The 134,264-nt window shown below is 48.5% G+C and overlaps 5 protein-coding genes across 15 annotated transcripts; 4 read left to right on the forward strand and 1 right to left on the reverse strand.

Annotated features, from left to right (window-relative positions):
- Positions 1-277: 277 nt before the first annotated feature.
- On the reverse strand, positions 278-30,145 carry CHFR (checkpoint with forkhead and ring finger domains). 5 transcript variants are annotated; one of them, XM_040987187.1, is made up of 18 exons: positions 30,055-30,145; positions 29,727-29,870; positions 27,596-27,695; positions 25,648-25,757; positions 24,687-24,746; positions 24,365-24,574; positions 20,267-20,437; positions 15,734-15,893; positions 14,921-15,075; positions 14,650-14,812; positions 12,779-12,921; positions 11,302-11,418; positions 8,228-8,311; positions 6,861-6,931; positions 6,196-6,283; positions 2,508-2,615; positions 2,086-2,158; positions 278-1,392 (listed from the first exon to the last, which is right to left on the reverse strand). In XM_040987187.1, the coding sequence occupies exons 2-18, from the start codon at positions 29,857-29,859 to the stop codon at positions 1,350-1,352; spliced, it is 1,989 nt and encodes a 662-aa protein (XP_040843121.1). In that variant the 5' UTR covers positions 29,860-29,870; positions 30,055-30,145; the 3' UTR covers positions 278-1,349. The 5 variants fall into 5 exon arrangements, with proteins under 5 accessions (XP_040843121.1, XP_040843120.1, XP_040843123.1 ...); XM_040987186.1 differs by having other exon boundaries at positions 11,302-11,421; XM_040987188.1 differs by lacking the exons at positions 278-1,392; positions 2,086-2,158; positions 2,508-2,615 and adding an exon at positions 2,616-2,643 and having other exon boundaries at positions 11,302-11,421.
- Positions 30,146-30,321: 176 nt separating this feature from the next.
- On the forward strand, positions 30,322-46,356 carry ZNF26 (zinc finger protein 26). Of its 4 annotated transcripts, none has more exons than XM_040987194.1 (4): positions 30,322-30,502; positions 40,127-40,253; positions 40,825-40,917; positions 43,893-46,356. In XM_040987194.1, the coding sequence occupies exons 2-4, from the start codon at positions 40,154-40,156 to the stop codon at positions 45,233-45,235; spliced, it is 1,536 nt and encodes a 511-aa protein (XP_040843128.1). In that variant the 5' UTR covers positions 30,322-30,502; positions 40,127-40,153; the 3' UTR covers positions 45,236-46,356. The 4 variants fall into 4 exon arrangements, with proteins under 4 accessions (XP_040843128.1, XP_040843127.1, XP_040843129.1 ...); XM_040987193.1 differs by having other exon boundaries at positions 30,322-30,498; XM_040987195.1 differs by having other exon boundaries at positions 30,322-30,425.
- Positions 46,357-47,730: 1,374 nt separating this feature from the next.
- On the forward strand, positions 47,731-65,414 carry ZNF84 (zinc finger protein 84). Its single transcript, XM_040987196.1, has 5 exons — positions 47,731-47,809; positions 54,901-55,042; positions 60,354-60,480; positions 61,065-61,160; positions 62,222-65,414. Exons 2-5 carry the CDS (start codon positions 55,028-55,030, stop codon positions 64,195-64,197), a joined length of 2,214 nt encoding a protein of 737 aa, XP_040843130.1. The 5' UTR covers positions 47,731-47,809; positions 54,901-55,027; the 3' UTR covers positions 64,198-65,414.
- An 8,712-nt stretch (positions 65,415-74,126) lies between these two features.
- Positions 74,127-95,327, forward strand: ZNF10 (zinc finger protein 10). 4 transcript variants are annotated; one of them, XM_040987198.1, is made up of 6 exons: positions 74,127-74,566; positions 75,101-75,231; positions 83,560-83,617; positions 86,389-86,515; positions 87,112-87,207; positions 93,516-95,327. In XM_040987198.1, the coding sequence occupies exons 2-6, from the start codon at positions 75,185-75,187 to the stop codon at positions 94,943-94,945; spliced, it is 1,758 nt and encodes a 585-aa protein (XP_040843132.1). In that variant the 5' UTR covers positions 74,127-74,566; positions 75,101-75,184; the 3' UTR covers positions 94,946-95,327. The 4 variants fall into 4 exon arrangements, with proteins under 4 accessions (XP_040843132.1, XP_040843131.1, XP_040843133.1 ...); XM_040987197.1 differs by having other exon boundaries at positions 74,127-75,231; XM_040987199.1 differs by lacking the exons at positions 74,127-74,566; positions 75,101-75,231 and adding an exon at positions 80,120-80,283.
- A 5,439-nt stretch (positions 95,328-100,766) lies between these two features.
- Positions 100,767-107,131, forward strand: ANHX (anomalous homeobox). The gene is made up of 6 exons (XM_040986909.1): positions 100,767-100,812; positions 102,516-102,773; positions 103,334-103,461; positions 105,470-105,593; positions 106,287-106,458; positions 106,880-107,131. Exons 2-6 carry the CDS (start codon positions 102,522-102,524, stop codon positions 107,083-107,085), a joined length of 882 nt encoding a protein of 293 aa, XP_040842843.1. The 5' UTR covers positions 100,767-100,812; positions 102,516-102,521; the 3' UTR covers positions 107,086-107,131.
- Positions 107,132-134,264: the final 27,133 nt, after the last annotated feature.

The following is a 134,264-nucleotide window of genomic DNA, read 5'->3' on the forward strand; positions in this document are numbered from 1 at the left end:
CTGGTGCAGAGGTCCTGCTGCCTCCCTCCTGGGCTGCGGCTCCCAGGGTTGGTGGGACCAAGACTCCCCATGCCACTATCCCCTCACAGCAGTTACTTGTGACCCTTAAGTCTGCACCTCACGAGGCTTATCTGCAGACAGAATCCTCTGACCGAGTAGTAGACAATTTAGTGAACAATATAAGCAGTAACAAACCAGTAAACCTTCACAGGACCTGTCTCCAAAACCACACTCACTTGGGGCAGCCTCACACATGAGCCCAACACAGAGAGGGGAGAAACAAATGCAGCTTGTTTATTAAAATAAAAGCAAGGATGTTCTCCCACAAATACCGAGTGCTGCTTCTCAGTGTATATCAAGAGCAAGTCATCGCTGAAAATCGTTATTCCTGAGAAGAAGCAAAAACGCTACCAGTTTGCAAACATAACAGGTGATCTCAATGACAGATAAAAAAATTTCCTAACAAATCCAAAAGCTTCAAGTATTATTCCAGATGGCATGGCAAACCTAACGTGGGAGGAAGGGGCTGGCAGGAGCAAAGGCCCAGCAGCCACTCACACTCTGGGGTCCCAGTGAAGAGGGTGGCACTCACAGGGAGCAGGACGAACATGGCCATGCACTCAGGTCCTTGTCCCTGCTCCACAGCCAGGACCCGTCACCAGCCCTACATGAGGGACAGCAGTACCTCAAGTCACACACTTTAGCAAGGGGCTGCTAACTCAACATCCATGTCTAAGGCTAGCAGTTCCGGACATGTGATGACTTTTTGAAACAAACAGAAACATATGCTTATCTTTCGAATGACATCCACTCCTCCATTTAGTCAATTTGTAAATTATAAATTATATTATTTGTGCTAGTTGTGATATTTAAATCTTACTAGAAGATAAGCACCAAACCTATTAAAATAAAAATTATATAAATCACTGTGGCTCCCCACAGCAGAGTGATCTGCACATCCTGTAGGCTGTAAACAGAGGCTCCCTTTCCTGGAACATGATGGTTTTGATAACCTTTCCCCTTACTCCCACCAACTTTTCCTGATTAGATTTTTGGACAAGGTACGATAAGGGCACACCTGCACTATCACAGTCAGAGCAAAGAGGATGCGTGTGTCCTGCAGGTAGTGCCTCCCTCCTCTGCTGGTGGCTCTGTAAGGAGCTTGGCAAGAGGAGGGTTGTGGCCAGGAACCCCAATCACTTCGGGGGATAGAGCGCCTGACCAGAGACCCCCCAGTGTCGCCTCAAGAGGACTGTAAATATGCCCGATGAGCATCTGTTCTCAGGACTTTTGAAAATGTGCTGTCACTGCCTGCAGCACTGCAGCCATCTCGGTGCCTCCCCTGAAGCTTAGTTCTTGAACCTCGTCTGTTCACAGATATGATTGAATTTCCTGCAGGGAGAGAATGGTCAAATCAGAGACATTCAAAAAAGCGAGTTTTCAAACTGCACTCAGGAACTACATGAAAAACAGATGGGTTCACTTTTGATACATCAAAGAAATCAAGTCTCTAAAGTAGTCATGCTTGTCAGAGGGGAGAGGGAAGCTGCGCCTCTTGGCAGCATGTGAGGGGTCCTGCAGCCAACCAGCACAGCTCAGAGGGGCAGGAAAGGCATCAGGGATGCCCTGGCTCCCTTCTTAGGCTCCCATCAGAGACTTCAGCAGCACCCTTTTTCCCAGGGCAGGCACTTGGAGTAGCAGTGAAGCAGTGATTCACAGGGATTGGCAGCAGGAGTAGAGACTAACCAAGGACCCCACAGGCCGACCTGCAAATTGCTGTGAGGGTGACTGTGTTATCACCACCAGTCACTCACAGATGAAAGAAAACCCCAGTTCTCATAGCATTGTCACCAACTCAGAAACTGCTAATCCTCGGGTGTGCTACATGAGGGGCAAAGATCCCAGCCACAAGGACACGGAGGGGAAAGAGTAGGGTGAATATGTTCACACAAACATCCCATGAAATGAGGGCATAGAAGAGCAGTCCCGAGTCACACACAGCACAATTCAAAGGAAGGGGACAGTCGACTTGTTCTATGGCCTTGAAGATCTGTGGCTAGCAAGCGTGTGCCCGGCCTCACTCACATTGCATGGTGAGCCTTCACCTGGGTGCGGCAGTTACGGCCCCAATAGCAATCAGGACGGGATGTTACAGCCACTGGAAAAAGAATAACAGCACAGGTATGCATGAGACACATCCCACAGGTGGCATCAAGGGAAGATGCAGAGTGGAGGCATCGCTGAGCTACAATGCATCTTGTCACCAAAAACATCTCCCTGGATGTGTCAGCACAAGTAACTAAATTAGCACAAGTAATTAAAAACTAAATTTAGGAAATGAAATCACTCTGCAGTCTGATACCTTTAATGACATCCTAGAAATTCACATTGCCTCTGCCAGTAACAATAGGCTCCCCCTCAGACATCTGTCTGCCTAGGCCAAAAGGAGAGGCTCAAACAGCATGTCTGTTGGCAAGGGAGCAACGGGCTAAGGGAGAGCTCCTCACCTGGCAATTCGGAAGCAGGAATGTTCTGCCGATACTGATAGGAGAGCTCCCTGAAGCTGCGCAGGCCACAGCAGTAACACAGCACGGTGTCCCCAGTGATTCTGTCATCTGGAAGGAACATGGCCTCATGCAGACACTTTACAGACACACAAACAGTGCAGACAACAGATTAAGATGTATGGGAAAGCCTATGGAATTGTACCATAAAATTAAAAATAAAATAGGAAAAAATAAAAATAAAAAAGATTTATAGGAAAACTTTTTTTTAAAATCCAGAAAGAATGCTAAGAAGAAAACAGAAATGTATATTATTTTCTATTGAACCACTTTTTGTATTCTTTTAAAGTATAGGTTCAACTACCTTTTAACAGAAGTGTTTTAGATTTCAGATTTTTTCAAATTTTACAATGTTTGGAACCTGGTATGATTATTCAATTGATTAATCCACTCCTTGCAAGTGCCAGGAGCCAATATGGGTGATGGTTCATGTTTCGGCTACTTTGCTTCCCATCCAGCTTCCTGCTTGTGTCCTGGGAAAGCAGTTGAGGACGGCCCAAAGCCTTGGGACCCTACACTCACACGGAAGATCTGAAAAAAGTTCCTGGCTTCTGAATTCAGACTGGCTCAGCTCCAGCATTTGTGACCATTTAGGGAGTGGGCCAACAGATGGAAGATCTTTCTTACTCTCTCTCCTTCTCTCTGTAAATTTGACTTTCCAGCAAAAATAATTTAAAAAATAATAATTTGTATTTGTGTAATAATGAAGCACCGTGGAGCTAGGATCCAAGCCTATACACTATATTTATGCTACATTATACATGTAGCCTGAAAGGAATCTGATATATTTTTAAGCATGCCTGAATTTTGACTACAATCTATCACTCGAGGTTGGCTGTAGAATTTTCCACTTCTGATGTCTCATCAGCAACTCAAAACATTTGCATTCCAGATTTTTAAATGAGGGATGCTTAACTTATTTTTGTTTATTTACCTATTTTATGATAACTAAGCTGACTCACTGGCATAGTGAACACAAATTTGACATTAACCAGGCCCAGGAGGCCAGCTGGCTAAAATCTGCTGGTCTCCCAGCAGTGGAACACTTGCCTAGGCAGTTGCTTACAGCTGGGGAAGATTTATTTATTTTTACTGGAAAGGCAGAATTACAGATAGGAGACGAGTGAAAGATCTTCCATCCACTGGTTCACTCCAAAAGTGGCCACAATGGCCTGAGCTAAGTCAATCCGAAGCTAGAGTAAAGAGTTTCTTCTGGGTCTGCCATGTGGATGCAGGGTCCCAAGGCTTTGGGTCATCCTCTACTGGTTTCCCAGGTCACAAGCAGGGGCTTGTGGGAAGTGGAGCAGCTGGGACACAAGTTGGCAGCCATATGGGATCCTGGCATGTTCAAGGTGAGGCTTTAGCCACTGAGCCATGGCGCCGCAGCCAGGAATGCTTTACTTGTATGTCATGAAAACAAAACAGCAACAGGAAGAGTTTTATAAATTTGAATGCCTAGTTTAAACAATAACATGAAAGTAGAATAATAATCAAAGTGAAATACTAATGACATATTGAAAGCAATGTATTACACTTTCAACAAAGAAATCATGTGGTAAATATTGGTCAGAGACAAAAAAGAACTTCAATTTCTTTAATAATCAAATATGGGCAAATAGACCAATGATCAATCACCATGTGTTTCACAAGGTTTAGGGCAGACACAGAGCAGGCACTGAGGCAGAGGGGAGGTGCTACAACTTGAGAACTCTGTGTTTCTGTGAAAAAGGCTCATGTGTGCAAACTGTTGGGATGAAAATCCTAATTTTTTATTCTGTGACAACTTTTTTTTTTTTTTTTTTTAGATTTATTTTTATTATTTTTTTATTGGAAAGGCAGATATACAGAGAGGAGAGACAGAGAGGAAGATCTTCCGTCCGATGATTCACTCCCCAGGTGAGCCGCAACGGGTCGATACTATGCCGATCCGAAGCCAGGAGCCTCTTCCGGGTCTCCCGCACGGGTGCAGGGTCCCAAAGCTTTGGGCTGTCCTCAACTGCTTTCCCGGGCCACAGGCAGGGAGCTGGAAGGGAAGCGGGGCTGCCGGGATTAGAACCGGCGCCCATATGGGATCCCGGGCGTGCTAGGCGAGGACTTAACCACTTGCGCCACCGCGCCGGGCCCCTGTGACAACTTTTCAAGTCTACAATATTGGGGCTGGCATGACGGTTCAACTGGCTAATCTCTACCCGCAAGTGTCAGGATCTCCTGTGAGTGCCAGTTCATGTCTCAGACGCTCTGCTTCCTATACAGCTCCTTGCTCATGGCCTGGGAAGTCAGCAAAGGTTGTCCCAAAGCCTTAGGATTGAAAAAGCCCCTGGCTCCTGGTTTTGGATCCAATCAACTCTGGCCATTGTGGCCATTTGGGAATGAATCAGTTGGTGGATGTCTCTCCTTCCTTCTGTAAATCAGCCTTTCCAACAACAACAAAAAATCGTTTTAATTTTTTTAAAGATTTTATTTATTTTCTTTGGAAAGGCAGATCAGATTTACAGAAAGATCTTCCATCCGCTGGTTCACTCCCTGAGTAGCCACATGGAGGATCAGAAACCAGGAGCCAGGCGATCCCTCGAGGTCTCCCACATGGGTGTTAGGGTCCCAAGGTTTTATACCATCCCCCTCTGCTTTCTCAGGCAACAAGCAGGGAGCTGGAAGGGAAGTGTAGTAGCCCAGACACAAAATGGTACCCATATGGGATTCCAGTGCTTACAAGGTGAGAATTAGGCACTGAGCCATAGCACCAGGCCGAAAAATTTAAAAAATATATATGCAATTTATAAAATCAGGGCATAGACCTTAACGGATAGGAAGGAATCCACAGCACATCATTGTCATACTCAGTAGGATTTCACTGGTGACGGTTATGCTTGTACACACATCCAGGTATGTGTATTGGTACCTGCATATAACCTAGTGTGTGTGTACAGTAGTACCCGGAAGGGCGATTATGAGATCAACACAGTGTGTGATTTTGGACGGTGAGATTTCCAGAAAGATCTTCCATCCGCTGGTTCACTCCCTGAGTAGCCACATGGAGGATCAGAAACCAGGAGCCAGTTTTACCGTACCCTCTATACTTCCCTGGACCACTGGCAATTTCTCAGTAAGCTACATTATTAGAGAAACAGGAAGCCATGTAAAAATCAAATGAGTTCAGATGCAGCAGGCAGCTCTAGGCACCCACACAGCAGTTGTTCCAAAACACAAAGGCAAGACACTCACTAGAAACCATCCATGAGACAGAAACAGCTTCAAAAGAATTTAAAGGAATATTTCAAGTCTTCCTTTCATATCAACTTCTTAAGGAAACTCTGCTGATATTTCTGCAACCTCCGTCCCTGACAAAAATCACAGTTCACAAGGTACCATGTGCTCCTCAAAGATAGGCAGCCACAAGAGAGGCCTGAGAACAACCAGCCCTAGGACTTTGAAGCAGGTAAGTGGTGAGGCCCTTCCCTGTTGAGAGAGGTGCTGGAATACATCACACAGGCCCACACCCAATTTCTGAAAACAATGAAGAAGCACCAGACCCTTCCTTCCCTGTTAGGGCTTCTCTGCCCTATAACAGGCAAAGGTAGCTGTGATTCTCAGGTCTGTTGCAGGGACAGAAGACACCCGAAGCGGAGCTTACCAGACAACAAGAAGACCCCCCGCTGCAAAGCCAGGAGACTTTCGGACAACACATCTTTCCATGTCAAACCCCTGGTTGCCAGGTAATTCTGTGATGGTAAAAAGAAATCCCAGTTCACATGAGGAAATACTGAGCTGATGACAGGAAACATCTCATGGAAGGCCACCAGGGGGAGGGAAAGCCTAGCCCATAGCTGACACACTCTTGACACACTTACCTGCTGCCACATAACAGGAACCTCAAGGGAAGGCAAATCCCGAGTGCCAATTGTGGCGAGTTCCCCCATACTCTCATTCAGCATGAGTACAAATGAGCCCCCAAAGTCCTATGACAAGCATGGTACTGTGTGGCCCTCCTAGCTAGACCCCAAAGCATGGTATAGGGCTGTAGCTGTTGCTTCCATGGCAGACAGGAAGACCCTACCATTGTGTGTGTGGCCAGCATTACCACACTGAAAGCCAGCTGGCACATAGATGGAAGCAGAAAAGGCTAGGTGCCAGGGAGAAGAGTCAGCTCTTCCAGGAATACCTCTCCATGAGTTATGATAACCAATTCCTATGTATTCAAGTTGTGAAAGCAAAAAAAGAAGCAATTCTTTTGGGAAAATGAGGAAAAGTCAACACAGCCAATGAAATGCAGAGAGCCTTACAAGCTGAGCTAAGTACCTTCAGGATGTCCGACTCATAGTTGTTGTTGCTCAGCACCCCATCCAGGCACTTGTCCCCCAGGTTTAACTCTGTCAACATGAAGAAAGCAATGTTATCTGGCTTTTCAAAAACTTATTTATTTATTCCTTTATTTATTTAGAGAGGCCAGGAGACAGGCAGAAAAGTGCAAGTGAGCACGTGCTACCTCATCCACTGGTTCCCTCCCCAAAGGGAAAACAGGGAGGGATGGACCAAGCCAGTCTGAACCTAGAGCAGGGAGCTCAGTTCAGGCCTTGCAGGTGGCAGAGATCCAAGTAATCAAACTGTCATCGTTGAATTCCAGGATTCAAATTGGGAGATGCAGGAGTCAGAAGCAGCAGTTGGGGTTAAACTAAGTACTCCAATGTGGGTCCCAAAACACAATTTTATGTTTTTTTCAATAGATATCCCATAATTATTACTGAACCAACCCACTAGTCACATCAAATGATGGTAACACATCCAGCTTGATATGTTTAAGATACAGGATAAACAAGTGTGTTGCTGATTCAAGTACAGTTCCTTTAGCCTGGCTCCATCCTTCCCCAATGTCTCTTTGTGGAATTACACCAGATTTTATTCCCAGTCTTTATCTGAAACCACTTGGGAATGGAACAATTGTACTTTTGTTTTTGGCCAGAAGTCTTAATTCTGAAGGTCTTGTGAGAAAAAGTGGCCAGGAAGAGTCAGGTACCCTTACCACCAAGCTGGAGTGGAGGATAAAGGACAGACACAAAGAAGGGTGCATGTGGGCAGGGTTTAGAAGGTGATGTACTATGTTGGCCACTGCCTACTTAATGCCTCCCCTATCCCCACTGTGTGATTCCCAAGAAATGGAACCCCCTAGAAGCCCATCAGTGTGCCCAGTTTGGCCCAGTTTCTTGGGTGAGGCAGACAGCATGTGGCAACTGAGAAGACAGAAGACCTTTCAAAAGCAGAAGGAACAGAGTTGGCAGGCTGAGCACAATTTTAAGCACAAGAAAGGAAAAACCTATTTTCACCCCAGACCCTCCTTAAAGTGACTGGTTCTTTGCTTCCCAAACACCTGACCTGAATCACAGAATCTGAACTGGAAACAAGCCTGTTCACTGGTGGTGCTTTACAGACATAAGTGAAACCTCCTATACTGAACATGAGTATTGCCCCTAATTCTGGCATTTCTTGCTTTTGAGCCAACATGAATTTGACCCCTCTAAGCTAGCAAACCCCTTCAGCTAATCACTCAGGAACTAAAGTGGCCTCCTCACTTTCTCTGCACACAGCAGACCAGTTCTAGCCCTCAACTTCATCAACAAAGCACACCAAAGTCAAAACAAACCAACTTGAGGCTCAAGAGCCGATATTACCACAGAATGGGGCCAAGCAGCCAAAGCAGCCAGTCCGAGTGCAGCCCCAGTACAGGTGGCAGAAGGGCTGTAGGCAGACGGCACCTACGGACAGAGAACAGCCGTCAGTCAGGCCCTTGCCATGACTCAGGAACCCAGCTCTCTCTGAAATGCTGTTAGGGAGCTTCATGAAATTTGGGATCATGGTTACATCCTAGCTCACATTTTTTTATTACAAAGTCGAATATACAGAAAGGAGGAGAGACAGAGAGGAAGATCTTCCATCCAATGATTCACTCCCCAAGTGGCCACAATGGCCAGTGCTGCGCCAATCCAAAGCCAGGAGCCAAGAGCTTCCTTTGGGTCTCCCACACGGGTGCAGGGTCCCAAGGCTTTGGGCTGTCCTCCACTGCTTTCCCAGGCCACAAGCAGGGAGTTGGATGAGAGAGCTGCCAGGATTAGAACCGGCACCCATATGGGATTCTGGTGCGTTCAAGGCAAGAACTTTAGCCGCTAGGCCACAGTGCCGGGCCCCATGCTAGCTCACATTAAAGGTGACCAGCCTGTGACAAATAAGAATTGTGACCCTAAATAAAGATCAGACCCACACCGTCTCTCCTATTCTACCAAAGCCCACCCCCGGAAGACAGCAAGATCCACAGAACAATATGGTACCTCTCCACCACCCACACAAGGCATCGTCAGTCTCCCTCTAATTCTGAACGTGAAAAACAATCTCAACAGCCACATATCACGCCCTACTTCTGCCAGAGCACGTTCTGACACTGTTACATTTTCTAATGTAACATTTCCCTGTAGACATTATTTTTTAGTGCTTAATATTCTATGGTTAGAAGTCCATGGAATGTAACAATAGATAACCCTAACCAAAATTTTCATAGGATTGCATAATGAAGTCTTTCTGTGTTTACAGCATTCTACATGAAGTCAGAGTCAAAATCAAAGATCACTGGTGAGAAGCTGGCCTCTTGTCAGTGTTTTAAGCGCTTCCTCAGCTGCCCCAATTGACAATCACTTTGTATGTGTCTGGCGCTACAATTCCTCACTTGCTCCTTCCCAATTTGTGGCATCAAATACAGGGACAAAAAGCCAGGGATGATCCAGGGGCCACCAGTGTGTATGTCCTAGAGTGAGGCCACCAGAATGTCGCTTGATCCAGGATCCTCATCCGGCTCTGCCAGTGCCCACCTCACTCATATCAGGAGCAGACCCTTCATAAGACTTGTTCTGTGGCTTCCTCTGAGTAGCAAGAACAAAAAGAGATCATGTGGTATCATAAAGGATCCAAAAAGAACATGTAGTACCTTTTGCACACTGAACAAGACCTTGCAAATAGGGGGACCAACTGATGTTGTTAGAGAGGCATGTGACACATGAGGAGTTTGTGCACAGGAAGTGTGGTCAGAGGCGTGTGACACATGAGCAGCTTGTGCACAGGAAGCGTGGTCCGAGGTGTGTGACATATGAGGAGCTTGTGCACGGGAAGTGTGGTCAGAGGCGTGTGACACATGAGCAGCTTGTGCACAGGAAGCGTGGTCCGAGGTGTGTGACATATGAGGAGCTTGTGCACAGGAAGTGTGGTCAGAGGTGACATTTGAGGGCTTGTGCACAGGAAGTGTGGTCAGAGGCGTGTGACACATGAGCAGCTTGTGCACAGGAAGTGTGGTCCGAGGTGAGTGACATGTGAGGGCTTGTGTACAGGAAGTGTGGTCAGAGGCGTGTGACACATGAGGAGCTTGTGCACAGGAAGTGTGGTCAGAGGTGAGTGACATGTGAGGGCTTGTGCACAGGAAGTGTGGTCAGAGAGCTGCATGGCATGTGAGGGCTTGTGCACAGGAAGTGTGGTCAGAGGTGCGTGGCATGTGAGGGCTTGTGCACAGGAAGTGTGGTCAGAGGTGCGTGGCATGTGAGTAACTTGCATATAATGGGAAGTGTTGAAAATGAAGTAATGGGTTTGAAGCAACATTTCAGTCAGCAGTATATTCAATTAATGATTAAGTAAATGATTAACCCTGTTGTAACACTGAGAAGCAAAAACTGAAGCAGGGCTTCATATTCCACCTATGATGCTTAAGAGAAAATATAAAGTAACTACAGTACTGATGCTGGGACAGATGTAGGTATGGTTTCTAAGAAGAAAACCCTCCATGAATGAAAACATGGCATGTTGAATGGGGTAATGCATTAACTGCAGGAAAAGATGAATTATTCAACATGGTGAAGTGGGAGCAACTGATTATGCACATGCAAAAGTAGCTGTGGGCTACTGCCTGGGTTGCTTTGTATCTAGGCAAGTGTCACGCTGCTATGAGTGTTATAGCTGACAGGTATTCTGGGCCTGGTTAATGCCAGATTTGTGCTAACTATACCAGTGTGTCAGCACATTTGTCTATCCTATTCTATTTTTATTTTTTTAACGATATGTGTGGAAGGCAGGGACCAATGGGCCAGGATATGCCACCCTGACCTGCAGGTCAGAGTCTGCAGATTGCCTGGGGAAAGAGTTTCTGGGGATGTGTTATAGCAGCAGCAGCTAAGGGCATGATTAACAAAGGAAGAATGACTTCTGAGGTCTTCCATGGTCTGGGCCACTACATTCTCTGATAGGTGAGAAAGCTGAGAAGAAGTAGTTTACAGGAGAGAAACCAGAAGGTACATCTGGGCAAGGCCAAGGTACCTGCCCATGTGGGAGACTGGGCCTAAATAGCATCGCCTGCTGCTCCATTGCTGGTACACACAAAAGTTGCAACTGGGAAGCATACCTGGCTGGGCTAGACCACAGTACCCACCTGCAAGTGTCAAAACAGGGGATGGGCCACATTAGGCTGGGCCACAGAATCCACCAGAACATGAAAGAATCAGATGTGCCGGTAAATTCTGTAGGGGACTTGTGGGACCTCTGTGGGATTACAGCAAGGAGAGTTGCGTGTGTTGGCAGTGAACTCACCTGACAGGAAACCACCTGACTCCTTACTTTATATCCTACACAAAGTCAACAATCTGAGCCTTGAAGATGGTGTGTATCTTCTGTCAAGCGGAAGGCCCCTTGGATAAACTTGGCCCAACATACTCACACTGCTGGGGGGCCACGCGAGGGTCCTGCTCACGCTCTGCTCTCCGGTCAGGCATGGGCTGGAAACAGCAGGTACATATGGCATGGCTTCCTTGCAGAGGACATACATAATCCTGGACTGCTGCCGAACATAGGATGTCCGGGCGGGTACATGTTGGGACACCAAGCAGACAGGAAATTAAAGACTGCCAGAGACATAGTGAGATAGTATTCATGAATAAAGACTCTAAGAGAAAAACCCGAGAATCCAAACTTATGCTTAAACAGATACATGACATTCTACCATTTAAATTAGGAGAGTTCTAGCAGGTTGAAAATAACCAAAACCATCTTTTGGCTTATGTTACAAAATGCTTTCCAAAATATTCCCATAAAGCATAGAGTACTGAGAAGTACAGTAAATTATATATTTACTTTCTACCAAAGAAAAAGAATTTACCCTTCAAGTAAACCAGCAGCCTGAACCAGGAACTCTGTGTCAACATGGCCAAGCTCCCTGGACACTGACCAGCCACACAGGAAACGCCTTGACTGGGGTGGTGGCCATGTCAAGCACAATGACAGAAATCATCTTGCCAACATTTCCTGGGCTCCTGCTGGGGACTCAGGCTCTATGCACAACACATCCTCCATGCACAGTACATATGAGCATAGCTGATGGTCCCGCACGGAAATACTAACGGCCACTGTGCAGAAGGAGACAGCCTTGGGAGCCAAGCAAAGCTGGCGACAGACAGAGGCTGAGCATTTACACTGTGGCCAAATACTGCCCTATCTGCTCCATCTACAGGCTCTATGAACAGTACATAGCACTGTGGTCCCATGCCTCAGCAGAGTGCTTAGGAACATGACTCAGCCTGACAGTGAGCTAGGACTCCTGGTGTGTGCTCAACCTGAGCAGTGGCTAGGAGGCCAAGGCCTTTTTGTAGCAACCAAGTGGACAGGCTGGAGAACCAAGTCCACACACCCTGACCTGTTCTCCTTTGCCTTTCTTTTTGCTGGCATCTGGAGACCTGCCTGGTGAAAAATAGTTGACGCGAGAATGTTTAGGGTAACTCTTGAAATGTGCAGGAGCTCCTAGTAAAGCCCCACTCATTACTGCAGAGAAGCCAGCCACTTACTGGACGGAGAGATGTATAATTGTCCCATTGGGTCTGGGAAACCCCTGGATACCAGCTGCTCAGCAGGTTAGGTAGCAGGCTAGAGCAATTAACGCTTAGAAATAGCTCCAAAAAAAAAAAAAAAAAGCTAATCCCTAGGAGTGTCCAGGAAGGGAAACTCATAGTGACTAAACTGATTATGAAAACAAAGTCAAAGTGCACATGGGGTGAAACTCTGGGTGGTGTAGCAGGCAACAGTATAGCTAGAAGAGCCAAAGAACATGCAGCCTGTTAGCTGGGCTGCTTGTGAGGGCAGCAAACAACAAGTACCTGAGACACTATGGAGGAAAATGCACATGCAGGGAACAGCTGTCTCACCTGGAGTGAAGCTGGAGGACGTGGACGGTGTGTCTGCAATGGCCGGCAGGGCCCCCGGGTCACTGTCAGATGCTGGGCAGGGCAGAGGCTGTGCCACCTGTCTTCTGTACTCAGGACACTGTCTGCACATGATGTATGGCTGACTGCAGGCAGAGCAAGGACAGAGCTGGAGCCATGGAGACACAGGGCTGTGCAGCACCCATAAGCCCACCAAAAAGATGATCTGCTGTCTGTGCCCTGTGGCAGCCTCAACTCAGCCCTTGCTCAGTATTCATTGGAAAGACAGATTTACAAAGAGAAGGAGAAAGGTCTTCAATCTGCTGGTTCACTCCCCAAGTGGCCGCAACAGCCAGAGCTGAGCCAATCGGAAGCCAGGAACCAGGAGCTTCTTCCATACCTGTATGTGAAAGGGAAGGGTCAACCCTTCCTCCATGTGATGCCCCTGCTAGAGGACTGCAAAAAAAAAAAAATGTCACAACCTCTCAGCCATGTCTAGGGTTTTTCTACCCCTAAGCTCAGTAAGACCTGGCGTACCCAGGAGCCCCGTATATGCAGCAGCATTCTGGGACTCTCAGGAGTCGCCTGCTCAAACCTGGGCAAAATGAACCTTTACTGTACGGTGCTCTTTCTCTCTCCTAGGAGTTTTTACAGCTGGCATCATATTTACACAGCTTTCAGTTGAGCCAAGCCACTTTTCTTTATGGTACCTCCCCTATACTGTTAAAAACTATTATACAATAAAGCATATGATAAAAACAGAATCAGAAAAAAAAAAAAAAAAAACTAAGAAAGAGGGGCAAGCACAATGGCTCAATTGGATAATCCTTCATATCCAAGTGCAGCAGCCCAAATAGGTGCCGGTTTGTGTCCTGGCTGCTCCACTTCCCATCCAGCTCCCTGCTTGTGGCCTGGGAAAGCAGCTGAGGATGGCCCAAAGCCTTGGAACCCTGAACCCGTGTGGGAGACCTGGAGGAAGTTCCTGGTTCCTAGCTCTACCCATTGTGGCCACTTGGGGAGTGGGCCAGCAAACAAAAGATTTTTCTTTCTGTTTCTCCTTCTTTCTGTAAATCTGCCTTTCCAAGAAAAATAAATACATCTTTAAAAAAAAAATTAACATATCAGCAGATAAAATAAGGCTTCCAAAGGCTCTATCTTTTCAATAACAACAACTTGATAAATGATAAATATTCATGCTGTCATATTTTGTGGTTCCTAGACAACCCACAAAGAATAAGTGTGCTTAGATAATGACAAAAGTAATTTTATGGTCATATGTCATGGCCAGGGTCTGGAGCACTGGCTCAATTGACAAATCCTTCACCTCCAAGTGCCAGGATCTCATATGGGTATCAGTTTGTGTCCCAGCTACTCCACTTCCCACCCAGGTCCCTGCTTTTAACCTGGGAAAGCATCAAAGGATAGTCGAAAGCTTGGGACCCTGCACCATGTGAAACCCAGAAAAATTCCTGGCTCCTGGCTTTGGATCATCTCAGCTCTGGCCATTGTTTGTGACCATTTGAGGGGAAGAAACAGTAGACGGAATATCTGACTCTCATTCTCTGTGTAATCTGTCTTTCCTTAAAAAACAAAAAAAGACTCATGAACAGGAGTCCAAGCAAGAGAGTATGTGGAAGAGAATCTGGCACCTGTCATAGCACTGAGGGCTCATTTCACTAGCTGCCACCCAAGGAGTCAGCCAGGCCTTGCCCATCACATTGAAGAGCTCACCCACCCGACATCAGAAGACAGTATGAAGCCATTTAGAAGCCTAGCTGCTGAGGAACGAATCAGACCTCGAGAACACAGAACTGTGCATCAAGTATCAAGCACATGTCTGGTCCTAGGACTACCATGAGCCTGGTGGAGCTTACCTGATGTCTGAGGATTCACTGTCAACATCTGACAGCTCCAGCAGGTCCTCTGAACTCCCTTCTTCATCAGAAAAGGACCTCCTGACTTTGGGTTGCAGCATGTCTTGAGTGATTTTATTCCTGGCATCCATACTTCGCACGTCTTCTTCACTGCGACTCTTATCTAGAAGTCAAAGGAGATAACACCCGTCACTGGCAGTTAGATGCTCAGTAAAACACAACCTATACGCTCAGCTGAGCTCACACTCCCAGTGCCTCAAGCCCCACTTGCCTGGGTGCTGGATAAGGTATGCCTCCACAAGGTTGTTCAGGATGTGGTTTTTACAGATTCTCTCCACCGGACAACGGCAAGTGGGACATAGGGATGAGCGCTCCATCCAGCCGGAGTAGCAAGCTGCGCAGAACGTGTGCATGCAGGGCTGCAAACTGAGGTACATGGAAGACACGTCTCAGGGAAGAGTTCTCCAAGGAAGCTCAGAAGCATCTACAGACTTGCTAGTGACCCTTGAGTCAAGGCCCACGCCAGGCCCACCTAAGCGTAGTGGCTACCTGAGTGCCTGGCAAAGAGCAAGAGTAGGCTCCCAATAACTCACCCAAAAAAACACCCTAACTCTAACTTGGCTGGCACCATGGCTTACTGTGTTTTCTGGAGGCATAGAGGAGAGTGGAATAACACTTCAGAACAGAAGCAAGAGGGGTAATTGTGCATTTTTAGATGAAAGTTGAATTAGCTCCAATCCTTCAGTTCTCAGAGAAAAGCCAGGGTAAGGTTCTTCCTAATTTACTCGTGGGGTACTCCTGCTATGGTAAATATTATATTTCTTTCACTAGGAAATGCTTAAGCTTCAGTATAGTACACCTGTCTGCTGCAAGTCAGGAATAGGGTTCCCCCACGTCAGTAAAAATTGATGCCGCCAAAACCTAGTTAGCTTTACACCCTCGTGTCTGGGCTCCAGGCTGTCTCCTCGCTGCTCACGCAGATAAAGTGAACAGCTTAGCCTTAGAGGTCCATTTCACTGCAGTCCCTCTCTCCACACTGAACAAAGCGAGCGGGGTGTCATCCGGGTTGCTCCTGGAGACGTACCTCACACAGTCATGCAGCAGGTCCTGGCAGATGATGCATGTGAGCGTTTCTTCCATCTTGTCTGGCTTCATGGCTGTGGCTCTCACATCCTCATAGGTGGCTGGAGTGCTTTTGTGCTGGTCTGTGGCCAGCAACTGCAGCTTCAGGTCAAGCTCCTCATCTGTAAGAGAAAGAGACAGGTTTTGACTACCATACCAAGGAAGAAATAAAGGGAGAATCTGTCTGACGACAATTCTAACCTGTGGACACGGTCCTCAGAAGCCTGGTCCAGCTGCAGCTATTTACAGTCTTGTTCAAAAGAACCAGAATAGATCTGATATTTCAGCACTTGTAAGTTTTGTTTTTACTTTTATAAGATTTATTATTTTTATTGGAAAGGTGATATACAGAGGAGAGACAGAAAGATCTTCCACCTGCTGGTTCACTCCCCAAATGACCACAGCAGCTGGAGTTGAACCAATCCAAAGCCAGGAGCCAGGAACTTCTTCTGGGTCTCCCATCTGGGTGCAAGGTCCCAAGGCTTTGGGCTACCCTTGATTGCTTTCCCAGGCCATGGGCAAGGAGCTGGATGGAAAGTGGAGTAGCCAAGATTAGAACCGGCGTGCATATCCTGGGCATGCAAGGCAAAGACTTTAGCCACTAGGCCATTGTGCTGGGCCTAAGTTTTGTTTTTAAAACAACATTCTTGGGGCCAAAGCTGTGGTACTGCTAAGCCTGTGCCCTGTGGTGCTGGCATCCCATATGAGCACCAGTATGAATCCAAGCCACTCCACTTGCAGTCTGACTCTGTGCTTATGGCCTGGGAAAGCCATTACACTCACTTAGGCAGTGAACTGGCAGATGAAAGACCTCTTTAAAACCTGTTTTCAAACAAAAATAAATCCTTAAAAACATTCAGGACATATGGCTAAGCAGCCATCAAACAGTATTTGCATATGGCATCATCAGGGGTAGGGAAGCCTGTGGGATGAGTAAGTCTGAAGAAATCACTTGGTCTGTGCCCTGCCAAGGCAACTACAAGTGGTACTCAGAATTAATTCTCCTTTTTCCGGTGGCAGAGTCAAGAGAAGACATGCAGAAATGGCACCTTACAAGGGGAAAGAGAAGGAGGAGGAGTATTACATGTATTTGTTCTGCTATAGTCTTCTGTGCAATGCTCACATGTTGGTCATCATGGATCAATATTAATTAATTTTTAAACACTTATTTGTTTCTTTGGAAAGCAAAATGACATAGAGCATCAGAGAAAGTAATCTTTGATCCACTGGCTCACTCTCCATATGCCTGCAAAAGCCAGGAACCAGGGACTCCATTGGATCTCCTATGAGTGTGGCATGACCATCACCTCTTGGGTGCTTTGGCAGGAAGCTAGCTGGGGAGTTGAAGTGGGACTCGATGCTAGGTACTTCACATGGGAGGCAGGTGTCCCTCTGCATCACAAAGCTTGTCCCTCAAATTTTGTTTTCAACTAAAGGAATATTTACACACCATTTAAAACAGCAAATATTTAGTTGAAAAAAAAAACACAAAAAAACGGCAACCATCCATCATCCTCTGGCCCAGTCTCTCCTCAAACTCTTCTGAGTAAACCGCATTGTGAGTTTTTTAGCTGTATTTCCCCCCCCCGGTATCTGCCTCCATGTTTCTGAACTACAGTAACATGCTTAAATCAACTTTAGATATCATCTTTCAATATCTGTGATAGTACAGAAGGATTTTGATCCCCCTTCCCGATATTAAACATAACTCTTGGCTCATTATATTGTATTTATAAAAGAATGATTACATACTATTTTTTGCTGAGCTAGCTAGTATACTAAAATTGAGTTTTCTTGAATTATTTTTAAATTTTTGACATTAAAACTGCCTCTGCCTTTTTAAAATATATTTATTTTTATTTGAAAAGCAGAATTATTAAGAGAGAATCTTTTATCCACTGCTTCACCCTCCAAATGGCCATAACAGCCAGAGTTGAGCTAACTTGAAGTCAGGAATAAATGGCTTCTTCCAGTTTTCTCACATGGGTGCAGGTCTCCCACATAGGTGCAGGCTCCCAAGTACTTGAGCCAGCCTCTGCTGCCTTCCCTGGTACATTAGAAAGGGGACAGGATCCAAAGTGGAGCAGCCAAGGGGTTAACTATGCACACACGCTAGTGTCACAGGAGGAGCCTTGGTTTATTATTTCACAGAGCTGGTCCTGGAAAACTGTCTCATGTTTCACACTGGCTTATTCCAGGTAACTGCTTTTGACTCTTTGCACTCTCCTCCAGCTATTTCCTCAACTTCCTGCAGACAGAAGCACAGACTCCACTTTCTTCCTGAATGGTCTTTGCCGGGGGCTTCTTAAAGCACCGCTGCTGTGCTGGCCATGCTTTGAGCCTGCACACGGCTGTCTTCTGCCACAGCAACTGCACATGCAGCTATCATCCCACATGGAATGGAGACGTCTCATGATCTGTTATACTTTAGTTCTTAAAGAGCACATCTGTCTCTAAATCATCTTCAAGGTAAATTTCAGATGGTCACTTAACAACATATTTTGGGGTGGGCATCTGACATAGTGGTTAAGGTGTAATCACAGTCATTTTCAGAATGCCTGGTTCAAGTGTTAGCAAATCTACTTCCAACTGAACTTCGTCCCAGTTGGCATCCTGGAAGGTAGCAGGGGAAGCAGCAGATGACCGCCAGGCACTCTTGGGTCTTTGTTACCCTCATGAGAGACCCAGACTGAATTATAGTGTGTGTAGGTTTCATTGTGGCCCCACCCTAGCTGTTTTAGGCTTCTTTGTCTTCCTTTTTTTTAAAATGAAATTAAAATGATCAAAAACCTGTTTAAAGGTAATACTTTCACCAGCATTGTGGCACAGATTAAGCTGCAAGCCCAGCATCTACTCCACATGTATGCCAGTTCGAGTCCAGCATGCTCCTCTTAGCACTCTCCAAAGTGATTCAGCTTCTGGATGGCATGCCTGGAAAAGTAGCGGAAGGTGGTACCAGCATTTGGGCTGTTGCATCCCCATGAGAAATACAAATGGACTTCCAGACTCCTAGCTCTGGTCTGGCCCAGTCTGAGCTGGTGTGGCCTTTAGGAAGTAAAGCAGAGATGGAAGCGCACACACTCTCTCTGTAACTCGTTCAGATAAATAAGTAATAAATTATTTTCTTTTTAAAAACAGGTGGGGGAGGGGAGCAGTGTTGTGGCATAGTGAGTTAAGCCACCACCTGAGACATGGCATATAAAAGGGCCTGTGTATCCTGGCTGCTCCACTTTAAATTCAGCTTCTTGCTGACACACCTGAGAAAGTAGCAGAGGAAGGTCCAAGTCCTGGGCCCATGCACCCAAGCTCCTGGTTCCTGGCCACTCTAGCCCTTTGAGGAACGAGCAAGCAGATGAAGATCTCTGTTTCTTGTAACTGTCAGATAAATATATAAAACTTATTTTTCCTTAACAGTAACATTTTTAAAAGCCACTATCAGGCAAAGGTATTTTAATTGATATCAGCTCTAAGACTGGGAATTTAGTTTCCCCAACTAACAACATTAACTTGGTAGTCAACAGGTTTTTTTTTTTTTAATTTATTGATTTACATTGGAAAGGCAGATCAGATTTATGGAGAGAAGGAGAGACAGATCTCCGCTCCACTGGTTTACTCTCCAAATGATTTCAACGACTAGAGCTGAGGTAATCCAAAGCCAGAGCCAGGAGTTTCCTCCTGGTATATCCTACATGGGTGCAGGGTCCCAAGACATTCAGCCATCTTTAACTGCTTTCTCAGGCCATAAGCAAGAAGCCGGAAGGGAAGTGAAGCAGCCAGGACACAAACCAGTGGATATATCTGATGCTAGTGTTTGTAAGCAGAAGATTTAGCCACTGAGCAGGGCACAGGTCAACAGTTTTATGTGGACTACACAAACATTCAGAGAATGTTAACAGAACAGAGGAGTGGTCTAGCGTTGGGAGGGTGCTGGCAGAGACCCATGCACTATCCTGGAATGCTCGGGTTCAAGCAACAGTTCCATTCCTCACTCCTGCTTCCAGTCATGCAGACCCTGGGAGGCAGCTTGACGACTCAGATGCGTGCCATCTCTACTGATGACCTGGACTGAGTTTCTGGCTGCAGCAAAGGCCCCCCAGGCCAGAGTTATTGTGGGCTTCTGGGGAGTGAAGCAATGGGACAGCACTCTGCTTTTCCATCTTGTTCCTGCCTCTGAAATAAACAAATAAGCAAACAAAAGTACCATGAAATTATCCATGAGAATAATTTAAAAAGGAAATGCTCGTCTTTTCTCTTCTCTGTATATCGGCCTTTCCAATAAAAACAAATATATCTTAAAAAAAAAAAAAAAAAAAAAAAACACAACAACAGGGAATGCTCAAATATCCCAGCTATCAATCTGAGATAGGGCCATTTCTTCTGCAGGAAACAAGGCCCTTATTAAGGGCAGCAGCCACCACAGCACAGAGTATGGTCAGCCAGGGTTGTGGGTGCTCCTGTCTCCTGAGAGCATGCATACCGATGGCAGGATCCTAACCTCCTTTCATTTTCTTTTTAATGGGCTCGAACTCCTCGCGATCCTGGGGTTCCGGCACACCAAAGACTGTTCCTTCTCTGTCTGGGAAGACTGAGGCCTCGCTGGAGAAGTCTTCATCATTTGCTGCAAATGAACCACATCCTTTCAGGGAGATGTCTGTACTCCCGGCCCCTGGAGAGGACAAGAAGACAGACAGGCTGTCACTCAGTCATGTCAGAAGGAAAGCATGCCAGGTAAAGTGTCCCTGGTTTAAACTGTGTGCAGTTTGAAACTTACGGTGTCCTAGGTGAAGAGTAACACATGGCTACTAGAAACATTGACTACTTAGCTCACACAACTGAAATGCACTAACGTTATTGCTGCGCTGGAGGAGCCAGAAGCAAGGAGCACATTCCCAGGCAAAGAACACACACACACACACCACACACACACACACACACACACACACACCCACACACCCCGTAACTCGGGTTGGCTACAGAACACACAAGGCAGATCCACAGAACACCCAGTATGTCATAATTCGACATTTCAATGGAGGGCTGCAGAGGCTCCTGGCAGGAGCAGGTATGAACCAGTGCCCAAAAAGTGGGATCAAGGAAGAAGGAAGGGCAGGGCATTATAGATAAAGATCTGTTTTCTGTCAGCAAGAAACACAGGAACAATTGCCCAGACCTCAGCAGAAAGAAAGGTACTTTCCAATAGCCCTGATCTTAAGACCTAGTTACCTTGTGTTTCATGAAAACAAAGAGATCTCCAGGTTGGCTTTGGTCCTGGTACTTGTTTGTACCACAGTCCCTATCCCAGCAAGGCTTCTCACCTCATCTAACAGACCCCGTGGGACACTACTGGGACACTACTTCATGTTTATAGGTGCTCTGTCAGCATTAACTGTAAATTATTTTGTGAGTATGTTTACACTTAGCAACACCTAAGATTGCTATCTTATAAAATACACAATTTATGGACCTGGCACAATGGCTCAATTGGCTAATCCTCCCTTTATAAGCGCCAGGATCCCAAACAGGTGCCAATTTATGTTCTGCCTGCTCCATTTTCCAGTCAGCTCCCTGCTTGTGGCCTGGGAAAGCAGGTGAGGACAGCCCAAGGCCTTGGGACCCTGTGCCCTTGTGGGAGACCTGGAAGAAGCTCCTGGTTCCTGGTTTCGGATTGGCTCAGCTCTGGTCATTGTACCCGCTAGGAGACTGAATCAGCAGATTAAAGATCTGTCTCTCCTTCTCTCTGTAGATCTGCCTTTTCAATAAAAACAAATACATATTTAAAGAAATAATTTATGAATGCATTACTCTTCTAAGACATTAGAGCATTATCAGAAAATTAGTAAAACGTTTTCACTCAGAATACACAGCATGCTACACATAAAAATGGGATGAATCAGAAAACAGTTTTACTGGTCAGGAAGGCTTTCTTTACAGTCAGAGCTGTCTGTGCTTCTTTCTAACGAGCTTCTGACCACATCCACGAAGCACACACCAGGGAATACAGACATGGCAGATAAGTTGGATACTTGGACTCCTCCCTTGTGCTGTCAGGACACATTGCATACTCAGAACTTCTACTTCTTTGGGGTTATCACACATGAGCAGTGTGCCAGGTATTGGAACTGCTATGTATAGTCAACAACAACCCAGCTGTTCTCATGTCTGCTTTAAGGAAGCTGGCCAATGCCATGATGGGCACAGAGGTCTAGAGAACAGTACAACTTCAATCACCCAAGGAGTTGCTAAAATTTAGTATACCACATTTTCATTGTGGAAAGTATTAGTGTTTTCTTTCCCTTGTGAATCTGTAGTGATTCTAAAACAGAGGTGAACTCAAAGGGCCTAAAAGAAATTCAGCATGATTTGGTACAAACCCTTGTTGTCACTGTTCTGGTCTGGTCCAAGTGGCTCATCTTATCACTAGGAATGGTGGGTAAAGGCTGCTCAGAGCTAACATGCATGGGCCTTTGTGTAAACCTATGGGCATACGGGAAGCCCTTTCATGGGCCCCTGGAAGCCACATTGACACATCTGAGATATACTCTTCAGATGGCTGCACTGTGTGAAAACTGTACTGCCAAGCAGTCAAGGCTTCTCCAGAGGACAGATGCAATACAGCCTCAAGGAAGAAAACACATAAGGTGGGTGCAGTGTTTCAGAAGAGTATTAGGAACAAAAATGGAAATTGGTTCTGGTAGCATTGGAAAGACTAATTCTGAGAAGGTGGGCAGGGCCAGTGCCTGCTGCTTCTGTTCTCAAAGCCCATTCTAGACATAGGAGGAGTGGCAGAGAAGTAGCTGATCAACAAGGCGAGGGAGCTGACTTCTCTTACTGTGCTGACCACGTGACAGGGTCACCTGGAGTCACAGTCCTTTTCCTGGTTCTGGCTCTCACCACACAGTGTGCTTGTGATATCCAAAGCTTTCCCACCTGGCTGGAAAGCTCAAGACAGAATGGCAGAACAGAACACAATGGAAAGTCCTAATGAGGATCTGAGGAGGTCTTCCCTCGAACTGGACATCTGCAAACTGGGCCCTGAGTGGTAGCCTAGTGGCTAAGTCTTGGCCTTGCACGTGCTGGAATCCAATATGGGTGTTGGTTTGTGTCCCAGCTGGTCCACTTCCCTTCCAGCTCCCTGTTTGTTGCCCGGGAAAACAGTGGATGATGGCCCAAGGTGTTGGGACCCAGCACCCTGCAGGGAGACCTGGAAGAAATTTCTGGTTCCTGGCTTCAGATCAGCTCAGCTGCAGACATTGCGGCCATTTGTGGAGTGAACCAATGGACGGAAGAAGATCTGTCTCTTTGTGGATTTCTCTGTAAATCTGCCTTTCCAATAAAAATAAATGAATATTTAAAATAAATAAATAAATCTACAGACTACCATTCAGTGTGAGACAGGAAGCCAACCATTCTAGAAATAAATAAGGCCCATCTCTAAATTGCAGTGAAGAAAACTATAAAACTTAATCGACAGTATCAGTGAGCTTGATAAACAGGAAGAAATATCATTTTTAAGAGCACTGTAAAAACCTCATTCTTTCCAACTTGAGAATTTTAAAAGATAATTAATAAGCAAATATGAGACAAAAATAATAGCTAAGGCAGAACATTTTTTAAAAGTTAGTATATATAATGCAATCCAACCTCAAGAATATATATGTATAGACATTCTACCCAATGCCTATGAGGAAATGCATCACAGTATACCAAGATGGTCTGAATTTTTCCAGTGATATAAGGAAAAGGATAAGGCGGTAAGGAAAGGAATACATAAAACTGGCTTTAAATCATGTATTGTTTTGGATGACCTTTGAAAACATTACGCTCAGAGGCCCTGCGCGGTAACCTAGTGGCTAAAATCCTCACCTTGGACACTCCAGAATCCCATATGGGTGCCAGTTTGTGTCGCAGAAGTTCTGCTTCCCATCTAGCTCCCTGTTTGTGGCCTGGGAAAGCAGCTGAAGCCGGCCCAAAGCCTTGGGACCCTGAACCCACATGGGAGACCCGGAAGAGGCTCTTGGCTTCTGGCTTCGGATCGGCGCAGCACCAGCTGTTGCAGCCACTGAGGGAGTGAATCACTGAACAGAAGATCTTCCTCTCTGTCTCTCCTCCTCTCTGTATATCTGACTTCCCAATTAAAAAAATAAATCTTAAAAAAGAAAACATTACGCTCAGTAAAAGCAGCCAGTCCCCCAAACCATACAAACAATAAGATTCCATGTTTATGAAAAGTCCATGACAGAGAGAAAGCAAGAGTGTCCAGGGATGGAGGGAGGGAGATGTGCATGACTGCCACTGAGTATGGATTTTCTTTCATGGAACACAATGTTCCAGAAGTAGTGGTAATTCCTGTACAGCCCCGCAGATGCACTAAAACAATCAAAATGAACTCTTCAGTTGGGTGATTTTTCTGGTGTACACAGTTTTTCTTGATAAAACTGTGAGATGCATACAGTGCAGCACTACAGTACCTGACCTGCAGCACTTCTCCTAAACAGATCAGCATTTACTAAAACAGAAATTTCACTACTCTACTGCACCAACACAGATAAGCAGCAGCGAACTAGAAACTATGCAGCTACCACTACGAGCTTACCAGAACTGGAGGAATGCTCCTGCCCTGCAGAAGTAGGCTCTGTGGAAGAGGTAGAGGCCGTAGGGAAGAGGTCCGATGTCGACGTTGATGGCTGTGGTTCCTCAAAGCACGCCTGAGTTAGGGGTGACGATGGCAGGGCTTGGGCATCATCACCTCGTACTGTACCTGAGGTATCTTTGGTCGTGTGGAACACGTTTTCTTTATTCGCTTCTGTAACCACAAAAGGAGCACAGGGAGCACACATTCAGGGCTCAGGTGGGCACCAATTTTCAGAGAAGGGTTCTTGCATATGCATCTGTACCCTTGCCTTAATCACACTTACCAAAGGATTCCTGTGTCAGGCTTTGCTTTTCACTTAAAGATTCGTACAGGTATGCCACATCTAAAAGGAGATTCATCAAATGAGAGAAGTAGTGGTGGTCAGGTGGAGAACTCATTTTTCTCTTGCTCCCTCCAGGCACTGCACAGTCTACTTGTCTCTGTTGATTATCTGGGATTAGCAGCTAGTAATAACATTTACTGATTTAAGAATTTCCAAAACAAGGGATTCAAAATAGTTTTATCAACTTAAAAAAAAAAAAAAGACCTGTAGTGAAAATGTCTGCATGTGGAGGTAAACAGAGCTGAAGGGTCCATTCAAACTTCTGAAAGGAACAGACACAGATCCTTCTATGTGGGAGAGGGCTGGTTTTGATTATTTTGCAGATGACCTAAAAGATAGTATCTCCCTTCCTCCTCTTCCTCACCTCCAACAACAGCATTTAACTAATTATGGGTGCCCTTAAAAAGACTCCCTGCTCACTGTTCTACATTATTTCTCCATAAGCCCAGACTCCCGGAGGTGGGAAGGTTCTCTAGGAACCCAATCAAACCTAACCGAACCTTTGCGATCTCTGGGAAAGTCTGCAAAAGTAGAACCATTGTGTCAAAGCTCTGACCCTAACCCATCCCACGCATTATTGCTACTGACTTTAACCCCTTCCACACATCGCTCCTGACCCTAACCCGTCCCACACATCACTCCTGACCTTAACCCATTTTGTGCATCGCTCCTGACCCTAACCCATTCCATGTTATCGCTCTGTGGCTGCTATTTGGAGACGTACTGCCATGTTCTTGAAGCCTGACTCCAAATGTAAAGTCAGCATGGTCCCTCTCCAACAAGCAGTACTATCTACATCAACAATTGGGGGAACAGGGGAAACAGGCTTCCCTGGGCCAGCTGGACTTCCCATGGTACCCCGGGCGTGTGTCTAAGACCAGTAACTGTTCCTCTTTCTTACTGTGTTCTGGCTCATTCTTCCTGTACACCAAGTAGATGACATCCCCAGTCTGTAAAGGACAAGTCTGCTTGTTAACAACCTTCAGTTTATTAATTACTGTTCCATTTGTGCTGTAAAGAAAACAAAAATACAAGTTGTTCTAACTACAATATTTTAGAATTAAGAAAAAAAATCTTCTAAATAATTAGGAAAGTTAACTCAATATCACCATTTTTAACATACACAAAAAATGACAAAGTATTAAATGGTACACTTACAATTCCCCAAGAAAAACTTGCCCATTACTTCTTTACTAACAACCATGTGTCCTAACATTTCTGCTGTTCCAATGTCAGGTTCCTTCCCCCTGCTTCTTGGTGGACCCGAAGCCTCACCAACAGCACGACATTTTCATTTCCAACTTTTTGGGGTTCATTCCCTCCTCTCCAACAGTCAAACCTATACCAGTCCATTCCTAAATATACAACCTCTCCTAAGAGATGAATTCTAAGATGAAGCAGAATAAATGCTGGGCTAAAAGAACAGGGGGCCATACTAAGAACACGTGATCCAGGTAGAGTCAGATTGGAGAGACCAGGGCAGGAGTGCTAGGCACAAAGGGTCACTGGGACAAACAAGAAGCACTTCCCCAGGAGGGGTGAGAGGACACCTGGTAGGAAACGAGGAGTTAGCTGGGTGAGGATGGAATTGAGACAAGGGACATGCAACAAACACATCAGACATTCAAAAAGTCATATCTCTTTCTGTACAGGGTTATACAGTAAACAGCTTTGGTTTTGCCATCGCAATCTGCGAGCAGACAAGACAGTGTGTAAATGAGCGGCCATGGCTGTGTCCCAGGAAGATGTATTAGAGGGGCAGAAGCCACTATGTGATCTCAGTCTCAATTAACACACAGAGTAGGAGTCCTGCTTTGCCTAACTATCCATCCTCACTCTTACTGAACAAACAAAAAAACATTATTATTACAATCTCCACTTACCTTTCCTCCATGTCTTTTCACTGCTATTAGGGTAAAAGTCCAGACTTCCCAGCACGGCTTTGTCACTTACTACTTGCTTAATGCCTATGCGCCTCCAAACATAGGACTCCTTTTGAGTGAATCTCCTCCTTCCCCTAGCCTACCTCAGTCAAGCAACACAGCATCTTTGGAAATAGAAAAGCAGGAAGCTGACTTTCCCACTGGGGCTTCCAGGATGAGCTAGCCCTCCTTAGACCTTCACTTTGGACTGCTACAAGACAGTTAATTTGTGCATGCTTTAAAACTTTAATTAATTTCATTTACAAGACTGAGAGGGAAAGAGACAGTCAGACAAAGAAAGAGGAATCGTCCATCCTCTGGTTCATTTCCCAAATGCCTGTAACAGCTAGAACTGAGCCAGCTGGAAGCTAGGAGCCTGGAACCTCATCTGAGTCTCCCATGTGGCCATCACCTGCTATCTTCCGGTGTGCATCAGCAGAAAGTTGAAGTAGCAGTGGAGGAGCCAGAACTCAAACGATGCCCTCATATCTGAGATGAGGCATCTTGTCCACCAATTTGTGCTGTCTCAATTGGTAATTGGTAATTTTCCCAACAGCTCCAGGAAACCTCTGGGTTATGTGAAAACTTACTAATTCTTCAAGATTTTTTTGGCTAGTGGAAAAGAAGTAAAACTTGAATACATTTTACCACAAAAATTAACTCATGTCTTTTAGGTCTTATTTCTGAAATATGTTTGTTTTAATTTGAATGTGAGATTTGAGGTACCAAAGAGTCAGAGTGTCCCTCACTGGAAACCACAAAAATACATCCTCAAATACTCTCAGAGCCTAAGTTAGCTACTATATTATGGAAAATGAGCTGAAAATTTCAGTTTCCCCCAGCAGTGACACACAATACACCCATGTTGGAAATGACACTTCTGAAGCTGCCATGAGGTAATAGAGATGATGTTTGCAAAGAGCTCACCTGGTGTCCTCCAGTGTCACCTGACCAGATTTTTCATCCACTACAAGTTTACAGTGATCTCCAGAAACCAGTTTGTTGCTGGGGAATGAAAGGTCACAACCTAAACAAAGAGGGCGAGAGGACAGCAGGGATGTATCACAGTGTAACTCTTTTTGCCTTTTGTTTCACTGTTAGATGTGAAACTAGGGTTCTACCATACATGCTTAAGGAAACAAGAACAGAAACTCATAAAGCACAAACTGTTCTGAGCCCAGAAGCAACTTCTTAAAGACAATGCCATAATATGCACACAGACAGCCAGACTAATACATGTTAGAAATTAATAAAAAAGGAGCTTACGTAATCCTTCAGTATCTCAACCTAGTTCTTATTTTTTTTTCTCTGTGCAATTTTAGATTTCATAAGTCAGCCCCAAATTAAAGCAATGGCAGAGACAGAACATGAGTGCATCATTATAGGTACATGTGCATGCATGAATAAGATGTAAACAGAAGGGTAGGGCCTGGCAATGTGGCATAGCAGGTTAGACCACCAACATCCCCCAGGACCCAAAACCGTAAGCCACAGCAGAATGCGCTGCTATTATCCTAACAAGGCTATCCCTTCCCTAACCCTTCTAGGTCGCTCACGTAGGGCAGCCACAGTCCTCATGGCACCTCTACACATGTGCAGCAGCACAGGCTGTGGTGACAGCACCTTGTCTGCAGGGTTTCACCCTCTACCAATTAAAGACAACACATTTTCCCAAAGATTCTAAGGAAATGTAAATATTCGTACAGTTGTAAAAATGATTTAACATGATATTGGGATATAAGTGCAAAGAAAAACCAAAAAACAAAAACAAAAGCCCTAGGGTCATATACACAGAGTGGTAAAACTAACCAAAATCATCTGTGAGTGAGTGAAGGAACTTTCTCCCATGTTAGCTTCCCAGATCCACAGAGTCAGTAAATGTTTCTAGCAGTCACAGCTTGAGAATTCCCTTCACCCTGGCACTAACAGGTATAAATTTGCCTCTGAGCACATTTAAACTCCATCGCATGAGTTCTGGTACTTTCTCTACATATTTTCAGATTTATTTCAACGGCAAAGTCACAGAAACCCAGGGTGGGAGCGCATAGAGAGAGATTTCATTCACTGGTTCACTCCCCAAATGGCAGCAAAGGCCAGGGCTGGACCAAGCAGAAACCTGGAGCCAGGTCTCCCAGGTGGGCACAGCACCAAGGACTAGGCCACCTTGCCACTTTCCCAGGCCACTCGCTGGGAGCTGGATTGGCACTGGAGCAGCTGGGACATGAGGTGGCTTAATGCCCTAGGCCACCAGGCTGGCCCTGTCTGTGTATGCCAGCGCCACTTCCATTCGTCTCAAGGTGTGCCAGAACATCCTTGTGACTGACCTGACGAATTGTTTCAGGCTCTGTTGCTTAACTTCCACAAAGCCGTGCATTTTTCCAGTTCTCCATTGCTGCTCCCTTAATAGCCAGAGAAGCTAGCTAGTATGGTAGCAAATCTGAAAAGTCTGCAAGCTAGAGATGCTTCTGCAACTACTTTATGAAGTCACGATGAGAGCAGAAGAGCACCCCCAAGCATTAGGCCAGGGAATAAGCAGTGGCTCCTCTGGGAGCCCACCTCACGGAAAAAAACCAGCAGGCACAACACGTCCTGCACTCCTGCTCCCCAGCCGCGCACCTCCACCCCGATCCACCTGGTCCCTCGGTGCCCAGGCCGTGCGCACACCCGCCTCAGCCCGGTCCCTCGGTGCCCAGGCCGTGCGCAAGGCCCGTCCCGGCCCATCCGGTCCCTCGGTGCCCAGGCCGTGCGCACACCCGCCTCAGCCCGGTCCCTCGGTGCCCAGGCCGTGCGCAAGGCCCGTCCCGGCCCATCCGGTCCCTCGGTGCCCAGGCCGTGCGCACACCCGTCTCAGCCCGGTCCCTCGGTGCCCAGGCCGTGCGCACACCCGTCTCAGCCCGGTCCCTCGGTGCCCAGGCCGTGCGCACGGCCCATCCCGATCCACCTGATCTCTCGGTGCCCAGGCCGTGCGCACGGCCCATCCCGATCCACCTGATCTCTCGGTGCCCAGGCCGTGCGCACACCCGCCCCGGCCCGCTCCCTTGGCACCGCCGCCCCGCACCTTTCCTCCGCCCGATGGTCCACTCCCGCTTCCATAGCAGAACGTGCGGCTCGCCCTCGTCTGCGCCCAGCCGGCGGAGCCTCCCCCAGGGCTTCTGCGGCGACGGCTGCTCGCCTTCCTCGGGCCGCTCCATCGAAGTCACATCTGACGAGAGCCCGGAAGCATCCGCTGAGGACCCTGCGGCCGCACAGACCGAGGCTCGGGGCCGCCGCTCCTCCCGCGCGCGCCTCCAGGCCTCGGGCCGCCCACGCCCCAGCCGGCTCTCCCCTCCACGGCCGCGGCTGTGTCCTCCCGCCGGCTTCCCGGCCCTCTCGGCAGCCCCGCTTACCCCCCGGCCCGCGCCGAACCCGGAACCGGCGGCACCGCCGCGGCTGTCAACAGACATTGCGGGTCCCTCAGCTGATCCGCGGGCGGGGCCAGCCAGCATCCCCGGCCTGCGATTGGCTGTCCTTGGCGCCCACCGAGAGCGGCGGCTAGAGCAGCCACCAAGCGGAGGCGTGCGTGCGGAGCGGAACGTGCGCCCTCGCCAGGCCGTGGGCCGGTCCGTCATCGTTGATGTTGGCCGGAAAGACTTCCCCGCCCGGGATCGCGCCATGTTAAGTTGGGGCAGAGAGAACGGGCGTTCGTACTCTCGAATCCTTTCAAACAGAGGTGTCCACGGCTATACCCTGAAGCGCCAGGCGCCCTGTCTTTGACCAGGTGGGTGTAGGTGGAAGCCAGCTTCGGATCACAGAATCTGCAAAGATTGATAGCATGAGGAAGCCCCTGGCAAGTGAGTGAGTACTTGCGAGTCCTAGGCAGAATTGGAGTCAGGCTCTGGCAGAATCGTCACCTTGTATATTATTTATTTGAAAGGCAGAGTTAACAGAGAGAGAGAGGATGTGGGGAAGGGTCCTTCCATCTGCTGCTTGACTCCCGGAGATGGCCGCAAAGGCCACTGGTAGACTTGGCCGCACTTGGTGTCCCACATGGGAGCAGGATCCGCACTGGGCGCAGCAACAAGGAGCTGGGTCGGAAGCGGAGCTGTTGTGCCCAGATTTTGAGATCCCCAGCAATCACCAGGAGTCTGACGTCAGTGCAAATGCACAAGGATGGTTTACTCAAGCTCTGCAGCTTAGAGTTTGATTCTTGGCTGAGAGCAGGCAGCCAGCTGACCAACGCCCCTTACTGGAGTGCAGCCCCAAACAGCACATTCACAGTGTTTTTATAGGGGCATTCCACAATAGCTTGAAAAGGGCCCATTCACAATAGCCTGCAAGGTGAGGGGAAATACCACACATGCCCTACCTATCTCAGATGGGTAGTTCATGCCTGGCCTTTAAGGTAACCACCTAATTACTTGGAGCCACCTGTGAGATAACCAGACTTGAGTGGGCCTTGATTCATGAGACTTGAAGCCCATCGGTGCTAAAGGTCATATACGCCATTGGCCTGCAAGCTCACACAGTTTCTTAGTAGCAATGAGCCATGAACAAATGGTTGGGACTTTGATCCTAAGGTTCCTGAGAGCAACCTGATCTAGAACTAACCACATTTGGCATCTTTATGCCCTGCAGCGCAACCCTGGCCCCCAAATCTGTTTAAACATATTTCCCACGACTTGGCGTTTCCACCTCCTGGACTCTAGCAGCACTCCTGTGTGCCCACCAAAGAATGTTCAAGATTTCACCAAGCCCTGCGGAGAGACAGCTGGTCGGGAGCTTTTCAGCTTTCCAAATCATATCCATAATGGTTTATTTGAAAGTCAGAGCGTCAAAGAAAAAGAGGAGAAACTAAGCTTCCATCACTGGTTTTAAGATTTTACTGTTCGAAGAAGGCAGCTGAAGTAGGAAAGAATTTATGGAGGCATCATGAGGGGAGGTAGTGTTTGAGCAGCAGGAAGAGTCCCTTCTGCAGGGCCTTGTCGCAGATTCCACCAGCCTCCGCCAGATGCGTCTGCTTCTGCTCTCATGGACCCATTGGATTTTGTTAAGCTTCAGTGTCCTGACACTTCTTTTTATTATTATTTTTATTTTTAAAGATTGTCAAAACTAAAGAAAAAAATGAAACAAAAGAACGGAGATTTATTTAATTTTTATTGGAAAGGCAAATATACAGAGAGGAGAGACAGAGAGGAAAATCTTCCACCCAATCGTTCACTCCCTAAGTGACCTCAACAGCTGGAGCTAAGCCAATCTGAAGCCAGGAGCCAGGAAACTTGTTTCTGGGTCTCCCATGTGGGTGCAGGGTCCAAAGGCTTTGGGCGGTCCTCGACTGCTTTCCCAGGCCACAAGCAGGGAGCTGGATGGGAAGTGGGGCAGCTGGGGCTCTGTTACACATAGGATGCTAGTGCTTGTAGGCGGAGGATCAGTCAGTTGAGCCATCATGTTGGCCACGGAGTTAATAACTGAAAGGTAGAGTTACAGAGAGACAGGTCTTCAAGCTACAGGTTCACACGTCTAAATGGCCACAACTGTCGGGGCAGGGCCAGACCCAAACCAGACGCTTCTTCCGGGTCTCCCACGTGGGTACAATGGCCCAGCGCTTGCACCATCTCCGTTTTTTCTCCCGGGCCAGTAGCAGGAAGCTGGATCGGAGTTGGGGCTCCGAATCTCAAACCTCGTTGGCTCCATCTCCAACCCCAGACCCGCCCCTCGGCGCGCGCCGGGCTTGTGACCCGACCTTGCGCTTAGCCTCTCGGGAGTTGTAGTCGCCTCCCTGGCCACCGCCTCATGACACATTTCCGTGTGCGCCGCGTGTGGCGCTGTTTCCGGCTGGGCCCGGGTCAGCTGTGGTGCGCCCGAGCGTCCGGTCGGAGTCCTTGTCCCCAGTCCATGGGCCCCGGGAGGACAGGAGCTTGACCGGCGCGCCCTGCCAGCCCGGGACGCGGACGGACCTGCCGGCCTCGCGGGCCTCCGTGCGTGCCGCGCGGCAGGGCACCAGCTCCCGGCGTGCCCACGAGTGACCGGTGACGCGTGGGGATGGCCACCGGGTTACAAACGGCTTCGTGTCGGGTAAGCGAGGGCGGCAGAAACGGCACCGTCAGCTCCCCGGGTCTGCCGTGGAAGGAGCCGCCCAGTGCTGGCCGCTCCTGCTCTGTCCTTGGCTGTGCTGGCCAGGAGGCGAGCGGGTGCACAGAGCCCGCGGGGAGGGAGCTGAGAGCCTGCCCTGATCCCCGCTGCTTGCCCGGCCAGGGTCTCACGCATGTTTGCTGCTTCTTCTTCTTCTTCTTCTTCTTTTTTTTTTTTAAGACTTTTTAAAATTTTTATTGGAAAGTCAGATATACAGAGAAGAGGAGAGACAGAGGAAGATCTTCCGTCCGATGGATGTTTCACTCCTCAAGCGGCCGCAATGGCCTGAGCTGAGCCAATCCGAAGCCAGGATCCAGGAGGTCTCCCACGTGGGTGAAGGGTCCCAAGGCTTTAGGCCACCGTCCTCGATTGCTTTCCCAGGTCACAAGCAGGGAGCTGAATAGGAAGCGGGACTGTCAGGATTAGAACCGGCGCCCATATGGGATCCAGGCGCGTGCATGGCGAGGACTTTAACCACTACGCTATCACTCCGTGCCCGTTTGCTTCATTCTAAATGTGCTTTATCTAGATTCACTTTGTCGGAAGATGGAAGAGCAGAAATGGTTGCTCCACTGTGGATCCTGTGTCGCCCAAGGGAGTGGGGTGGAGTCACTGCTGCTTCCCAGAGTGTGCGCTAGCAGGTTCCAAGAGGAGTTACTGAGACTCGAACCAGGCACTCTAGTCTGAGATGTGGGCATCCCAGGTGACCACCAAACATTGTGTACCAAACACTTGACCCGAAGTTTAGGTTCTTCCTGCCCCTTTAAAGACCTGAAAGCAACTGGTGTTTGCTTGGGTTGTTGCCAGATGGCCAGGCTCAGTGGAGCTCTTCAGAGATCACCTTCTTGAGGAAGACGGTGTAATGGTGTGGTTCCCTAAAGAAAGTACCTCTCGTGGGCCAGTACCTTGGTGCAGCAGGCTCATCTGCCAGTGGTGCCTGCATTGGATGTTGGCGCCACTTTGAGTCTGAAGAACCTAGGTGTTTTCTGCCTTTTGTAATTCCTGCTTTAATGGCTTGGCTGGGGGCTGTGTGAACTTTAGGCCTGACACCCGGCAGGACACCCGGCAGGTCATGTAGGCAGACCACTCCTCAGGAAGGAGGTACCTGGTGTTTGATAAGATTCAATGCCCTATAGCTCATCGATTTGTACTTTTTGAAAGTTGCTTGCTTCAAATCCAGCAATAGAAGCCTGCTAAATCATGACTGTATAATTAATAGCCTGAAATGTATAAGAACTTCTGGGCTGTTCAACCAGAGGCTCTTGTTCTGTTCTCTGGCTCGCTTGTTCCTTTTTGTCCTCCCTGAGGATCCTGCAGCAGCCTTGGCTGTGGCTGCCCCTCCCAGCCTCAGGGAGGTGTCTGGGAGACCTAGGTTAACTTGAATAAACCACCTTCATGCCTTAGCACCGACTTCAGACTTGATGATTTTCTGGGGATATCAAAATCTGGCACAACAAATCTTGTCTGCCCCACTTCCCATGCAGCTCCCTGCTTGTAGCCTGGGAAGGCAGTCCGGGACGGCCCAAGTTCTTGGGACCCTGCACCCACGTGGGAGGAAGCTCCTGGCTCCTAGCTTCAGATTTGCTTAGCTTTGGCTGTTGCAGCCATTTGGGGAGTAAAGTAGTGGATGGAAGATCTTTCTGTCTCGTTCTCTCTGTAAATCTCACTTTAAAAAAACAAATGAATAAATCATAAAAAATGAGTAAATTTAAAAAAAGAAGGTAGTGAGGGGATGTCAGAGAGGGTAGTGCTATGACCTAGTAGGTTAAGTCTCTGCCTGTAGTGCCTGCATCCGATATAGCTGCAGGTTTGAGTCCCAGGTGTTCCATTTATGTTCTTGCTTCCTGTTAATGTGCCTCAGAAAGTAACAGGATGACCCAAGTCCTTGGGCTCTTCATCTGCCTGGGAGACCTGGAAGAAACTCCTGGCTTCCAGCTTTGGACCAGCTCAGCTCCAGCCATTGTGGGTGTTTGGGGAGTGAAACAGTAAATGGAAAACCTGTTGCTCCTTGTAAATCTGCCTTTCAAATAAAAGTAAATTAAAAAATTTTAAAATAAATGTTAAAAAAAAAAAAAAAACTTTGCTAGAGACTTTCCATTCAGTTTGTTCCCACTTGGACCTCGGTTTCGGTCCCACCTCACCTATTGCCTCGCAAGGCCTGCATTCGCAGGAGGTTGGAGTTTAGAGTTGAGCTGGCATTGAACTCCAGCGCTGTGGTGTGGAATGTCTTCGCTGCTGTGCAGATGTTGGTCCCACCAAGTTCCTGTTTTCTCAGTTTCCTTTCTTTTGTTCCAATTGGTGTCTGGGTGCTCCACTTCCAAGCAAGCTCTTCTGGTGGCTTGGGAAAAGCAACAGCAGTGGCCCAGGTGTTTGGGCCCTGTGACCCATGTGGGAGATGAAGCTGCCCGCTTTGGCCTGGTGCAGCCCTGGCTGATGGAGCACTTTGCAAGAGAACTAACAGAGAGAGATGTCTCTTCCCTGCTCTCCCTCTTTTTCAAATAGATAAATATTTTTAACTGTTTTCAGGTATTTTAGAAGTCATTAAAAAATTTTTTTTCTTGGGGCCTGATGCAATAGCATAGCCGTTAAAGTCCTCGCCTTGAACACTCCGGAATCCCATATGGGTGCCAGTTCTAATCCCGGCAACTCCACTTCCCATCCAGCTCCCTGCTTGTGGCCTGGGAAAGCAGTCGAGGATGGTCCAGTGCCTTGGAACCCTGCATCTGTGTGGGAGATCTGGAAGAAGTTCCTGTCTCCTGGCTTTAGATTAGCTCAGCTAGATTGGCTCAACTCCAGCCATTGTGGCTACTTGGGGAGTGAACCAGTGAATGGAAGATCTTTTCTCTTTTTCTCCTTCTCTCTGTAAATCTGCCTTTCCAGTAAAAATAAATATTAAAAAAAAAAAAAAAAGGCAGATTTACAGAGCGAAAAAAGAAAAGAAAGACCTTCCCTCCACTGCAGCAATTCCCCAATTGGCCTCAACATCTGGGGCTGATTGATCCGAAGGAACCAGAATCCAAGTTATTTTTCTTTAACACATTATTTTTCTCACTTTTCATTAAATTTTCCTTTCCCCTTGGTTATCATATGTTCTCTCTCTCTTTTTTTTTTTTTAAGATTTATTTTATTTTTATTGGAAAGGCAGATATACAGAGAGGAAGATTTTCTGTCTGATGATTCACTCCCCAAGTGAGTGCAACGGCCGATGCTATGCCGATCCGAAGCCAGGAGCCTCTTCTGGATCTCCCACGCGGGTGCAGGGTCCCAAAGCTTTGGGCCGTCCTCGACTGCTTTCCCAGGCCACAGGCAGGGAGCTGGATGGGAAGTGGAGCAGCCGGGATTAGAACCGGCGCCCATATGGGGTCCCGGGCGTGCAAGGCGAGGACCTTAACCACTGCACCACTGCGCCGGGCCCATCATATGTTCTCTTTATGCTTTATTTTCTATACTTTATTACTATGTATTTAAATTTGATCTTTTCACTTGTTTTCTTACGTGAACTCCCATGCTTGTCTTACTTCTGGGAATTGTCAATTTGTGAATCATCAGATATTACCTAATTGGTTCCATCATGTAACCCTATGTTGGCTGTTCTCTGCAGGACAAATATTCCCAGTTTGCTTTGCAGCCTGGCCCTTCCCTATTCGTCCGTCAGAACTGCTTTCTCTATTTCTGATACAGTGCTAGTGTCTTGAATTTACCAGGCTCTGCCAGGAGTTGTATGTTACTTGCTACTTGTAAGGGTCTGTGAGTTGCCTCTAGATTTTCTTTCTTCCATATAGATTTACCAGTTTCTCATTTGAGCAGATAAGGAAGCAGATCACATTTCCAGGTGTCTCTGCTGTTTGTGCTGTGGCCTTCTGATACTGCTTAGAATGCAAACAAAATTAGAGTCTCCTTAGAGCTTGGTTCCCTAGGAGTGGAGCACGTAAGGCCAACCAAAAGACGGGAGGTGACAGGGTGCCTGAGCCATGTGTTCTTTCCTGCCCCAGAGCCGTTTACCTCAGACTCCCGCAAGTAGAAGCAAGATGCTCTGTTCAAGTATTCTCTTGTTTTTTGTTCACTTGTTCCCAGGCAACCCCATTCTAATGACCCTCATTTCTTCTTGGGGACATCATGAATCTTTTGATTTCATTTTAAATTTTATTTTAATAATACATTTTATTTTTGATGATGTTTACATAGTTTAGAGGGATGCATGGTCATGTGGCTCACGGACTAGGGTGGGAAGACTCAAGGAATGTGGGAGAATTGATGCAACAACTGCCTCCAATCTCCTTTTTTTTCCCTGTTTGGGGAAAGTTGGCCAGGGGAAGAAGGGGAGAGGGCCACTCCCAGGGATGGCCACCCGATGTCATCTCAGGATTGCTGATACAGAGTGTGTTCTCAGTGTACCACTTAAGTGGTTCCAATAGTTCTGAGATACTGGTGATTTCCTTACTCCAAGGTTGAGGAAATCTTTCCATTAGAGTGTCGATTCACTCAGATACTCGTCAAAGCTTGGCTGGGAGAGCTGTCTGAGCTGTTGTATCTTCATGGTACTAGATGTCCTCTGTAGGATAAGCTGATTGTCATGTCCTCCATGAGCCTCTTATGCTCACCAGTGCGAGTTGCAGCTCACAGTTTCCCTACTGGGTCCACACCTTGCCCTAGATCTTGCACTTTCCAGGTGGTTCTATGGTCTAGCCGGATAGGGCTTTCCCTCAGTTCCAGCACCTGCTATCTGATGGCTCTGATAAAGCGCAACCAGCCTGCGTTTATTCTGGCTGATGCATGCACCAGTGGATATGATTGCTTAGGCCAGCCTGGGTCTTCCCCTAAACCAGCTCACATGCAGGCCAGTGGGCTTTGTGGCTTTTCCCAACCTGCCCGGAGTCCTAGTTCTCACATTGACCAGCAGGAGCAGTGGTCCAGCAGGGGAACCCCTGCAGCTCCCCTACTGGGCTTTCCTGATATCCTGAGTCTTACATGTACTGGTGGGAGCTGTGGCCAAGCCTGGCATGGCTCACCTCACCTCGGCATTTACCAGTGGGTGTTGTAGCCTGGCTCAGCCTGGCCTGCCCCAGTTCCAGTTCATGCTGGCCGATGTTGTAGCATATCCCAGCCCAGCCAGCCCCCAGTCCAAACCCTAGTGTGAACTGGCTGGTGTTGTGGCCCAACCCGGCCTGTCCTGGTTCTCACTTGTGCCAGTGGGTTCTGCAAACTGGCCCAGTCGGGACTGCTCCCGGACCTGACCCACGCAAATACTAGCAGGTTACTGTAACCTGGCTTGGTCTGGGCTTCTCCCAGCCTTGGTTCTACGCTCACCTGCAGGGATTATGTCCTGACAGAGGAGTTCCCCAAGCTCCTCTATCAGGTTACTTCCCAGTGACAGATCTCATGTACACTGGTGGGTTCTTTCCTGGCAGGTGCAGCGACCTTGCCCAACCAGCCTGCACCCATTCTGACTCTTATTGTTGGATGCTACAGTCCAGCTCTATCTGGTCCATCCCCAGACCCCGCTCTTGCTCTAAGACCTATTCCAGCCTGTCCTACACCCACTCCAGCTCTTGAGATCACCAGCTGATTCTGGAAGTTAGCTTAGTCTGGCACACCCAGACCCAGACTACACCCCTGCTGAGGGATACTGTAGCCATGTCCTGCTCAGTTTATTGCCTCCATTCTGGCTCTCATGCTCACCAGTGGGAACTAGAGCGTAGTTGGGACATCCCCTTAGCTTCCCAGCCTACCAGCCAGGCTGCTACACAGATCTTGCACATGCAGTGTTGCTCTGGCCCGGCCCGCCCCCAGTCTCAGATCTCTGGTGGGTATGATAGCCTAACGCAACCTGGCATGGCCCAAACCCTGTCCTGGCTACCACACATGCCAGTGTGCTGTGGTTTGGCTTGGCCCTGCCTGGTCCACCTTCCTGGCCCCACTGCCTCCGCAAGAATCAGCCCACACATTTGCCGACAAGTGAAGCAGCCCTGACCAACACCCAGCCCTGATTCACCAGTGGGACTGATGGCCTACCAGGAGAGTTCCCCAAGTTCTACCCCCCAGGCCCACTCCCAAACCCATATCTCACATATGCCAGTGGGTTAGTGGCATAGTCTGCCCCCCAGTGTCAGCATTTGTGTGCTGGTGGATGTTGTGACCTGGCCTACTCTGCATCTAATTTTTTGGTGCACCAGCCTGGTCCATTCCCAGCCCCAGTGTTGGTGAGTTCCGTGATTGTGCCTAGTTTAGCCCATTACCACCCCCTGCCCTTGAACAAACCAGCTGCTATGGTAGTCCCACAGGGGTGATCCCATGGTCCCCCACAGAATCTGCTCTCAGACCCAGTTCTCTCATGAGCTGATTAGTGTCATAGCCTAGCCTCACATGGTCCACACCCTGCCCTGACACTGGTGGGTACTGTGTTTGAGCCCTACCAGGCAGGCCCCCCAGCCATGGCTTTCATGTGTGCCTACCAGGTAGTGGTTGAGGATAGCATCGAGCCCAGCTCAGGGCTCCCACGTGGGCGGGTACATTGGTTTGGCCTCAAAATGTCCTCAGGTTTTCCAGTCTTGGCCTCCTCATTTACCTGCAAGTGTAGCAGCCTGGCTGGTAGGTGTTCCCCAGAAGTTACTTCTCACCTATTATGTTCCTCAGCAGTCCTCCCTTGCACACATCTCCAGATCCACATCCCTCAGCAATCCACAGTACCCTATTCTTGCGAGCATGCAGATTCCCAAGCCCGGTTCTCGGATGGTGTTCCCACCAGCCTGGGACGTTGCTTACCTGCCCAAAACCCACACACACTGGCACTAGGTCCCCAGGCCCTGTTTGATGGTGTGCAGGCATCTGCCCCCTCCCCCTACTTACTCTCAAAAAGATAGAGGTAACTATGCTGGCACACTTAGCTTGAACCAGGTCCAGCTATTAGCTGCAGGCTAATAAACCTGAGGACATTTAGCTGCTTTTCTTCCACTGGTGTTAACCCTTGCCTAGGTGCAGTACAACCTAGGCAGTTGCCTACAGCTGGGAGTCATCATGAATCTTTAGTACTGTCCAGCTGGCCCTCAGTGGAACCAAGGTTATAAGTATTGTCTGTATTTCTGTGCAAAGCATACCTGCAAATATTTATCAGATTTAGAACAGCTCATTTCGTTTATGTGTGTAGCATGTATTTGCCTCCCTAGAAAAAATTAGTATTCCACACAGAAACGCTTAGTGGTTGGTTGATTTAACGTGTTTCTCACAGTAAATGCTGAACCTATCAGAGGAGATGGCATGCCAGAACATGTCTGCATTTCCAACAGTTCCTCTACATCTTTTCTCTGTCACCTAATGCATTGCACCAGTTGAATGGGGCATGTGTTATTTCAGGGATTATTGTCATTCAAGGATATATCTATGGAGTTCACCTGGGAGGAGTGGCAGCTCCTGGATTCCACACAGAAGTACCTATACCGGGACGTGATACTGGAAAATTACAGCAACTTGGTCTCAGTGGGTAAGAACTGCTTCTCAGCTTAACTCAGTTGGTGACTCATAATGGGCATCTCTTTTTCTTTTGTTCATTGACTTGGGAACCTCTGCAGTGCTTAATGATTATGAACTGGAGCTTTCGAGACCTATCTTCTGAGTCCTTATTTGACTCTCACTGCGTAGTAATCTTCCTTCAAATGGCCAGTTTTTTTAAAAAGCAAAACAAAACATTTATTTACTTGTTTTGAAAGGCAGAGCGAGAGAGAATGAATGAATCTTTTATTCATTGGTTCACTCCCCGACTGGCCACAGCAGCTGGAGCTGATATGGGCGAAACCAGGAGTCCAGAACTGCATCCTGGTCTCGCATGTGAGTGGCTGTGACCCAAGGACATCCAAGGAGCTGGGCTTTTCTACCACGTTCCCAGGTGCATTAGCAGGGACCTGGATCAGTATCAGGGCAGCCAGGACTGATAAGGGAATACTGGCATCTCAGTGGGTGGCTATTCCTACAGAGCCCCAACCCCAAAGGTTTGATTTTGTAGCTCTTGATCCTTGTCAGTTTGGTGTATAATGGTTTTGATTTTTCTTTAACAGGGTACCATGGTACCAAACCTGATTTAATTTTCAAGCTGGAGCAAGGAGAAGAGCCTTGGACAAGTGCCAAGATTTCTGGTCAGCATTGTTCAGGTGAGTTGGGAGGTGTAAAAGTGACTTGGTTGTTCCTAGAGGAACTCAAGAGAAACTGCACTGAAACCTGACTCCTCAGATTCCTTGCCCCGGGGACTTTCCTTCACCTTGGCTTTGAGAGGTAGGTTTGCCCCTGTTTGAACTGTGCTAAGTGTGTTGTCTGAATTCCCTTCTTTCTTCTCATTATCAGGCATTGAAACCTGTCCTCTCACTGCATGCGAGGACTCTTATCCCTCAGTATCCCTTTATTTTCTCCTTTGCCTTCCACAGTTAGAGTCTACCTACAGTTTAATCCCAATACCTGATGGGCTTTAGCATTTCCCTTTTGAGTTTGGTATACCAATTCTGTCGTTGCCTAAGTTGTAACTATTGAAAGACTCCCATTCTGAAGACTGAAGTTTTCCCCAGTCCCAGCATCGACAGCCGCCTTGTCTCAGTCCTTCAGGAGTCTGCTCTGTGCCTTCCATGTGTCACTAGATTTAGTAGGAGTGGGCAGGAACCCCACAATTGCCATGCTTTTCCTGTGTGCTGGACTCTGGCCACTCTTCTTCACTGACTTGCTGCTGATTCTGTCTCTGTCCTACCCACATTGTCATTTACGTCTTCAGTTGTCACCCTGACTAGATCACTGTTGTTTCATAGTTTATAGCTCAAATTGCATAACCATATCTGAAAGCACTTGTCTTTTCCCCAGTGATTGCTGCTAAATTTTTTCCATAAACATTCTGTCAGCAGTCTGAGGAATTAAACACAATTAAGGTGAGGACTTTAGCCACTAGGCTACCACACTGGGCCCTAAATAAGAATTTTATGAAAATAAATAGATATTTCTTAAAGCTGTGATTCAATCAGAATAAAACAATAAAGAATTTAAGGTTTCAAATAAAAAGTTGTCTGTCATAGAGCAACTGCACCGTGGCTTAAGTCAGAAACTTGATGTGGCCAGGAGTTAAGCTTCCATCTGTCTTCCTTTTGCCATCTTTCCCCTACCAACCCCTTTCTACCTAATAAGAATGATTCCTCAGTGCCAGATGTCACATGCAGAAACCACTGAATCAAATTTCTTTCTAAGGAAAAAAAAAAAAAAAAACCAGACTTTGATTAGTGGTTAGAGCCTTTCTGAAGGCCTTCCAACAGGTTTTCCTTTTTTTTTAAAGGATTTTTTGTAAAAGATTAATTTGCTTTTATTGCAAAGTCAGATATACAGAGAGGAGGAAAGACAGAGAGGAAGATCTTCCTTCAGTGATTCACTCCCCAAGTGATCGCAGTGACCGGTGCTGTGCCAATCCGAAGCCAGGAGCCAGGAGCTCTTCTGGGTCTCCCATGTGGGTTTAGGGTCCCAAGGCTTTGGGCCATCCTCGACTGCTTTCCCAGGCCACAAGCAGGGAGCTGGATGGGAAGCAGGGTTGCTGGGATTAGAACTGGCGCCCATATGGGATCCTGGTATGTTCAAGGAGAGGACTTTAGCCGCTAGGCCATCCTGCCGTGCCCCTAACAGGTTTGAACAAGACAGAGTGTGCAGCATGAAGGGCTCCAGGTCTTGCACCCTGTCCCTCTGCCTGTTACACACAAACAGGAGAAGGTGGATAGCCTCGCCACTTGTGGGGGCAGGGATGGACATAGCCCTGGGGAGGCAGAGAGCAGCCCTGGGGAGGCAGCTGGCTATAGCCCCATCCTTGGATGGTTAATTCAGTGTGTCCTCTGGCTAACCCATTGTCTTTAAAAATTCTCATGTTAACATAAAATATGATTGTCACTTTCCAAAAGATAGTGTGTGTCTCATCCTGAACTGAAATCTAGTTTTAAGTCCAGGATTTCCATTTTTGAAGATTTGTTTTTTTTATTGAAACTCTTGCCTTTTAAATAAATATCTTTTATAAAAATAAAGTTTAATGAAGTAGGTATTATCTATTTCTGCCCATCTAAGTTCACATGCTTCTAAACGACTGAAAAAGAAAAGAATAGAAAGCAAAAAAATCTTGTAATATAAAACAGTGCTATAAAATAATTGACAAGTTGCTCCTATGCACAGGCTAAACATTTTTTTTTTTTTCAAAATTCATTTCTTTGAAAGGCAGAGTTACACAGAGGGAGAGAGAAGTCATCCATTGGTGGTTCACTCCTCAGATGTTGGCAGTGACTAGAGCTGGGCCAGACTAAAACCAAAACTGGAAGCTAGGAGCTGGCCCAAACACTTGGGTCATTGTGTTTTGCTTTTCCCAGGTCATTATCTGGGAGCTGGATCAAAAGTGGAACAACTGACATGAACCAGTGCCCAAATGCGATGCCAGTACTGTAGGCAGTGGCTTCACCTGCAGTACCACAATGCTGGTCCCTAAAAACTTTTTTTTTCTTCCAAAAAGAGATTTTTATCTCTTCAGATAGCAACAGCAGCCTGGTCAAATCCAGGAACCAAGAACTCCATCCTAGCTTCCATCATGGGTGCTAGCACCCAAAGATTGAGACTGTCCCACACTCCCTTCTCCGGCATGCTAGCAGGAAGTTGGATCTGAAGCACTCTGATAGGGGATGCAAGCATTGTAAGGAGCAGCTTAACACACTGGGCAGCAATATTGGCCTCTAAACCAATTTTGATTACTGTTAATTCACTACCAGTTTCCCTGAAGGGATGCAGGCATTCCTGCTTGACTAGTAATATCTCTTTTGAATCAGTGGTAATAGCCTTTTACCAACAGAAAGGAGTCACAACACAGCAGTCCATTCTAAAGCTCTTTAACTGTCTACTGAAATTTTAATTTTATTTTGGATCGTGTTTACACAGTTGATTAGGATGAGAAGTGTTGAGGACTAAAGGAAAGTGGGTGAGACCACTATTTCCACACCTTCCTTATTTTCTTCCAATATCTGGAGGAAGTGGGAAGAAAAGGGGAGAAGCCACCCAATGTCATCCCAGGGTCCCTATTGTGGAGCATTGTATAACAAAATTTTCAAAGTGTGTTTTGTTTTCTTTCTAGGAGTCTGGGAGGAATGGTACCAGAAAAATCAAGATGAGCTTGAAAATGTTGAGAGAAGCTTTGCTTGTAACATGTTTGGAAAACATTTGAGCAAAACGTGTGCTTTTTCAAAACAAAGACTCTGTAACACAAATGGGAAAAACTTGATACAAAAATCAGATTCAAGCATAAGTTATGGGAGAAAGAACCTTGGCAGGTTTCCTGGTTATGAGGAATCGTACTTCCTTAAGCCCAAAAGAGGTCACAGCCTAGGAAAAAACTGTGTGTGTAGTGAATGTGGGAAAGCTTTTCGTTGTAAATCACAACTTGTTGTACATCTCAGAATCCACACTGGAGAGAGACCTTATGAGTGCACTAAATGTGAAAGAGCCTTCAGTGCCAAGTCAAACCTCAATGCTCATCAGAGAGTTCACACTGGGGAAAAGCCCTATGCGTGCGTTGAGTGTGGGAAAGTCTTCTCCTTCAGGTCACAGCTTATTGTCCATCAGGAAGTTCATACAGGAGGAAAACCTTACGGTTGCAGTGAATGTGGGAAAGCGTACAGTTGGAAATCACAGCTTATTTTACATCAGAGAAGTCACACTGGGGTAAAACCCTACGAATGTGGTGAGTGTGGGAAGGCCTTCAGTTTGAAGTCCCCGTTCATTGTACATCAGAGAACTCACACAGGAGTGAAACCCCACAGATGCAGTGAGTGTGGGAAAGCCTTTCGGAGTAGATCATACCTCCTTGTTCACATCCGAATGCACACAGGAGAGAAGCCCTATCAATGCAGTGACTGTGGAAAAGCTTTCAACATGAAGACCCAACTTGTTGTTCATCAGGGCGTCCACACAGGAAAGAACCCTCACCAGTGCACCGAGTGTGGTAAGGCCTTTGGTAGGAGGGAGCAGCTCACTGCTCACCTGAGAGCTCATGCAGGAGAGAAGCCCTACGGATGCGGTGAATGTGGGAAGGCCTTCAGCAGCAAGTCCTATCTTGTCATACACAGAAGGACACACACAGGAGAGAGACCCTATGAATGTGACGTGTGTGAGAGAGCCTTCTGTGGGAAATCACAGCTAATTATCCATCAGCGAACCCATTCTACTGAGAAACCCTATGAATGTAGTGAGTGTGAGAAAGCCTATCCCAGGAAGGCATCACTTCAGATACACCAGAAAACCCACTCAGGAGAGAAGCCTTTCAAGTGTGGAGAATGTGGGAAAGCGTTCACTCAGAAGTCATCTTTGAGCGAACATCAGAGAGTTCACACAGGAGAAAAACCATGGAGATGCTCTGACTGTGGGAAGTCGTTCTGTTGGAACTCAGGACTTCGCATACATCGGAAAACTCATAAATGAAAAGTCCAAATTATTGACTGTTACAAGCTGGTCTCAGGATATTTCAGGCCATACCAGGATTTCTGGACATTTGCTCATACTAAACAAATCATGTAAGACTGGTCATATTTGGAATGTGGATGCCTTTGTGGAGAAGAAGTATTTGAAGGAATGAGGGGCAATAACCAAGTACAGTTGTATCATGATGATTTGGAGAATTCATGCTGAAGACACCTAACAGGTTAAGTAAATTAGGAAAGCATTTCCCTATAGCAAGTATGTAATGTGGAAAGTCACATTTCAGGTTTGAAGCTGTTTATAAAATAAATTTCAGTGACAAAGAAGACTGAGTATAAGATTGTTTTCTGTTTTGTTTTATAATAAATAACAGTTGTCAAGAAAACCATAAGGAATGTACAAGAGCCTTCGAAAAAAAAAAGTACATGGAAGCAGAGTTTTTAAATTCCCCTTTCCATTAACTTTTTGAAACCCTCATATTTAAAAAGTTAAAGGATATTTAAGCTTTCCTGGGTTAACACTAAATAGCATTTTTTGGAACGTTGATGTTTTATTCTTAAATGTGCTTTGTTACTGTATATATTTGATAGTTTGTGGCGTAACATCTCCCAGTATTCTTACTATATGCTAAATATATGCATTATCTCCATTTTTCAATAATATCACTAAAATCATGTGACTTACAGTAAATGGAAGGACTCGGGTCACTGAAGTTGACTTTTCCAGGAGTCTTGTTTCTGTAAGGACTTGGTTGCTGCTTGAAAGCAATGAGCATTCTGGATATTTTCACAGTTTGCTGCCCGTGCATGCAAGCCACCTTTTAGCTGAGATCCCACCTCTTGTGTGCTTCTTGATGGCAGTGTCTTACAGGGTGTCCTTCCCACTAGCTCATTGTTAGATTTGGTAACCTCTTTATGAAGATTTTGAGTCTGTAATTCAATCTTACATGATCCCAGAGGGAAATTGGAAATTTATTCTTGTTCCGTATTTCTGTTAAAACCATCAATTCTTTCTGCTGAATTGAGTCCCAGAATAACGTTGAGTATTACTTTATTTTAACTTGGTTTTCTGGGCTGTGCACTTCTTTGTATTTTCTCAATAAAATGTTTTTATTTTTGGCTTAACTGAAGGTTTTTTGTTTTGTTTTTTTTTTTTAAACAACTGTTGTTAGGCCAGAGTAGCATATAGATAACTCACTTTTAGAGAAAAGTAGGATATGTGCGTTAGGATTTTTTTTTTTAAGATTTATTGATTTTTATTGGAAGGTCAGATATACAGAGAGGAGAGACAGAGAGGAAGGGCTTCTGTCCGATGATTCACTTCCCAAGCAGCTGCAACGGCCGATGCTATGCACATCCAAAGCCAGGAGACTCTCTTCCTGGTCTCCCACTTGCGTGCAAGACCCCAAACACTTGGGCCATCCTCCAGTCATTCCCAGGCCACTAGCAGGGAGCTGGGTGGGAAGTGGAGTGAACCAGCGTCTACAAGATGTTGGCACTGTGGGCCAAAATGTGCGTTGGCAGAAGCAAATGTCCTGCTCACTGTTAAAGTGCCCCTCCCTTCCTCATTTGAGCAGGGAACCAAAGATAACTGCTTACAAATCCATCTAGCTGCTTGCTACTGGCACCTGTTTCTGAAGAGTCATTTATGTTTCCAAGAATTTCTTGTTAACCTAGGGACGACTTCCACTCGGCCTCCCGTGTAGCTCCCATCTCCATCTGTTTCTTCCGCACTTGCTGTAACTTATTAAAACTGATGGGGGTGCTGATGCAGTAGCCTAGTGGCTGAAGTCCTCGCCTTGCACACACTGGGATCCCATATGGGCACCGGTTCTAATCCCAGCAGCCCCACTTCCCATCCAGCTCCCTGCTTGTGGCCTGGGAAAGCAATCGAGGACAGCCCAAAGCCTTGGGACCCTTCACCCAGATGGGAGACCCGGAAGAGGCTCCTGGCTCCTGGCTTCAGATCGGCTCAGCTCCAGCCGTTGCGGTCAGTTGGGGAGTGACTCAGTGGACGGAAGATCTTCCTCTCTCTCCTCTTTGTATATCTGCCTTTCTAATAAAAATAAAACAAATTTTAAAAAACTTCTGATAGAAGCGGGTACCCCTGCAGTGGACACTTGGGGGACATCAGTGACGGCTCCCACCGTCTGAGGAAGACCTGGGCTGATCCTGGCTCGAAGTTCAAGACTAGGCTCTGGCCATGCCGGCTCCGAGTAAGTGGGCCAGCGGGAGAAGCTGCGTGTCGGAAACAAATCAATGCAAATTCAAACCTGAACTCTGTTCGTGCCGCCCGCCGTGGCTCACGCACTTCCGGGCGCAGCGGAGCACTCTGGGAAATGTAGTTCTGGTTCCCCGCGCGGTGGGCTCACGCCGTCTCGCGTCTCGCCGCCCGCGAGGCCCGAGTACGCGCGCGCCCACGGAGTCCCGCCCGCTCGGGAGCGCACAAAAGCTCGCGGCCGCGCGAGGCGTGGTGCGGCGTCACGTGACTGGGGGCCGGCCGCGGCCGTCGCTTCAGTCACGCCGCGGGAGCGGCCGTGGCCGGTGCGGGGGAGCCGAGTACAGTCGGGAGCGGAGGGTGAGTGCGGTGCCGGGTGGGGGACACTGACGGGAGAGCCCTGGCGACCGGCCCCCGGTTCTCGGGCCTACCGGGTGGTGTGGGGCGGCTGCTCTTCAGGGACAGCGGGTGGGTTGTGCGGGTCTTGCGTTCTGCGGAGGCCTCCCCGCATCATCCGGGGCGGCGCCCCTCAGGACGGTGACCCAGGCCTCCCGGGACTCGGTGGGCGCGAAGCTGCCGGACCAGCCCCCAGGTCGGAGGGCTTGCAGGATGGACAGCCGATCCGGGAACCCGGCTGCCCCAGGCTGCGGGAGCCTTCTGTGGAGGCGTGTGTGGAGTGGGGGAAGCGTAGCTTTGGTCTTTTCTGATTTTGGAACCAGCCCTGCAGCTTTCTTTGGCCTGTGGGCTTCCTTTTTCTCTGCCTTAGTATATATATATTTTTTCTTCAACGGTTAGGTGTGTGCATTTACTTGCAAGGTAGAGGTGGGGAGGAGATCTTCCATCCTCTGGTTCGCAATGTCTCCCAATGGCATATACTGAACCAATCTGAAGCCGGGAGCTAGCAGCTTCTTCCAGGTCTCCCATGCGGGTGCAGGGTCTCAAGGACGTGAGCCATCCTCCGCTGCTTTCCCAGGCACATCAGTAGGGAACTGGATCCAAAGTGGAGCAGCCAGGGCTCGAGTGCCACCTGTATGGGCTGCAGTCATTGCATCAGATGACCGGAGTCCTTGGGACCCTGCGCCTGGGTGGAAGACCTGGAAGAAACTTCTGGTTTCTGCCTTCGCGTGGGCTCAGCTCATGTCATGGGGGACATTTGTGGAGTGAACTAGCAGATGGAAGATCCTTTTCCGGGCCTCTCATGCAGGTGCAGAGTCCCAAGGCTTTGGGCCATCCTCAACTGCTTTCCCAGGCCACAAGCAGGAAGCTGGATGGGAAGTATAGCTGCCGGGATTAGAACCAGCGCCCATATGGGATCCTGGCGCGTTCAAGGCGAGGACTTTAGCTGCTAGGCCACGCCGGGCCCAACATTAATTTTTGTTCTAAGTGTAAAATGTAGATGTACTTAAAGTTCTGTCAACTGACCCTTGAAAGCATAGCTGCTCCTCCTGTTGGGTCTATCTCTCTTTCTCCGGGGTACGGGGCAGACACTGTTGCAGAGCTCCCGTGGTTGCTTTACTCCTCAGAGCCAGGAGCCAGGCTCTCTGGGCAAATCTTGTCTATAGTGATGGGGAGTCAACTGCTTCCTCTGAGGTTCTGTACTGGCAGTAAGCTGGAACCTGGAGCCAGGCCTGAGCATCCCATCCATGCATTCTGACATGTTGGATGCAGGCGTCTCCACTGCTAAACCAAACACCTGTCCCTTGTGTTCATTCCTAACGTGCTGGTGACATTTGGCACCTCTGTCCTCCCCACCTTGCCATCTTGAAAAGGGGCTGTGGTCCCAGGTACCGGGGTGAATTCTACACTTGAGGTGTACCGATGCCGCTTTTTAATTTAGTTACAGTTTTGGGGCAAGTTGCTGAACCTCTGTATGCTGTGTGTTACTCTGTCCTGGGTACTTGTATGTTGAAAAGACAGGATGATGGGTAAAACAGTGGAAATATGGTACTGTTAGGTTGCTGACCACCCTTGAGAAGAAAAATATCAACAGGTTGTAAAAGTTACAAAAAAGACTTTATGGGAGTTGCTCTCAGGCACTGTCCATGGAGCAAGGAAGAAAGAGGGAAGGGAGTGGAAACGGCAAGCTAGCATGGGCTCTGTTTAAGTCCAAATGAGGTCAGAATATCCACCTGAATCTAAGTGACCTGTCTGGTTAGAGGCTGAGGTCTGGAGTAGGCCCCGGCCCCCTCCTACAGCAGCTATCAGGTATGTGTTGGAATTTCCTTAGAGCTTTGGGAGATCATAAAGGTTGTCTGCTCTCCTGATGATCAGTTGAGAGGTTTTAGGGTAATATACATACTGCAAGGTAATATACATACTGCTGGAGTTACATGAACCAGGTCTCACAATGACATGTTTGTTTTTTGTGAATTTGGGGGTTGTCATGAGATGGTGGTGTGGCAGGCTTATCCCCCGCCTATAGCACTGGCATCCTGTGTGGTATCTGTTTCAGTCCTAGTGGCTCCACTTTTGATCCAGAAGCGGATTATGGGATTCTGGTGCATCTATCCTGAGGATGTTAGTTACTAGGCTATCGTGCCAGGCCCTTCCTTTTTTTTTTTTAAGATTTATTTTTTATTATGTTTTTATTGGAAAGGCGGATAGACAGAGAGGAAGATCTTCCGTCCAATGATTCACTCCCCAAGTGAGTGCAACAGCCGATACTATGCCGATCCGAAGCCAGGAGACTCTTCGGGTCTCCCACATGGGTGCAGGGTCCCAAAGCTTTGGGCCGTCCTCGACTGCTTTCCCGGGCCACAGGCAGGGAGCTGGAAGGGAAGTGGGGCCGCCGGGATAGAACCGGTGACCATATGGGATCCCGGGCGTGCAAGGTGAGGACCCTAACCACTGCACCACTGCGCCGGGCCCCAGGCCCTTCCTTTTTAATAATGATTTATTTATTTTCATTGGGAATGTATTTAAAGAGAAAAGGAGAGACAGATTTTTCATTCCCTGGTTTACTCCTCAAATGGCCATAATGGCTAGAGCTGGGCTAGGCTGAAGCCAGGAGTTAAAGAGACTCTATTCAGGTCTTTTCTGTGGGTGGCTGGCCCAAGTACTTGGGTGTCTTCTGCTGCTTTGCCAGGCAAATTAGCACCGAGCTGAATCCAAAGTGGAGCAGCCGGGATTCCAACTCTCATCCCACCGCGGATTGCTGATGTTGAACACTGATTTAGGTCATTATGCCACAATGCTGTCTCTGTTAAATTCTTTTTTTTAATTGTATAAATTTTATTTTTGATACTTTTTACATATTTGATTAGGGTGCAAAGGGTCAAGGGCTACAGGAAAGTGGGTGAGATCATTATTTTCACATTCTGGTTTTTTCCTTCCTGTATCTAGGGGGAGGTGAAAAATAAGGGGAGAAGCCACACCCGGCCTCCCAATCACCCCAGGTTCCCCAATGTCAGGCGTGCTCCAAGGGTCCTGCTCAAGTGGTTTTGATAGTTCAACAGTTCTGTATTACTGCTGATCTTGACACTCCAATCTCGATAAAACCTCTCCAGACTCCACTGGCTGACATAGTTCACCTTAGATTCTCTGTTTGCCCAGGTATCCAGTGCCAACTCTTGGCTGGGGAAGTTGATGGATTTGTTCTGTCCTTCGTCTTCTGTTATGGTTCCAGGTATCCTCTGCAGGCTCCAGTGTACTGCCATATCCTCCACATGCATCTGGATATGCTGTCCACTGCCCTGTCTAGGCCACTGAGGAGGCCCAGTTCTAACACATGCATTCCACAGTCAGACCATGGATCCTGAGATTATCTCCATGGTTGGAAATCTGAGTCCAGTGTTCAGTTGGTGGAATTCCCAAATAAACTTCATCTGAGCTGATCCCAGACCTGATTCTTGTATGTGCATGCCATTACAGGGTCTGGTACTGTCTTTCGCCCAGATCAGCATGGTTCCTGTGCTTGCCAGTATGTACAGCATAGCCCTGTCTGTCCAACATCCCATTCAACTCTCATATGTGTCAGTGGGCACTGAAGCCTAGTTCAACTTGACCAGCCTCATAATCCAGCCCACACACCTGCCAACGGGTACCACTCTGTCTAGCCATGCCTGTCCCAGTCCTGGTTCTCATGCTTACTAGTCAGAGTGGCAACCCAAGAGGGAGGTGTCCATTGTTTCCCTACTGGGTCCACTCCCACTCTCGGATCTTGCACTGTGCAGGTGGTACTGCAGTTTAGCTTGACAGAGTTTTCCCCTGTGCCAACATCTGCTAATTGATGCTGCGGCAAAGCCCAGCCAACCCTCACCCACTCTGGCTTATGCATGTATCAGTAGGTACAGTCTGCCCAGCCTGGCTTGTCTCCAGTCCATTTACATGCAGGCCAGCAGTTGTTGTAGCCCTGCTTTGCCTGGACTACCCCCATCCCAACTCTCACACTCACCAGTACAGTCACTGCAGCTCCTTGCAGATCTCCTACTGGGTTTGCCCACTCTCCCCTGTGTCTCACGTGTGCTGGTTAGGCACTGAGACCTGGACTGGCATGGCCCACCTCACCTCAGCATTTGCCAGTGGGTGCTGTATCCTGGCATGGCCTGGCCTGTCCCCGGTTCCAGCTAACACTGGTGGGGACTACAATCTAGCGAGCTCAGCTAGCCCCCGTCCTGGCCCTAATGTGAACTGGCTGGTATTGCAGGCTGACCTGGTGTGACCCACACACCATTCTGGCTCTTAGATTTGCCAGTGGGTGGTATGAACTGGTCCAGGCTAGCTCATCCCAGACCTGAGCGAAAGGTGAACCTGGTGCCATAACCTGGCCTGGTCTGGGCTGCTCCCTTTCTTGGTTCTTATGCTCACCCACAGGGACTGTGATCCAACAGAGGAATTCCCCAAGCTCCTCCATCAGAATTTCTTTGAATGCCAGATGTGCACACTGGTGAGTCCATGGACCAGCCCTATTTAGTCTACCTCCTGTCCTAGCTGATCCTGACTGGTCCTTATGCATTTTGGTTCTTACCGTTGGGTGCTACATCCCAGCCAAGCCTAGTCCATACCCAGGCACAGTTCATGCTTGTCTCAACAGGGATAGAGACCTAGCCAAGCCTGTCCTACATCTGCCCTGGTTCTCATGAGCACCAGTGGGTGCTGGAGTCTAGCCCAGTCTGGCACACCCCAGACCCAGTCCACATCTATGCCAAGGGACACTGCATCCATGTCCAGACCAGACTGCAGCCCGCAGCCCCCACTCCGGCCCCACCCCTACACTCACCAGTGGGACCCACAACCCAGCCAGAACATCCCCTTAGCTCCCCAATCAGGCCTTATCTCTACCACAGATCTTGTGCATGCCAGTGGTTGCTCTGATCTAGCTTGGCATAGGCCCTTCCCTGTCTTGGCCTTTGCCTTTGAATGCTGCAGCCTGGCCTGGCCCAGCCTGCCTCCAGTCCTCTTACTGGTGGGTGCTGCAACCTGACCCTGCTCAGTCTGCTCTTATCCCTGGCTCATGCAAACCAGTAGGTATGACAGCCTAGCCTGGCATGAGCTGCATTCCATTCTGGTTTCTGCACTTGCCAGTGAACTATGATTTGCTTGGCTCTGCCTGGCCTGCAACATACTTGCCAATGGATGAAACTATCCTGCCCAGCCTGCCCAACACCAAGGCCTGCACCACGTGCTCATCAGTGGGAGCTGTGACCCACTAGGAGGAGTTTCCCAGGTTCCCCAATTTGGGATACTCCCAAACCCAGATCTCACACATGTCAGTGGGAACTTGGCCCTCACCCAACATGACCTGCCCCATCTGTCCTGGCCTTTGTATGAGCTGGTGTGGCTTGGCCTGCCCCATACCCTGTTTTAGGATGCTCATGCGGGCGCTGCAGACTGGACCTGGCCCACTTGTTCCCAGCCTCAGTACTAGTGAGCATCAGTGAGTTCCATGGTCATGTCTAGCTCAGCCCATCAGCATCCCAACTCTCAAGCTAACCAGCAGGACTTGTAGTTCATAGGATTGGGCTCACATATCTCCACAGAATCCACACCTAGACCTGGTTCTCTTGTGTGCTGGTTGGTGTCATAACCCAGTCTAATGTGACCCATCCCTTGATCCAACACTCAATGTCAAGTACTGGGATCTACCCCTGCCAGACAGGCTCCCAGCCATAGCTTACATGTGCACTGGCATGTGGTGGTCAGCCATATCCCATGCTAACAAGCTCAACCCAGAACTCCAGTGTCCTGATTGCTCTACATCCCATCCAGTTCCCTGCTTGTGGCCTGAGAAAGCAGTAGATAATGGCCCAAAGCGTTGAGACCTGCACGCACATGGGAGACCCAGAAGAGAGTCCTGGCTCCTGGTTTTGTATCAGCTCAGCTCCAGCCATTGTGACTACTTGGGGAGTAACCAGTAAATGAAAGATCTTTCTGTCTCTCCTCTGTAAATCTGACTTTCCAATATAAATAAATCTTTAAATAAAATAAGAGTGTTGATTTGCTTGTTCACTGGGTGGCTGAGAGTGGGCAAGAACCAAAGCTAGAAGACAGAAATGGGCATTTGATCCACATGTCTGACAGATTCCCAATTGCTCAAGCCACTACTGCTTCCTCCCAGAGTCTGTGAGGAGAAGAGGGGGATCAGGAGCTAGGACTTGAGTATTAGACTCAGGTGTTCTGGTGTGGGATTAAGGCATCTTCACCCTGCAATGAGAATTTAGGATTGCTTATTAAATAAGCAGTTTTTCAGATTACAATTGTACTTAACTAAATTGCCTGGCACAGTAGCCTAGTTGTTAAGTCAGTGCCTTGGATGTACCAATTTATGTCCTGGCTATTCCACTTCCCATTCAGCTCCCTGCCTGTGGCCTGGGAAAGCAGCCAAGGACAGCCCAAAGCCTTGGGACCCTGCACCCACATGGAAGACCCAGAAGAAGCTTCAGGCTCCTGGGTTCGGATCAGCTCAGCTCCAGCTGCTGAGGCCACTTGGGGAATGAGCTAGTGGATGAGAGATTCAGAGGATGGAAGTGGCCATAATGGCTGGAGCTGAGCCAATCCAACAACAGGAGCCAGGAGCTTCTTCCAGGTCTCCCTTGTAAGTGTAGGATGCCAAGTACTTGGCAATCGTCTACTACTTTCCCAGAGCACAGGCAGGGTGCTGGATGGGAAGTGGAGCAGCAGGGAGACAAACAGGTGCCCATGTGGGATTCTGGCTGATGCAAGGCAAGCATTTAGCCACTGAGGCATCACACTGGGCCCAAAGAACTTTTTCTTTACAATATTTCAATGTCCACAGTGAGCCCAGAAAGATTCTCCCAAGTGTTTCATTTGCTATATATGTATCTCTTTATGGACATTCCTATAACCTGTTTCTATCTTACAGGGGCTTAAAAAGGAAACATCTTTCTGGCCAAGCCTTAGATGATCATGAATTCCTGTTTCCTAACCAGAGAAGAGATTCCAGGCAGAATGAGAATGTTGTAGCTGTAGTATGTTTGTTCTTGTGTCCACAGTTCAAATAAGCCTGCTTCTCTGAGATGTGAAAAGAACCTGCAACAAGAAAGTTGTTGCCAACACCTCCGGGCAGAGCCTTGGGGCAGACAGAAGAGCCAGGAATAAAGTCATCTGACATAGAGTAAGATGGCCGTGCTACAGGTGAGTAGGTTGCTTGTTCCTCATCAGAAGACTTGAAGAGAATCTAAACTGGCTAAGAAAGCAGAGGTGAAGGACCTCACAGCAGATTAGGATGGATCAGAAATGCAGCACTGAGATGTTTGTCATATGTCCCTGAGAACACTTACTAGCCATAGTATCCTATGTAATTACTGAGTTTGAATTGGGAACTTGGCCTTCAGGTTTGTGGCAGTTGTAACGAAGAAATATGGATGTTTATGTAAGTTTCATAATTTAAAAAATAAACTGATTCCTCACAGGAAGTATCATTTGATCATGTGTTACTCATTTTTCCTTGGTGAAATTGGTGAATATATGATAAAAAATGTCAGCATTGTGTCATATGGTTAAGTCCACAGCCTGCAATGTCAGCATTCCATATGGTTCCTGATTCTAGTCTAAGCTGCTCCATTTCTTTTTTTTTTTTTTAATAATAGATTCATTTTATTTTTTATGATGTTTACATAGTTGAGAGGGATGCATGCCCATGTGGACCACTGATTAAGGTGGGGAAGGCTGAGGAATGGGAGAAAGTGGATGAGACAATTGCTTCCAATCTCCTTTGTCTTTCCTGTGAGAGAGAGCCTGCATCAGTACCCAGGAACGGGGGATGGCCGCCCGATCTTATACCAGAGTCCCCATTGTGGAGGATGTTTGAAGGTACTGCTGAGTCATTTCAATAGTTCTGAGATCCAGCTGCTCCTCTTCTAATCCAGCTCCCTGCTGGTGGCCTGGAAATAACAGTGGAAAATGGCTCAGATGGTGGGCCTTTGTTACCCACTTTGGGAGACCTTGGTCAAGCTCTTGGCTTTAGCCTTTGGTGCTGTTTGCAGGGTGGATCAGGTTATGGAAGATCTCTTTCTTTTCAACTCTTGCTTTTAGAAAATAAATATATATATCGTCTCTCGACCTTTTGGCTAAGATCAAGTACAGAAAATAAATATATAGATAAGTAAATGTCATTAGGAGGAACTGGGATAAATGTATGATCTTACGGCTTTTCTTAAAGTGGTATTCCTCAGATATAACACAAGGGTAGACTGTCAAGCAGGACTTAGTAACAATTCATTTATTTTTCTAAGTTGTGAAGCCTAATTCGGATGCCAAACGTACATGAAAGAGAGTACAGTTTGTTAGTTATCATCAGCTGATGACATAAGAGCACAGCTCAGGGCAGCAGGAGGACATTCAAGCTGCTGGGAGGCACTCCCTGAGCCCTCCCAGTCACAACCTCTTCTGACAAGGCGAATGAAGACTGTCACTTCATTGCTTTTCTTTATATTTTTAAATGCAGTTCTTTGATTTTATTTGCTGTAATATCTACTCATTTGTGTCTTTTATAAAAATATATATATATGTGTATTTTTTTAATTGTAAAGTCAGATACACAGAGAGGAGGAGAGGGAGAGAGGAAGATCTTTCGTCCATTGATTTATTCCCCAAGCGGCTGTGATGGTTGCGGCTGAACCTAATCTGAAACCAGGAGTCTGGAGCCTCTTCCGGATTTCCCACGTAGGTGCAGGGTCCCAAGGCCTTGGGTCGTCCTCTTCTGCTTTCCCAGGATACAAGCAGAGAGCTAGATGGAAAGCGGGGTCACTGGGATTAGGACCAGCACCCATATGGGATCCTGGTGCGTTCAAGGTGAGGACCCTAGCTGCTAGGCCACCACACCAGGCCCATAGGGTTTTTTTTTATAAGTGTTTGTTTTCTTTGCCTGGTGTTGCACTGGCTGGAACCTCAGGGCAGGGTAGAGTGGTGCATTATTAGGGAGTATCTTTGTTGTGGGCTCTGCTTGCAAGATCTAATGGTGGTGCCCTGTGGCAGTTTTATGCTGATTCTGATGTCAGCCCCCCTGAGTTAGTCCTCTGTTGCCAGCTGTATGTCTGGGGATACCCAGACCTGATCAACTATAAATTCAGTAAGATTCCTTTGATTTGATTTGATTTGAGAATTGACTAGAACAACTCATAACAACTCAGGGAAGCATTTACATGGGATTGCACTTTTAGTACTTAGCATGTAAGTCAAGGCCCTTTAGTTGAAGAAAAAGATAAACAGGGCAGAGTCTGGAGGGTGTTGACGTTAGAGCTTTCATGCCTGTCTCTTGTAAGAAGAACCCGTGATGACGCTAGACGGATTGCTGTGTTGACCATCCAGGACGTCACTTGCGTGTGGAGTCTGACTGCATAGGTGTCAGTTGGTCAGCTGACAACTGATGCAGCTCCCTGCTAATGGCCTGGCAAAGCAGCCAAGGGTTGCCCAAGTGCTTGGGCTCCTGCCACTTACATAGGGAAGGGGAGGAAAAGTTTGTATTTGTTTTTCATGTTTGTTTGTAAGGGTTTATTTATATGAACAACTTAGATCTTCCATCTGCCAATTCACTTCCCAAATGGCTGCAGTGGCCAGTGCTGGAACTTAGAGCTTCATCTGAGTCTCCCATATGGGTGCATTCCTGCTTAGCATAGGGTTTTGTTTCCTCCACTTCCTTCCCAACACTTGTTCTTACATTTCTGATATAGCGTTCTAGTGAATATAATGTAATAGCCTTATTTACTCATTTTTTTGAGTAATATGTGTGCTGCATCATCAGCCTGAGTTAATTCAGCTCCTCACAAGGTGGCAGGAACCAGCTGGGCAGCGTTGGGGTTGGTGAGAAGCTCGGGTCAGGAGAGAGTGGGAACGGCACTCAGGACTCCGGGGTAGGATGACAGCGGTTTCACTACTCCCTTGGACTTTCAGCCATTCCTGTATCTTCACTGGTGAAATGCATTAATGTATTCTGCATGGTTTTAACTTGAGTTGTCTTTTGACTATGGATTTGGAAGAGTTGCTTTAATATTTTGAATTAGGTATGTTGTCAGATATAATTTACAATTATTTGTTTTCAGTCTGTTTCTTGCCATTTCTTTCTATAGAGCCATGTTTAAAAATGTAAACATTTCACATATTATTTTACACTTGAGAATGCTATTCTGTCTCCTATTATAGTTGTCTTGTATATCATCTGTGTGAGTATTGAACACTCATATAAGATGATGTTGCAATTTTTTTTTTTTAAAGATTTATTTTTATTATTTTTTCATTGGAAAGGCGGATATACAGACAGGAGAGACAGAGAGGAAGATCTTCCGTCCAATGATTCACTCCCCAAGTGAGCGCAACGGGCCGATACTATGCCGATCTGAAGCCAGGAGCCTCTTCCGGGTCTCCCACGCGGGTGCAGGTTCCCAAAGCTTTGGGCTGTCCTCGACTGCTTTCCCGGGCCACAGGCAGGGAGCTGGAAGGGAAGCGGGGCTGCCGGGATTAGAACCGGCGCCCATATGGGATCCCGGGCGTGCAAGGCGAGGACCTTTAACCACTTGCGCCACTGCGCTGGGCCCGATGATGTTGCAATTTTTGCTTTTAACCATGAAATAAACTTGAGAGGAGAACAGTAGACTGTGTTATTTGCGCTCGTTTTTCTAAGTTGCCTAGTGGTGCTATTTCTTTTTTTTTTTTTCCTACTTATTTATTTATTTTATTGGAAAGGTAGATTTTACAGAGTGAAGAAGGGACAGAGAGATTTTACATATGCTGGTTTATTCCTTAGGTGGACAGAATGGAAGCTGGATGGGAAGTAGACAGGACACGAATTGGCACTCATGTGGAAGGCAGCACCACACACCCAACATTACCTTAGCCAGCTGTGCTAAGGCACTGGCCTGGGACAGTGTTCCAGCTCTGTCCATTTGGAAGTTTTTTCCTCTTTGTTGTTCAAATGTGTGTTTTTTATAATTGACTTCTCTAGGTGTAGAGTATGCTTTTTTTTTTTTTTTAACTTTTCTGGTAGTGCTGATTTTTTTTTTTTAAGATGTATGAAAAGGCAGACATACAGAGAGAAGGAGATACAGAGAGAAAGATCTATCTTCTGTCTGCTAGTTTACTCCCCAAGTGGCTGCAACAGCCGGAGCTGAGTTGATCTGAAGCCAGGAGCCAAGAGCTTCTTCCAGGTCTTCCACACAGGTGCAGGGTCCCAAAACTAGATTGCTTTTCCACACCACAAACTGGGAGCTGGATGGGAAGTGGGTCCGCCCGGGTTAGAACTGGCACCCATATGGGATCACAGCATGTGCACAGTAAGACTAGCCATGAGGCTACTGTGCCGGACTGGTGCAGTAGGTTTTTTAAATGTGGCATTGTGTTATCTCAGATTTTGGGACTAAAGTCCCCTCTTGATCCAATATTTAGATTTCTAAAATTGAACTTTTCTTCTGTTCTTCCCCTTCCTATAAAATTGTTTCATGGTTACAAGAGAGTGTTAAAGGCATTCTACCTGCTCCCCCTCTGCTGTGTTACTTACTCTAATTAACACCATATCCTCTGTTAGTCATTAACAGTGTTAATACCTGCTCAGCCCTGTTAGGGTTTTTTCCCTTGCTTGAGGTGCTGCTTCTAAGAATGCCTTTACATGCCAATTTTCATTGGAAATACTATTAATTTTTAACAACTATCCTGAAACTTTACCTTTTTTACAGAGCCCAGCATAACATAGAAATAAGGATACTGTCTCTGCATTTTTCCTCCATATACTTGAGAGGGACATCAACATTGTTTCCATTCACTAGTTCATTTACCTCATGCATACAATGACCGGGACTGGGCCAAGCCAGGGCTAGGAACCCAGATCTCATTCAGGTCTTCCATGTATGTGGCCAGACCCGACTTCATGAGTCAGTGTCACTGCCTTAACAGGGTCTGCGTTAACGGGCCAGAACTCAGGTTTGAGCTTTATACTCTAGTATGGACCCCAGCCTCCCAAACAGAAGGTCAAGCACTCTTCCCCCTAAGTCCTAGAAGAGTGCAAAGTGGCATTTTATCATGTAAAATATAATGAAGGGGGGCCAGTATTACCATGTAGAAGGTTAAGTTGTGCCTACAATGTCAGCCTTTCATATGGACATTGGTTCTGTTCAGTGGAGCTCTCTGGAAAGCAGCAGCAGCAGATGGCCCAAGTACCTGAGCCCTTGCATATGAAAGACCTTTAGGAAGTTCCTGGTCCCTTGCTGTTAGCCTGGCTGTTACAGTTTTTTGTGAAGTGGATGGAAGCTGTCCTTTCCTGTCTCTGTAACTCTGCCACTCTGCCTTTCAAATATATAAACAAACCATTAAGGGGAAAATATGTACAATGTAAAGGTAGGGATGTAGTAGGCGTTTATGTAACCTGCTGTGATAACAATGTCCAAATAAACTGTTAGGTTTTCTCACAACATGCAGTGATCACTGCTTCAAATTTACCAGAATTGTGCTCTTATAGGACTCATTTTCATTTGGAGATTTATCTGTGGACTTCACCCGGAAGGAATGGCAGCTGCTGGATCCTCATCAGAAGAAATTATACAGGGATGTCATGTTGGAGAACTATAGCAGCCTAGTGTCGCTGGGTAATAAAAAAGCTTCCTCAAGTACCTTGAACTGTGCCCAATAAATTGCTTTCCCCTTTTTTTAGTTACTGAATGCTTTGAGCTCTGAAATTTTTACCAATTGTGTACTTAAATTAGGTTAAAATTTATTGAACAATAACAAATGCAAAAACATTTGTATTTCATTTTCTAATAATGAGATCTTAAGTTTGTTTTTATCTCTGAAATTAACTAAGTAGTAATTGTGGTAAGCCTCATACTGTATCAGCTGTATTGATTGCTTTGCACAGATATTGATTCCTATAGTCTTCAGTACAATCCTGTGTAGAAAGTATATTATGAGAAAATAGAAGCCAGGAGTGGTTAAGTAAGTTTCCCAGGACTGATAGCTACATGGAAAACCACGATTTTAACTCCGATGTGGCTCAAGGCTTGGGCTTGAATTGTAGCAAATTGTAGCAGTCCTACATAGAGACTGTTCTCTGCAGTATAGTCGTGAGAGACCTTGACCTTGCGAATTGAAGGCTGACTGTGGTATGAACTTACTTATGCTTCAGAAGCCCTAAAGCTTCAGCAGTTGAACCTTTGTGATTTTCCCTGAACAGGGTATAAGGTTGTGAAACCAGATATTATCTTCAAGTTGGAGCAGGGAGAAGAGCCTTGGATAGGAGATAGAGAAGTTCCCTGTTCAGATAATACAGGTAAGCGCGTAACAACTAGGTATGGAGGAAGTTGAGCCTCTGTTGATCAGTGATGTGGTATGTCTTAAAAAGTCTGCGAGATTTCTTAAAAATCCTCAAGCCTTTAGTGGTAATTCAGAACAGTTGATTTTAGCTACTCAAGTAAGTCACATTTAGATGTTTTGTTAGCGTAAAACCAAATATGTCTGTCTTATGTGAGTCCTGACATTGTTCCCTATGTTTCACATCTGAGACTTGGGTGTTTGGTTTTCTTTGTCCTGACTTGTTTGATCTGCTCTGTTGCTCCTTCCTGTATAGTCAGAGATGCCACTGCTAGTACGCTGAAAACTTGGATTTTACTAGTTTAGGTGGACCTGGTCTAACCTGATGTCATCTTTAAGTTGGAGCAGGGTCAAGTATCAAGTGATCCTGTTTCTCAGCTCATTTATGTATTTTTTTTAAAGATTTATTTTATTTTTATTGGAAAGGCGGATATACAGAGAGGAGAGACAGAGAGGAAGATTTTCTGTCTGATGATTCACTCCCCAAGTGAGCGCAACAGCTGATGCTATGCCGATCTGAAGCCAGGAGCCTCTTCTGGGTCTCCCACGCGGGTGCAGGGTCCCAAAGCTTTGGACCGTCCTCGACTGCTTTCCCGGGCCACAGGCAGGGAGCTGGAAGGGAAGCGGGGCTGCCGGGATAGAACCAGCGCCCATATGGGATCCCGGGCATGCAAGGCGAGGACCTTAACCACTTGCGCCATCGCGCCGGGCCCTCTCAGATCATTTAATGAGTGATTCTTCCAGCCTTGTTTCTTTGTTGCTCATTTTTCTTTGTGTACCTTTTACATTCTGTTTGGTAAATATATTTGTCAGTAGCCAAAGATGACCTATTACAACCATTTTCCAGTTTTCAGAATTTCTTTTCTTTTCTTGGAGCTAGAAGATAAATGTTATTTTTTTGTACTTACTTTGTACTAGGAAACTAAGCCTTAGAAAACAGTCATTCCCTCACTATATAGCATTTTAGCCCTCCCTCCCCTCCCCAAAACACAACCAACCAGGTTTTTGTTTCTCTTCTAGAAAAAGTCTGGCAAGTGGATCATCGCATGATGTGTCACCAGGATAACCAAGACAAACTTAAAAATATGAGAAAAGATTATGAATGTGATGCTTTTGGAAGAAATTTGGGCATGAACCCTGTTACTTTAAGGAAATCAAACAGTGAGAGTGACTTAAGTGGATTGATTTTAAAGCATCATTTAGATTTGCTGATACCAGAACCAGATTATGGGAGAATAGAGTCAGATGATTTTACTGTGTTTGATAAATTGTTTCGACCTAGCAAGCCTGAGGAAGCTGATAGATGGTTTAAACACTGTGAATTTGCTAAATGTAATCATGAAAGCTGCAAAAAGTCCCAGATTGTCATATATCACAGAACTCGATTAGGGGAGAAACTCTACGAATGCAGTCAGTGTAGGAAACGCTTTAGTAAGAAATCAAGTCTCATTAGACATCAGAACAGACATGTCAGAGAAATAGCCTATGGCTGTGGTAACTGTGGCAAAACCTTTCTCCAGAAGTCACAGTTTGTGACACATCACAGAACTCATACAGGAGAGAAACCATATGATTGTAGCCAGTGTGGGAAAGCCTTCTCTCAGAAGTCCCAGCTCACATCCCATCAGAGGACACATACAGGCGAGAAACCCTATGAATGTGGAGAGTGTGGAAAAGCATTCTCCCGGAAGTCTCATCTCATATCCCATTGGAGGACACACACAGGAGAAAAGCCCTATGGATGCAATGAATGTGGGAGAGCCTTCAGTGAAAAGTCAAATCTGATTAACCATCAGAGAATTCACACAGGAGAGAAACCTTTTGAATGCAGGGATTGCGGGAAAGCCTTTAGTAGGAAGTCACAACTTGTTACACATCACAGGACTCACACAGGAACAAAGCCCTATGGATGTAGTGATTGCAGAAAAGCTTTCTTTGAGAAGTCAGAGCTTATTAGGCATCAGACTATCCATACTGGAGAGAAACCTTACGAATGCAGTGAATGTAGGAAAGCATTTAGGGAGCGGTCAAGTCTCATTAATCATCAGAGAACTCATACAGGAGAGAAACCGCATGGGTGCATCCAGTGTGGGAAAGCCTTCTCTCAGAAGTCCCATCTCATATCACATCAGATGACACACACAGGGGAAAAGCCATATGTATGCAGCAAATGTGGGAAAGCTTTCAGTAGGAAATCTCAGCTTGTTAGGCACCAGAGAACTCATACAGGAGAAAAGCCCTATGAATGCAGCGAATGTGGGAAAGCTTTCAGTGAAAAGCTAAGTCTCACTAACCATCAGAGAATTCATACAGGAGAAAAACCCTATGTGTGCAGTGTGTGTGGGAGAGCTTTTTGTCAGAAGTCGCATCTCATATCACATCAGCGGACACACACAGGGGAGAAACCCTACGAGTGCACTGAGTGTGGGAAAGCCTTTGGTGAGAAATCAAGCCTTGCGACACATCAGCGAACTCACACAGGAGAAAAGCCCTATGAATGCAGGGACTGTGAAAAGGCCTTCTCCCAGAAGTCGCAATTGAACACTCACCAGAGAATCCACACTGGGCAGAAACCCTATGAATGTTTTTGTGGGAAAGCTTTTTTTGAGAAGTCAGAGCTAATTAGACATCAGAGAACTCATACGGGAGAAAAGCCATTTGAATGTAATGAATGTAGAAAAGCCTTTAGGGAAAAGTCAAGTCTCATTAATCACCAGCGAATACATACAGGGGAGAAGCCCTTCGAATGCAGTGAATGTGGTAAAGCCTTCTCTCGGAAGTCGCATCTTATACCTCATCAGAGGACACATACAGGTGAGAGACCTTACGGATGCAGTGAGTGTCGGAAGGCCTTCTCTCAGAAATCACAGCTTGTCAATCATCAGAGAATTCATACTGGGGAGAAGCCGTTTCGATGCAATGAATGTGGGAAAGCCTTCTCACAGAAATCACAGCTCATTAATCATCAGAGAACTCACACAGGGAAGAAATCCTAGGGATGCAGTTCATGGAGGTCATGCAGGAGGTTGTGCAGGGCATGCTTTCAGCATCAGTGCAGACTGGAGTGAGCTGAGCATGCAGTGGATCTCAGCCTTTCACACCCTACTCGAGCCTTACAGAGGAGGAAATTACATCAAAGTGAAGTAATCCTCATACTTCTTATCTGAGACCTTCCCAGAGGTCATGTTTCACTAATTATTATAAATATTACCACAAGGGGCGAGGGAAAGTTCTATAGATCCAGCAAGGGAGGCTGTATTTTTATCAAGAAGTGACAGTTAATTGCATGTAAAGAAATACTAAATATAGGACAAACATTAGCCAGTAATCCAATTGCATTTTATTTTGGATGGTTCAAGTTACAAACCTTGAAGACACTAGAAACCTGTGTCCCTAGAAATAATGCTTCAGAGGGAAGATATATACTTTCATAGATGGGACCAAAAATAGCCACTTCTGTTTGACAGATACTCCTTTTGAAATATGAAATGTTAAAACTATGTGACTGATTTAATCACCGAATCATCTGAGAAACTTAATTGCATTATGGCTGTTTTCCTTTGTCACACATTTAACCTTTTGGTATCACAGTTGCCAGTTTACTTGGGAGCATGAACTACATACATTTTACAGTGCCTCTGATGTCTGTCATAATACCAGTTTTTCTGTGTTGTTACTATAAAAATGAGGAATTGATACAAGTTGGCTATTGCTGAATGAGTGGGTTAAGTAACAGTACCATACTTTTTTCTAATTTGCTGTCACATATAAGAGACCTGCTGTTAGTAGTAGCTTCACTAAGCACAGGAACCACAGAATAGCAGTAGTAATGTATATAATACTGCGTGATCAAAAGAAAAGTACCTCCACTTAATCACTCAGCACTCAGTGAATGGTAGTAGTGCTGTGAATGACTGTTTTCTTCAGTGAGAAGCGTCAGTTAACCAAGTGTATTTGTCTTAAATGCCGTGTAGCCCAAGTACAACTTATGTTATGATATATGAGTGTTTTGTGCTGCTGTTACTTTTGGTGTTTCATACACTATCTTGAAAGTTAGATGGATAAGCTGCATTAATAATCATTGCTTAGAAGATATAAAATATAAAGGATTTTGTGGTGAGGAAATACCCTTTACACATTCATGGAAGTGTATTTTGCCTTGGAAATTTCTGTGATACTGAACAAATATTAAATAAGACATTATTACTTGAAATATTTGTGTTTTCTTTGAACAGTTGTATTATTCATATAAAGAACTTCCCACTAGTAAATCAGCATTATATAAGTATGCTTTTCTTTAATCATGCATGAACTGATTTGGCTAATTTATTTTATTTACATTTAAGAATATTATGTTTTATGATATAATTCTATAGGCTCTGTGGTTGCCCATGCCCTTCCCCAAGGTCCTTTCCCCTCCCCCGCCCCATTGATTTCCCCTCTAGTTTTACAATGGATGTCCTTCATGAATCGTCACAAGTCCATAATGCTGTTATTGAAGGGTTTCCCGACAATATAGGCATGGACATTGTCAGAGAGTCCATCATCTTACTGTTAGGATGTATTCAGTTTGACTTGGCTAATTTACAATTTTGTATTGGTGGCTGAAAAAAAGTAATGTGTATAGTAATTGAATTCAGAAAAGTCCAACAGCTTGATTCCAAACACAAGACTTCTTTTTTTGCACAGATTGTGTCGTCATGATGTGCTGCACCATTCATTCTAGCAGTGTTTTTATCAGTTTTCTGACATTGTTGAAGAATTGGGACTTTCAATGAAAGTAATTCTCTATGCCAGCCATTTCAGTAGCCAAGAAAGAAAAAAAAAACTGTATTTGCTCATGGTGATTTTGAGACCATCTGATCATATAATGTTCTTTTTTCATACTCAGATTCATGGGCTGCCTCCATTTCTAGTATCAAAGTAATTTTACTGGATTCTTTTAGATATGCTTTTTAAGTGAATGAATAGCAATAGGGAGGTGTTTTGTTTTGTTTTGAAAATTTATTTGAAAGAGAAGCAGCAGGATATTCTATGCCCTGATTAACTCCTCAGATGGTCTCAATTGCTGAGAGTAGGCCAAATCATAGACAGGAACTTTTTCCTGGCTTCCCCTGTGTGTGCATGGCCCAAGTACTTGGGCTATATTTTGCTGCTTTCCCAGGCATAATATCAGGGAGCTGAATCACAAGTTAAGCAACCAGGACTCAAACTGGGTCCATATGGGATGCTGGTTTTACAGGTGGCAGCTTTAGCTCTGCCAAAACACTAGCTCCCAAGATGTTCTGCAGTGTGATTTTTCCATTTTGTTCCTTTCCTAGCTCCAGAGATTGATTTTTTTTTTTTTTACAATCTTTACACAGTTAATTAGGGCACAAAGTTTCAAGGGCTACAGGAAAGTGGGTAAGGCTATCATTTCCACATTTTTTTTTCTATATCTGAGGTGAAGGGGGAGGTAAAGGGAGAAGCCCCACCTAGTCTCCCACCCATCCCAGGTCCCAAATGTGGGGCATGCTCCGAGGGTCTTGCTCAAGTGGTTTTGATAGTTCAACAGTTATCAGTTGCTGCCCATCTTGCCTTTCCAAGCATGAAGAAATCACTACAGAATCCACTTTTTGACATAGTTCATCTTAGATTCTCCATTTGCCCTGTTTTTCACTGCCAGCATTTGGCTGGGTTTGTTGGTTGATTTGTTCTGTCCTGTCTTTTCTTGGTTAGGGATTTGAGTGCAGCAGTTCAATTGAGGGGATCCCTAAAGAAACTTTGAGGAACCCAGACCAGGTTCTTGTGTGTACTTGCAAGTACAGGGCCGGGTATACTCTATCGCCCAATCAGCTTGTGGTTGTAATTGCTGGATCGGTTCTGTTTCTAGCCCTGCCTTCCACTGGAACTAATGGGTGTTGCAGTCCAATCTGATTCTGCCCAGCACACTCTCAGCCCTCATATAAACCAGTGGGAGCTTCAGCCTAGTCTGAGCGACCCACAATAACCCCCACCAGGCCTGCCTCCTATCCTGGGATTAGAAGTGGTGCCCATATAGGATCTAGGAGCATTTAAGGCAAGGATTTAGCCACTAGGCCACCATGCTGGTCCAAAAATAAATAAATTTTTTAAGATTTATTTTATTACAAAGTTAGATATACAGAGAGGAAGGTCTTCTGTCTGATGATTCTCCCCAAGTGAGCCGCAATGGATGGTACTGCGCCAATCCGAAGCCGGGAACCAGGAACCTCTTCTGAGTCTCCCACATGGGTGCAGGGTCCCAAAGCTTTGGGCCATCCTCAACTGCTTTCCCAGGCCACAAGCAGGGAGATGGATGGGAAGTGGAGCAGCTGGGACTAGAACTGGCACCCATATGGGATCTTGGTGTGTTCAAGGAGAGGACTTTAGCCGCTAGGCCATGCCATTGGGCCCAAATAAATAAATCTTAAAAAAAAAAAAAACCAAAAAACTGTTCTGGGCCCAGCACCATAGAGTAGTGGTTAACGTCCTCACTTTGAACACGCTGGGATCCCATATGGGTGCCAGTTCTAATCCCAGTGGACCTGCTTCCCATCCAGCTCCCTGCCTGTGGCCTGGGAATGCAGTCAAGGACAGCCCAAAGCCTTCGGAGCCTGCATCCATGTGGGAGACCTGGAAGAGCTCCTGGTTCCTGGCTTATGGATTGGCTCAGCACCAGCCATTGCAGCCACATGGGGAGTGAACCATCAGATGGAAGATCTTCCTCTCTGTCTCTCCTCCTCTCTGTACATCTGCCTTTCCAATAAAAATGAATAAATCTTTTTAAAAAAATATTGTTCTAGCATTATCAGCTGCAGAGCTGGCAAAAGTGACATCATCAGAGAAAATTTGCTTTGATCTGGAAGGTGAGCAAATCTATTTACAGTTTTTGTTTTGTTTTTCTTGAAAGGCACATATACAGAGAGAAGAGACAGAGAAAGATCTTTCATTTGCTGGTTTACTCCCCAAGGGACTGCAATGACTGGAGCTGAGCTGATCAGGAGCTAGGAGCTTCTGCCAGATCTCCCAGACAGGTGCAGGGTCCCAAGAATTTGGGCCATCTCTGCTGCTTTCCCAGGCCACAAGCAGGGAACTGGAAGGGAAGTGTTCCAGCTGCTCCACTTTCCATCCAGCTCCCTGCTTTGTAGCTCAGGAAAGCAGTCAAGGAGGGCCCAAGGCCTTGGGACCTTGCACCCACATGGGAGACCTGGAGGAGGTTCTTGGCTCCTGCTGTCAGATCAGCTCAGTTGTGGCCACTTGGGAGTGAGCCAACAGCTGGAGAATCTTACTTTCTGTCTTTCCATCTCTGTAAATCTGACTTTCCAATCTTAAAGAAAGAAAAGAAAAGAAAAAGACAGGGCTAGATACAGAACTGACCCAGTAATTGCAACTTCCAATGTGTGCATAGGTTGATGTGGATGAGACTGAGCTGGACCCTGTACTGGCAAGCACACACAGGAGTCAGGTCTGAGATCACTTCAGATGAGGTTTCTTTGGGCATATCTCCAATGGAACCACTGGACTCAGAACTCCAACCATGAGGAGAACTGCAGAATCAGTGGACTGACTGTGAAATGCATGTGCCAGAACTGGGCCTCCTCAGTGGCTTAGACGGAGCAGTGGATCATATGCCCAGATGCACATGGAGGATATGGCAGTCTGTTGGAGCCTACAGAGGACATCTGGTACTTTAGCAAAGGAAGGAGGGCAGAACAAATAGTGAACTACCCACGCCAAGTATTTGCAGCAAATATGTGGGTGAATGAAGACTCTTAAGATGGATAATGTCAGCCAATGGACCTTGGAAGGATTTTCTCATCCTTGGAGCTGTGAGATTGACACCATCTCAGCTTTGAAACCACTTGAGCAGAACCCTCAGAGCATGCTCCACATCGAGGACCCTGGGTATTGATGTGGTTGGGATACTGGATGTGGCTTCTCTTCTTCTCTTCCCCCGCCCCCTCAGATACAGGAAGAAGAAAAAATTTGGAAACACTGGTCTCACCCACTTTTTCCTAATCCTAGACTCCTCCCACTCTAATTACCTATGTAAACATCAACAAATTTTTTAAAAATGAGAAATTATAATGGGAAAAAATTTCTTAGGGCTGTTATACAAGGTACAGATGTGAGAACAAAATAATTTTTTGTCATATATAAACTTTTACAGAAAGCAAAACAGTTGCAATTCACTAAAAAAGGAGTTGTGGTTTCCAAGAAGTGGGAGATGTTAACACAGAAGAGTAAATAGGTGAAAGTTAGGGTGGTCCTGCAAGCCAGGATGGTGCAAGCCTGAGAAATACTCAGCAATTTACACCCTAGAAGGGTGACTATCCACCAGTCTACATCATTAGGACATCCCGGAAGGCAGGAGGGGAACGAGCTGTTAAAAGATGAGAGGAAACCGGCCTGAGGCCGTCCACAACAGGTGGGCGGGGTACTGCAAGGAGACTCAGCAGCGAATCCCAAGGAACCAATGAATTTAGATAGGAATAACCCCCTGGGCACCCCCGAGCTGCTTTCCGGGCGTCCCTGGCGCGTCCCCCGGGCGCCCGCACTACACTTCCCAGGAGGCCTTCGGCAGACGCGCCTTCGGACGCCGCAGCTCCTGCGTGGAGCCGCAGCAGTGGCGGCGACGCGCGTGACGTCAGAGCAGCGCCGGCGCAGGGCGTGGGGCTCGGCCGCGGGCGGTGAGTCCCGGCCGGCTGATCGCGAACCGGGATCGCTTCGCCTACCGAACCTTCTGGTGGGTCCTGCGAGTGTCGGTGCATCGCGGCGAGATCCGTGTCAGTCCTCCGGCCAGGACGGTGACCCCCTCGGGAGCCCGTGGCATCGGCCGCGGCGCAGTCCGCCTTCCGCGCGGGTCGGGGCGCGGCGTCCGGCGTCGCTTTGCCTTCCCTCTGGCCGCGGCTGTCAGGGCGAGTGGGAGGGCGCCTCGCCACTGAGGGAAACCCGGGCAGAGGACGCGCGTGGCGGGCTGCTGCCCCGTGACGGCTTCCCGAAAGGCCGCTGGCCGCGTCGCCATCGCGGACCTTGTTGGCGGTTGTTGACTGAGGGACTGAGCGGTTGGCGCCCCGCGAGAGGCGTCCGCCGGCTTGGCGCGGGGCCCCGGTGCGGCCCCTGCTTTCCTAGGGCTTGAGGCGGGAGCTGGGTCCCAGGTGGAACAGCCACGGTTTAATGTGCTGTGCCACTGTGCCAACGCGTCTGGATTTCTGTTGGATTAATCTGAAAATGCTGGCAGGTTGTGTTATGTTTGTGAGAGAGGCAGGGTGCATGTTAGAAAGGCAAGGGGTGTGTGTGTGTGAGAGAGAGTGAGAGAAAGGCTGTGTGTGTGTGTGTGTGTGTGTGAGAGGGAGGCAGGGTGTGTGTGTGTGTGAAAGAGGGAGGCAGGGTGTGTGTGTGTGAGAGGGAGGCAGGGTGTGTGTGTGTGAGAGGGAGGCAGGGTGTGTGTGGGTCTGTGTGTGTGAGAGGGAGGTAGGGGGTGTGTGTGTGTGTGAGAGTGAGAGAAAGGCAGGGTGTGTGTCTGTGTGTATGAGATGGAGGCAGGGTGTGTGTGTGTGTGTGTGAGAGTGAGAGAAAGGCAGGGTGTGTGTGTGTGTGTGAGAGTGAGAGAAGGCAGGTGTGTGTGTGTGTGTGTGTGTGAGAGGGAGGCAGGGTGTGTGTGTGTGTGTGTGAGAGTGAGAGAAAGGCAGGGTGTGTGTGTGTGTGTGAGAGTGAGAGAAAGGCAGGGTGTGTGTCTGTGTGTATGAGAGGGAGGCAGGGTGTGTGTGTGTGTGTGTGTGAGAGTGAGAGAAGGGCAGGGTGTGTGTGTGTGTGTGTGTGTGTGTGAGAGGGAGGCAGGGTGTGTGTGTGTCTGTGTGTATGAGAGGGAGGCAGGGTGTGTGTGTGTCTGTGTGTGTGAGATGGAGGCAGGGTGTGTGTGTGTCTGTGTGAGAGTGAGAGGCAGGGTGTGTGTATGTGTGTGTGTGTGAGAGAGAGGCAGGGTGTGTGTGTGTCTGTGTGAGAGTGAGAGAAAGGCAGGGTGTGTGTGTGTCTGTGTGAGAGACGGAGGCAGGGTGTGTGTGTGAGAGAAAGGGAGACAAGGTTTGTGTAAGAAAAAGGGATTTATCAGAGCGAGGGATTTAGGGTATGTGTGTGTGTGAGAGAGAGAAAAGGAGACAGTGTGTGAGAAAGGCAAGGTATGTGTGTATGAGAGAAAGGGACTTAGGGTGTGTGTGTGTGAATGAGAAAGGCAGGGTGTGTGTGTGAGGCAGAAACCTGACTACTAGAGCTGCCAGTGCTGCATGTCGGGACCTCTCGGTGGAGCTGAACTGAACTCTATTCCAGTGTGGCATGTGGGTGTTTCATCTACTAGAACGGATGCCTACATCCAAACCTGTTTTTTTTTTCCTTGTTGTTTCCCTTAGGAACTTTCATGTTATTTGAAAGTATCATTCATTTGTTCAGAGTTGAGGGAGAAAGTTTCTGTTAAAGGCAAACTCGTGAAATGATGACTTCCCTTGGTTTTCTTCAAGTAGCAAGTTAAGCACCAAAGCTTTGTTTTTTTGTAAGAACACTGGTTAATATTGCTGTACTGCTTACAGTATTTTACTTTCAGCTGCAGTACTCTTTCTAGCACTTTAGTCTTCTGTGACATTAGATTTGTACTTAGTGTGGTAGGGATTTCCGTTGTGCTAAATATGTTTCTCTGACTCAAGACTAACATCCAAAAACATGATTTTTGCCTTTTCCCACGTAATACCTGTGTTCTTCCTTGTCTTACACAGCATTTTATCATGAAGTTTGAGTATGTAGGTAAATTAGAACTATGTGGTGAATATTTATGAACCTCTGATCTGGACTCTACTGTTGATATTTCACTATGCTTAATTATAATCTATCTATCTGCATCCATTACTTTTCAAATAAATTGTGAACATCTATACATTTTCCCTAAAAACTTCAAAATGTGTAAATATTATCTAAAATTAGGTTTTTCTTTGATGTAAAATTTGTGTGAAATGCATGCATTTTAACTATGAATTTGGTAAGTTCTGAGAAGTGGACCATTCTTCAAAGAATTATTTACTTTTAATTGAAAGGCAGATTCAGAGAGAAAAAGAGGGTCAGATTTCTTCCATCCCCTGGTTTACTCTCCAAATGGCCACATTTGGGTTCAGCTGAAGATCCACATGGGAGCAGAGGCTGAAGCTCTTGGATCATCTTCCTCTGCTTTCCCAGGCCATAAGCAGGAATCCAGATCCGAAGGGGAGCATCGGGTACTTGAACTGGCACCCATATGCAATGCTGCCACCACAAATGGAGGCTTAGCCTGGTATGCCATGACACTATCTCCAAGAAGTACATCATTCTTTTAAAAAAAAAAAATATTGGAAAGTCAGATATACAGAGAGGAAGAGAGACAGAGAGGAAGACCTCCTGTCTGATGATTCACTCCCCAAGTACCACAGTGGCTAGAGCTACGCCGATCCGGAGCCAGAAGCAAGGAGCAAGGAGCTCCTCCGGGGTTCCCACACAGGTGCAGGTTCCCAAAGATTTGGGCTGTCCTTGACTGCCCTGCCAGGCCACAAGCAGGGAGCTGGATGGGAAGTGGAGCCACCAGGATTAGAACCGGTGCCCATATGTGATCCTGGCGCATTCAGGGCGAGAACTTTAGCCACTAGGCCATTGCGCCAGGCCCAGAAGTACACCATTCTTGGCTTTCATAGCTTGAAATATGTCTTGACCATCTCTGCTGGCCCCAAAATTTTAACTTCCTGGCTGCTGGATCCTTTTTACTGATTTTTTTTTTTTGCCCTTTCTTTACAGATGCAAAACTGCTAAACTTAGAATTTAAAGAGATCCCATTTTCTTTGATTAAAAATTAAGTGTTCCATGTGTCTGTCTCTCCCTCCTCTTTCCAGAGGCACCCCACCTCCTGGCTTTCTGGAGGTGCTTTCTACTTCTCTCTCCCTTCCCTGCTCACCTGGTCCCTTCAAAAATAAACTTTTCTGTCAGAAAAAAAAAAAAAAAGTGTTCCATGTGTCTGAGAGAAACACATCCTTTGGCTAGGTCTTGTCCAGTTGTGGGTCCTGACCCTTAGTACTGGTTGAAACAGATTCCTTGGAAAGCAGAGAAGTTAATATTGTGGGTGTTAGGTAAATATTGACAGTTGCCAGATATCCCAATGAATATGAAATAGCAAGTACCAGATTAGCATCATTCTAGGATGGAGAGATCGGTCCTAATTCCCAAATGGTTTGTTTTCTTATAAAGGAGACAAATAGTTACTGATAGTGTCAGGAAAATGTTCAAGGGCCAGAACAGAGGGCCTGGCAAAGAGCTACTGATTGGTGCAAGAACAACACAAAGGACCATGACCAAGGGGGATAATAGTAAGTCTTAGAGGAGATGAAACAAGGGCAGTGGGAATTCAGTTGAAAAGCTGTTAGGATCCAGAAAGCCATGAAGCCTGTATACTTAGCATGATCAGGCCTGTGCCTTCCTGCTGAAGCTGGAAGCTTTCAGCTCATCTGTGCCTTGGAATAGACAGATTATCCCCAGGACCAGTGACTATCATACCTTCTCTTGCAAGACAGAATTTGCAGATATGCTTCTACCGAGGACTTTAAGGTAGGACGAAATTGCCTTGGACTATCTCCAAGTTGTTTTTTTTTTTTTTTAAAGATTTATTCATTTTTATTGGAAAGGCAGATTTACAGAGAGGAGGAGAGACAGAGGAAGATCTTCCGTCCGATGGTTCACTCCCCAAGTGGCCACAACAGCTGGTGCTGAGCCAATCCATAAGCCAGGAGCCAGGAGCCTCTTCCAGGTCTCCCTCGTGGGTACAGGGTCCCAACGCTTTGGACTGTCCTCGACTACATTCCCAGGCCACAGGCAGGGAGCTGGATGGGAAGTGGGACACCGGGATTAGAACTGGCACCCATATGGGATCCTGGCGCATTCAAGGCTAGGACTTTAACTACTACACTATTGTGCCAGGCCCTATCTACTAGGTTTAGCATAAGGTGATACTCGGGGAGAAAGAGGCAGCCCTGCCAATACCTGGATTTTAGTCCTCTGAGACCCATGTTGTACTTGGGAATTCCAGAGCTATCATGCGGTAAATGTGTGTTGATGACAAAAATAGAAAGCCAGTATGTCTCTCCGTACCCAAAGTTCACCAAAGTAAAGATGGTCTCTCTTTGTGTTTGTGTTTTTTCACCTCAGTAGAATTACAGAATGATGATAAAGTAATGCCTTACGAGTGGGACAGTGCACTCTCTAAATGTGACTTCTCATTCACAATGTTGAGTTACTGTTTATCTCCTTTAGGTTTTCGATTTGAAGGCTTAAATAATGGGAGAAAAATCCCCTCTTTGCCAGGTAAAGGTCTTGACGTGGATGGCTTTTGTTGTGCTTTCCGATGCCCTGAATTAGGCCTTGTGTTGTTTGCATTTCCATGAGACAGTCACCCTGGTTTGCTACTTGGATGTCTTTTTTTTTCCTAGTTTACTTTGAGACCTAGAGTGGGAAGTGGGGGTGAGTGGGGAGAAGGTGGGGGCATCTCCCATCCACTGCTACATTCCCAAAGTCAGTAACTGAGAACTCAACTTTAGTCTCCCCCATACGTGGTTGGAACCCAGTTATTTAAGCTATCATCTGCAGCCACCCAGGGTACACATTGACAGGGAACTGGAATTTGGGAGCATAGCTGGGACTTGAGCCAGGCTCCCTGGTGTGGGATGAAGAGGTTCCAGTGGTCTCAAGCATGAGGCCAAGCGCCTGTACCCTAAGTGCCTTTGCTCTTGTGTCTCACAGATTGGTCCTTGTCTTTCTTCAATGTGCCTTGTCCCCCTGGGACGATTATTGGGTTTGATAGCATCAGAAATGCCTTTTCTTGTTTTGTTTCCTACACAGCAGCAACCCAAATAGGAAGATGGACTCTGAGCTCTGCGTTGTGACCCAGGAAAGGGCACTGTTCCCTAAAGGTCAAGGTTGATTATGTCACTGTGGTCAACACAGGAAGAAAGAACGCTGGACGTCATTAGGTAGAGATCTGAAATATGAAATACTTTCCTGTATAGAGTTACATTTTTCTGTTACCATTAAGTGAACTGAGGTTACCTGGAAGGTTATCCTGTCTCAGCATCCTAACCTCTGGGGGCTCAATGTCACTGTGCTCCTGCCTTCTGTTGCCTGCTGTCCTCCTGGCTCTCATACCTTGTTCTCCCTGTACCTTTGAAGGTTCCCTCAGTCTTTACATGAGACATACTTTTCTACATATGCAGTGCTTATCCATACGACTTTCAACCAGATTTTGCTGTCTTCTTCTCCTTGCTAGAGGTTCTCCATAGCCTTAGCTTATCCTTGTCAGCTGCTTTTGCTAACATACCATTACATGACACTGTCCTTCATCACTGTCCTCAAGTAACACCAACTCTGAGGCTTCTCTCTTCTGACATACAGCCTGGTTTCCTGTTTTGGATTAGGGTTAGGGTTAGTGCCTGCTGTTGACATTGTACCTGTCCTAACTTCCAGGAGGTAGAAAGGAATGAAGCGTACTCTTTTTCTCAGCCTGATCTCTGCATTGGAGCTTTTGACCCATCCCTCCTCTTCTCTCCTTCTGTCTCCTTGAGGACCGGCTTTTCTTGTCTGTTACTTCCTTCCTAAGCTTACAAACAGGTAAAGAGCTCCAGCTTAACCCTCCCACCCACCTCTTCTAGCTCTGTCCTTTCTGTCCTCCTTTCTCTACCTCTAATCTTTGTAAACTTACCATGGAGTTTGTCTCCTGGCCACCAGTGTGTTGAAATTGCTCTCGCCGAATAATTACTGAACCCTTATCTAACCAATCCCACACATTTCAGCCCTTAATTGATTAGGTTTATTTTGATCATGCCCTTCTCTTTTATAACCCTCCACTGTCTGGTGGTTCTTTCCCTGTCGTCTTTGTTGGTTTCTGTTTTTTGTTTGTTTGTTTGTTTGTTTTTCTGTTTGCTTCCTAAATTAGGCTGAATGAAACCTTTGCAAGCTATTTGTGTTTCAGGTCATAAAATGGAAATGCCATTGGAATGGATGTTAAACATGAATCTAAACTGGAGATCATACTCTTTTAAAAATAAGTTTGAATTAAAAAATATTGATGATCACAAGTTTTCTGCCTCTAGACAGCCTTTTTATTTCTGGTTATGCCATTTGGTTAACAGTATCTCATTATATTGACTTGTGACTGGTTTGTGACTCCACTTATTTGTTCTGATTCTTTCTTTTGGAACAACTCAGAATAAATACCACAGTTTCACAGAACCTATAAATGTGTGGAAAGCCATTTTCTTGCTTCCTTCAAGTTTCTGTGTGCAAGCTGAACATCTCTGTCTACATTAGCTTTTACTCACCTTGAAAAATAGGCTCTGTCAGAGAGAGCTCTGTGTCTGAATGGCCACTGCTCTTAAGTAGTACATAGCATTTGGACTCATTCAGTGTCTTACGCAAGAATTAATGAATAAACCATATGGGATCATCGCATCACTTTTTGCTCACTGTAGCATCCTGACTCTTATTCTTCTGAAAATTCCTTACGAATACATCTAGAGCATCAACTTCTGTTTCTTAATTCCCTTATTAGCATGTTTGCTGCCTTTGCTATCTATTAAAATTTGTAACTAATTATTTCTGGAGACCAGATTAAAAAATAGGATATCTTTGACAAGAACCAACCATTTTCCTGGTGTGGTTATCCCGCTCCCTGGAATGAAAGGCCCCTCCCCTGTGCCCCTGTAGGACTCCTGTATCAGCTACCTGTATACACTAATACTACTGTACTCCTGTTTCTTCTGTGTTGCTTCTTGTTTTCCTGAAAGAGTAAACTAAACTTTCCTGGAGAAATTAGGGACTAACAGAAAACGTGATGATGCTGGTCTCTCAGAATTGTTATAGAGTATTACCAAAAGACACAAAAGGGAAGAATATTATTTGGGTAGGAATGGCTTACATACAAATGCTGAGGCAAGTCAAGAACAAAATGTGATGAGCAGACCTGGTTCAGTAGCTTGGTGGCTAAAATCCTCTTGTTGTATGTGCCAGGATCCCATATGGGCGCCCGTTCATATCCCAGCTGTTTCACTTACCTTCCAGCTCCCTGCTTATGACCTGCGAAAGCAGTAGAGGATGGCCCAAGGTCTTGGGACCCTGCACCAGGTGGGAACCTAGAAGCAGCTCCAGGCTCCTGATTTCACATAAGCTCAATTGTGACCATTGGGGCCATTTGAGGAGTGAACCAGTGGATGGAATATTTTTCTCTCTGTCTCTCCTCTCTGTAAATCGGACTTTCCAATAAAAAAATAAATCTTTAAAAATTTGATGGCATGGAAGGAGAAAGCTGTATCACAGAGGTTCCTGGAGCCATGCTGAGATCACAGACTATATTCCTGGAAGTCCTAGGAAGTCAGTGGAACTTGTGTGTTATAGAAATTCTGCTGTGTGAACATTGGTGGAATGAGAGAAACCAGGGTCAGAGTAGTCAGGGAAGCAAGTGAGAGCCTGATGCAGAGCTGTGGCTTAGGGCCCTGGAGGAAGAAGTGCTCACAGACATTTAGGAGAAAGAATTCACAGGTCCAGATGACTTAATGTTAAGAGGACACTAAAAGGCAACTGAGCTGCTGAGTCACTGTGGTATCATTAAAAATAATAATAATAACAAAAAAAAAGTTTAGGCATGCGTGTGTGTGTGTGTGTGTGTGTGTGTGTGTGTGTGTGTGTGTGTGTTTAATGATTTATTTATTTTTGAGCTTGTCTTGATGGCTTGATAGCTAAATCCTTACCTTGAAAGCTCTGGGTTCTTATATGAGTGCTGATTTATGTTCTAGCTGCTCCACTTCTCTCTCTCTCTTTTTAAAGATTTATTTATTTATTTTCTTATTGGAAAGGCAGATATACAAAGAGAAGGAGAGACAGAGAAGGAGATCTTCGTCCGATGGTTCACTCCCCAAGTGGCCGCAACGGCTGGAGCTGAGCCAATCTGAAGCCTGGAGCCTCCTGGTCTCCCTCGTGGGTGCAGGGTCCCAAAGTCTTGGGCTGCCCTCGACTGCTTTCCCAGGCCACAGGCAGGGAGCTGGATGGGAAGCAGGGCCACTGGGATTAGAACCGCTGCCCATATGGGATCCTACACTATCGTGCTGAGCCCCTGCCCCTCTTCTCATTCAGTTCCCTGCTTATGGCTTGGAAAGAGGATGGCCCAAAGCCTTGGGACCCTGCACCCATGTGGAAGACCTGGGAAAAACTCCTGGCTCCTGGCTTATGGATTGGCGCTGTTCCAGTCAGTACTACTATTTGGGGAGTGAATGAACAGGTGGAAGCGCTCTGTCTGCCTTCTGTGAATCTACTTTTCCAATAAAATAATTTTTAAAAGATGTTTTTTAAAGGCACCAGAAGCAGATTCTGGGTCTCCCATGTGAGTGCAGAGTCCCAAGAACTTGAGCCACCATCCTGTACTTTTCCAGGCCACAAGCAGGGAGCTAGGCCGGAAGTGGAGCAGCCAGGACATGAACCACTGTCCATATGGGATGCCAGCACTTGAAGGTGGAGGATTATCCAGTTAAGCTATTGCACTGGCCCTGTTGTGTGTTTCAGTTTTGATAACTCATCTGATTCTCATAGTTACTCTGTGAGATAGAAACTGCTCTAGCCCCACTCATTGTACAGTTGAATGAGGGACTGAGAGCAGCTACGTAGTAAGTGATGGAGCAAGGATTCAACTTAGACAGCCTGACAGCAGTCTATTCTCTTAAATTTTTTTTACTTAAAGTTACATTGAGAGGGAGAAGCAACGAAAGACACCTTCCAACTGCTGGTTCACTCCCCAGATGGCTGCAATGGCCCCAGCTGGACTGTTGAGCAGCTGGGAGCCAGCAGCTTCTTCCAGGTCTACCATGTGGATGTAATAGTCCAGAACCCTGAGCCGTTTTCTGCTGCTTTCCCAGGCCATCAGCAGGGAGCAGGATGGGTAGTGGAGCAGCTGGACCCGAAGCAGTGCTCATATGGGATGCCAATGCCACAAGCAGAAGATGAATCCATTAGGCCATTGCACTGTCCAGGATCTAGATTCTACCACACTTGGCAATAGGCACTGAGATTAGCATAACATGTTTTTGTTTATGCAAGTGTAAACAGACATGCTGTACCATCAGTTGGATCAAGGAATAGCATATACCATTGTATATTGTATATGATACTTGATTATAAATTATTTACTGATTTTGATTATTATTTTGCAGGATAGTCCTGCTTATAAAAATTTGACTGTAAGTGTACCATGTCACGTTTTCCATGCTCTTGACTACATGTGGAGGCCACATACATTGATTGGCCTGTATCACATAGGTCTGTGTACGTACACAGCAGTTGTTGCACAATGAGGTGTAGCTGTCCTGCAGTGATGGACTTGGTGCACAGAGCTGATAATAACATGCATGGACTCTGACTGATGTTCAAAAGCTGAAGTTTATTAGTGGCATCAGACGTTATAGACTGAGGGTCATGTGCGATAAGGGAGGATGTATTGAGCTTATCAACAAACTCCATCAACTGTTTCTATACTCTTGTTTGGAACTCTTGTTTTGTATATCCCACCAAGTGTTCAAATTCACATGCTGTCCACTCAGCTGTTCTCATACAAATGATATCCATTTAGGTATATGAATGTTACCCACTCCGTTTTTCTCATATAAAGGATATCCAATCAATTGTAATCCTGTGCTCCCTGACCTTTTAGGGTCACAATGTCCTACAATGAGGAAATCCTGTAACTGTTTTCTCTCTGATCTGCCCCTTCAGTTAAGTGACACCAGCATAGTCAGGAGACAGGTTATTGAAGTCTTAGAGTAAGAAGGACATAAAAATGAAAAAAAAAAAATCTGAAAGCTTTCAAATTACATGAAACTAAACCTACACACCAAGACATGCAAGGAACTGTGAACACAAGAAACATGAAGAAACTACACCAAGGAAAATTGTCCACAAATTACTCCAAAATACAAGAGAAGAATCTTGAAAGCAGCCAGAGGGAAAATGCGTGATCTAGAGAAAGGAGCAAAGGGTGCTGTCAGGTACGTTCACAGAGGCCTGGAAGGGAGACACCTTGGCAAAGAAGTCTTGAGCAACAAAGACAAGATAACCTCCACATGAGAAAATATTTGAAAGCTATATATAATAGTGGTTAAAATCTACAGTATATAAACAATTTGTTCAACTTAACAGAAAAATTATAATTTAAAAACAGGCAAAGGATGTGAATAAGCATTTCCTCAAAGAGGATATATAGTTGACCAGTAAACCTGTGAAAATAGTCAGTGGTCATGAGCCATTATGGAGAGACAGATCAGAACCACATCTACTATGATGACTAATTACTTTAAACTGGAATAATGTGTTAGCAAAGATGGGAGACATCAGCAGTCCCTCACACATTGTTGCTATTTATGTGAAATTGATACAGTCACAATCAAAAACAGTCTTTAGTTGTTCATTGAAAAATTAATCCAGGAGTTGTGGCTGTGGTAGAGCAGGTAAAGCCAGCACTTGCACTGCTAGCATCTCATATGGGAGCCGGTTTGAGTCCCAGTTGCTGTACTTCTGATCCAGCTCCCTACCGTGTGTCCCAGCAGCAAAGGATGGCCCAAGTGCTTGTGCCCCTGCATTCATATGGCATACGTCCTGGCTTTGGACCCTCTCAGCTGTGGCTGTTGCAGCCATTTAGAGAATAAACCAGTGGATGGAAAAGTTCTCTCTCTCTCTGCATTTCAAATAAATAAATCAGGCCTGATTTATTTATAACCTAGTAATAGCCTAGTGGTTATAGTCCTCTTCTTGCATGTGCCAGGATCCCATGGGGATCCCAGTTCTAATCCTGGCAGCCCCACTTTCCTTCCACCTCCCTGCTTGTGGCCTAGGAAAGCAGGAGAGGACGGCCCAAAGTCTTGGGACCCTGCACCGGCATGAAGACCCTGAAGAAGCTTCTGGGTTTGGATTGGCTTAGCTCCAGCCATTGCAGCCACTTGGAAAGTGAACCAGCAGATGAAAGATCTTTCTGTATCTCCTCATATATTTGATAATAAATAAATCTTTAAAATTTTTTTTTTAGGTAGCCCCAACCCCAACCAGCTAGTTTACTCCTGTTAAAACATGAAAGAATCTTGCAAACTGGTGTAGAAAAAGTAAACTAGTGACAAAACTGCAAAAATCCCAAATACCTTAATGCATACTATTAAGCATGACAAACTAGAAAATGGAAATGGTTAATTGGACTAAAGATGAATGGCAAGTTTTCATGAATGTTAAAGAAATGCTGTTGAGATATTGGATGGTATTTAGAATCAGTGATTGCACAACAATGGTGATGTAGTTAACACCACTCAACCTTAGAACAATTAGGATGAAGATTTTTTTTTAAGAATAATCTACTTTATTGCAAAGTCAGAATACTAAGAGGAGAGACAGAGAGGAAGATCCTCCAACTGATGGTTCACTTCCCAAGCGGCTGCAACAGCTGGAGCTGAGCCAATCCGAAGCCAGGAGCCAGGAGCTTCCTTTGGGTCTCCCATACGGGTGTAGGGTCCCAAGGCTTTGGGCTGTCCTCGACTGCTTTCCTAGGCCACAAGCAGGGAGCTGGATGGGAAGCAGGGCCTCTGGGACCAGAACCAGTGCCCATATGGGATCCAGGCACGTTTAAGGCGAGGACCCTAACCGCCAAGCCAGGATGGAAGATTTTAAAAAAATACTTCAATGCAATTTAAAAGCTGGAGATTGGACATGTAGCCTAAGAGCCTGCATCCCAATGAAGTACCTGTCCAGATCCAGATTCACATTCCAGTGTGCTGCTCGAGTAGACCCTGAAGGCCAGTGGTACTGGCCCCACCTCAATGTTGGCATCCAGGGAGTGAACAGCAAAATGGGTGCTCTCCTGTCTCAGCTTCTCAAGACCAACTACATGGGCTGGCATTGTGGTGTCGCAGGTTAAGCTGCCACTGCTGATGATGGTGGCATCCTGCTTTACTTCCAGTCCAACTGCTTTGTGAATCTAAGAAAGCAGGCTTGGGCCCTGCCACCTGAATAGGAGACTAGAATGGAGTTCCTGGCTCCTGGCTGCAGCCTGTCCCGGCTCTGGCTATTGGCAGCCATTTGGGGAGTGAACCAATGGATGAAAGATTTCTTTCTGTCCCTGCTTGTCCTCATTCCCATTGCCTTCCAAATAAATGATAAAGCCACTATGTAATATACTTGAAACTACTGAATTACACTATGTGGGTGAATTGTGAGTTAAAACTGAGTAAAGCTGCCTAAAAATGACCAAAGATGGAATTGTAACTCCTCATGAAGGAATGTACTGTTGTGACAGTATGGGGAAAATCAGTTGGGGGAGGGGGTGGGAATTGGGAGGAAGGGAATTCCAGACTATACAGAATTGTACCATAAAATTAAAAATTTAAAATAAAAATTACAAAACAACAAATCTTTTAAAAAAGAAAAAAATTACCGAAGACACACTAAAGACATTGAGACACACACTAAAGCTGAAAGAATTACCAAAAGAATGTCCTTTTGGACGAGAGGAAATGGAAGCAGATGGAGATCTGCATGTACCTGAAGGAAAGGCGAATGCTGGCATTGGTAACTGCAGAGGGAAGTGCATGGTAGTTTATGCTTTATTTTTGTTTACACTTGACTGTATTTGCTCTGTATTACTGTGTAACAAATTAAACTTCAATGAACACTCCCTTACTAGCTCCCAGTTCTGTGGGTTGGAAGTCACCACGACATGGCTGGGTCCTCCACTCAGGGAGCCTGAGGCTACAGTCAAGATGCTGGCTGAACTAACTATGCTGGGAGCCTGAGGCCGGCTGTACTGAGGTCAGAATCCAGGCGTGTCTGCTTGCTGGCTGCCAGGCAGGTGTTCCTCTTAGCATCAGCTCTTAGCTGCTGGAGACTGCCTTATCCTGCCACACCTTCCATGTTCCCGCTAGTGACACCTCACACTCACCATGTTTGACTGTTTCAGATTCCTTGATTTCCCTTCTGTGATGGGATGGAGAAAGTGCTTTTCTTGTCCTTAATGTAAGAGCATAACATAATAATAGGCTTGTTTATTTCTTCAAAAAGGGGCAGGTGAGGGTATATTTGTAGTGATAGGAATATGGTTGATAAATTCCAAGTGGAGTTTAACCTGGAATTCTACAGACTAAGGGGATAAAGGCCCACATTCTGCCATCTTAGTATTGTGGGTTTATTTATAGAATGGCTGGTGTTCTCTGGATGGCAGTTCAGAGCATTCCCCCCAAACCCCAGCATCACTTACTGCCTAATGCTTATTTCTTTTTCCCCCCAAGAAAGTGCCAGCAAGGACAAGAAGACATGGAAGCTGAATGGCCAACTGCCCGGTCCCAGGTAAGCTGTGTTGCTCTTTTTGTTTTCCAACTGGGAATTGCTTTTTGCTAACAACCTCAAAAATGTTATCTCTGATCCTATCTCTTCAGGGAATACGACCATTTTGTTTCCTTTATTTTTTTAAACGTTAAAACGTTTTCATATATATTGTTTGCATAATTGAGAGGGATGTTCACACATGTGGGCTAGATTTTGGTAGGTAGGGTTGGATATGCAGGAAGTTAGGTGGGACATTTCATATGTCCTTCTGTGTCCACAGGGGAGGAGGGGGAGAGGGCTATTCCTCACTCTCAAATTACATCAACACCCAGGGATAGTAAGTGGTCATTTGATGCTGTTTAAGAGATCCCAGTGTGGGGAAGAGTGTTCTGAGGATGTTATTTGAGTGTTTTAATAGCCATGAGATGTTATCAGTTTTATTGCTCCAGGTTTGAGAAATCTTTCCAAAGTTCACCTTGGTACATCCACAGATCCAGGAAATATGCTGCAAAGCTTGGTCAGGAGAATTGTGCAAGCTTTTCTGACGAGGCAGTCAATGTCTTCTGCTGGCCTAGATGAGCTGACTGTCATGTCCCTAGTGTGCATTGGGCATGCCACACAGGCTTCAACAATTGAAGAGGCCCAGTCCTCATACGTGCACTCCAAGGTTGGACCACACATCCTGTGATTCTCCCTGTGGCTTGCTTCTGAGTCCAGTAGTCTAGTTGGGGAGTCCCCCAAGAAACCTCACCTGGGCTGACCTCAGACTTGACTCTTGTATCTACCAGCTAGATGGAAGATTCTGTCTAGAGACAGAGGAGTCTCTCTTTCTGTTTCTCCTTTTCTGTAAATTTGCCTTTCAAATCTAATTTGGCAGTCTGTGACTTTTAGAGTGCTTACACTGTTGGCATTTTTGAACTTAAGGGTATTACTAGATTCCATGTTTTTTATATATCCGTATCTGCCATTATCTGTAACTGCCTTTATTTTAATTATTTGAATATTTATTGTTAATTATCATTTGTAGTTTGGCTTTTTTTTTTAAGATTTATTTATTTATTGGAAAGTCAGATATACAGAGAGGAGGAGAGACAGAGAGGAAAATCTTCCGTCCGATGATTCACTCTCCAATTGAGCGCAATGGCCTATGCTATGCCAATCTGAAGCCAGGATCCAGGAACTTCTTCCGGGTCTCCCACACGGGTGCAGGGTCCCAAAGCCTTGGGCCATCTTCGACTGCTTTCCCAGGCCACAAGCAGGAAGCTGGATAGGAAGTGGTGCAGCCAGGATTAAAACCGGCGCCCATATGGGATCCTGGTGCGCTCAAGGTGAGGACTTTAGCCGCTAGGCTACGCCACCGGGCCCCCTACTTTATTTCTTTGTCCAAACTTTAGCAGCTACTTTGATATAATCACCTAGCTTTTCCACTGTTTTCCTACCTATTAGTGCACAAAGAAAATATTTTAGCTATTTTAGGTCATAAAACATGGCTGGAGTGGCAAGTGTTCAGCATGAAGAGACTCTTCTTTTACTTTCTAGAGTTCTTAATTCACATATTTAAAACATGGGTTACTTTTACAATCTGATTATCTCTTGTATGGCAGTTTGAAACAAACCTTAGATCAAAATGCTCATGATGGTTTCTTAATTTAAAATTCCCATGGGGCTGTTTTTTTGGAAGAGCAGTCATTGCCTTTAGGGCTTAACAAGATCCCTCGCAACACACACTACTGAAATGACTTCTGGCCTGTACCCTTGCTTTGCTACAGTGCCGTTAGCCTAAAGTCTCTTGTGTTCGTTTACTCATTTAGAAAGGATAGAGGTTTCTGTGCTTCATGGTCTAGAGACTGGCGTCTGTAGCACATGAGGTAAGAGCCTTCCTAGGGGGTGTTCAGGTCGTACTTGGTGCCAGCATGGGTCTCTCTGAGCCTCCTTTCCACCTTGGTGAAAGATTCTGGGGCATCACTGTTTCTGTAGAGAGTTGGCTGATGGTGTCAACCCTTTTCCCAGGGCCTTGCCATGGTATCAGGTTGGTAGATGTGGGAGGGTTGGGGGAAGAATCAAATACTTGCACAATGAAAATAATCACAGTTAAATGTGAGCTGTTCACACACACACACACACACACACACACACACACAAGAGCTTGCTGGTTGCATCGTAACATGGCGGTGGTCCTTACAAGGGAATGCATAACTAGTGGACTACCTTGTGTGTTTCTTCCCCTTTTCTTTTTCCTTTTTTTTTTTTTAGGATTTACTTATTTTTACTTGAAAGGTAGATTTTTACAGAGAGAGAAGGAGAGGCACAGAAAGAGAGGTCTTCTAACTGCTGGTTCATTTCCCAAGTGGCCGCTACAGCCACAACTGAGCCAATCTGAAGTCAGGAGCTTCTTCCAGGTCTCCCAGGGTCCTAAGCACTTGGGCCTTTCTCTGCTGCTCTCCTGGTCCACAAGCAGGGAGCTGGAACTGTGGGATGCCAGCACTTGCAGCTGGAAAATTAGTCTGTTGAGTCACACACTTGTTCCTGCTTCTTCTTCTTCTTCTAAATTTATTTGAAAGGTAGAACTACACAGAAAAGTAGAGTGGAAGGTCTTCCATCCACTGGTTAACTCCCTAGATATGAGCAGAGGGCTGAGTGAAACAGCTAGAAGTGAAACAGCTAGAACTTGAACTGGCTACTCATGTGGAATGTCAGCTTTGCAGGTTATGGCTTAACGGGCTGTGCCACGGGACTCAGGGAAGAAAGCCAGGGTACACGGCTGAATCCAAACAACTTACCTGATGTTGCAGATACTGGTGACCTTCAAGGATGTGCTTGTACACTTCACCAAGGAGGAGTGGAAGTTGCTGGACACTGTGCAGCAGCTCATGTACAGGGACGTCATGTTGGAGAACTACGAGAACCTGCTTTCCTTGGGTAAGACTCTAATCTCTTGTTGTTTTTTGGTATTTACAAAGAATTATTTGTTTGAAAGGCAGAGTGATAGAAGGAGAGACAGAGGAAAGAGATTTCCCTCTGCCGGCTCACTTCCCAGATGACCAAGACCTGGGCCAGGCTGAAGCCAGGAGCCTTCAACTCTATCTAGCTCTCCTGCATAGTGGCAGCAACCAAGTGCTTAGGTCATTTTCCACTGCCTTTCCAGGAACACTAGTGGGGAGTTGGATTGGAAGTGGAATAGCTGGAACATGAACTGGATGAGATGCTGGCAGTTGCAGGTAGAGGGTTAGGTAGAGGCACCACACCAGCCCTGATCTCTGGCGTTGAAGGAACATATCATGAAGATGGGCTTGGGCGTCTGAGGCTTAATATGTTTGAGGCATAGAACGATATTTTTCTACTACTTTGTGGAAAATTTATTTATTTTTTAAAGTGTGTCTCTTCCTCTACACCCTTACTTTTTTGATCTTTCAGTCCCTATCACTCAGTTAGGGTTGGGTAGACTGTGGGATGCTTTGTGTGCACCCCTACTTTCTCCAGCTCTTACCCAAACCTTTGTCTTTCACTGGGCACAGGCTTCCTGCTTCCTAAGCCAGATGTGATCCTAAGGCTGGAGAAGGGAGAAGAGCCCTGGATAGTGGGCAGAGGCTTTCATGGCAGGACGTGTTCAGGTAAGAACTAGACCGAGGCCAGCGAGGGTCTGGGATCTCTGCACATAGTGACCCAAATTTTCCTTACAGGTGCTTGCTTCTTGGGAGGAGACTAAGTTTTTTTTTGCCTTCTGTGTCCACGTTGCTCCTCTCCTTTCTGCAGTCCTGCATTGGTTTGTTATCAGAGATCAGGGATCTTGCTTTTTCATTAAAATTCCCTTCCTTGATGTGTTTTGTTTTAGCCCTGTGAATTTGCTTTTCTGATCATCACTGCCAACTCTGGCATCCCAACTCAGTCCCACTGCTTGTCTTTGCTCCTTTACTTCCCATGTAGACTCTTCCCTTACTTCTCTCTGTAAACTTGTGGGTGGCACTCCTGGCCCTCTGCAGAGGGCGTACAAGCTGCATGCTGGCTTAGCTGTTGCCTCTTGCAGAAGGGACCTTCTCAGAAATGCCTGGTTTTCCCACTTAGGCTTTATTCAGTTCATTTTAATGTTCATTTTAATGTTAGTACCTACAGGATGCAAGTTATTATGTTTACAAACATAGTTTCTTTTTAAAAGATTCATTTATTTTTATTGGAAAGGCAGATATACAGAGAGGAGGAGAGACAGAGATGAAGATCTTCTGTCCAATGATTCACTCCCCAAGTGGCTGCAACAGCTGGAGCTGAGCCAATCTGAAGCCAGGAGCCAGGAGCTTTTTCCAGGTCTCCCACATGGGGGGAGTATCCCAAAGATTTAGGATGTCCTCGATTGCTTTCCCAGGCCACAAGCGGGGAGGTGGAAGGGAAGTGGGACCACTGGGATTAGAACCAGCGCTTGTATGGGATCCTGACATGTTCAAGGCGAGGACTTTGGCTGCTACACTATTGTGCTGGGGCCCACAAACATAGTTTCTTCACCCTACTTTGCTTTGTGTATGAGGAAATATATACAGGGAAAATTGGCTTTTTAGGGTGAAAAAAATGGAAAGTTTTCTTTCAACATCCTGCTTCCTTATTCTGTAAGTAATATCTTTGACTTTTCTAAAGCTTATTAAATAAATAAATAAATAAAGCTGCTGTTTTCCTTTTTCTTATCCTTCTCTTTGAAAAGATTTATTTATTTTTACTGCAAAATCAGATGTACAGAGAGAGGAGTAGAGACAGAGGAAAATCTTCCATCCGCTGGTTCACTTCCTGAGTGACCACAATGGCCGGAGCTGAGCCGATCAGGAGCCTCCTCCGGGGCTCCCACGCGGATACACGGTCCCAACGCATTGGGCCGTCCTCAACTGCTTTCCCAGGCCACAAGCAGGGAGCTGGATGGGAAGCAGTGTGGCCAGGACACAAACCACTGCCCACATGGGATCCTAGCATTTGCAAGGTCTTTAGCTGCTAGGCCCTTCTTCTTCTTCTTCTTTTAATATTTATTTATTTAAAAGTCAGTTACACAGAGAGAGGGAGATACAGATCTTGTATCCATTGGTTCATTCTCCAAGTGGATGAACGTTCGGGCATGTGCCAGTCCAAAGCCAGAATCCAGGACTTTCATTGGTCTCCCATGCAGGTGCTGGGGCATCCTCCGCTGGTGTTCTAGGAACATTAGCATGGAGCTGGAGTGGAGTGGAGTCAAAGCTCTAACATGGGACACTAGCTTAACTCACCGAATCACAGTGCTGGCCCTGACATCTTCCTTCATAGCTATCTTGGATGTTGCTGTCTCAATCAGTGCAAACAACCTCTTTCTTAGGAGAATGGGCAAGATACACACCATTGACTCAGTCAGTGGGCTGTTTCTCCAATAGCTAATGTACACATAGGTCAGGCATTTCCCTAAATCCCGAACTCTGAGTGTAATCCAAGTCAAATCTACTATTTTCTTTAAGATTTATTTTTTTTTTAATTTGAAAGGTAGAGTTAACAGAGAGGGAATGAGAGAGAGATCCCAACTGGTTCAGTCAGAACTGGCCACAGTGGCTAGAGTTTGGCTGGTCTAAAGCTGGGAGCCCGGGGTCCAATTGCTTAGGCCATCTTCCCAGGCACATTTTCAGGGAACTGGATTGGAAGTGGAACAGCTGGGATTTGGACCACTCCATACATAGGATGTGGCACTTCAGACAAAGGATCAACCCCTTTGCATGATGGTAGCCTTTGTCCAAGTCTTAGTTGTCCTCTGAGTTTAACCTCAATTGTTTCTCTGAAAACTTCCGTAACCCCTCATGTGTGAGTAAGATCCTTTCTCTATCAATTTCCACTTACTGAACTCTTCATTTAGAAATATCATAAACTGGGCCCAGCGCAACAGCCTAGTAGCTAAGTCCTTGCCTCACATATGCCAGGATCCCATATGTTTGCAGGTTCATATCCTGACTACTCCACTTCCCATCCAGCTTCCTGCTTGTGGCCTAGGAACACAGTCAAAGAATGTGCAAAAGCCTTGAGTCCCTGCACCCGTGCGGGAGACCAAGAAGAATCCCTTAACTCCCAGCTTTGGATCAGCTCAGCTGTGACCATTTTGGCCACTTGGGGGAGAGAACCAGCAGATGGAGGATCTTTCTGTATCTCTTCCTCTCTAAATGTGATGTTTCAATAAAGATAAATAAATCTTACAAAGTATATTATAAACTGTGTTTTAATAATTATCTTGTTGGATGGTTGTGAGAAATTCTTTTCTCAAGGATTGTCGCTGTGGCACAGTGAGTTAAGCTGCCATCTGAAGCACCAGCATCCATATAGGTGGCAGTTTATGTCCCAGCTGTTCCACTTCAGATGCAGCTCCCTGCTTATGATCTGGGAAACCAGTGGAGGATTGCCCAAACGCTAGTGCCCCATGTACCCACTTGGGAGACGTGGACGAAGAGCCTGTCTTTTAGTTTGGTTTGGACCATCTCTGGCTGCTGCAGCCATTTGGAGAGTGAACCAGTGGATGGAAAATTTCTCTCTGTCTGCCTTTCCCTCTTTCTGTAACTCTGCCTCTCAAACATATAAAAAATGAAAAATGTTTTAAAAAAAATAGGATACCACTTAAGATTCCCATATCCTATCACCAGAGTGCCTTGGTTCAAGTCTCAACTTCATGTAGGATTCCAGCTTCCTGCTAGTGTGCGGTCTGGGGAAGGAGCCAATAATGATGTGGCTGGGTTCCTTGGGTTTATTTGGAGACCCCAGTTGAGTTCCCTGCTCTGGCTTCAGCCTGGCCCAACCCTGGCTGTTCTGTGCATTTAGGCAAAATAGGAAATCTCTATCTCTGGACTTTGAATGGAAAATAAGAAAGAGAGAGAAAGAAATCAATAAGTAGAAGCTAGGAACTTACAAAGATGTGGATGAAAATGAGAACTGAGGGGATACAGGCACTGACTGTCCTTTCAGCCTGTCGACGCCACTTCTCTTCTACTGCTGTCACCTCTAAGTCTGCATCTCCTCAGGAATCCAGAGCTGTTCAGGCTTTTCCTCTGAGGTCTCAGCTTTGAAAAAGGGAGCATCTGAGGAGCCCTCCTGAGAATGAGGAATGTTCACAGGTGCTGCTCTTGGGACATCCACACAAGCAGAGACTGGGGCTTGTAGCCTGGTCACCAACAGGGAGGCAGATGCAGCCAGAAGTGCAAGGACACACAGCGGACGGAAGAGTTGTGGAACCAGAGGGCCCCATCAGAAGATTTTCAAAGACAGGGCAGCTGTCCAACTGTGAAAAAGATCTTTGTGGGTTTAGTGTGATGGCTCAATGGCAAAATGCTTGCCAAGTGCTGGGATCCCATATGGGCACTGATTCCTGTCCCCAGCAGCTCCACTTCCCATCCAGCCCCTGTTTGTGGCCTGGGAAAGTAGTCGAGGATGGCCCAAAGCCTTGGGACCTGCACCCGCGTGGGAGACTGGAAGAAGCTCCTTGCTTCAGATTAGCAACAGCTCTGGCTGTTGCAGCTGTTTAGAGAGCAAACCAGCAGATGTAGGGTCTCTCTTTCTGTCTCCTTCTTTACATATCTGCCTTTTCAATAAAAGTAAATTTTAAAAAGAAAGAGATCTTTGTTGTTGGTGTTAAAGAAGAGCATCACCTCAGGTTTTTTTTTAGCAGAATAGGAATCCTGGAATGACTGAGATAGTGACTGATTGAGGCAGTGGCAGTAAGAGGGGCTTTGTTTTTGTGATCTTTGATGACCATGGCTCAGTGGAGAAGATTGTCATCAGATACCACCCTGTTGATTTTCTTTCTTTCTTTTTTTTTTTTTTGGCTCACAGTGTAGCTTTTTTTTTTTAAAATTAATTACATTGCATTATGTGACACAGTTTCATAGGCTCTGGGATTCCCCCATCCCCTCCCCATGCCCTCCCCCCATAATGGATTCCTCCACCTTGTTGCAGTATTGTAGCTCAAATTCAATCAAGATTCTTACAATGCAAGCATATACCAAGCATAGAGTCCAGCATCTCATTGTCCAGCTAAATTCATCGATTTCTTGGGGAGACCATCTCTGGTCTGAAGGTAGAGCTGTCAGAATATCATCCTGATCAATTAAAAGCCCCAACATAGCATCAACAACAATTTACAACATTATGGAATTAATTGACATGGTATTGAGTAACAAATATGTTAGAAAATGCAAGTTCATAACCACATCCTGTGACTACTTCATTGACATTTCAATTTTGATTTATATACAACCAGCTTCTATACACCTTTAAATGGCAATGCGGTACTATTCAGCTGTCTTGTGTCTATTTTCATTTTAGTATTTAGGGGTTTATAATGTTGTAATATAATTTTGCTGAACTTGGCAGTTTTTAGGGTAGTCTAAACTGGCTTATAACTCTAACAAAGCATATGTCATATGTCAACAGTTTAGGTGCAGAGCCGTTTTAGGAGGGGTGTGCAGAGAAATCTTCAATACCCTGGTGAGGAATAAAACCCTGTTGATTTTCATAATTGTGACTTGAAGGAAACCCTGTCAAAGCAGGAGATGGCTAATGCTCCATTTACTCCAAGAAATTGAGTCGGGGACAGTGTTGGGGCATAGTGAGTTGAGGCAATACCAGCATCCCATGTGGGCACTCATCTGAGTCTCAGCGGTTTCTCATCTATCTCCTTGCTAACGCACCTGGGAAAACATCAGAAGAAGGCCAATTGCTTGGGCCTCCGTACTCAACGTAGGTGAGCTGGATGAAACTACTGGTTTGTGGCTTTGGGCTGGCCCAGCCCTGAGTGTTGTTGCCATTTTGGGCAAGTGAACTAGTGGACAGAAGGTCTGTGTTTCCTTCTCTCTTTCTAACTCTGCCTTTCAAATCTGTCAGTCAATCTTAAAATAAGAAGGTTGAAGTGATTCTGGAAGTGAGCCTGGTGACAATGACAACTGATGTAGAAGGAGCCTCTGTGCTTGTGGCTTTGGCAGCAGCCATGAGAGTAATGGATGTGGCGAAAGTAGGGACGGTCACCATGATGGTGAAAGTTACAGTAATTCTGGCCATTAGAACAGGCGGACATCAGATTTTGTATCCATAAAAGGAGGAAGCTTTGGAAGCAGAAATCCTGACACTTTGAAGATGGCAACCAGTATTTTGCCAAACCATGAAATCAAGATGGTTATGGTAGTTCAAGCAGTAGCTGTGTCAGTCGCAGTTTTTAATGGCTGCCAGAAAATAATAGAAGTGGCAGGGAAGATACAGGTTGTAACAGATTTGTGAACTCAGTTAAATCCAGTGGTGGTATAATACTCATATGTATAGCAAAGAAATCTTAAGTTCTGAATTTGTGATTAATATATAACAACTTATTTTAGTTTCTATTTTGTTGAAAGCATGTCAACAAAACCTTTAATGTAGTTTTATGTTTTCTGTATCATGCTATTGATGGTTAAATGTAATAATGTTATCATGGCACTGACTAAAGGTGTCTTTTGAAAAAAAAAATTAGGACTAAGGTGGGATTATATGAAGAAATCACAGGACCCATTTAACAAGTCAGTAGTTTCATAGGACTACTATAACAAAATGCTTGTCAGGCATTCCTAATCAAAAATCTGAAATCCTGCTGAATCCAGAAATTTTTGATGTTGTGTCTTAATGTTTGGGTGAGAAGGTGAGAATGCCATCCTTTCTTTGGAACTCTCCTTACTGGTGCCCCACCATCTTCATCATCCCATCTGTCACACTCAGTCCTGTGGCTTCTCTGAACTTCTTGTTCCTTTGTGTGCTTCCCAACTCGCTGCATTTGTGTTTCCGCATCTGCCTTTCCTTTTGTCCTTCACTTTTGAGGTTATAAAGCCGTATTTGAAAATAAGCCTATGTGTGTCTTAGTCTCCATTTTTCCATTTTCACCTTAACATTTACTTATATAAAGTTTATCTTTTGTTTTTAGATTGTGCTACTGGAGTAGAAATTAAATCAGTTTCCAGTAAGAGCATTTCTAAAGATGAACAGAAAGGAATGAAAATGAAAGAAACAGCAAGGAATGATCTGTGGTATTTGTCATTAGAAGAGGTCTGCACAACTGAAGACCAAGTGGACAGGTATCAGCAAAACCAAGAGAGACCTTTGAGGCAGGTGGTATTCACCCAGAAGAAATTACTTACTCAGGAGAGAGTCTCTGGAAGTGGTGAATATGGAGGAAACTGTCTCCTTCCTGCTCAGCTCGTACTGAGGGAATATTTCCATAGACATGATTCACATCCTAAAAGTTTACACCATGATTTACTTTGTAATGGTTATCAGGAAAGCTGTGCAGGTAACAGTAATAAATGTGATCAAAACTTCAGTCAAAACTTTCACCTTATCCAATACACAGAAGACAATGCCTGCAAGTGTCTTGATCAGGATAATTCTCTTAGTCATGATTCATCTCTTGTGATATCAAAGGTCATACACAGAGAAAAACCATATGAATGTAAAGAATGTGGAAAGTTCTTCAGCTGGCGCTCTAATCTGACCAGGCACCAGCTCATTCATACTGGACAGAAACCCTATGAATGTAAAGAATGTGGGAAATCTTTCAGCCGTAGCTCTCACCTCATTGGACATCAGAAGACTCATACTGGTGAAGAACCCTATGAATGTAAAGAATGCGGAAAATCCTTTAGCTGGCTCTCTCACCTCATTACCCACCAAAGAACTCATACAGGAGATAAACTGTACACATGTAACCAGTGTGGGAAATCTTTTGTTCATAGCTCTCGACTTATTAGACATCAGAGAACTCATACTGGAGAGAAACCCTATGAATGTTCTGAATGTGGCAAATCTTTCAGACAGAGCACACATCTCATTCTTCACCAGAGAACTCATGTGAGAGTGAGGCCCTATGAGTGTAATGAATGTGGAAAGTCTTACAGCCAGAGGTCTCACCTTGTTGTGCATTATAGAATTCACACTGGACTAAAACCTTTTGAGTGTAAAGACTGTGGGAAATGTTTTAGTCGAAGCTCTCACCTTTTCTCACATCAGAGAACCCACACTGGAGAGAAACCTTATGAATGTCATGATTGTGGGAAATCCTTCAGCCAGAGTTCTGCCCTTATTGTGCATCAGAGAATTCATACTGGAGAAAAACCGTATGAATGTCATCAGTGTAGGAAAGCCTTCATCCGGAAGAATGACCTCATTAAGCATCAGAGAATTCATGTTGGAGAAGAGACCTATAAATGTAGTCAGTGTGGCATTATCTTCAGCGAGAATTCTCCATTTATAGTACATGAAATATCTCATACTGGAGAGCAGTTCTTAAAGTGCAATCAGTGTGGGGCAGTGCTCGTTAAGAGCCCTCACCTTACTAAACATCAGACAAACCACTAATGAAGACCCTAATACCACAAATAAAGAAAACTCCCGAGGAATGATGTTTTTGTGTTACAGATGTTCTGGAGGGAAGCTGTAGAAATACAATGTGTGTGGAAATGCTTGTTATTACTGTAGTGCACATTGGAGAATTTGTCTTGGGGTGGGGAGCTGCACAAACATTTCAGAAACACTTCAGATTTTCTATTTTCATGAATATCTGCTAAAGTAATTGGGATGGGAATGTTCTTAACTAAACTTTTAAGTGCTAAACCTGAGAAGGAATCATAAAGTGGATGTTGAACAAATGTAACCCAGCTTCAATACAATGAGTAAATGTGTCACTGAAGGGAACATTTTGCTGAGAATTAATAAATTGGTAGCCATTACTGCATCGAGAGAAGTAGCCGTCCAGTGAATTACTATGGCATTGTGCCTTTCTTCTGGGGCACTTGGTGCTTGGTATGTTTTACGTGTCTTGTATCAACCACATCTTGATGAGAAGCACTGGAAATGCCTATAATATAAAAACATTTACATTTACACTTGTTGAAAATTCCATGTTTAAACATTTGTGTATGTACATTTGGCATAACATTTTTCACTTCAGTTGGACTGCTATGTCCCATATCAGAGGATCTGGGTTTGAATCCTGGCTCTTCTACTAATTCCAGCTTCCTATTGGTACATAGTCTGAGCAGTGAGGGGTGATGGCTCTCTTAGCTGGGTACCTGCCACTCACATGGGAGACCTAGGTAAGTGCCTGGCTTTTAGGGGCATTTAGGGATTGCACCAATATGTGGAATGTATCTCTTCCCAGCTTTCAAATATGTTTGCATGGGAGCAAAGATTGAAAGTATAAAAAAATGAATTGAGAGTTGTTAGAGGAATTATGAGTTTTACATTCTAGTGCTGCTGTAGTAATTATTTTAAGATGTTTTCAGATACTCAGAAGGTGATCTGATATTGTCTATACTATTAAGGAATCTCGAGAACCAGCTGCTGGCAAACTTGGGCCACAGAATTAGTCTTTTGAGACCTGGCACCCAAGGCTCTAGGAATTTAACAGTAATTGATTCTTGACACTAGAGGAGTATTGGGCATGTGGATAGATCAAGGCTCAACTTGAGTGGAATTTGGTGCCTGGAAATGTTGAACTATGGTGCTCAGGAGGTAGCAGCTCTGTCCAAAGGCATCCTTTTTCTCAAGGCTGTCTATAGAGGAAATACTGGGCTGAGAGTAGAGACCTGAGCTACACTTCTCAGGGTTAAATCCTGCCTCTGCACCGTGTAGCAGAGTGATCTTGGGCATGCTGCTTGATTTGTACTTAGCCAAAACTTTCCACGAAGTAGAAACAATGATGTACTTACTTCCTGTGCTGTGGTGGCACTGAATGACAAGAGCTTAGATTAGCACCTGATGCACAGAATGACAGCTTTATAATAAGTTGCCATTTAGTAAGGCATTGCTAGTACGCAGTCACTAGGAGCTACAGTTCCTCCTCCATCTCTGTGCTTACACACCCACTCACATACAATTTTCATTGTAAGCAGTAACTTGTTGTAAGAGTATCCTCTTGACATGGTATCTCGGATTTTTAACTTGTGGCTCATTTTCAAGGCCTGTGTAACAAGAAGATATCCAGTATCTACCTCAGAGGGTTATTGTGTGGATTAAGTGAAATAATTTGTATGAAGCATTTGGAAAGTGCCTGGTACAGGGAAGGTGCTATATGTATATGAGCTATTAATGTTGTTGAAACCCTAACTACCTAGCCTGTAATGTGAACAGAGATAGATGTAAATTATTACAGAACCACTGCATGTAAGAGTCCCCCAAAATGTAGCAGTTGATGGCACATCCATGTAACAATATTGTGCAGACATTGAAAGTACATTTGATAGCATAAGTTTGAGCACATAGAAAAAAGGATGGTGTTTGGTGTCACAAAGAAAGTATGGTAAGTGTCAATAAAAATGCCTTGTGGGAAGAAGACTGTTGCTCAGAATTGTTCAAGTATATAGTGACAATTTAAATATCTAACAAGGGCTTGTATCCAAAATGTAAGAATCTTTATGAAGAAAACCATTTTTTCACAGTGCAGAAGATTTTCAAAAATGGTTCACATGCAAGAAATACCTTTGCCTGATCATTAAATAAAAGGAGAAGTGGTCAGCATCAGGAGGGAAATGCAATTTTTTTTTAAGATTTGCTTATTTTTCTTGGAAAGTCATATTTACAGAGAATGAGAGACAGATCTTCCATCCACTGGTTCACTCCCCAAGTGGCCACCACAGCCAAAATTCGTCTGAAGCCAAGAGCCAGGAGTTTCTTCTGGGTCTTCCACACAGGTGCAGGGTCCCAAGGCTTTGGGTTGTCCTCAACTGCTTTCCCAGGCCACAAGCAGGGAGCCAGATGGGAAGTGGAGCAGCTGTGAAATGAACCAGCACTGATATGGGATCCCATCGTACATAAGGGAAGGACTTCAGCCACTAGGCTATCTCATTGGGCCCATGAATCTTTTTCTTAAATATTTTTACTTGAAAGGCAGAAGCAGAGGGTTCCCTCCCAAAACAACCACAATGATTGGAGATAGGGCAGTCCCAAGCCAGGAGTTTCCTGTATGTCTCCCATGTCAGTGCAAGAATTCAGGGACTTCAGCCATCTGCTGTAGCTGCCTTCCACCACATTGGGTAACCCGTGTACTAAGAAAATCATGGACATGACACTGAATTTAGGATTTAGGGATGAGGGAATACAAGGAAGAAGCAGATGGATCCCTGCTACCCCAGGCCTCTAAGCACGTAGTCCAGTGAAGGTGAGTCCTCTCTGATGGCAATTCCCTTGCCCTTGGCTCATGCTGACGCATTTTCTGTGTATCCATCATGGCTGCCACAGTTTAGCAGGGATGGGCAGGTTGTGCAGGACCATCTACTGCTCACCCAGGTCTGCATGGGGCCACAGAATCAGTCATGAGGTTGGAGCCTCCAGGCTGCAGATCTGTGACGCACAAGTGGCATCTCCATGGATCGGTGGAGGAGCTGACACAAGCCAGTCCCCAAGTGACAGGAGTGCATGGGACTGATCCTGCTCTGCCGCAGGAAGAGCTGCCTGACAATTGCAGTGAGGGGTGAGTGGAACAGAGCAGCCCTGTGGCTGTGGGAGTGAAGGGGTTCCTTCATCGGTGGATGTGCCAGCTGGAGGGTCCATTTTCTTATTGTCAGGAAGAACTCAAAACTTGTATCCCACAAGCATAAAGCAAAGAAAAACCCTTTGCATGCAGTTACTGCAAAAAAGCCTTTAGCAGCAAGTGAACTTGCTGGTACATCAGCGAACTCACACACAAGAGAATCTCTGTGAATGTGGGAAAGTTCTCAGTAGTCAAGACCAGCTTATTTCACATCAGAGAACTCATCTGGGCTAAAGACTTTGAGTGTAATCAATGTGTAGAAACTTTGGTTTAAAATCACAGCTTATCACACATCAAAGAACTACAGGAGAGAAAGCATGTGAGTGCACCGAGTGTTGGCCCTAATACAAGGTCAAACCTCTGGTCCATCAAAGAATCCATACAGGAGAGAAACCCTGTGACTGTAGTGAATGTGCCGTCACGTTCAGGTAACAGCTCATTGTAGTTTATGAAGAGTACCCTGAAAAAAAACCCTACAGATGCAGTCAGCATGAAAGAGCCTTCAGATGAAGTCACAGCCTACTGTCCATCACAAAAGTCAGGGACAAACCTTATGTGTGTGTGTGTCATGTGGCACAAAACCTTCAAGAACAGGTCTTTCTTGTTACAGATATGAGGACTCCACAAATGCAGTGATGGAAAAGTCTTCAGCTTCAATTCAGAGCTCATTGTACGTGTGAGTGCAGTGAGTGTGGGAGACCTTTTGGTTGGAAATAACACCGGGTAACTCATTCAGTGAGAAAGTCTTATGAATGTAGAGGTTGTGGGAAAGTTTTTTGTTTGAAATTATAGCTTGCTGTACAGAAAACTCATACAGGAAAAAACCATTTGGGTATGACCAGTGTCTGAAACCTTGTAATGCAAAGTCAAACCTTACTGTACAACAAAGAATGCATGGGGGCTCAATAGCCTAGTCGCTAACGTCTTCGGCTTGCAGGCATCAGAATCCCATATAGCCTCCATTTCCCATACAGCTCCCTGCTTGTGGCCTGGGAAAGCAGTAGAGGACGGTCCAAAGCCTTGGGACCTTGCGCCCATGTAGTAGACCTGGAAGAAGCTCCTGGATCCTGGCTTCAGATCGGCTCAGCTCTGGCAGTTGTGGGCGCCAGGGGAGTGAACCAGAGGACAGAAGATCTTTCTCTCTGTATCTCCTTCTTTCTGTATACCTGTCTTCCCAATAAAAACAAATCTTAAAAATCCCTGAAGTGACAGCAGAAGAGATGCCCACAAAACAATATGGGAGAGGGGGCCCAGCACGGTAGCCTAGTGGCTGAAGTCCTTGCCTTGCGTGCCTGGAGTTCCCATATGGGCACTGGTTCGTATCCCCACAACCCACACTTCCCATCCAGCTCCCTGCTTATGGCCTGTGAAAGCAGTTGAGGACGGCCCAAGCCCTTGAGATCGTATCCTGCACCCATGTGGGAGACCTCAGAGAGGCTCCTGGCTCCTGGCTTCAGATCAGCTCAGCTTCGACCATTGCAGTCACTTGGGGAGTGAATCATTGGATGGGGGAATCTTCCTGTCTTTCTTCCTGTGTATTTGACTTTGCAATAAAAATAAATAAATCTTTAAAAAGAAATTTGGGAGAGAAACTAGTTGGAGTCACTCTATGCGTATCAGGAAATGTACATTGAACAGAAAGCTCAGAGGTGTGGCATATGCAAGGGCACATACAGGCAGCTGTTTCACACACACAAAGCAGAAAATACAGAACTCTGAATTCAGCCACCCTATAAAAATTTCCATAAATAAGTCATATGTTTTAAAAGTTTATACACATAGGGCCCGGCACGATGGCCTAGGGGCCAAAGTCCTCACCTTGAACATGCCAGGATCCTATATGGGCTCTGGTTCTAATCCTGGCAGTCCCGCTTCTCATCCACCTCCCCGCTTGTGGCCTGGGAAAGCAATCAAGGACACCCTAAATCTTTGGGACCCTGCACCCACATGGGATACCTGGAAAAAGCTCCTGGCTCCTGGCTTTGGATTGGCTCAGCTCCAGCCATTGCGGCCGCTTGGGGAGTGAATCATTGGACGGAAGAGCTTCATCTCTGTCTCTCCTCTTCTCTGTATATCTGCCTTTCCAATAAAAATAAAATAAAATTGTATTCAAGTCTGACCTGGCCCACCTTGGAAACCTACGTAGTAGGTCTGCAGGGCAAGAGTCATGTGTCCCCGCACGCAGGGGCGAGGCCAGATCGTGGGGGCCGGTGTTGACGACAGGTGCCTAATGTCTTCCTCGGTGCGGTGGTCACTAGGGCTCAGGCCCTAGGGTCGGAACCCCTCCCTGCCCACAAGCAGAGCCCTTTTTGGGGTATTCAGAACCGTGCGCGTGTGGATTCCAATAGCGCCTTCTCCGGGGAGGCTGGGGACGGGGAGCGGGTCTCGGGGAGCAGCGCCCAGCGCCGGGAAACCGGGAGAGGGGCGAGCGCGTGGGGCGAGCGCGTGGGGCGAGCGCGCCTCTTCCCGCCCGCCCCGGGCAGAGGGCTCCCACCCCAAGCAGCTCCACTCCTTCCGGCTGCCCCTGAGCGCCCCCGCCCCGCCAGTCTCCCCCTCGTGATTGGCCGCGGGTGGATACATTGTAGCGACCACTCCAGTCCTGGGCCAGCGGGCGACCGTGTCTCCGGTCCCGCAGGAGTGAGGAGCTCGTGCGGCACGTCCGCGCAGCGGAAGCGGGAAGTGGACGGTATTGCAGGTGAGTCGGCGTGGCAGGCGGGAGCCCTGGACGCCCAGCACGGGGTGTGAGCCTGGGCCTCCACCCGGGGCTGCACCCGGACCGAAAGCAGCGAGAGCAGGAGAGCAGCGGGCGCGGTAGGGCAGGTCGGTGGGCCCGGTGGAGCCCCGGCCGGTGCGCGCGTCCTTCCTTGCCGTCTGTCTTCCGGAGCTCCCCCACCTCCACCGCCCTGGTCTCCCGGAGCCCCGGTTTCTCGGAGGACGCGGGTCCAGGGCTTGGGACGCTGGCGCCGGGAGTGAAGACCCGTGAGAGGTGACCCCGTGAGGGGGCGTCGGGACCCTGAGGGGGCGTCGGGACCCTGAGGGGGCGTCGGGACCGGGTGAGGGGGCGTCGGGACCCTGAGGGGGCATTGGGACCGGGTGAGGGGGCGTCGGGACCCTGAGGGGGCATCGGGACCGGGTGAGGGGGCGTCGGGACCCTGAGGGGGCATTGGGACCGGGTGAGGGGGCGTCGGGACCCTGAGGGGGCGTCGGGACCGGGTGAGGGGGCATTGGGACCCTGAGGGGGCGTCGGACTGGGTGAGGGGGCGTCGGGACGCTGAGGGGGCGTCGGGACCGGGTGAGGGGGCGTCGGGACCCTGAGGGGGCATTGGGACCGGGTGAGGGGGCGTCGGGACCCTGTGGGGGCGTCGGGACCATGAGGGGGCGTCGGGACCGGGTGAGGGGGTGTCGGGACCCTGAGGGGGCGTCGGGACCGGGGTTGTGACCGGGTGAGGGGGCGTCGGGACCCTGTGGGGGCTGACCAGGTGAGGGGGCGTCGGGACCGGGGTTGTGACCGGGTGAGGGGGCGTCGGGACCCTGTGGGGGCTGACCGGGTGAGGAGGTGCTGGGACACGGGTTGAGGATATGTGAGGAGCTGCTGGGACTCGGGGTCGGGACCCAGTGAGGAGGCGTTGAGGGGTCAGGACCCCATGAGGAGAGAGCTGGCACTGTAGTGAGACCTGGCGGTGGCACAGGGCACCAGGCGAAGTGGAGGCCTAGGCTTTAGCCCGGGAGTGTTTTTGGTAGGCTCTGGGTACAGACCCCGTTGCTCATGGCCGCCCTTTCCAGGCTAACCTGTGGAAGCTGAGCGTTTTCAGTGAGCAGCAGCTGCAGTGGGCAAGTGCCCCGGAACGCCTTGGGGGCCTCCCTGAGGAAACAGAATCAAGTTTATCTCGTGCGGAAAAGGGAGGCTCAGGGAAGTCAGGTGACTGGGGGCAGGCTCTGGAGTAACAGTTAAGTCTGCCGGGGATCCCACCTATCGTTGTGAGGTATCTGGGTTCAAGCCTGGCCCCCAACTGCACCCTGGGAGGCAGGGAAGCAGCGGGTGATAGCTCAGGTGCAGGTGGTCGGTTTGTGTTGTCCACGTGGGAGGTCCATACTAATTTTCACCTGGCTTTGCATAGCCTCTTGTGGATATTTGGGGAGTAGACTAGCAGGAGTTCTCTCCCCACCTCATTCCAATGACATCAGTAATAGTGTTGACAAAGAGGTGGACTAGTGCTGGCCACTCTCCCGTGGGGTCACCCTCTCAGGATTCAGACTTTTTCTGGTGGAGGGTAGAAGGAAATTTTGCAGGCGTGTGGTCCTTGGCCATTCCCAGTTGGGCACCACAGCTGATCTGGCATGGAGGTTGCAGTGTGGCCTGCTGTGTGCACATGGTCTGATCTTGGTCTTTGTTGGCAGAGTGGCATGATGCAGAGCTTCTTGATGTTGCTGAGGGAGCACGGGAACACCCACCCACCCCCGGCGGAGCTGGTGCCCCTCGCGGGCAGCCTATGCCATGACATCCAAGATGACCTCACTCAGATGCAGCCTTTGGTTTCTGCCATTCTGGACAGCCAGCTGTGCCCGCACCTCCTGGACAATGCAGATGTGGCCCTGGTGTGTGCCCGTGTCCTGGCCCAGCAGGAGCAGCAACAGGCGGCCTGCCGGCTTCTGGAGGTACATGTGGGCTCAGTGGCCATTGGAAGGAGGGGCAGGGTGCACCATTCAAGCATTATCCATATGCCGGGAGCTAGCAATGAGTTGCTGGCCCACATCTCACAGACCAACCCCTTAGGGCTGCCTGGGAGAGGTGTTTTATACAAAGATTAGTTCCGGTAATTCTCACTTGAGTGAATTACAAGTAGCTTGGGAATCTGAGTACTGGATGTGCATCAAATGGTGCCAGCTCATAAATACAGCAGGTAGAGTGAAACCTGATTTCTTTCTGGCTTTGAAGCGCTGACAGTGATCAGATGGCCAGGTACACCCGTCATCACCCTGGTCCCCAGTCTGGCGGCACCTGGAATCCCTCTCAGTATGTCATTCCCTCTGCAGGAGGCCAAGACCTTGCTCTGTGCAGTTGATGCCTCCATGGCCGCTTGATGTCACTTGTTCCAGGTTCTAGCTTGTGCCTGTTTATTCCTTTCCCACTGTAGCCCTCAGCACTGCTAACCGTGGGTCCATCCAGACTTGGTTCTTCCTACCAACATGTGGCTTTAGTGGACTCTCCTTGACAGGGTTGTCGGGTGCCAGGAGGCAGCCGTGAGCTGGTGCAGCTCTGGAACGACATTCACTACGACCTGGCCAGGAGGAAGCTGGGTGTGGCTGCGCTGACCCCGGTGCAGAAGTTCCGCTGCAGGAAGAGGTACTGCTGGGCTTTAGCTCTGTGTGTCAGGGGCTCCTGAGGGGTTGGCCATGCCCTTACGTTATTTTCTGTTGCCAAGCAAGGCTCACAGGTCTTGTTCTGAGTGCTACCCCACCCCTCCCTGTGGCTCCTGGAAGAAGAGATGGATTGTACTACAGAGGCTTGCTTGCAGGGAGGCCAATGTGAGGCAAGTCCTTCAGAGTCCAGCAGTCAGTGAGCCTGGGACCGCTAGGGCTGTGTGACCCACCACACAGAGGCTGACAGCCTGCCAGTGGAAGCCCAGCAGAGGCAGCCACTTGGTGACCAGTGTAGGGGTGGCATCCTGTCACTCAAGCTGTTTGGGGAGCACTCCCTGGGTCTGGATGCTGGGGCACCCTAGGCTTTGCTTTCCTGCAGGTGGCACTGACATGAGACCACAAAGTGCTAGCGGATCGATCATCGCTAGCAGGCAGATCTCTGCAGAGACCGTGGTCTGAGGGGGCTGGGCTGTGGGGAGGGGCTTCTTCAGTGTTGGTAGTGCAGGTCTGTCCCAGCCTTGGAAGGAGACCCTACCTGAGGGATGGTGGTGGTCTTGTGAGCACCAGTGTTTAAGGCAGAGGGAGTGGCAACCTCAGAGGTCTGGCTTAAGACCTCTGATTTAGGGGATGTCCACTGGCTGAAGGGGTGTTCACAGCCTTTGGAAAATGCAGCAGTGACCTTCGCCTGTAACCATAGGGACAGGTGGTGGCTGAATTTTCACCTGTGGGGAGAGTGACTGATGAACCACAAGGAGAGCCCAGGGCTGTATTCTGATGGTGCTGGCTGACCCTGAGGGCTGTCAGGAAGGGTGGTGTCTCTTTGCGGCTCAGGCATTGTCCAGGACCCAAATCATGGCCCAAGAACAGTTGTATGCAGTGAAAAGGGAAGAGATTCCAGGGCTTTTGGCCCTGGGTTGGAACCAGGAGTGTGGTGGTTCTTGTTAAGGCACACAGGACAGGGGTGGGGTGAGTGGTTCCAGGGAGATGAGCTGCATTTGGGATGTGTAAGGTGCCCACTGCATTATGTACGTCCACATAGGCTTTGCAGCTGAAATCTTCAACTGAAGTGATATTTGTCCTCAGTAGAAGAAGATATATTCAGTGGTGGCGAAAAACTGTGACCAACTTGGACATGTCCCCTGCCTAGCTCCAGGAGGCTTCAATCTCAGGAGTAGTGCTGGGGATGTTGTCCAGTGGCCTGAGCAGCCTAGCTGCTCCTCATACCCCCTGCAGTGGTCAGCTGAGGAGTGGCCAGGGGGTGAGGGGAAGTGCGGGGTGTGGCATGCAGAGAGGGAAGTCCAGGGTGATAAAGGAGAACAGCAGTGACCCTCTGCTGCCCGTGGTGAGGGGAGGAGCTGGCTCAGTGACCCTGGGTGAAGCTAGAGAAGTTTTACTGGGAGAGCCCTGACTGAGGCAGCAGCCGGAGGGCTGGGGGGAGGTGAGAGCCGCCAGAATGTTTACCAGCCCCGATGCCTCTGGTGCAAGAAACACTTGAATTGGAATGGAATCTGGAAAGTCCTTAGGGAGGCAGGGAAGTGGAGCCAATACACAGAACATCAGCTGCAGCCTCATTGCCGGGGTCCCCATGTGTTTGAGGGGTGCAGTGGGCTGGCAGGCGCCATGGTGGCAAGTCAGTGATGATAACTCAGTGAAATCTAGGGAGGAAGTGCTGGGCAGAGAAGGGCGCAAGGGTATGGGGGTGGGGCTGCACTGAGAGATGGGTGGGAAGGCCAAGGACTTTGCCTCATAAGTCCCATGGGCAGACAGGGAGGACAGGGAAAAGCCACATGGAAATGTGAAAACATAGGGGTGGGAACCCAGATCCTGGAGCCCTCTTTGGGGGTCTTGGGGCTGAGCTCCCCGCCATGGCCTGCAGGTGTGTGGGTTAGATGCTGATTTTCACTTGTGGGACAGCCTTGCCTCAGAAATGTTGCTGTCACAGGGCAGGGGACCGCTGGGCCCCCTCACTGTGCTGTTCTCATCTCCTCCAGGAATCCCCCACCCGCAGGCCTCTGCCCGGATGGCCTCAAGAGTCGGAACTTCCCCAGAGAGGTCCGCAGGAGGCTTCAAGACTTTGCCTTGGCCGTGAGCATTAACCCCAGCAAGGCTCAGCGGGTAAGAACAGGTGGAAGCCTTACCTCTGCCTCAGCTGCCCGTCCCTGGGCCTTTGCCCCCACGCCTGTTCTTTATCCTCTTTTGGGAGGGCGTGCCCTGTGCCTAGTCTACAGAGGGCAGTCCCAGTCGCCTTCTTAGGTTCTCAGTGTGGCTGTAGGCATGGAGGCTGAGATGGCTGGTACTGGGTGTGGGTTGAGGGTAGGGGCATTGGCCCACAGTGCCTGGTTCCTGCTCCCTCAGCACATCCGTCCCGCGGTCGCATGGCTCCTCCTGGTGGCCTCTCCTGTCTGCTGCTTACTGGGCTGGGTCCCCCCTCTCTGCTGGGGCTTTTGCTCAGGGTCGCCCCATGTGTGGGGTGCATGGTGCTGGGGGCGGTGACTGCACACAGCGGGCCCCTCCCGAGGTTCAGGACACTGTGGGCCTGCTCTGCAAGGTTCAGGACACTGCGGGCCTGCTCTACAAGGCCTGCTGAGGCTCGGCTCCCTACGACGCTTGGCCTGGCCTGACTCCCGAACTGAGCCTGGGCCTGGGAGGTGTTGTGTCTTCTCCAAGCAGGTGGCTAGGAGAGGCCCTGGTCAGCCACCAGTGCAGCTGGTGCCGATTCTGCTGCCTTTGGAGAGGTCAGCTTGGTTTCTGTGGAAGTGTGGGCATGGACCAGGAGTTAACAAAGCTAATTGTGCTGTTTTCGGACAGGAGAGTTTGGCTTTGGAGACAAGCTTGACTGCAGAGCAGGTCTACAACTGGTTTGCTAATTACCGGCGGCGCCAGCGGTCCCTGCTCCAGCATGTGCAGCCAGCCCAGCGGGTGGTGGCCGAAGACCCCAGTACAAAGGAGAGACGTCTGGACCGCTGGTGTCATTGGTCCGGTGGGTGTCTCCAAGGCCCTAGCATCATGGTATCTGGAGGTTTGCTTTCTGACAAGCCCCCTCGTTGCATTAACTGTTACGGGACACTGGAACAGGGGCACTGTGGCTATAGGTGCAGACCTCCCCAATGTTCAGCACAGTCAAGACCTCACCTGGTGGCCAGCTAATCCTGAAGGTAGAGAGAGTCAGACTGTGCCGAGGAATGGTGTAGGTGAGGTTGTAGGTGCCCGGCCCTCCACCCGTGTGCCCAGATTGCCATGTGGAGATAGATGGGCATCGGTGTGGGGATCAGGGAGTAGATGTGGGTCTGGGAATAGCTCACAGCAAAGATTGATGACCCAGTGGCCACACCCTGCTCTACTTGCTGGAAGGGAGGCCGAGATAGAGTCACGAAGCCTCTCCTTCCCTCTGTTTTTTCCAGCCTGGCCCAGGGACGGCGTACCTCCGCAGTCTCCAGACGCCCTCCAAAGACCTTGGGAGGCCCTGGCCCTGGTCACAGACCTTCCTGGAGCTGAGACGATCTCAAGGCCCCTGGCTCCCAGGTACTGTTGTCCTCACGTGCTATGGGGCCATCTCACCTGTTCGTTCGCCTTCTCAGCTGAAGGTGAGGATGGGGAGTGGGCATGAGTGTGCTGGGGCCACCGCACAGGTACCAGGTCAGTGACTGCTGATTGATTGGAGGAAGGGGAAGCCACATCAGAGACAGAGCAGCTGTGACTCTGGAACCTGACATGGAGTGAGGCCCACCTTCATGTGTGTTTGGGAAAAGGGGGGAGATTGACTTCGCCTGCAGACGACCCCAGCTTTTGTGGTTTGTGAGTCTGCTGTAGTCTGTCTGTTGTGCATTCCGTGCAGTCAGCACCTTTCTCCTTTGCAGAATGCTGTCTGAGCACTCTGCTTTGTGTACTGCCAGGAAGACCTCGCAGAAGTAATGTGGGAAGGAAGAAGCTGAGCACCTGTAGCAGGCATTTTTGAACTTTGGAGAAGAAGTATATGGCTTTATTACAGGAAAACCAAGTGCACTTTTTAAAACAATATATTTGAAAGGAGAACAAGAGATTTTTTTTTCTATTTTATGGTTCATTTCCCAAATGGCTTCAACAGTTGGAGCCAGGCGAGGCCAAAGCCAGGAACCAGCTCTTTCCGGGTCTTGCACTTGGGTGGCAGGGGTCCAGGCACCCAGGGCATCTTTCACTGCTTCCCCGGGTATATTGCTGGGGAGGTAACTTGGAAGTGGAGCAGCTGAGACTGCTGGGTCCAGTATGGGATGTCAGAGTTGCAGGCCACAGCTTAACCCAACACACTTCAACACCAGCTTCGAAAGAGTGTAAGTGAACCAAGAATCCAAGCTCAGACCAAGGCTGAGGCTGAGTCCTGAGGGCAGCTGGGGGTGTGGTTTCCTAGTGGTGAGGTGTCCAGAAGTCACCTAGGGGGAGGCCATGCTGCTGCTAAGTGAAGGATTTTTAAGCGTGTAGTGTTTTTTCTTGGCTTATTTAGTTAGTCCTTCTCACAGTAGGCAGATAGAGAAAAGGAGGAACAGGTCATGAAAGAGTTTTAGAATTTGATTTTTGCTGCTTTTCCAACCAGCCCATATTTGTCTGCTGCTCATAAAGATAAGGAAAGTACAGAGAGCTCAGTGTTTGTCAGCTGTGGGCCTGAGGTTCATGTCAGGTCTGATCGTTAGGTCACACGCTTGTGTTGCATGTGGTCCCTCCTGAGGACATTTGTACCTGGGCCTCTGGTAGGTTCGTATGACCTCGATTCCAGCTGTAAAATGGTGTGTTACTGAAGTCAAGGGAGGGGATGCAGTGAGCGTTCCTTGAAATGCAATGCTTCGTTACCAACTTCTGCCTTGTATGCCTTTAAAATCAACTGGCATTTATTTTCTGGACTATTGGGCTTTTGCTAATCATGTTAAGTTGCCAACACTGCATTGAAGCTCATTGTAAATAAACTATGAATGCTTTTGTGGTTGGTCTTCATGAAGTATCTCTGGAAGCCAGGTCTGGTGTAGTCTAGCCCTGGGTCTGGCGTTGCAGTGTGGTGCGTAAAGCTGCCCCTGCAGTGCCGCCATTCTGTGTGGTTGCTGGTTTAAATTTTAGTTGCTTCCTGCTGATAGCCTGGGAAAGCAGCAGAGGATGGACCAACTCCCTGGGTCTTTGCACCCATGTGGGAGACCCAGATGGAATTCCTGGCTTCAGACCAGCTCAGCCGAGCCATTTGGGAAATAAACCAGTGGATGGAAGATTTGTCTCTATGTGTCTTCTTTCTCTTTCTATAACTCTGCCTTTCAAATTAATAAATCTTTTACATAAACATCTTTTGTATTTCTAGATTTTTTTCTTAGGAATACAGTCCTTGTAGTGGCAGTCATAGGTTTAGAATAGGGGCCTGGCGCGGTGGTGCGGTGGTTAGGGTCCTCGCCTTGCACGCCCAGGATCCCATATGGGCGCCGGTTCTATCCCGGCAGCCTCACTTCCCTTCCAGCTCCCTGCCTGTGGCCCGGGAAAGCAGTCGAGGACGGCCCAAAGCTTTGGGACCCTGCACCCGCGTGGGAGACCCAGAAGAGGCTCCTGGCTTCGGATCGGCATAGTATCGGCCGTTGCGCTCACTTGGGGAGTGAATCATTGGACGGAAGATCTTGCTTTCTGTCTCTCCTCTCTGTATATCTGCCTTTCCAATAAAAAAAATAATAAAAATAAAGAAAACCCTTCTTCTTAAAAAAAAAAAAAAAAAAGAATAGGAGCAGTGTGTTAGTGCTGTGCTGGGCCCTGCAGCCTTTGTGGTTGAACCTAGACGAGCCTACATTGTGTAGCCCCCACTGTCGACTGAGGGACAGTCTTTGCTATGTTTTCCAGGTTCCTGCAGGGTGGTGAGATGCACCAGGAAGAGCATGGCCATGATCCCGCCTCCGTCCTCACCATCTGCCCTGGCTCTGGTCTCTGCACTCTGCCTGCCAACAGTAGTGTTGTGGAGCCCTCTCTGGTGGCCTCTGAATCATGGTTGATGTCCCTTGCGCTAGCATCCTCCAAGGATATTTCCTTCCCCAGTCACAGGCAGGACTTTGTGATGCACCCTTTAGATGATGCTCTGGCTGTGTCTGTTGCTGCCCTCAGCGATCCTAACCTTACAGGTGAGTCTACTTGGAGCAGACCGTGTCTGCACCCGGTACTGACCTACTTAGATCCTGTTTGTTGGTGGGGAGAGCCAGGCTCTTCTGCTGGGACTCCTGGTCTTTAATTAGACCCAGACTCAGTGCCACCATAGCAGAGACTGCCCCACAGGCATCCTGGATCACTCATCCTCTCTTGTAAAGAATGTGTGCCCAAGCCTGAGAAGCAGGAGAGTTTCCACCCTTCATTCCCCTCTGTGGTGCTTGACTCAGCTGGGGCACCGACTGCTGGAGGAGGCCTGAGCTGCATAGACCCCTCTGTTAGCGTACTAGTGTCTCTTACTACCACTTAGCTGTCAGTGACATTTAAGAATATTTAGACATGGTTTGTACTCATCAAATGTAATGGAGTTGGAGTCCCTACCTTGTGAATCACAGTGCATTCACCCCCCTTTCTTACTGCTCAATGCATGGGTACCTCTCTGCAGTGTCTATTTGTTGGGAAGGTAGATTGGCAGAGTGAGAGAAACAGAAAGATGGCTTCCACTTGTCAGTTCATTCCCAAATGGTCACAACACGAGCTCTGGGCCACACCACGGCCAGGGGCTGGCAATTCCATCCTGGCCTCCCACAGGAGTGGCAGGCAGCCTGGCTTGGGCCATGTTCCCTACCTTCCAGGCACATTAGCAGGAAGCTGAATGAGAAGCAGCCAGAATGGAAGCTGGCGTTCCAGTGTGGGACACCAGCAGGTGCTACAGGCTGCCTTCTGAGCTACTGTGCTGCAGCACCAGACTTGCTTTTGTTTCTTACAGTTGTGCTTTTTATTTTAAAAAAACATTGTCGGACCTGGCAGCGTGGCCTAGCGGCTAAAGTCCTTGCCTTGAACGCACCAGGATCCCATATGGGCACCGGTTCTAATCCCGGCTGCTCCACTTCCCATCCAGCTTCCTGCTTGTGGCCTGGGAAAGCAGTCGAGGACGGCCCAAAGCCTTGGGACCCTGCACCCGTGTGGGATACCTGGAAGAAGTTCCTGAATCCTGGCTTCAGATTGGCATAGCATAGGCCGTTGCGCTCACTTGGGGAGTGAATCATCAGATGGAAGATTTTCCTCTCTGTATCTCCTCCTCTCTGTATATCTGACTTTCCAATAAATAAATAAATCTTTTTTAAAAAATTGTCTCCCTTTGTAACAGGGATACTGTGTTTCACACCTTCTGTTTGGAAACTCGTTGCTGGGAGCCTCCTTTTGCCCTGTCATTTTTAGGTGAAGTGTCTGCAGGCCTGGTTGGAACCATGGTTCCCAGAGCTCTGAGCAGCTCCAGGACTGCTGGTTCACTGTCCAAATGTCTGCAACAGGAACCAGGAGCCAGGGGCTTCTTTCAGGTCTCCTTTGGGGCTACAGGGACCCAAGCTTGTGGACCATCCTCTCCTGTTTTCCCAGGGACTTTATGAGGAGCTGGATCAGAACTGGAGTAGCTGGGACTTGAACTGGTGCCCATATGGGTTGCTGGCATCACAGGCAGAGGCTTTACCCACTATGATATAAACTGGCTCATTTATTTGTTTTAAAGTGAGAGTTACAGAGAGATAGGGAGAGGCAGAGGGAGGTTTTCCGTTCACTGGCTCACTCCCCAAGTGACTAAAATGGCCAAGGCTGGGACAAGCCAAAAGCAGGAGCTTCATCTGGGTCTCCCACATGGCTACAGTGTTCCAGCCACTCACACCATGCTCTGCTTTCTGCAGGCCTTTACAGGCAGTTGGATTGGACTTAACTTTATTGCTACTCCAACATGCCTGCTCCCACCCTCCAGTTGCAGGTTTAGTTCTTTTCAAGATTTTTTTTTTTTAATTTAATAAGAATGGTGTCTGCAGACCTGGGCCTTTTCAGTAACAGTCTGCTCTGCTCTATGTCCCAGCTCTCTCTCAGACACCAGTTGCCATGTGACACACCAGTCCTGGCCAATGTGCCAAGACTTTCCACTTTTGTCTTGAAGAAGATGGAACCCATCTTTCCACTATGTCTGAGCCCTGATATCCAGACTTTCCCCAGCTGGTCTGGAAGGCCTCCTTGGTCTGGGCAGGTAGCTACCAGGTAGACAGGAAGGAGGACAAAATGAGCCTCCCTGCAGGTTCTGAGATGAGGGCTGTTCGCATGCTGCTAGACTCGGGTCAGAAAGGATCACCCAGAACTGACCAATCCATCATAACTATTTTTTTTGTTTGTTTTATATAGTCTTATTTATTTGAATGTCTGAGTTCCAAAGAGGGGCTGGGAGAGAGGTGGATCTTCCTTTAGCGGGCTCACTCACCAGTGACTGCAGTGGAGCCAAAGCCAGGAGCCTGGAGCTTCACCCAGGACTCTCACGTGGGTGCAGGGGTCCAAGATTTGGGCCATCATCTGCAGCTTTTTCAGTTGCATGTTCAGGATGCTGGATCAGAAGTGGAGCAGCAGGGATGCTAACTGATGCTTATATGGAGGGACAAGTGGCTGAGCAGTACTGGGGAGGGTGGTGTAAGATCTTACATGACAAACAAACCTTTGTGTTTGTCTCCTAAGGACTAATAAGGCAATTACCAGTTGTGGTTGCAATGTTTTTTTCCTGAGTTTTTATGTTGCCACCCCAGCTAGCTGTGCTGGACTGTGTCACTTTCTCCACTCAGCTGTCTTTGTGTCCTCTGTGGGCTGAACTTGGTTTCTCTGCAGGATTTACTGACCCATCCAGTGGCAGTCTGCCGAGTGTGTACCTGGAGCAGGGCCCTGGCTCAGGCAGTGGAGGGGCAGTCCAGGTCGGTGGTTTCCTGGTGACGCAGCCCCTCATGCCAGCTCCTGACTTCTTTCTCCCCCAGAGGTAAGTGCCCCAGTCACAGGCTGAGTTGATGCCTGGCGTGTCGATGGGCATCAGCAGCTGGGGACTTCGGAAATTCTTCTACTGAGACTTCCGTGAGCCCCAGAAACCTTTGCTGTCGTTTTTTCCCAAGCAAAGGCTGTCAGTTTCTAAGTAGGATCAAGATCTGATTTTATTCTCCCAGTCGTAGGTTTATTTAAACATTTTTTTTTAATTTATTGGAATGGCAGACATACAGAGAAAAGGAGAGACAGAAACATTTCTGTCCACTGGTTCACAGAGAAAAGGAGAGACAGAAACATCTCTGTCCACTGGTTCACTCCTCAAGTGGCCACAGTGGCCAGAGCTGAGCTGATCAAGAGTCAGGAGCTTCTTCTGAGTCTCCCGTGTGGGTGCAGGGTCCCAAGGCTTTGGGCCATCCTTTACTGCTTTCCCAGGACACAGCAAGGAGCTGGAAAGGAAGTGGGGCAGCTGGGACATGAACAAGCACCCATATGGAATCCCAGGCATGCAATGCAAGGATTTAGCCACTAGCTATCACACTGGGTCTCTGAATGAGTTCTAAAGGGACTTCGGGGAGTCTCTTAAGTACCCTGTGAGACTTTGCTGGTGGCATCAGTGCTGTGGACAGGTGGAAATGGAGAACAAGGCTGCCAGGGTCAGCAGGCTTGTGACTGGGTGTGCAGTCCTCCAGTGGAGGAGGGAGCAGCACTGCCTGTGGTGCCGCAGAATGGCAGCCCCAGGACCATGTCTTCAGAGTACAAGTATTGTAATCTGACCAGTGAGAGCAGAATTACAGGAGCCCCGAGTGTGTATGTGGCTGTACTCACTACAGCACTCAGGTTGTGAGAAAATCCGTACCTCAGAGGTGGATGGGAGCAGAGATGTGGCAGAGGCTGCCACCAGCAGTCTGTCCACATGGCCGTTGTGACACTTCTTCGTTCCTCTGACTCCTTACTTCTTCCTGTATAGAGGATTGCGAGTCCCTTGCTGAGCTGTGATTGGTGTGTGTCACACTGATGTCTGTGGCTTCCCTGGGTTACCTCTGTCCACCAGGAAGCCACAGCTGTGCTGAGAGCTACATCCTGGTTTGGGGCAGTCACAGGCTACTGTGAACAGGCCTGTGCTGTGCCATCTGTGTGTTTGCTGTGGTTTCTCAGGGAGTGTGGTGGTGGATCCCATGGTGGACTTGTGGTGCACATGTTTAGGAGTGCCAGTTCATTTCCTGGTCAGCTGAAGTGCTGGGATGTCACTGTTGTGCTGAGTGACTGCCGGTTGCCTGCTCAGATTCCACTGCAAGCACATGTTGTGTGGCCCTCGTCCCAAATGACTGCCTGTGAATTCCCTATTGTTCCTCCCATCTCCTTCACACACCCCAGGCACTGCTGTCCCCCAACTCTTTGCTCCCAGCTTCTGCTGGAGCCTGTTCTGACCCCTCACAGGTACCCTCTGTGACTAGTGAGTGACTTTGCTGGATGTGTCCTGTTCTGTTAGCTGTACAGCCATGAGGGTCCTGGAAAGAGCATCATGTGTGATGTATGTCAAGCCCTTAGAGTGGCTCCTGATAGGGCCTTTCCCCACCTGTTGCTTCAAAACAGGGCCTTGCCTCACACCCCCTCTTCTAGCCCTCCAGATCTGCTGCCAGCCTCACCCACCTTCCTTGACTCTGGGTCTGCTGTGGAGCTTAGCCAGCACCTGCCCCCCAGCCAGGTGAGGCCTTCCTACAAGCTTTGGGATATGTGATCCCCAGGTCACACGCACTCAGCCAGTGCTGTTTTTGGGGATTTAAAGTGGGCAGAGAGGAACAGGCTGTTGGTGGGCTAGGAGCTGGGATGTGGCATGCTGTGGGGCAGCATTCCCTCCTGAGTTCATGTGTGGGTCTATAGGTGCCAGTTTTCCAGATGGGAAGGCAGCTTCTGTGTGTAAGTCCATGTTTTGTTCCCCCCGCAGGTGCAGTGCTTTAGTGGCCAAGCTTGGTGAGATGGTTTCTGGGGAGCCAAGATGCTCCTGGAGTTCTCAGGGGGCAGTCTCAGCTGAACTGTCCCTCTGGAGCCAGGCCAGTCCCTAGGACAATGACATGTGTCCAACACAACCAGTTGCAGTATTCTGGATAGAATGCAGAGGGTCCTGTTGGATGCCAAGAGCTGCTTAGCTTGCAGCCATGTGTGAACAGTTTGGTCAGCAGCTCCTTGTGTTGGGGAATGCATCTGGGAAAAGTTGGCGGCTCAGCAGCTGGAGGTGGATCTGTCCACTGAGGCATGGATAGACTGGACTGGAGCTCCCTGGGTTTCTGCAAAGAAGGACAGTCCACTGCAGCTGCTCTCGCCTTTCCTGCTTCAGGCCAGGTGCCCTCATGTCAGGTAGCTTTGTGAGGAAGGCCTGGCGGGTGATCATGCTGACTGCCTTGTGGTTGTGGAGACTTTTCTGAGTACTGGGGTTTTCTGCAAGGTTGAATGGGGTGTGTTTTCAGATTGTAATTCATTGTTTGCTTAACAACTATTGTGTTAAACCATATTAAAGTTTGTTTTGAACTCCCTGTGTTGTTTACTGAAACTCTATGTCCTGATACGTGTGCTGAGGTGCAGATTTACAGCTGCCTTGTTTGTCCGTGGCCAGCGTTTGGCGGTGGTGTGCTGACTGGTGTCTCAGTCGGCTGATGGATGTTGGGGTTGTTTCCAGCATCTCTTTGATGAGCAGCACTAGGGCGGGCATCTCTTCCTCTGCCCGTTGCTCCTTTTGTGGTTGTTGGCCGAGGGTTCCTTCCTGAAGCCTGCGGTGTGGACTGTGGACCTTGGGAATGTGTATCAGCTAGCCCTGGGCTCACATGCACATGTGCCCGTCTTTGAGGGGAGCTGTGTGTGGATCAGGCTGGGATTCAGAGCCTCGCCTGACTCAGAAGCTTCCAAGCTGGCTTGTGAGGAAGGTGCAGGCAGTTGTGGGCACATGGCTGTGGGAATGAGGAGTCACAGCTGAGAGACCAAGGGCCGAGGGTCAGGAAGTTGGAGAAGCTTTCCTGACGTTGGAGAAGGTCATCCGGGCCCAGGGCAAGGGATGGAACAGCAGGAGCCTAGGGGTGCCCCTCCCAGAAGCCATCACAATTCCATGGGACCCTGCATGACCTGGCTGTTCCCAGGTCTGGAGGAGGAGGATGTTGGCACAGCCCCAGGTCCCCAAGCTGGCATGATGTGTTTGTTTCCCTGTTGCAAGTGCACCAGTCCCCCCCCCATGCCCCTGCCCACCACATTTCCCACAAGGCTGGACCCCTCAACAGCCATAGGAACTGGTATGCTTTGGAGTGGTACAGGTATATGGGGGAAGTTGGGGGTGGCTCTGTGGCCCCAGCTGGGGCTTTCCTGCCATAAGCAGGGCAGGTAAATGGTGGTGGTGGAGTGCCTGTGGGGAGCTGGTTACAAGCAGCTGAGACCACACCAGCCCTGCTGTAGGAGTCTCCTTTTGTGTCTGTCTTTGCTCTGGGGCTTGCTCCTATTTCACTGGGGAGGAGGATTGGTTCTTGTGTCTGCTTCTCCCTCTTAGTGTAGGAAGGAGGAAAGAGGAAGGGAACCACTTCTGGTGCCCACCCATGCCTATGTTCCCACTGAGCCCTTGATCCCAGTCAAGCATATGTTGCTTCCCTTCACAAAAGGGTGTTGAGCCTCACAGACCCAAAACCCAACCCAGCCCCATGACAGATAAGACCAGACCAGCAGGAATTCAAGTCCCCAATCCTGATTTTACCTGAGACTAGGGGGTAAACAGATCCCATTCCCAGGATGTCCAGTATCTCTATGAGCTGATTGGTCATTTGTGCTGGAGAAAGACCTACCCCAATCCTCTGCCTTTTTTGTCACAGAGCCTTTTGTTGTTGATTTGTAAGTGTTGTTTCTATGGGGTGGCCTTTGTGTGCCGTGATTTGCAGATGTTTTCCCTGTGGATTATCTGTCCACTCGGTAGCATCCCTGGAAGCATCAAGTTTTTCTCAGTTTATCTGGAATAGTCCATGCTTGTGTGATGCATTTAAGAACCCAGGACCAGTGGAATTGTGTCCCAGGGTCCAGGTTCTGGCATAGCACACTTGCATCCCGTATCAGAGGGGCCTGGGCTTGGATCTGCAGACCCTGGAGGCAGCATTGAGGGCTCAAGTCCTTGGGTTCCTGCCACCCAGGCGAGAGATCTGGCTCTTGGCTTCAGCCTGGCTGAGCCCAGCTGTTGCAGGCATTCAAGGAGTGAACCAACAGGTGAAAGATCCCATTCTGTCTTGCACAGTCTGTGTGCCTCTGCCTTTCAGATACAATCTAAATACAGAAGAGTTGTAAAAAATCACAAGAAGCCATGGCCAAGCTCAAGGGCACACAGACAAAGCAGCAAGCATGGGGACCACTGAGCACAGTCATTGGGTGCAGAACGTGATTTATCCTCATCCTGAAGCTTAAGTGGGACTTGGTGGTGGTGAAAGAGGGATGGAAGAAGGAACCTTTTAGAACAGGGAATAGCCAGTGCAAAGGAGGTGCTGCCTTATATCTCTCCTATCTCACAGATACCATGCTCCCTCCAAAGAGAGGCACTGGGAAGGACCTGGGCTGGAGTCCTGGCTCAGCCACTTAGGAACTGTGTGATCTGGAGCAGGTTATATCTCACCTGGGTGCCTTGTTGTGTTGATCTGTAAAATGGGATATGCAGTACTACACCCCTCCAGGGCCACTGGGAGCAGCCATGAAGCAGATACCCACATGTTTGGGTTACTGCTACCATCGAATTCCTGTCTTTCCACCGGGTCCCCTGCTTCCTCAGCTAGGCCAGCCTTGGCATCTGTTTGCTTTTAGATCCTTACTCCTATTGGTGGCAGGGGATTGGGACCATGCAAGGGTTGAGGGGACTCAGGGAAGGCGGGACAGGAAGGCAGTGACTTGCAAGGAAAAAGCAGGAGGGTGTAAGTTGAGCAGGAAGGGGACAGAAGCCATATGGGAAGAGTCTCCTGAGGCCTGAGGGACAGGGGTACAATTCAGCAGCTGAGGGACCAAATTTTCTCTTCACTGGGGCAGCAAGGGGAGGCAACCTGTGTGAGTAGATGGTGGGCATTGTGATTCTAAATGGACCTAGAACTAGATAGTTCTAGCTTTGCCACTGTGACTCCAGTCTGATTCCTCCCTGTCCCCACCCAGGCTGCAGGATTGGAAGCAGTAGTGGGATTGGCCTCCTTTCGTGGGAGGCAGGCATCCCAACCACATCACATGGAGGGCCTAACTCCTTGAGGAGCATAAAGGTCATAGCCATGGTCAGGGCTGGTGACCAGAACAGAGGCCTCCTGCTCTCTGAGGGATGGAGAAGAGATGGGACAGTCAGGCTTGCTCTTGTAATGTGGCACAGAGTGGGGGCAGCTGGGACTCAGTCTCTTGGGAATTCTGTGGAAGGGACCAGGCTTTCCACAAGGTCATGGCCAGGGCTGGAGCTGTGTGAATGGGCCTGTGACTCCTCAGGAGACCCAGCTGCCATGAGGCCTGTGTTGAGTCATTGGTGTGCCTGGCTCTGCTGGCATGTGGAACAAGGACAATAGAAGAGGTCATTATTCCTTTCTTGTGCCATCACCTCCATCTGGCCAGTTGCCCCACATGCAGCCTCCAGGCCCCGTCACACCTGTAAGCAGTGAGGCTGGGAAGTGCTGGCAGGAGTTGGACAGCGGGCCCACAGCCAGAAGAGCCCATATAATAAGCAGCAGCCTGATGCCGATCTACTATTAAGTGGTCACTGGTGGTATTTGTGCTTTAATTTATGCACTGCTCTTTGAGGTAGCAACAAAATTAAGAACTGCTAAAGCTACCAAGGTCAAGGAACAAGAAATTCCTGAAAAATCGCAACCACAGTAAACTGTTAGTTGGTCTCTGGAGCCTTATGCAAAGATGGAGACTATGATGGGAACATCTGAAAAATGTGAGTGGGAGACTTTGGGTTTGGGTTAGTGTTTAGTGTGTCAAGCGGTGGCCTGCAAAGTGATTGCCCTATATGGCTGAAGCTTCAGGTCATGGCTGCTTCCGCTGCAGTCCAGCTCCCTGCCGGTACTCCTGGGAGAGCAGCAGAGGATGGTGCAGGGGTTTGTGCCCTCGTGCCCTGTGGCCCTGTGTTCCTGTGGGAGATCTGGAGGAAGCTCCTGATTCCCAGGCTTGTCCTGGCCCAGCCACTGCTGGCTCTGGTGGTGGTCCCTGGGGAAGTGAGCCAGCAGATGCAAGAAAGATTGCTGCCTCTCCCTCTCTGTTCCTCTGTGTTTCAAAGCAAACAGGACAGAGGGAGGATTAGGCAGGCAGGCAGGCAGGAAGAGACAGAAGCTGCCGGGATCCTGGGAGGGAGCATGCTATGTGCTGTGCTTTGCTGTGCTGTGCTGTGGCTCTAGACTGCTTTTTTCCGTGCGAATGCAAACCCCGAGGGCATGTGTAGGGCTTCTGTCATGGAACTCCTGTGCAACCTTTGTAAAGAGGGTCTTGAGAGAAAGTGCCTCTCTGGGCTGGGTCTGCTTCCCTTGATCTGGCAGTAGGAGCGTCCTGGAGTGAGTGCTATTGGCCACTAGAGGGGGGGCAAAGCTGCCCTTTGTATCCCGGATGGGCTTAGGCCTTCTGAGCGCTAGACAGCCCGGCCCCTAGCCATCCCAGCGTCAGGTGGGGTTCCCGGGCAGTGCTCCCGGACAAGAATCCTAGGAAGATCAGGGGTCCAAGAACAAACGACCCACATACCAAGGCCAGGTAGGGGATGAGGGCGCCGTGAGATGCAGGCCCGTGCGTTCTTTAGCAAGTAGAGCAGTGTTGTGGGCTAAGGAGTTGACTAGCACTTGTTAATCCCAGCACTACAGTGAGTGGGCTTGGGGCTAGAAGCACCTGGTCTCAGCTGTAGCCAATCTGTGCTAATGAGGGTGTAGGGTAAAGAGTAAACAAGAAGCAGCTGAAAGGTCAAGAGAGAAGGCAAATAAGGTAGGCCTCAGAGAGACTTCCACCATCACTGGTCTCCGGTTGGTGCCTCAATCTCTCAGACCCTTGTCGTGTCCCATGTTCCTGGAGCAGCCGGCCGTAACAGAGCAGCTTCCCGGTGGGCTGCGGAGAGGGCTTCATGTATTTTTACATGTGTGGGGTGGAGTTTAAGAAGGCCGACTCCACTCGGCCTTCCTCTGCCTAGGTGGGTGGTGTCTGGGCATGGGGCTCATAGGCCAGGAGCAGGTGGATGGGTAAGTAGGCACCAGAGGTCACCAGCCCTCTGGAATAGGAGGTCCCAGGCCCTAGCTGCTCTGAGAGCACCCTGGAACATGCAGTCCTGCTGCCCAGCAGGTATGACGGTGGCTGGGGAGCCACCAAGGCCTGCACAACAGAGGGCTTTCAGGGCCTGTGCTCCCTGCACAGGAGAGGGTGCGCAAAGCTGCCCTTTCTACCCCTAGCTAGCACTTGAGGGCTCAGGCATCCCTGTCATGTGCTTTTGAGGCAGGATTTGGCCCCACAGCTTCCAGCCAGATGCTGTTGCCCTCTCATTCACCAGGGAGTGCTTCACCCTCCTCCAGGGATCATCCTGGACTCAAGACTGTTTTTCCTGCAGGTCGGCTGTGGACCATCGGCCGCCGCTGATGTGCCACCTGCCACAAGACACCCCAACAGCTGACGTCTGTTCTGCACAGAGGTCCTTCTCACCAGGACAGGTAGAGTAGCAACATGCCTGGATTCCTCATCAGTACCGGCCGCTCTCACAGCACGCAACGGCATATGTTGTGCAAACCAGGGAGGCAGGAACCTTCTCCGGTCTTAGTGAAGGAGCTGCTGAAGAAACCGGCAGGGGCTGGAGTCTGGTGGTGTGGAGTGGCGCAGGGTGTTTTCCCAGTGGGTCAAGCCTCAGCCTGCCAGGCAGATGGGCTGTATGGGTGCTGTTTCAAATCCTGGCTGCTTCCCTTGCGGTCCAGCTCCCTGCCGATCAACCTGGGAGAGTAGCAGAGGATGGTTCTCCCTCAATATTCCCCTTTACCTCAGATACATGAAGGAAACAATATGGAAATAATAGTCTTACCCACTTTCCTGTAACCCTTGACCCTATTTACCCAAACTAACTATGCAAAGATAGTCAAAAAAAGAAAGATTGCTGCCTCTCCCTGTCTTGTTGCTCTGTGCTTCAAAGCAAATAGGACAGAGGGAGGCTGGCAAGTAGGCAGGCAGGAAGAGACAGACAGCTGCTGGGCTCCTGGGAGGGAGTGTGCTGTGTCCTGTGCTTTGCTGTGCTGTGCTTTGCTGTGCTGTGCTGTGCTGTGGCTCTAGACTGCTTTTTTCCATGCAAATGCAGACCCCGAGGGCGTGCGTAAGGCCTCTGTCATGGAACTCCTGTGCAACCTCTGAAAAGAGGGTCTTGAGAGAGAATGCCTCTCTGGGCTGGGTCGGCTTCCCTTGATCTGGCAGGAGAGGCCTGGAGGAGCGTCCTGCAGTGAGTGCTATTGGCCACGAGAGGGCGCGCAAAGCTGCCCTTTGTATCCTGGGTGGACTCTGGCCTTCTGAGTGCTAGACAGCCCAGCCCTGAGCCGCCCCAGCGTCAGGTGGGGGTCCCGGACAGTGCTCCCGGACACGTGTCGTTAAAAGACCAGGGGTCCAAGGCCGAACGGCCCACATATCAAGGCCCAGGAGGGGGTGTAGGACGCTTGGTGCCTAGCATGAGCCCGGGCCTCTGTGGTAAAAGTGTCAGGGTGCCTTCACCAGCAAGATACTCCGTCAGGACACCCAAAGAACTCTGGGAGTTGCAGTCCCACGTCAGTCTGCGTGCCCATGGGCCCTCTGGGAGTTGCAGTCCCACGTCAGTCTGCGTGCCCATGGGCCCTCTGGGAGTTGCAGTCCCACGTCAGCATGCTCAGGGCATTGTGGGAGCTGGGGTCCTACGTCAGCACGCTCAGGGCACTGTGGGAGTTCGAGTCCCACGTCAGTCTGCGTGCCCATAGGCTCTCTGGAAGTTGTAGTCCCACGTCGGGCCACTTAAATACTCTTGCCGCTGGAGTGATGAGGCATTTTGAGAAAAGATGTTCCACTAGGTAGCCTTCGAACGGGCGCTCTGGGACAATAGACACCATCCCCTTGTCTCTCGAGGTGCATTCTGAGGCGTCTATATTCCCAGCACCTTTCCCCCTCCACCCCCCTCCGCCGAGCACAATCGAGCACAGCTGAGCCCAGCCGAGCTCAACCGAGCAGGCATGCAGTGCTGTGTTCGTGTTGCAGTGCAAGGAGATGGTCAGGCTTTTATTTTTATTGGAAAGGCGGATATACAGAGAGGAGGAGAGACAGAGAGGAAGATCTTCTGTCCGATGATTCACTCCCCAGGCGGCCGCCACGGCTGGAGCTGAGCCAATCCGAAGCCAGGAGCCTCTTCCGCGTCTCCCACGCGGGTGCAGGGTCCCAGAGCCTTGGACCATCCTCGACTGCTTTCCTGGGCCACAGGCAGGGAGCTGGATGGGAAGCGGGGCTGCTGGGAGTAGTACCGGCGCCCATATGGGATCCCGGGCGTGCAAGACGAGGACCTTAACCACTGCGCCACCGCACCGGGCCCAATGGCCAGGCTTTTGGGGCACACTTGGGAACTTGTACTGCAGGTGGCAGAAGTCATGAGCAGGTATGACGGTGGCCGGGGAACCACTTGGGCCTGGACAAGGGAGCGCTTTCAGGGCCTGTGCTCCCGGCAGCACAGGCCTGGACCCCTGGACTGTTTCCCCGCAGCCCTTCCTGCACTCTGCCCTGAACCCTTCTTTTGGAGAGGCTCTTTGGGGAGGTGCTCCCCCGTATCCCTGCCCTCTACTCACGCACTCACACACTCGTTACCCCTTCCCCGCTTGCCCGTGCCTTGGCCGTGCACCCCAGCCCCTCCTGGAGGCCCTCCACAGCTGTCCTGCCTACCCCTGCCCGCTCAGTGCTTGATCCAAGTTGTCCTGATAGACACCGCTTTCCTGCTCACTTGCTTAGTGCTGGTCTCTGGCAACAGGTCTGTTATCCTCCTGCTTTTTGGCAGAAGCCCTGCCCTTCCTCGTGGGTGTCTTCAGGCTCCAGGCCTTCTCAGGCGCTCTCTCTGGTGGCTCCTCATCCCTTTTCACAAGACACTTTCCTACCTGGTCGCTCGACAGCTCAAGCCCACGTGGATGGCTGTGGCCTCCCCACAATGGCCTGCTTGCTTGCTTGCTCTTCGTGTGTCAGTGCTCATGACCCCCTTTCCCAGGTGCTGGAGTCTGTCCCTGCCCTCCTGCCTGCCTGCCCACTGTCTTTCTCTCCTACAGGGCCTGTGTGTGTATGTATATGTGTGTGTGTGTGTCCATGAGGGCCCACAAGCCTCCTCTTGCCACAACCTCGGTGGCATGGGTGTCCAGCGTGGCCTCCCATGCCATCTCCGGGCATGGGCTCATGAGGACCCCTTTCCCTTTGTCAGGGGCTCCTAGGAAACACTCGAGGGCTTAGGCATCCCTGTCGTGTGCATTTGAGGCAGGAATTTGGCCCCACGGCCTCCAGCCAGATGCTGCTGCCCTCTCGTTCACCAGGGAACGCTTCACCCTCCACCAGGGCCACCCCGGACTCAAGACTCTTTCTCCTGCAGGCCAGCCGTGGACAATCGGCCACCGCTGATGTGCCACCTGCCACAAGACACCCAACGGCTGATGTGTGTTCTCCACAGAGTTCCTTCTGACCAGGACAGGTAGAGTAGCAACATGCCTGGATCCCTCATTTGTACCGGCTGCTCTCACAGCACGCAACGGCATAAGTTGTGCAAGCCAGGGGGACAGGCACCCTCACCAGTGTGTTGAAGGAGCTGCTGAAGAAACCATCAAGGGGTGGAGTCGGGTGCTGTGGGGTGGTGTGGGGTGTTGTCCCAGTGGGTCAAGCCTCAGCCTGCCAGGCGGATGGTCTGTATGGGTGCTATTTTAAAGCCTGGCTGCTTCCCCTGTGGTCCAGCTCCCTGCTGGTACTCCTGGGAGAGCAGCAGAGGATGGTGCAGGGGCTTGTGCCCCTGTGCTCCTGTGGGAGATCTGGAGGAAGCTCCTGATTCCCAGGCTTGTCCTGGCCCAGCCACTGCTGGCTCTGGTGGTGGTCCCTGGGGAAGTGAGCCAGCAGATGCAAGAAAGATTGCTGCCTCTCCCTCTCTGTTGCTCTGTGTTTCAAAGCAAACAGGACAGAGGGAGGCTAGCAGGCAGGCAGGCAGGCAGGCAGGAAGAGACAGAAAGCTGCCGGGATCCTGGGAGGGAGCATGCTATGTGCTGTGCTGTGTGCTGTGCTGTGTGCTGTGCTGTGCTGTGGCTCTAGACTGCTTTTTTCTGTGCGAATGCAAACCCCGAGGGCGTGTGTAGGGCTTCTGTCATGGAACTCCTGTGCAACCTCTGTAAAGAGGGTCTTGAGAGAAAGTGCCTCTCTGGGCTGGGTCTGCTTCCCTTGATCTGCCAGGAAGAGCGTCCTGCAGTGAGTGCAATTGGCCACGAGAGGGCGCGCAAAGCTGCCCTTTGTATCCCGGATGGGCTTAGGCCTTCAGAGCGCTAGACAGCCCGGCCCCTAGCCATCCCAGCGTCAGGTGGGGTTCCCGGACAGTGCTCCCAAACAAGAATCCTAGGAAGAACAGGGGTGCAAGGCCAAACGACCCACATACCAAGGCCCGGTAGGGGATGAGGGCACTGTGAGATGCAGGCCCGTGCGTTCTTTAGCAAGTGGAGCAGTGTTGTGGGCTAAGGAGTTGACTAGCACTCGTTAAGCCCAGCACTACAGTGAGTGGGCTTGGGGCTAGAAGCACCTGGTCTCAGCTGTAGCCAATCTGCGCTAATGAGGGTGTAGGGTAAAGAGTAAACAAGAAGCAGCTGAAAGGTCAAGAGAGAAGGGAAGAAAGGTAGGCCTCAGAGAGACTTCCACCATCACTGGTCTCCGGTTGGTGCCTCAATCTCTCAGACCCTTGTCGTGTCCCATGTTCCTGGAGCAGCCGGCCGTAACAGAGCAGCTTCCCGATGGATGGGCTGCGGAGAGGGCTTCATGTATTTTTACATGTGTGGGGTGGAGTTTAAGAAGGCCGACTCCACTCGGCCTTCCTCTGCCTAGGTGGGTGGTGCCTGGGCATGGGGCTCATAAGCCAGGAGCAGGTGGATGGGTAAGTAGGCACCAGAGGTCACCAGCCATCTGGAATAAGAGGTCCCAGGCCCTAGCTGCTCTGAGAGCACCCTGGAACATGCAGTCTGGAACCAGCAGGGATGACGGTGGCTGGGGAGCCACCAAGGCCTGCACAACAGAGGGCTTTCAGGGCCTGTGCTCCCTGCACAGGAGAGGGTGCGCAAAGCTGCCCTTTCTACCCCTAGCTAGCACTTGAGGGCTCAGGCATCCCTGTCATGTGCTTTTGAGGCAGGAATTTGGCCCCACAGCCTCCTCCCAGATGCTGCTGCCCTCTCATTCACCAGCGAGTGCTTCACCCTCCTCCAGGGATCATCCTGGACTCAAGACTCTTTCTCTTGCAGGTCAGCTGTGCACCATCGGCCGCCGCTGATGTGCCACCTGCCACAGGACACCCCAACAGCTGACGTCTGTTCTCCACAGAGGTCCTTCTCACCAGGACAGGTAGAGTAGCAACATGCCTGGATTCCTCATCTGTACCGGCCGCTCTCACAGCACGCAACGGCATATGTTGTGCAAACCAGGGAGGCAGGAACCTTCTCCGGTCCTAGTGAAGGAGCTGCTGAAGAAACCGGCAGGGGCTAGAGTCGGGTGGTGTGGGGTGGCGCAGGGTGTTGTCCCAGTGGGTCAAGCCTCAGCCTGCCAGGCAGATGGGCTGTATGGGTGCTGTTTCAAATCCTGGCTGTTTATCCTGTGGTCCAGCTCCCTGCCGATCAACCTGGGAGAGTAGCAGAGGATGGTTCAGGGGCTGGTGCCGCTGTGCCCCTGTGGCACTGTGGCCCTTGTGCCCCTGTGGGAGATCTGGAGGAAGCTGCTGGTTCCCGGGCTTGTCCTGGCCCAGCCACAGCTGGCCCTGGTGGTGGCATTCGGGGAAGTGAGCCAACAGATGCAAGAAAGTTTGCTGTCTTTTCCTTCTCTGTTCCTCTGTGCTTCAAAGCAAATAGGACAGAGGGAGGCAGGAGGGAGGGAGGTAGGAAGAAAGAGACAGAAAGCTGCCGGGCCTCCTGGTAGGGAGCTTGCTGTGTGCTGTGCTTTTGTCAGCCAATGCAGACCCCGAGGGCATGCATAGAGCTTCCACCATGGGACTCCTGTGCAACCTATCTAAAGAGTGTCTGTGAGAGAAAGCCTGTGTGGCTGCCCTGCTTCTCTTTTTTGGGCAGGAGAGCCTAGATGAGCATCCTGCAGTGAGTGCTGGTGTCCACTGGAGGGTGCACGTAGCCGCCCTTTCTACCTCTGCTGGGCTCAGGCTTTCTGAGCTCTAGACAGCCCAACTCAAGGCATCCTAGCATCAGGTGGGGGTCCCGGACAGTGTTCCCGGACACGAATGGTAGGAAGATCAGGGGTCCAAGGCCAAACGACCCACATACCAAGGCCCGGTAGGGGAGGAGGGCACTTGGGCCCTTGTATCAGCCTGGGTCTCTGTGATAGGAAGTGGCAGGGTGCCTTTAACAGCAAGGTACTACGTCACGGCACCGAGAGAATCCTGGGATAGGGTCCCACGTCAGCGTCCCCACAGGCCCTCTGGGAGATAGAGTCCCACGTCAGCGTTCCCCCAGGCCCTCTGGGAGCCGGAGTTACACAGCAGCTGACTAGCGTTGAACTTTGGCAGATGAGGTACCAGAAACCTTACCACCACCACCCTTCCTCGCAGAGCACCGTGAGATGCAGGCCCGTGCGTTCTTTAGCAAGTGGAGCAGTGTTGTGGGCTAAGGAGTTGACTAGCACTCGTTAAGCCCAGCACTACAGTGAGTGGGCTTGGGGCTAGAAGCACCTGGTCTCAGCTGTAGCCAATCTGCGCTAATGAGGGTGTAGGGTAAAGAGTAAACAAGAAGCAGCTGAAAGGTCAAGAGAGAAGGCGAAGAAAGGTAGGCCTCAGAGAGACTTCCACCATCACTGGTCTCGGTTGGTGCCTCAACCTCTCAGACCCTTGTCGTGTCTCACGTTCCTGGAGCAGCCGGCCGTAACAGAGCAGCTTCCCGGTGGGCTGCGGAGAGGGCTTCATGTATTTTTACATGTGTGGGGTGGAGTTTAAGAAGGCCGACTCCACTCGGCCTTCCTCTGCCTAGGTGGGTGGTGCCTGGGCATGGGGCTCATAAGCCAGGAGCAGGTGGATGGGTAAGTAGGCACCAGAGGTCACCAGCCATCTGGAATAGGAGGTCCCAGGCCCTAGCTGCTCTGAGAGCACCCTGGAACATGCAGTCCTGCTGCCCAGCAGGTATGACGGTGGCTGGGGAGCCACCAAGGCCTGCACAACAGAGGGCTTTCAGGGCCTGTGCTCCCTGCACAGGAGAGGGTGCGCAAAGCTGCCCTTTCTACCCCTAGCTAGCACTTGAGGGCTCAGGCATCCCTGTCATGTGCTTTTGAGGCAGGAATTTGGCCCCACAGCCTCCTCCCAGATGCTGCTGCCCTCTCGTTCACCAGGGAGTGCTTCACCCTCCTCCAGGGATCATCCTGGACTCAAGACTCTTTCTCCTGCAGGTCGGCTGTGCACCATCGGCCGCCGCTGATGTGCCACCTGCCACAGGACACCCCAACAGCTGACGTCTGTTCTGCACAGAGGTCCTTCTCACCAGGACAGGTAGAGTAGCAACATGCCTGGATTCCTCATCTGTACCGGCCGCTCTCACAGCACGCAACGGCATATGTTGTGCAAACCAGGGAGGCAGGAACCTTCTCCGGTCTTAGTGAAGGAGCTGCTGAAGAAACCGGCAGGGGCTGGAGTCGGGTGGTGTGGAGTGGCGCAGGGTGTTGTCCCAGTGGGTCAAGCCTCAGCCTGCCAGGCAGATGGGCTGTATGGGTGCTGTTTCAAATCCTGGCTGCTTCCCTGTGGTCCAGCTCCCTGCCGATCAACCTGGGAGAGTAGCAGAGGATGGTTCAGGGGCTGGTGCCGCTGTGCCCCTGTGGCACTGTGGCCCTTGTGCCCCTGTGGGAGATCTGGAGGAAGCTGCTGGTTCCCGGGCTTGTCCTGGCCCAGCCACAGCTGGCCCTGGTGGTGGCATTCGGGGAAGTGAGCCAACAGATGCAAGAATGTTTGCTGTCTCTCCCTGTCTGTTCCTCTGTGCTTCAAAGCAAATAGGACAGAGGGAGGCAGGAGGGAGGGAGGTAGGAAGAAAGAGACAGAAAGCTGCCGGGCCTCCTGGTAGGGAGCTTGCTGTGTGCTGTGCCTTGGCTCTAGACTGCTTTTGTCAGCCAATGCAGACCCCGAGGGCATGCATAGAGCTTCCACCATGGGACTCCTGTGCAACCTATCAAAAGAGTGTCCTTGAGAGGAAAGCCTGTGTGGCTGCGCTGCTTCTCTTTTTTGGGCAGGAGAGCCTAGCTGAGTGTCCTGCAGTGAGTGCTATTGTCCACTGGAGGGCGCACATAGCTGCCCTTTCTACCCCTGCTGGGCTCAGGCTTTCTGAGCTGCAGAGAGCTCAGCCCAAGCCATTCCAGCATCAGGTGGGGGTCCAGGACAGTGTTCCCGGACACGAATGGTAGGAAGATCAGGGTTCCAAGGCCAAACGACCCACATACCAAGGCCCGGTAGGGGAGGAGGGCACTTGGGCCCTTGTATCAGCCTGGGTCTCTGTGATAGGAAGTGGCAGGGTGCCTTTAACAGCAAGGTACTACGTCACGGCACCGAGAGAATCCTGGGATAGGGTCCCACGTCAGCGTCCCCACAGGCCCTCTGGGAGATAGAGTCCCACGTCAGCGTCCCCACAGGCCCTCTGGGAGCCGGAGTTACACAGCAGCTGACTAGCGTTGAACTTTGGCAGATGAGGTACCAGAAACCTTACCACCACCACCCTTCCTCGCAGAGCACCGTGAGATGCAGGCCCGTGCGTTCTTTAGCAAGTGGAGCAGTGTTGTGGGCTAAGGAGTTGACTAGCACTCGTTAAGCCCAGCACTACAGTGAGTGGGCTTGGGGCTAGAAGCACCTGGTCTCAGCTGTAGCCAATATGCGCTCATGAGGGTGTAGGGTAAAGAGTAAACAAGAAGCAGCTGAAAGGTCAAGAGAGAAGGGAAGAAAGGTAGGCCTCAGAGAGACTTCCACCATCACTGGTCTCCGCTTGGTGCCTCAATCTCTCAGACCCTTGTCGTGTCTCACGTTCCTGGAGCAGCCGGCCGTAACAGAGCAGCTTCCCGGTGGGCTGCGGAGAGGGCTTCATGTATTTTTACATGTGTGGGGTGGAGTTTAAGAAGGCCGACTCCACTCGGCCTTCCTCTGCCTAGGTGGGTGGTGCCTGGGCATGGGGCTCATAAGCCAGGAGCAGGTGGATGGGTAAGTAGGCACCAGAGGTCACCAGCCATCTGGAATAAGAGGTCCCAGGCCCTAGCTGCTCTGAGAGCACCCTGGAACATGCAGTCCTGCTGCCCAGCAGGTATGACGGTGGCTGGGGAGCCACCAAGGCCTGCACAACAGAGGGCTTTCAGGGCCTGTGCTCCCTGCACAGGAGAGGGTGCGCAAAGCTGCCCTTTCTACCCCTAGCTAGCACTTGAGGGCTCAGGCATCCCTGTCATGTGCTTTTGAGGCAGGAATTTGGCCCCACAGCCTCCTCCCAGATGCTGCTGCCCTCTCGTTCACCAGCGAGTGCTTCACCCTCCTCCAGGGATCATCCTGGACTCAAGACTCTTTCTCCTGCAAGTCGGCTGTGCACCATCGGCCGCCGCTGATGTGCCACCTGCCACAGGACACCCCAACAGCTGACGTCTGTTCTGCACAGAGGTCCTTCTCACCAGGACAGGTAGAGTAGCAACATGCCTGGATTCCTCATCTGTACCGGCCGCTCTCACAGCACGCAACGGCATATGTTGTGCAAACCAGGGAGGCAGGAACCTTCTCCGGTCCTAGTGAAGGAGCTGCTGAAGAAACCAGCAACGGGTGGAGTCAGGTGGTGTGGGGTGGCGCAGGGTGTTGTCCCAGTGGGTCAAGCCTCAGCCTGCCAGGCAGATGGGCTGTATGGGTGCTGTTTCAAATCCTGGCTGCTTCCCTTGCGGTCCAGCTCCCTGCCGATCAACCTGGGAGAGTAGCAGAGGATGGTGCAGGGGCTGGTGCCGCTGTGCCCCTGTGGCACTGTGGCCCTTGTGCCCCTGTGGGAGATCTGGAGGAAGCTGCTGGTTCCCGGGCTTGTCCTGGCCCAGCCACAGCTGGCCCTGGTGGTGGCATTCGGGGAAGTGAGGCAGCAGATGCAAGAATGTTTGCTGTCTCTCCCTGTCTGTTCCTCTGTGCTTCAAAGCAAATAGGACAGAGGGAGGCAGGAGGGAGGGAGGGAGGAAGAAAGAGACAGAAAGCTGCCGGGCCTCCTGGTAGGGAGCTTGCTGTATGCTGTGCCTTGGCTCTAGACTGCTTTTGTCAGCCAATGCAGACCCCGAGGGCATGCATAGAGCTTCCACCATGGGACTCTTATGCAACCTATCAAAAGAGTGTCCTTGAGAGGGAATGTTTATGTGGCTGCGCTTCTTGCCTTGTTTTGGGCAGGAGAGCCTAGCTGAGTGTCCTGCAGTGAGTGCTATTGTCCACTGGAGGGCGCACATAGCTGCCCTTTCTACCCCTGCTGGGCTCAGGCTTTCTGAGCTGCAGAGAGCTCAGCCCAAGCCATTCCAGCATCAGGTGGGGTTTCCAGAAAGTGTTCCCAGACATGTATCATTGAAAAATGTGTGGTCTAAGGCCGATGGTCCCTTTATCAATGCCCGGGAGTGGACGAGGTCACTTGGGGCCTTTCATCATCCCCGACCTCTGTAATACAAAGTTTCAGTGTGTGTTTAACCGCAAGGTACTATGTCAGAGCACCAAAAGAACCCTTGGAGCTGGAGTCCCATGTCAGCGTCCCCATGTGCTCTCTGGGAGCTGGAGTCTCATGTCAGCGTTCCCACATGCCTTCTAGGAACTGAGTTCCACGTCAGCATCTGCACAGGCCCTCTGGGCGCTGGAGTTACACACTAGCGGACTCCCATTGAACTTGGGCAGATGAGGTTACGTGAAACCTTACCACCACCCCCTTTCCTCGCAGAGCACCCTGAGATGCAGGCCTGTGCATTCTTTAGTAAGTGGAGCAGCTCTCGGGTGGGCTGAGGAGATGGCTTCATGTAGGTTTCTTTCATCCTGCAGTGTGTCCTGATAGCCATGAGCGGGTGCACAAATCTGACTTTGCTGGCAGTAGTCCACTTAGTCATCTTTTCTCAGTTAGTTATCATGCGTCTTGTGATTCACTCAGGCCTGATGGTTAACCTTCATGGCAGGTTCCTCTTTCTGACACCATGCTGTGGCAAGATTGTGATAACTGTGTGCAGGGCTCTGTCCTCAGTGATGCGTGATTTTTAAAGACCATGAGAAAATCCTGTAGCTAAAACGATATGAGCAGGCTGGGTGTTGTGCAAACCCCATCCCAATATGATGCCATTGCTGTAGGCCTCTGTCCTCTGTAATTAGGGGTGGCTCAGGCTGGGTGTGGGCACAAGGTGGTGAAAGGGTTTCCGGGTTTTGTGTGTGTTGGGCTTGGTACGCCCAGTGGCATTGCCACATCAGTATGAAGTCATGGTGCCTGCAAGGACCTCCGGAATTGAAGTCCCCACCTTGTCAACTCCGTGGTGCAAATGGCTGAAGATCCAAGCAGGAGAGAAGGTAAGTGGTTCTGGGATTGTGATGTGGTATTTGGTCGTTAGTGGTTAGGATTTACCTGTGAGTTTTATTGGATAAATTTTGTTTTTGTAATTAGTGCTTATGATTAGTGCTTACCGGTTAGGGTGTTAGGGCTTACGGTGCTAGGGTTGGTGTTTAGTGGTTCGTTAGGGGTTAGAGGGTAAGTGTTAGAGGGTTAGAGGGTTAGGGGTTAGGGATAGGATTAGGGGTAGGGTTAGGGGGTTAGGGGATAGGGTAGGGGCTCGGGGTTAGGGTTAGGGTTAGGGGTTAGGAGTTAGGGGTTAGAGTTAGGGGTTAAGGTTAGAGTTAGGGGTTAGGGCTTAGGGTAAGGGTTAGGGGTTAGGGTTAAGGGTTAGGTCTTAGGGTTAGGGGTTAGGTCTTAGGGTTAGGGGTTAGGGTTAGCGTTAAGGGTTAGGGTTAGGGTTAGATTTAGGGTTAGGGTTCGGGTTAGACGTTAGGGGTTAGGGTTAGGGGTTAAGGTTATTGTTAGTGTCGGGGGTCGGCGGTTGGGGGTCGGGGTCAGGGTTCATGGTTAGGGGGTCAGGGTTAGGGTTAGGGTTCAGTGTTAGGGGGTCACGTTTAGGGGTCAGGGTTAGGGGGTTAGGGTTAGGGGGTTAGCTTTAGCGGGTTAGTGTTAGGGGGTTATGATCAGGCGGTTAGGGTTAGGGTGTTATGGTAGGGGGTCAGGGTCAGGGTCATGGTTAGGGTATAGTGGTTATGGTTAGGGGTAGGGGTTAGGGATTAGGGTTAGGGGTTAGGCGTTAGGGTTAGGGTTAGGGTTAGTTTTAGGCTTAGGGCCAATTTTCGGTTAGGCCCAGTTTTAGGTTTATGGCCAGTTTGAGGCTGAGTGCCTTTGTTAGGATTAGGCCAGTTTGAGGCTGAGGGCCAGTTTGAGGTTGAGGGCCAGTTTGATGCTGAGGGCCAGTTTGATGCTGAGGGCCAGTTTGAGGCTGAGTTCCAGTTTGAGGCTGAGGTCCATAATGAGGCTTAGGGCCAGTATGAGGCTTAGGGCCAGGTTGAGGATTAGGGCTAGAATGAGGCTTAGGGTCAGTTTGAGGCTTAGGGCTTAATGAGGCTTAGGGAAAGTTTTAGGCTTCGGGCCAGTTTGAGGCTTAGGGACTGTTTGAGGCTTAGGGCCTTTTTTAGGATTAGGGCCAGTTTGAGGTTTAGGGCCAGTTTGAGGCTGAGGACCAGTTTGAGGCTTAGGGCCAGTTTGATCTGAGGGCCACTTTTAGACTTAGGGCCAGTATGAGGCTTAGGGCCAGTTGCAGGCTTAGGGCTAGAATGAGACTTAGGGTCAGTTTGAGGCTGAGGGCCAGAATGCGGCTTAGGGCCTGTTTGAGGCTGAGTGCCAGTTTAAGGCTGAGGGCCAGTTTGAGGCTTAGGTCCAGTTTGAGGGTTAGTGCCAGTTTTAGGCTGAGGGCAAGTTTTAGGGTTGGAGCCAGTTTGAGGCTTAGGGCCTTTTTTAGGATTAGGGCCAGTTTGAGGCTTAGAGCCAGAATGTGTCTTAGGGCCTGTTTGAGGCTTAGGGCCTTTTTTAAGATTAGGGCCAGTTTGAGGCTGAGGGCCACTTTGAGGGTTAGGGCCACTTTGAGGCTTAGGGCCAGAATGAGGCTGAGGGCCAGAATGAGGCTTAGGGCCAGTTTTAGTTTTAGGGCCAGTTTTAGTTTTAGGGCCATTTTTAGGCTTAGGGCCAGTTTGAGGCTGAGGGCCAGAATGAGGCTGAGGGCCAGTTTGAGGCTTAGGGCCATTTTTAGGCTTAGGGCCATTTTTAGGCTTAGGGCCAGTTTGAGGCTGAGGGCCAGTTTTAGTTTTAGTGACAGTTTGAGGCTTAGGGCCAGAATGAGGCTTATGGCCAGTTTGAGGCTTAGGGACAGTTTGAGGCTGAGGGCCAGTTTGAGGCTGAGGGCCACTTTGAGATTTAGGGCCAGTTTGAGATTTAGGGTCAGTTTGAGGCTGAGGGCCATAATGAGGCTTAGGCCCAGTCTGAGGATTAGGGCCAGTTTGAGGCTTAGGGCCAGCTTGAAGCTGAGGGCCAGAATGAGGCTTAGGGCCAGTTTTAGTTTTAGGGCCAGTTTGAGGCTTAGAGGCAGTTTTAGGCTTAGGGGCAGTTTTAGTTTTAGGGCCATTTTTAGGCTTAGCCCCAGTTTGAGGCTGAGGACCAGAATGAGGCTGAGGGTCAGAATGAGGCTTAGGGCCAGAATGAAGCCTAGGGCCAGTTTGAGGCTGAGGGCCAATTTTAGGGTTAGGGCCAGTTTGAGGCTTAGGGCCAGTTTTAGTTTTAGGGCCAGTTTTATTTTTAGTGCCATTTTTAGGCTAGGGCCAGTTTGAGGCTTAGGGCCAGAATGAGGCTTATGGCCAGTTTGAGGCTGAGGGCCACTTTGATTTAGGGCCAGTTTGAGATTTAGGGCCAGTTTGAGGCTGAGGGCCAGAATGAGGCTTAGGGCCAGTTTGAGGTTTAGGGCCAGTTTGAGGCTTAGGGCCAGCTTGGGGCTTAGGGCCAGTTTGAGGCTGAGGGCCAGTTTGAGGCTTAGGGCCTTTTTTAGGATTAGGGCCAGAATGAGGCTGAGGGCCAGTTTGAGGCTTAGGGCCTTATTTTCGGATTAGGGCTAGTTTGAGGCTGAGGGCCAAATGAGGCTTAGGGCCAGAATGAGGCTTAGGTCCAGAATGCGGCTTAGGGCCAGTTTGAGGCTGAGGGCCAGTTTGAGATTTAGGGCCAGTTTGAGATTTAGGGCCAGAATGAGGCTTAGGGCCAGAATGAGGCTTAGGGCCAGTTTGAGGCTGAGGGCCAGTTTGAGGTTTAGGTCCAGTTTGAGGGTTAGGGCCAGCTTGAGGCTTAGGGCCTTTTTTAGGTTAAGGCCAGTTTGAGGCTGAGGGCCAGTTTGAGGCCGAGTGCCTTATTTAGGATTAGGGACAGTTTTAGGCTGAGGGCTAGTTTGAGGGTTAGGGCCAGTTTGAGGCAGAGGGCCAGAAAGAGGCTTAGGGCCAGAATGCGGCTTAAGGCCAGCTTGAGGCTTCTGGCCAGTTTGAGACTTAGGGCCAGTTTGAGGCTGAGGGCCAGTTTGAGGCTTAGGGCCTTTTTTAGGGTTAGGGCCAGTTTTAGG

This window comes from Ochotona curzoniae, unplaced genomic scaffold (genome assembly GCF_017591425.1).
Source record: "Ochotona curzoniae isolate NIBS_2020 unplaced genomic scaffold, NIBS_Ocur_1.0 contig_46, whole genome shotgun sequence".
In the NCBI taxonomy this organism is placed as follows: Eukaryota; Metazoa; Chordata; class Mammalia; order Lagomorpha; family Ochotonidae; genus Ochotona; species Ochotona curzoniae.

Bases quoted from the DNA above. Each gene is read 5' to 3' on its own strand.
- CHFR (XM_040987186.1), bottom strand. From the start codon at position 29,859: ATGGAGCGGCCCGAGGAAGGCGAGCAGCCGTCGCCGCAGAAGCCCTGG. The intron at 24,575-24,686 runs GTAAGTGTGATT...TTGTGGTTACAG, and splicing joins CCTGACACAGGAATCCTTTG to AAGCGAATAAAGAAAACGTG. The intron at 6,284-6,860 runs GTACTTAGCTCA...TTACCATCACAG, and splicing joins ATGAGTCGGACATCCTGAAG to AATTACCTGGCAACCAGGGG.
- ZNF26 (XM_040987191.1), top strand. From the start codon at position 32,687: ATGGCCACCGGGTTACAAACGGCTTCGTGTCGG. The intron at 32,720-40,126 runs GTAAGCGAGGGC...GTGTTATTTCAG, and splicing joins TACAAACGGCTTCGTGTCGG to GGATTATTGTCATTCAAGGA. The intron at 40,918-43,892 runs GTGAGTTGGGAG...TTTTCTTTCTAG, and splicing joins TTCTGGTCAGCATTGTTCAG to GAGTCTGGGAGGAATGGTAC.
- ZNF84 (XM_040987196.1), top strand. The intron at 60,481-61,064 runs GTAATAAAAAAG...TTCCCTGAACAG, and splicing joins TAGCAGCCTAGTGTCGCTGG to GGTATAAGGTTGTGAAACCA. The intron at 61,161-62,221 runs GTAAGCGCGTAA...TTTCTCTTCTAG, and splicing joins TCCCTGTTCAGATAATACAG to AAAAAGTCTGGCAAGTGGAT.
- ZNF10 (XM_040987197.1), top strand. From the start codon at position 75,185: ATGTCACTGTGGTCAACACAGGAAGAAAGAACGCTGGACGTCATTAG. The intron at 83,618-86,388 runs GTAAGCTGTGTT...CTGATGTTGCAG, and splicing joins GGCCAACTGCCCGGTCCCAG to ATACTGGTGACCTTCAAGGA. The intron at 87,208-93,515 runs GTAAGAACTAGA...TTTTGTTTTTAG, and splicing joins TCATGGCAGGACGTGTTCAG to ATTGTGCTACTGGAGTAGAA.
- ANHX (XM_040986909.1), top strand. From the start codon at position 102,522: ATGATGCAGAGCTTCTTGATGTTGCTGAGGGAGCACGGGAACACCCAC. The intron at 102,774-103,333 runs GTACATGTGGGC...TCTCCTTGACAG, and splicing joins CGGCCTGCCGGCTTCTGGAG to GGTTGTCGGGTGCCAGGAGG. The intron at 106,459-106,879 runs GTGGGTGTCTCC...TGTTTTTTCCAG, and splicing joins CCGCTGGTGTCATTGGTCCG to CCTGGCCCAGGGACGGCGTA.